Genomic DNA, 107,925 nt, shown 5'->3' with positions numbered 1-107,925 from the left:
CACTGAAAGACTGAAGCGACTGGGCTTGTATACCCTTGAGTTTCGTAGATTGAGAGGGGATCTGATTGAGACGTATAAGATTATGAAAGGATTGGACACTCTGTCAGTAGGAAACATATTTCCACTGATGGGTGACTGTCGAACCAGAGGACACAGCTTAAAAGTACGGGGTAGACCGTTTAGGACAGAGCTCAGGAGAAACTTCTTCACCCAGAGAGTGGTGGCTGTGTGGAATGCTCTGCCCCAGAGGGCAGTGGAGGCCCACTCTCTGGATTCATTTAAGAAGGAGTTGGATAGAGCTCTCAAAGATAGTGGAATCAAGGGTTATGGAGATAAGGCAGGAACAAGATACTGATTAGGAATGATCAGCCATGATTATATTGAATGGCGGTGCAGGCTCGAAGGGCTGAATGGCCTACTCCTGCACCTATTGTCTATTGTCTATTGTCTAAACCTCCAAGCAAAGTCTGTTTTGACTATTTTGGTTTTGATCTCTGCACCCTGTTTTAAATCACTCAAGGATCCAACAAATTTCCGACAACATGATGAACTTGTCCTCCAAACTTCAATGACTGGCGTGTACATTCTCACTTGGCATAATGCATGGACTGAAGGTTTAAGTAACAAAGAGAGTTTGGATAGGTTAGACGTCTTTTCCCTGAAGCTAAGGTGGTAAATAGGTGACCATCTCGAGGTTTGCAATGTCATGAGGACCACAGAGTTTATTTTTTCCACCTACGTGTGGAATTTCAAACCTCGAGAGCATATTTTTAAGTTGAGAGGAGAGAGAATTAAAAGGAACCTGAAGGACAACCTTTTTACACAGAGGGTGGTTCGTATGTGGAATGATCTGCCAGGGGAAGTGTCAGATGCACTATGGTTGCTATATTTTAAAAAGTACATTTGGACAGGTACATGAATAGGAAAAATTTAGAATGTATGTGAAATATTGGTAAATGGGATTAGGTTAGTTTGTGAAAATTGCTCAGCTTGGACGAATTGGATCAACTGAAGGATCTCTTTTCGCGCTGTATGACTCGAAGAATCTACATATTTGCATCTGCAAAGCTTATGTTATTACATTTTCCACAATCAATATCGTTACTCTCAATAAAAATATGCTTACTGAATATCATATCATCGTTGTTGCATGTGTATTTTCTCTCTATTAATATATTATATTATTGCTCTATATCGCATATGTCACTGCATCGTACTCTCTAAAACGTATAAAGATGCACTAGATTTGTTGTCCCTCTCTCAAAATATTCTCACACGTCCATAAATCGATTGTGTTTCACACCATCTCTCGTTTTTAGCGCCATATATTGCATTAACTTGAATAAAACTTTCAGCACAAGTAAACATCATGCTTAAGATTAAGTATAAAATGTACACTTACAAAACGGAAGTTGGAAGCAAATTGCCTGAATGCTCTTAAACTTAGGCTAAGCTCGATCTATTGTTATCTCTTGATATCCAACACATGACAACAAGCATTCAGAAAAGCAAATCATTTCCAAGATTCTATGATGATAGTTGCCTTGTTGTCCTCTGATGATTGGTTGTATCGCAAGTTTGGCAGAAAAGGCGAAGGTTTGTATCATTGGTGCGAAAATGAGCATTAAAAAAATTGGACTTGCTTGCAAATTGTTCTTAATATAGGTAACTGTGTCTTGTGGTCTATGCAAAAAAATGTTTTATCGATATCTGACACGGAATTTAAGAACAAAAGTATCAGGAAGAACCGTCAACAATTCAGTACTGAACTATCAGCTGCACCTGCGAAATTCTCACAGGAGGATACGTTAGTCCCATCACAGCACTGTGACCTTTCTCTCTATTTAGATGATAATCTGCATTTCTATTCCTCTGACAAAAATGGAATACCTAACACATCTGCATCAAACTTCATCTGACTTTCCTTGGCCCATTCACTTAACCTATTTATTTCTGCATTTGTTATTTCTTCGTTGTGAAATACGTTTCTATCTATTTTAATGTCTTTGGCAAATTTGGCTGAAATGCATTGTATTCGCACATCCAGATCACTCATAAACGTTGCAAATAGTTGGGGACAGAGGACAGAATCCTGCGCACTGCAGTCATTACATATTGGCAAGTAGGGAAAGATCCATTCATTCCGACTCTGATTCTAATGTTTAGGTAATACATTGAACCTCATTCAGTGTGAGCTGAACGTATGTATCATTATGAACACTGAATGCAGGGAAACGCTCCCTGTTAGACTTCTGCATGGACCTCTTACAGTGCAAACCTAATTTGACCTTGCCTTTTTTACACCTTCTTTGAAACTGCAGCCTTGTGTCCCTCGGTCCATCTTCTTTATGTCTTTGCATGTTATGATCTACGTGTACTGCATACAAAACAAAAGATTTCACTGCACTTCGGCACAAGTGACAATAATAAATCAAATCAAAAATCCCCTGGGCTTAGTTCAGCGGGAGAGATTCCTGTTGAAGTGATATCCCCGTTATTGGCTGCAGCATTGATTTAAAACTGCCACTCTCTAACATTTGAAACAAAGGCTGAGTGCGCTGGAGAAGCTCAGCATGTCTTTCAGCATTTGTGGGGAGAAAGCGAAGTGAATGCTTCATGTGCAGTTCTCTTTCTTTTGCACATTTTGCCCATTTCTTCTGGTCACTTGACTCGAAACGTTCACCTTATTTGCTTTCCATGGATGCTGCCAGCAATTTCACTTTGTTTTTGCTTCAGATATTCAGCATCCGCAGTTCTTTGTTTTATTTACTGTCGAATATCTCAGTTATAACAAAATTCCGGGTTTTAACTCAGATTCTATCTCTGACCGTTTAAGCATTATTAGTTAACTCTTAACTCATTTGGAGTAAAGTCACTCTTGTGCTTTTAGTCCAACCTTTAACACATGGATATGTTGAGGGCTTTACTTGGAAGGCTGGATCGTGGTGCACTGATACCAATAGTGGGTTTAATTCTCACTCCCGTTGAGGTTACCGTGAAGGACTCTCCTTCTCAAAGTCTTTTTAGAGACGGGATCAACCTTTTTAAAATATTCAGAAGAAACTCTAGATGCAAAAAGTTTCTCATTTTAAAAGTAAATGGAAGGTGTTGCATTCCAGATACAATTTGAATTGGCAGACAATCAGATTAAAAGCAAAACACACTATTTAATTCACTGTAGTTAAAATACAACAAAAGAAGGAAGGAATTGGAGTAACCTAACTCTATTGTTAAAGGTAACAGAATCGTAAATTTATTAAGTATTAATAACTGACTGTTTCAATGTTGTAATCGCCCACAAACCCACCCTTGACAAAAGGCAACATCTCAAAACATAATGTTACACGTGCAAAGCAAGTAGCAGGAAGAGAACATCCAGCTTTTGTCTGGAAACGTGAGAGGGGAGAAATAGGTTGCATTTCTTCAAAACTAAAAACTAAAAATCTGGCTTCTGTGGGAGCTTGACAGGTTGCTTTACTTGTTCCAAGTTTAAAAATGAAGCAAGGCCTCCAAAGCTGCTTAGATAATTGGCTCTGAGTAGACTGCTCGTTATCTTCGCATTAACACTTACTTGCATTAAAAAGAAGCACAGAGTATACCTCTTTAAGCAGCAGTATCCTCACACTCTCTTTTTACCTGAATGACCCTCGAGAGAAACCACCATGTCCTGTGGTTTGATACCACTGTGGTGACTTTGCCTTCGTTCCAAATCTTAGAACTTTTCAACAAAATAAACAAATTTTGCTCAAGTTTCTTGCTCTTCAACGATACATTTCTTCCTTATTTTCTCGTAGCGTTTAATGGCGTGTTAATGTTTACATCACTCTTCATTTCAATGTGCTACTTGGTAAAACACATAAGGGCAGGATTCATGCAATTAATAGTCTGGCTGTGGGTCGTGTTGCTGAACAGAGAAACCATGAGTTAAAGTCAATAATTCTTTGAAATTTGCGTCATTGGTAGACAGGGTCGTTTGGGACGCATTTAGCACACTTGCATTCATTGTTCAATCTTTTGAGTACAGTCATTGGGAGGCCTTGTTGAGATTCTTCAGGACGCTAGAGGCGCCTCCTATGAAGAACTGTGTACAATTATGCTACAAGCCGAGTATAATTGAATTGGAGAGGGTTCAGAAGAGATTTACCAGACTTTTGCTGGTGATGGAGAGCTTCAGGTATAAAGATAGGCCCGACAAGGTGGGGCATAGGAGGTTGAAGCGTGGCCTTATCGCAGTTTATAAAATCATGAGTGGCATAGATATAGTGAATAGCAAGGGTCTTTTCCCCGAGGGTGAGCGAATTCAGAACTATGGGGTATTTTTATTGGGATGAGAAGAGAAAGATTTAAAAAGGACATAACGGACCATCTTTTTACACAGGAAGTGGTTCGTGTGTCGAAACAAATCTCAGAGGATGTGATAGATGCATGTATAGTTGCATTACTAAAAAGACAATTGGATACGTAGATGAACACAAACGGTTTGGCGGGGCATGGGCCAAATGCATATAAGATGGAAATATTTGGTGTGGGAACCAGTTATCATAGACGATTTCAAATGAAGTTACTTTTCCAAAGTGTACGATTCTAGCTTCTCTGACTATATGACTCCTGCTGGATGTAAGTTTACAGCTGAGATGGAGGTTTCGCTTTCAGACGTTTCGTCGCCATACCAGGTAACATTATCAGTGAACCTCTGGTGAAGCACTGGTGTTATTTCTAATTATGAGCTGAGGTTTCCTTGGATTGGTGATGTAATTTCGTGTGTTGATATTCGTTTCCGTGTTGGTAATGTAATTTCCTGTTCATTTTCTCAGAAGGTAGCAGATGGGATTCAACTTGATGTGTTATTTTATAGAGTTCTGGCATGTTATGGCATGAGGTAAACCCACTCTGCTACTTAAAGCAGCAATGCAGAAAGGTTTTACCTTGGCCTGCAATCTGTTAAAATTCTAGAGGCAAAGAACCATCCCGGGGTCGCTATTTAAAGAAAAAAACCCAAAGAATATTAAAACCAACAACTATTTACGACTCCTTCCTCTTAAACCTATCTTTTAGCTCCCAGTCTACAATACTAGAGCGACCACAAAAATAAAATCTCGATTAAGATTTACAAAATAAAAATCGCGTTTCAAAACCAGTTTGCTTTGTCGACTCTCCTTTGCAGATTTTCCTCTGTAGATTCTCCCCAGGTCGGGTTCGATTTTCTGATGTGCAAACTCCTTCTGCAGACAGGTATCTTTCAGAGGACTCTTGAGCCAGCGGTGTCCATGGCAGTTTTCCTCTAGCTGTTCAAAACGTCCGGTTTTCTACCCCAAAACATCAGATCGTTTCATTGGTTTGAATATTATCAAGATACTAAATTCGAATTTGATTGGATTTGGTTATGAGGCATAATGTCAACCGATTAGAATTTTATTTTGTTTATTTTGTTTCATGACAACGCTAACCATTTTGACCAAGTTACATTATTACATTGTTACATTGCATTGTACGATGTCATTGCTAGCTTTCTAACTCTCTTAAACGTACAGTAGCATTACACCTTCATGACATGCTTTTGGGTGTCAGAAAGTTGTTTATCCTTACTGTGTGAAGACTGTGTTTATTGATACTACTGCGAATATATGTTTTTCACTCTGATCCCAGAGGAAACCATGCCCCATTCAACCTCTTTTTGTCTCTCAGCCTACACCCCATTTCTCAGTCTATTCTCCTAAGGCACCAAAAGCAGAGTTGCCGGTGCATTGAGGATACAAGAAGTGAGGTAGGTAAAGTCAGGCATTTCTCAGACTAGAGACGAGTTGGAAGCAGTGTTCCCCATGTATTTGTGTTATTATGTCTGCTTTTTTCTGACTGATATAAATGATTTGGATTTGGGCATTGAAGGCAGAACTTTTAAATTTGCACTGCTGATAATAAACTTACGAAAGTAGTGAATTGTAAGAATGTCTGTGAATAACATCAGAGAGACAATGTAAAAAATTACCAATAGGCAGACACCTGGGAAAATAATTTAAGTGCAAATAAACTTAAGGCATTGCTTTTTGCAGGAGAAGTACAAGTCTTCTCAGTGGTAAGACTTTGAGAAGAACTCAAGAACAGAGGAACCTCCGGGTTCACGTACATAATTCGCTGAAGGTGGCCAGGCAAGTGAAAACAGTTGACAAGAATTTTACAGGATGCTTGAATTCCTAAAATTAAAAGAAAAATCATACAGTATAAAAGCAAGTAAGTGATGCTAGACATCGACAAATCATCGGTGGGACCACATTTGGGGAATCGTTTTCAAGTCTGGGCATGATATTGAAGGAAAGATGTTAAACTCAGAAAAAAACGTGGAAAGGTAAATTGCCAGAATGTCACCAGGAACAAAGCATTGTAGATATAAGGAAAAACTAGCTACATTAGACTTAATCTCCTTGCAGCAGAGAAAATTAAGAGCTGACATTTTGGACTTGTTCAATATGACAAACATCTTTTTTGCAGGGTAATGAATGGTATTTTGTTTGCACGAGTTCATTTAATGAACTACAGGTCATATTGCCAAGATTGTTGGCAAGAGAGCTAGGAGCAAGATAAGGATAAACTTCTTAACTCAGAATTGTTAGGATTTGGAATGCGCTAGACAGTGGTGGAGGTTGCTTCCACAGGAGATTTTAAAAGAGAGCTGGGTATATTTCTGAAAAGGATAAAGTTAGAGGAAAGTGGAATTACGGTTGGAGAATGGAACCAGTTCCTTCAAAAATCTGTACAGACACGATGGGTTAATTGGCCTCCTTCTGTACTGTAAAGGAATATGCGGGAAAGTAAAGTTGAAGATGAAATACGAACAACCAATGGTCTTATTAAATGCTTGGTCAGGCTCGAAGAATCAAGTAAATTACTTTTGTTCTAATGTTCCTATTCTCTGTTTTCTGCATTACCTCTCAACCCAAGTTTTCGCTCATCTTAAGATAATTATCTGAAAAAGTTTTCGAAAAACATGGAAGTGGGCAAAGAATTGGCAAATGGTGTATGATTCTGGAACGTTGCTCATTTTGCAAGGGAGAGCAACTCGTCAAACACCTCATTTGTATTTGTCAGACACGACACGCCCTTGACAGAACCACGTTTACTGTTTAGCATTTTTATCTAAGTGTATTATGATCCTGAATTATGATCGCCATCTGTTTCCAATAGTTGATGTCAAAGAAATAAAAGATAAGCTGTGAAAGTGGCTAAGGATACTTGTGAGGAGAATCACATGCAGCAGAAATGTCTGCAATGTGAGGATATCTCTGAGCAAAATCAGAGAGACTTTGAAAAATTGGCGATATAAACAGATACCTGGGAAGTAAGTTTCAATGCAGAGAAAATTAAGGCAATGCTTTTATGGTAGAAGAAATACAGAGAAGCAATATCGGGACAGTGGTAGAACTTCGAGAGCAATTCAGGAGCAGAGCACTGAATGTGGCCAGGCAAGATGAAACTGTCCATAAATAAAAAAAAATCATAGGTCGTTTGAATTTGTAAACAAAGGCATAAAGTATAATGCAAGTAAGTGGTGCTTCACATCCACAAATCATTGCTGGAAAATTGTTCATTTTGCAAGGGAGAACAAGGCACGAATTGTCTTTTTTTTCAATTCACTCATGGGATGTGGGCGCTCCTAACTTTGTATTGCTGGTCCCAGTTGACGGTGGGAAGGTAGTGTGACCTGCCTTCTTGAATGGTGCAGACAATGTGCTGTATCTACACGCACAATTCCATTAGAGAAGAACTTCCATGATATTGACGCATCGATAGTGAGGAGACAGTGATATATTGCCAGGCTAAAGCATCTCACTTGATTAGCAAAAGAAATGCAATCAGCCACTCACTCTACCATCGACGCTCAGGAACAGTAGTGCGTACTATCTACATGATGCACTGCAGAAATTCGCCAAAGATCCTCAACACTCTCCTCTGGAAGGGCAAAGGCAGCCGATACATTGGAACACCAACACTGCAACTTGCCCTCTGAGCAACTCACCATGCTGACGTGGAGATATATCGTAATTCCTTCAGTGTTGCTGCAACAAAATCCTGGAATACCCTATCCAGGCACACAGCAGGTGGACTGCAGCGGTTCATGAAGGGAACTCACCACCATCATCTCAAGAACAACTAGGAAGTGGGCAATAAATGCTGGGACCTGCCAGCAACGCCACATCCCTGAAGTGAATAAAGCAAAATTAGACTAATGCGAAGGTTAGAAAAGCTATCATAGCGTATTATGATGGGAAATACCAATTTCTATTTGCGAAAACATGGAAGTCAGCCAGCACAGAAGACTAACTGGGATAGATTATCTGAAAAATTAGCTTCATGTTGTAATGAAGTAACGAAGAGCAGAGATGAAAGGACAACAGCCGAAGCCAATAGGGTTCTTAATGTATAGTTGTAGTGTTTTTACCTCAAAAACCCCATGTTCTAAACAGAACGACAATGGAGATTGTAGTGTGTTGTCTTAAACTCTAGCAAAAGAAAATTGGTCAGTGGACAAAAGGCTTTTTGGATTCCACAAAGCGGATTTCATTGTGAACAGATAAACATTGTATTTCCTTTTGCAAAAGTACATATGACAATAAATTCTAAATTGTAATTCAAAATTCTAAAGGAGCAATTGATACATGGTCATCCTGTGCGGGGACCTTAGTGAATCGGTTTTGAAATCATAGAATTTAAATAGAGAACAAGCTGCAGAAATCAGTCAATTAGAGGGACTTGTCAGAACCTGTGCATGAAAGACAGAAAGCTAACAAGTGGCATGCAGCAGGTAATTAAGAAAGCTAATACAACGTTGGCCCGTATATAAAGGGGATTGTTGTATGAGAACAGGGAAGTCTTAGGGTAAATATGTGAGGGACTAATGAGAACATATCTGTCACATTGTGAAAAGATTTCCTGATGGATTTGTAAAAGGACACCAATTTAAGACTGGGTTGAGGAGGAATTTCTTGTCTCAGAATGTTGTGAGTCCTGGAACGCCTTGCCACATAGAGCTTTTGGGGCAGCGACATTGTGTATATTTAAGGCTGATACAGAACGTTTTTTGATTATTTTGAGAACCATGGGTTTTCGAGAAAGGGCAAGAAAGTGGATGTGATCAATGTGGTATTTGTCATGATTTTATTGAATAGTGCAGCAGGCTTGAGGTGCCTCTCCCTACATTTACAGAAAACCTCTGGTTTTCTGACCAGAGAAAACGGTGTGGTAGGTCCTTACAGACATCAGAATTAGTTCCTTTACATTTCTTACTTTCAGTGCCTATTCAGGCATTGGGTTTCCATAGTGTAATTAAAAGGTTACGGATTGAAGAACCTTCAAATTTTCAGAAAGTGCGAGGACTTAGATAGAGCAATAAAATGCGCAAACACATGGAGATGTAAGTTAAAACGAAAGTTGTCATATTGGAAGAAGAAACAGAGGAAAAGATACTCTTGTGGACTACAAATTGAATCCAAGCACAAGAGTAATGGGATCATTGCAAATAGGGGCGCACATTAGAGTCAAAACAGGAATCGTGCCAATCATTTACAAATTCCTGCTTGCTTCTCTCTGTCTGTCTGTATCTCTCTCTCTTTCTGTCTCACACACACACACAGGCACACACGCACATAATCAACAAGCTCACTCTTCTGGGTATTGTCTGAATAATACTCAGACGCAAAACAAAAACTGCCAAATCTCTACTCTACAAAGCGAAAACAATGCTGGAGAGGTAGACTCGAAACGTAAGCTTGCTGTCTGTCCATGGACACTGCTTGTGCGTGGTGAGCATCTGTTAGTGCGTGTGTGTGTGTGTTATTGTGTGCGTTTGCCTTTGAATTGGGTATTTTCCAGACCCCTTTAAAATCAGCCAGACAATGCTGAATAGACATTTGCGTAAGTAAGAATAATAGTTTACCCTCCCTAAATGGCATTCAAGATTCAGATGTGTTTTCACAAGAATTAATGGCGTGTTTTCATTGTAATGAAGATTACAGAGACAGCTTTGGTTTAAATTTATTTAATGACAGTAGTTTCCATGCAGCTTTGTATCCATTTCCAAACGTGTGCAATTTCGTCGTTTGGATGGCTATTCCCCTCGCATGACCACAAATACACCATATATGCTCACAGTTTTACATTCACCTTGCCAGTCCCAAGCAACGAGAGAGGACGTTTTCACATATATTAGGTGCATGAACAGAATTGCGATAAGGTCGTCAAAAATAACAATATTCCTTGCATCTTCTTGAAAAATAACACGATGTTTGGCAAATGTTGGAACAAGAATTATGTCTGGGAGGTTACATTAAGTCTCAAAATAGCACAGAAACCACAAACACCAACTTTTTTTCTGATGTACGCTCACAAAACTGTGCAATGCCGGAAGCACAACAGCATACAATTTTCACTGAACAAATGATGTGATATGACGAGTCGACACAGGATGCCCAGAGACCTACTCGCAGAAAGGCAGCTGCAGTAGTTTTTTTGCTGTAAAAAGAAACCCCAATATCGTGCTTTTTTCAGAGAACCGACCATGATTTGAAGTTTTGCAGGTTTTGAATCAATTAGGCCATGTCACAATAAAAAAATGGATCCTTAGACTGATTTGAAAGATTTATAAAAGCGAATGTCATCCCCAATCACAGAAAGAAAATGGTAGATCTGGTGGCAGAAGGAGAATGAAATAACCAACCTGGAATTAATTAAGTGACAGAGACAAAATTTCAGCATATTATAGAGGAAGGATAATAAAATAGGAAGACAGAAAGAGTAAAGTTTGATTTGTATAGTTGATGAGAAAAGATTGCTTTGTTGTAGTTGTGTCGGAAGGGGTGCAGAGGAGATTGGCCAAGGTGTTTCCTGGGGTGGAGAATTTCAGCGATGAATAGAGGCTGGATAAGTTCAGTTTATTTTCTTCATAGCAGAAAAGGTTAGTTGGATAAGATTATGTAGGACAGGAACAGTGTGGATAAAATAACTTTTCTTCCCTTGGTTGAATAGTCAATAATTGTGGGGGGAGGGGAGTGTGGTGGGAGCGGGAGGTTATGTTTTTAAAATGAAGTGAAGAAGCTTCAAAAGAGATTTGAAGAATACTTTCCTCCTGCAAGTGTTGGAATCTGGATTGCACTATCTGGAAGTGCAGAAAGAGCAGGAAACCTGAAAGTGTTGGGAAAGTACGAAGATGAGCACTTGAATTGTCATAACACATAAAAGTTTGAGCTGAGTGCAGGAAAGTTGGATTAGTGTAAATAAGTCGGTGAAGGATTAATGAGTTGAATGACCTCTTCTGTTGTCTATGACTCTGAATTTTAAAAAGCAGCAGACAGATTGGTAATGACTATTTTTGGAACTCAGGGAAAGGAATGAAAATAATGCAAAAACAGGTAAGCACTTACCTGTATTTGCAGGTAAGTGCTTACCTCTGACATCTATAGGCTGAAAATTGAGTTTTTAATGGAGAAGGTGCCAACAGTTTCGGAAGATCTGGATGGACTGGGGAAATGTGAAGAGAAACAAGCCTTTTGTGAGTTAATGATGGAAAAACTGAATTTTTGGCAGAAGACGCAGAAGAAAAGGGCATCTGCAATACAAACAAAAAGTAAGTGTGGTACTGTTAGTGGGTATGCACGCAAGAAGATCTTTAGTATGTTCAACAGGTGGAATGGCCTAACTTTGCTCCTTCATGTTTTAGGTTTGTTGAATGTCAATGGAAGACGGTTAGATAATTTCTTGTTCGATCGTTTCATTGCCAAGCACTTGTGCAGTGCAAAATGTTACCAACCACCAGACTGCACAAGCTGTCTTCATTGTTCTACATTTGCATACTTCGGATTCAGAAGAGTAGCGAACTGTGCGGGACAATATGCAATCAACAGCTAATATTCGTACGAATGATGGAAGGAAGGTCATCATTGGAGCGGCTATGGATGTTTGGATTTGTTACTGGGGCCTTCTGGAGGAAGCCGATTGGGCTCATAAATTTATAGAGATTCTATGGTACAGTGCCCTGGTCTGTTCCTGACTATCGACATCTCCACTGAGGGGAGAGGCCTCTCTAAAACTGTTTGATCCTTGCCCCTCAGAAATTCAATAAGTTATCATCACAGCCTTCACTTCTTTAACGAAAGCACCCACAGACTATTGAGTCTCTTTTCAAAGGTGAATCTCTCCAGCACAGGCAACATGTGGATTAATTTCTTTTGCACTCCGTCTCTAGTTTAATCACAGGAGGAATTGGTTACCTTGGTTAGCTAGTTTGAAATGCACAGTGCTGCCAACAGTCAGGACCCATGTCCTGCAGCAGCTGAGGTTACCAACGAAAGACTCTCCTTCTCAACTTCTCCCATTGCCTAAGGCGTAATGACCCTCAGATTAAACCACCACCAGTCATTTCTCTATTTCTCACTCTCCCTGTCTTTCTCTCTCTCTCTTTCTCTCTGTCTGTCTCATGAAAAGGCAGCTATATAATCTGCTAAGACTTTATCTTTTCATCAGTCTACTCATATGTATTTTGGGAGAGTGTTTTGGAAATAAAGATCATACCTACTTCAGTTTTAAGGTAGTTATGAATAAGAACAATTCAGGACTTTGTGGAAAAGTAACAAATTGGGAGAGGGCAGATTATGTCAGTATTAGACAGCAGTTGGTGAGTGTTAATTTGGAGCAATGTGACTAGATAAGTTCGGATAAAGCACGTGGGAATTGTTTAAAGATCTATTGATGAGAGTTCAGGGCAGCCATGTTCCATTAAGGAGGAAGGACAAATATGGCAAGGTAAGGGTCTCTTGCATAATCAGCGAAGCTATGAATTCAGTCAAAAGCTTTAGGAAGCTGCAGTTGGACAAGACACGTGTGGAATATAAGGACAGCAGCAAAGAATCAAGCAAGGAATTAGTGAGAGCAACAAAGGACTATGAAGTGACTTTGCTGGCAGGAGTAAAGAGAAGCCTAACACATTCTATACAGACATTAAAAATAAGAGGATAACGAGGGAGAAGGTACCCAAGGATAAAGGGTGGAATTTTGGAGGCAGAGAATGTTTTCGACATCCTAAGTGAATAGCTTTCCTCAGTCCTCACCCAGGAGAAGGAAATTGAGGATAGTGAGATTTGTGTGGAGCATGCTAATATGCTACCGTATATTGAAGTCAAGAAAGAAACGGTATTGTGTCTCTTGAGGTGGATAAGGTGGATAAATCATCGGGACACACTGGTATCTACTCCCGGTTATTCAGACACCCAAACAAGGAGATTTGTTCAGGCCGTGACGAAGATCTATGTATCCTCATTATCCAGTAGAGGACAGGTGAGCAGCTAATTCAGGTCCTCTGTTCAAAAAAGGAGATAGGGATAATCCAGGAAAATATAGACCAGTGAATCTCCCATCAGTGGTTCAGAGACGTTCGGAGAGAATTCTTAGGGATAAAATTTACATTCATTTGAAAAAGCATGACCAAATTAAGTATGTCACTATGGCTTTGTGCAGGCAACGTAATGTCCTACTAACTTGATTGAGTTAAAAATCACACAACACCAGGTTTTAGTCCAACAGGTTTATTTAGAGGCACTAGATTTCGAAGCGCTGCTTCTTCATCATGTGGTTATAAAGCTGGATTATAAGACACAGAATTTATAGCAAATGATTACAGTGTCATGCAGCATGTAATGTCTTGTAAATTCCACTTCAGAAATGGAACCAGTCTGACTCAAAATTGGGATGCAGACAGAATTTAACCTCACATATTTATTGCATTGTCTGAGCTGAGATGGCACCCTTCCTTACAGCATCTTAAGCTATCTTGAGAATGTGACTTAAAAGAAGTTCTGAGATTTACATATTAAAGAACCGAAACGACCAATCCCACTCTAAAAGATGAAATACTTCATCTAAATTTGTTCAATAGAGCAATTCAACTGCACGACACGGTAATTTTTTGCGACAAATTCTGTGTCTTTTGATCCTGCTTCACAATCGCCTGGTAAACAAGCAGGACCTCAAAACCTAGTGCCTCCAAAAAAACCGGTTGGGTTATAATCTGGTGTTGTATAATTTTTAATTTTGTTCACCCCTATTGAACACTGGCTCCTCCAAATTATAATTGAATCTTTCAAGGAGGTGATGAAAGTGAGCGATGAGGATAGCGCAGTAAATGCTGTTTACATGTATACTAGTAAGGTTTTCAACAAGGTCTCTCATTTCAGACACGCCCAAACGAATAAGATGCATGGGACCCATCGTGACTTGGCCACGTGGCTTCATAATTAGATTGCCCATAGAAGACAGAGGTTAGTAGTGCAAGGGTCTATTCAGGCTGGAGGTCCGTGAGTCATAGTGTTGTACAGGTATCAGTACTGAGACCTCTCCTGGCTATATATAACTTAGATGGAAACATCAATAGGTGGGTCAGTAAGTTTTAAGACGATACATAAATCATGGTTCCCTTTATTGGTTGGGGCATTGAGTACGAGAGTCGGGATGTCATTTCATAGTTTTACAAGGCTTTGGTCAGGTCACGCCATGTTCTGTTCACTATATTACAGGAAGAATGTGGAGGTTTTAGAGACCGTGCAGGAAACTTTATCAGGATTCTGTCTGGATTGATGGATATGAACTAAGGAGAGACTAGGAAAAGTCGGATTGCTTTCCTGGGAGTAGCGGACGCTGAGGGGAGACTTGATTATTATCTATATATGTTGGAGATGCATAGATAGAGTTGTCCATCAGAACTCTTTTTTTCGCCCAGAGTTAAAGTACCTGAAATTAGGGGGATGCATTTTAGGGGTGGGGGGAAATTTCAAAGGACAGGTGGAGGAAAGCTTTTTCACAAAGAGTGGCAGGAGTGTGGAACACCGTGGAGGCAGATAGGATAAATGGCATTTAAAGCAATTTTAGATAGGATCATGAATATGCAATGAATGGAGGGAAATTGACCAAGGGAAGGCAGAAGAAATTTGTTTAATTGGGCGTTATGTTCGAAATAACATCATGGGCGGTGAGCAGAACTGCACACACTACTCCAACAGTGACCAAAATAGTGCTATGCACAGCTACCATCATAATTCAACGTGCACTTGTAATCAGTGCCTTGATTGAGAAAGATAAATGTCCGAAATGCCTTCTGAACCACGTTTCTAACTTGTATGATATCTTTCAAGTGTCCGTAGGCTTGTACACCAAGGTCTGCCCGATCCTGTCGGCTTCCTGAGCTGACTCCATTCAGTGTGCACTTCCTTACTTTGTTAGTTCTTCCAAAATGTGTCAGCTATCACTATTCTGGTTTAATTTTGTTTATGGCCATCTGCCACGTCACCAATTTGTGTATCATTTGTGACTTTACTGATCAAACCTTCTACATGCATACCGAACAAATGACAAAGAACCGAAACCTAACTCTGCAAAATCATGGACACAAGGCTTCCAGTAATGGAGTACCATTCACCTATTGCCCTCGGATTCCTGACACTCAGTTAATTTTGGATATATGTCCGGCATCCGTTGGACTCTTTACTTATTAACCAGTAATGATTTGAATCTGATATGATTTGTCTTTGGAGTTGAGAATTTTTGGAAAAATGTAGGATTTTATAATTTTGTAGCCAGAGGACAGAAGGAAAGAATTGGGTTAAAGTCCCACTGCGAAAGACAGGGTTTGGAAATTTTGATTTAGAATAATAGAGAGTCACTGTGGAAGAGTGGTTGTTAGTGCTGCCTCACAGGGCTGGTTATCCTGGTTTGATTCCAGACCTGGGTGACTACCAGTGTGGAGTTTTCATGTTCTCGCATGTCTGTGTGCGGTTTCTCCCCTGTTCAAAGAGTTTGTGGGAGGTTTTGTGTGATGGCCATGGTAAATTGCAGTGACATATCAAGGGATGTGTTTGTTAGCCATGGTAAAACTCACTTGAGGGAGGATGGGGTGGTTGGAATGGTCTTATGGTGGTCAATGCAGAATGGATGGGCTGAATTGCTTCTTTCTGGACTTCAGGGATTCTATGAATCTAGATGTCAATGAATGTGTGAACGCTGGATGTCACAACTGTGACTGAAGGCAGGGTGGCCTTTTGTTGCTACTTAGTCATTCACAGGATGTGGGCTTCACTGTCAAATTCAAACATTTATTGACAAACATTTAATTTTCGTTGTTAATTTCCTCAGACATCGGTTAAGAGTCAACCATATCGTTGTGGATCTGGAGTCACAATTAGGACAAACAAGGTAAGCACGGAAACTAGGGAATTATTCCCCAATCAAGAATGGTTGGGATTTAAAAAATATGATTTTAAAATTCCACCATTTGTCATACTGGGATTTGAAATCAGACCTCTGGATTAATCACAGGGTGTCTGGACTAATCTTCTCTTGATTATGCAATAATACAATCATTGCCTCCTCTAAAACTCTCGATCCAAAAATACATTTACACATACTCAGGGATAATTAGCAAATTATGGACTTTTATTTTGTGTCTTTAAGAAATAAGGTAAATAGCTTTATTTATTGACAAACATTTAATTTTCGTTGTTAATTTCCTCAGACATCGGTTAAGAGTCAACCATATCGTTGTGGATCTGGAGTCACAATTAGGACAAACAAGGTAAGCACGGAAACTAGGGAATTATTCCCCAATCAAGAATGGTTGGGATTTAAAAAAAAAATGATTTTAAAATTCCACCATTTGTCATACTGGGATTTGAAATCAGACCTCTGGATTATTCACAGGCCTGTCTGGACTAATCTCTTGATTATGCAATGATACAATCATTGCCTCCTCTAAAACTCTCGATCCAAAAATACATTTAAACATACTCAGGGATAATTAGCAAATTATGGACTTTTATTTTGTGTCTAAGAAATAAGGTAAATAGCTTTTTATTCCTTAATTAGGACTTGGATGCGTAGATGTGTGTATTTAACTAGTATTGGGTCAATAATCGCAGGATGATTTCCTTAATGCCTTAAACGCTTGTTCACTTGGCATGATTGCAATGTTTTCTGACTGCTGTCAACTGCATAATATGCTAAATGACCAGAAGGGCAATTGCTCTGTCTATGAGCCACGAGACAGGAATGACGAATCTTGGTCCTGTATGATCTCAGAACATGCTTGTGCCAGGATGACACGATTCCTCAGTGGTGAGCACTGTTGCCTCACAGCACCAGAGACTCGGGTTAAATTCCCAGCTCAGGTGACCGTCTGTGCGGAGTTGCACATTCTCCTCTTATTTTCGTGAGTTTTCTATGGGTGCTGCAGTTTCCTCCCGAAATCCAAAGATGTACAGGTTAATGACCGTGTTAAAATTACCCATATCATTAGGTGTGCCATTTACGGATAAATGTAGGAGAGTGGGCCTGGGTGGGTTACTCTTCGGCGGTCAGTGTAGACTTGCAGGGCCGAATAGCCTGTTTCCACACTGTAGAGAATTTAACCTGTATTATCTTTGGACAAGACATGAAACTGGCTTGAAAGATTACAACTTTATATGATATGTTTTTACAACGTGGTCTCTTGTTTAATAATAAAAATTGAATCATAACGTCTCTAAATTTTGAAAAAGGCTGTTTGGCCATTGAGGTAAAAACAATGACTGCAGATGCTGGAAACTGGATTCTGGATTAGTGGTGCTGGAAGAGCACAGCAGTTCAGGCAGCATCCGAGTCTGCATCAAACCTCCAGTGAGCATCCCACGGAAATTCAGCGTATCCCTATGATCCTGCACGAACCATGACCAATCACTAAACCTGTGCAACTTTAAATATGGGGGAAATCAGAAGCCCCCAAATGAACCATACGGAGGCAGGAAAAATGTGCAAACTCCACAAAGACAGTCATGCAAACGCTGGGAGCGAATGCAGCTGTTTGGTATTGTGAGGCAGTAGTGTTAATCAGTGAGCCACAACGCTTCAGATTCTGCTTCAACAACAAAACTGATATTCATTGCAAAATAATGTAAGATAAAATAGAGTCATACCATTTATCTACTAACAATGCAAACTGAAAGATTACAAACGGCAGTCAAAGTAGAAACCCATATTGGCTTTGGAAGTGGGCAATAACAATTTCGAACATAGGTACTTGAGGAAGGTTTCTGATAGGTTACTCAGGTTGTTAAAAGCACCACTTTGGATTCAATGTATTAACGATTAGGACAAAAGAACTGAAAGTACATGCAAAGTTTGCAGATGGCACAAAGATACGTGAAGTGATCAGTGGCGTTGAAGAGGTGGGGCGGCTGCAAAGCGACTTGGACAGATTAGGACACTGGGCATAAAAAGTAGCAGATGGCTTCTACTGTAGGAAAGTGTGAGACCATACACTTCAGAAGGAGTAATAAAGGCAAAGGCTATTTTCTAAATGGGAAAGGGCTTCGGAAATATAATGTATAATGGGACTTGTGAGTCCTAATTCATGATTCCATTAATACTAACAAGCAGGTCCAGTTGGCAGTTAGGATTCATTTCAAGACGGCCAAGATATAACACCAGAGATATAATGTTTTGGCTGCATACGAATCCCGTCAGACTGCTTTTGAAATATATGATCAGTTTTGGGCCTTGTATTTAAGGGAAGATATGTTGAGTTTGAAGGGATAGTTGGAGGTTTCAAAGAACGATTCTGGGGATGAAGAGCTTATCATATCAGGAGACACTGAGAACTCTGGATCAGTAGAAGAGACAGGTTAGAAATGTGAGGGGGGATCTCATTGTAACTTGCAGAATACTGAGATACCTGGATACAGTGAGACTGGGGAAGATGTTTGCAACAATAGGAGAGACGAGGATCCGAGGGCGCAGCATTAGGATAAAGAGACGACGATTTAGAACTAACATGAAGAGGAAGTTCTTCAGCCAGAGGGTAGTGAATCTTTGGAATTTATTGTCACAGAAGTCTGTCGTGGGTAGGACATTGTGTATATTCAAGGCAAAGATATATCAGTTCGTGATCAGGAAGGCGATCAAAGGTCAAGGGGAGAAAGCAGGAAAATGATCGGCTATGATCAAGTGGTCGAGCAGACAGGATGGGCGCAATAGCCTAATTCTGCACCAATATCTTACAGTTTTATGAATATCCTAGTTAATTAGACAAACACAGGAATTATACGAGCTGCGACCATGATGATTGAATGACCAAAAAGCTCTTTGGTAGTTTGGAGAATCAGAAGTGACAGCTTTATATTGATAGTGTGATGCTTTGAATCTTTGGACCTTAGAGATCAACATCACAGAAAGGAGGCGTTTCGACACTTCAACTCTGCCCCAGTCAAAAGAACCAAGCTGACATCATTTTCTGTTGCTTTGTCCAAAGCTTTGTAGCTCTATGTTAGGAACAAATTGAGTTTCTTTCCTCGGTCTGTCGTCAGACATCTGCAGGTCTTCATCAAAGAAGAAGATGGGTTCATTCCCTGGAACCTCGCCCTCTCTCACTGCCCGCCTCTCAACGGTAAAATTTCATATTTTTAAGTCTTGGATCAATGCTGCGTCAGCCATCCGTCGAAAACGTCTCAGCCAGTGACAATTGGAAATCATTCTTGATATCAGGGTATCCATTTTTCCCTCTCCTACCATCATCAGAGGATTGTTCAGCACTCTTTCGAAGATCAAAATGTTTCTTATTTTCCCCCAAAACACACTGGCACCAGATAGATTGCTGATGTTGAAGGAGGCACCATGACTTCTGTCACTCTTGTGATATCCCCCATTATGCTTTATGTGCTCGACATTTGGAATGTCAATTACTGCAGGACTAGCAGTTCAATGAAGTCTAACGCTGTACAGTAAAAAGAAGAATAATTAAGTTTTTTTAAAGGAATTTCCCAACAATATTAATTTTAGAAAGCTCCTTTGTCAAGTAAAAGCAAATACACACAGCATTTGCATCGCACCCAGTTCTTTCTCGTATATAATACTAAACTCTACTTTTTGTAAAGCATACAAACATGACTTCTTTAATACACAGACCAGTGCCAGTGTAATCGACACCTCGGTGTTTTTATCGACACTTGAGACTTCAGATTTCAAACTAGAAGCTGCGACAGTGTCTTCCTGAAGCTTTCAGGTACGTCAACCTCACCACTCTTACTTTTAATAACCGTGGTTTTGCTTTTCCATCTGACTGAAAAACAATACTTCATCTTCGTCAGTCCCAGAGAGTCAAAGGTGACTTCATTTCTTTCTACGAGTGCTTGGTTCTATTGCATCCATCGAAGAAGCTCACTCACTCTGACCTTATGTTTTTTGGCGAACTCCTTAGTACTTCTATCTTGATTGAACACTTTCACAGGACTGAAAATGAAAACGATTAGAATTTCAATATTCGAACTAAAGATTTATTTGAATTAACCAAGGATCCCTCAGTAAACTGAAAACCAATCCATTTTCAGACCTCTCCAGCAAAACTTTGGGTCCTGTGCTGGGTCATAAACAATCTTAAGTTAGCATCAGGGCATTATTTTATCGGAACCCATTCACTCTCGAGGCAGGCTTCAAAATACTTTTCAAAAGAAACCACCATGCTTACAGAAACACATACTTGTTAATCATTTACCTCAGACACATAGAGAAGTCCAGTAGTTACTAACTCAAACCCTGAAATCCACGATGCAGTAACTACCATGAAAGAATATGCACAGCAAGCTTTTTTTATTATCTGGCACATGCGGGACCTGGTATGCTGTAATTCAGCAAAAATTCCGTTTGATCAAATATACCAGTTGATCCAGATGTCAATATAATCATTTATAAAATACACACTAGTAATAGGAATGTAATGCGTGGAGCATAAATCATCGCTGCTTAAACTTTATTTATAGCATAAATCACTTTAATAATAACGCAACTTTGCCTTTGGAAGAAGCTATTGCGCAGAGACTTCTCACTTACACCCGACGGGTACAACATGATTAAACAGTAAATTCAAGAGTTTTGAGATATATAATTTTTGCCAGTCTATCTAGAGTACCTGTTCACGAGATGCCATTTTAAACAAAACTTGCTTAACAAATTAACCCACAGTTAAAGTCAGATTAGGACAAATTAATTTTGGAATTGTTTATTCATACATATGGATATGAGAGAGAAATACTTCTCTTGTGAGAAACCAGGAGACGTTGGTGAGTTGATTGTAATGCACCTTTATGAGTGGAGGTACACAGTAAATAAATAAAATGTGTTGTGCTAACTTTTGATAAATCAACTTGAGCCCAATTTGTGTAACTCTGTGACAATCTGAGTTTGTATATTAGATACTAGCCAAAGAAGTTAATGGGTTTACTGGCATGGTGCAAAAGAAGACTTCAGTTTAGGACAGGAAATGGAGATGTTGCATTTCACAGAAAAAGTGCAGATCATTTTTTTTAAAAAATCAACAAAACATGAAGTGTTCAAAGAAAGTAAATGGCGAAAAAGCATCGGATTTCATTAGCAGCAGTGTCTATAGCAGAAGGCGCTCACAGAAAACAATTGTGAAAGCAATTCTGATAATTATTCACGCGCAATAAGCTATTGTGAGGCCTGGAAAAATTGTGAAAACTCAATTGAATAGTGAGTTCAAAAATAGTATTTGGACAAAAAAAACAACAAAAAATTACTTTAAATATAAATTTAAAAACCAGGAGCAGGAGTAGGCCGTCTGGCCTTTCAAACATCCTCCACTGTTCAATTAGATCATGGATAATCTGTTCGTGTACTCAGATCCACTTATTCCTGTTCTCACCGTCCACCTTAATTCCCTTACTGTTCAAAAAAAGCTATCTTAGCTTTTAAAACGTTTACTGAAGTAGTATCAACTACTTCACCGAGTAAGGAATGCCATAGGTTTGCAATCCTCTGGGTTAAGAAGTTCCTCCTCCATTCAGTCCAAAATCTGCTCACGCTTATCTCAAGGCCTTGCCCTCTCTTCCTAGTTTCACCTGCCAGTAGAAGCATCCTCTGTACTTCTAGTTTAATTATAATTGTATTGTGTTTCATAATTGTATGTGTTTCAAACGATCCCTCGACATTATTCTGACTTCCAATGAATATAATTGCAGTCTGCTCTGTCTCTCCTCATAAACCAACTCGTCCACTCTGGAATCAACAAAGTGAACCTCCTCTGCACCCGTTCCAGTGCCAGTATATTGTTTCTCAAGTAAGAAGATCAAACTGCACACAGTACTCCAGGTGTGGCCTCGCCATCACCCAGTTCAGCTGCAACGTAACCTCCCTGCATTTAAACTAAATCTCTTTAGCAGTGAAGGACATTCTTCCATTTATCTTCCTAATTACTTGTTGTACCTGCAGGCTAACCTTCTGCGATTCATGCACAAGGACACCCAGGTCCCTCTGCAAAGCAGCATGCTGCATCTTTTTACCATTATAGTTATAATCATAGTTACTGTTGCTCCTACCAAAATGGATGACTTGATATTTGTTAACATTGTATTTCTCTGCCAGACCTTTGCCCTCATTTTCACAGTCCTCTGCACACTTTCCTCTGCCACTCATTTTAGTGTCTTCTGTAAACTGTGTCACACTACACATGGTCCCCAACTCCAAATCAGCTATATAAATTACGAAAAATTGCAGTCCCAACACTGATCGCTGAGTCACACCGTTAGTCACTGATTGCCAGCCAGAATACCATTAATTTATCCCCAAGCTTTGCATCTTTCTAGTCAACTAATTCTCTATCCATGCTAATACTTTAATAGTAACACCTTCCATTCTTATCTAATGCAGCAGCCTCTTTTGTGGGATCTTGTCGAAAGTCTTTTGGAAATATTGATACACCACATCCACTGGGGCCTCCGTGTCTACCTTGCTCGTAATATCTGCATAGAATTCCAAAAAAAGTAAAACATGACCTGCCTTTCATGAACACATGCTGTGTCTGCTCAAGGGGACAATTTCTAAGGAGATGCCTTACTACTTCTTCCTTGATAATAGACTTTAGCATCTTCCCCACGACAGAAGTTAAGATAATTGGTCTATAACTCCCCAACTTGTGTTGATTTCACTTTTAAACAGTGGTGTCACATTTGTTGTTTTCCAATCTGCTCTGACTGCGCCAGCGTCCAACAAGTTTTGAAAAATTGCCACCAATGTACTTGTTATTTCTCCCGCCATCACGCAGAAAAATGGGCAAAAAATAGGGAGATTGCAGCTAGTTGCGTGGCATTTTCACATAATTTTCACAGGAATTATAGCACCACCTTTCCGTGTTAGTTTGTGATCGTGTTCCATTGTGCTATTTCACACGCTGGGTGTTTGACATTTCCTTTTCATATCATTTCAAGATTGGCGAAAATCATTTGCTGTGATGACAGTTCATTTCTGTGGTGAAACATGGAGGAGTGGGCAATATAGGAGAAACAAGACGTCTGGGAAATAATTTCTCCAAGAGACAGACCAAAGATGATGAGAATGCAGCTTTTGGGGAAAATCCTTCTTCTCTCTCTGTATTTGGAGAGTAAGTATTTTCTGTCTGCAGTAAGGTCAAAAGAAATATTTTTGGTTAATGTTACTAGTCTTGTAAATGGACAAGCATTCTCCAGTTGTTGAAGGATTCTGGAATTGAACGCTAAAGGTAAAGTCACCATTACCGACTGCTCATTAATTAAACAGACGTGACTGCTGTTAAAATACCCGAGTTTACCATGCCTCAGGCAAATTGTGAGTTTAGGAAAGAGAGTCCTTCGTGGTAATTTCAGCTAGAACAGGAGTTGAACGCTTGCTGCTCGCGTCAGGTACGATGGTTAAGTGTTTTCCAATGCTGCCTTTCAGGTCCAAGGTTGCGGGTTGAACCCCAGCTGCGGATGAAGGATTGCGTGGGTTTTGCACCTTCTCTCACTGACGTCAAGCGCTTCTGCTGAGTGCTCTTGTTTCCTCCTGCAGTCTATATATGTGTAAGTTTGGTGGATGATAAATTCCCCTGTAGTGTCCAGCATTGTGGCAGGTTAGGTGGATTGCATTGTTTGGTTTGGATGGGGTGCCCATCTGAGGATTGGTTAAGACTTAATAGGCAAAAAGGCCTCTTTCTGCACTTTCAAGATTCTACAATTCATGACATTGCAAGCCAATCTTTTAGGCCAATGAGCAAACTGACCGCATTGGATGGTTTGCACTTAAGAATTAACGAATGCATTTCTGTTTTCTTCTTCTATGGACTCTGACTAGCCAGCTCAGAGCCAGTCCCTGGGGTGAATAGATTATCCAAAGGAAGCTATTCTAAGGCAGCCTGTTAAGGTAGAAACAGATAGCGTCCACTCAGTCTGACATATAACTTCAGCTGGAGGTTATCCAAATCGCTTACTACATTTAACTTCAGGCTAGTGTGGCAGTCAAAAACTTCTGTGCTAGATTAGTGTGAACGATGAAACTGGACACCCAGATACATTCATTCTTAACTCATCGATAGCACAGATAAAGGTACTTCGATTCACCATGTCTGTGGTAGTGAAAACCAAACAGCTAACTATTCAAACCTATTTCCCCATAGCCTTGGCAATGCAAGTGCGCATCTAAACACCTCAGCAATAGAATGAGGGTTTCTGCCTCTACCACCCTGACAAGCAGTGAGTTCCTGATTCCGTTCATTCTCTGGGTGAAAAACCTTTCCTTTACATTCCCTGAAAACGTCTGCTCCTTTCCTGAAATCCATGCCACCGAATATTGATCCATCCATCAAGGGGGAAGGTCTTTTCTTAAATCTATCTATCCCGTTAATGTCCTGACAAATTTTATACATTTCAACCAGTTCTCTCACAATCTCCACTACTCTATTTGTATAAATGGTTTGGATATGGACATCAGAAGTATGGTTTGTGCGTTTCCAGTTAACGGCGAATTTGATAGTGTAGTGATAAGCGAAGATGTTTATTTCACAGCACAATGTGACCTTGACCAGTTCCGCCAGTGGGATGAGGAATATCTCGTGGCGGTTAATTTGGATGAATGTGAGGTGTTGCATTTTGATAAGGCATTCCAGGGAACGACCTATGGTCAATGTTAGGACCGTGGAGAGTGCTGCTGAAAAAGATGATATTCGGGTTATTCGGGAAGCACAAGGGGTTATGAGAGAAGTTACAAGGAGCTAGTCACACCTCAAGCACCAGAAAAAGGCAGATGGGTTACAGTCAGGGGCCGGAAAGGGATCCCCTGTGGACTATTCCTTCAATAACAATATATCATTTTGTCCACTATTGCGGGAATGGGGCGGGGGTTGGGTACCGAGGTAAGCCACGAGGTACAAGTTTCTGGCACAGAGTCTGTCCCAGTTGCTTAGAAGGGAAGGAGGAGAAGAGCAGAACATTAGTCATTGGGGACTCCATACTTACGGGGACAGATCGGAGGTTCTGTGGGAACGAGACATTCACAGATACATAGAGTCTTAGCGATGTACAGCACAGAAACAGACCCTTCAGTCTTGTCCATGCCGACCAGATATCTCAATCCAATCTCGTCCCACCTGCCAGCTCCCGGCCCATATCCCTCCGATCCCTTCCTCTTCATATACCCAGTGGAGATGCATTTTAAATGTTGCAATTGTACTAGCCTTCACCACTTCCTCTGGCAGCGCATTCCATGCATGTAAGATGCTCTGTGTAAAAAAGTTGCCCCTTAGTTCTCTTTTCTATCTTTTTCCTCTCGCCCTAAACATATGCCCTCTAGTTTTGAACTCCCGCATTCAACTAAAATACTTTGTGTATTTATCCCATCCATGCCCCTCATGATTTTCTAAACCTCTTTGTTGTCACCCCTCTGCCTCCGACGCTCCAGGGAAAACTGCACCAGCCTATTCAACCTCTCCTAAAGATCAAATCCTCCAACCCTGGCAACGTTCTTGTAAAACTTTTCTGAAACCTTTCAAATTTTGCAACATCTTTCTGATAGGAAGACTACCAGAATTTTACACAATATTCCAACTGCGGCATATCTAATGTCCTGTACAGACGCAACATGACCTCACAACTCTTGTTCTCAATACTCTGACCAATAAAGGAAAGCACAACAAATGCCTTCTTCACTAACCTATCTACATCCGATTCCACTTTCAAGGAGCTATGATACTGCACTCCAAGGTCTCTTTGTTCAGCAACCCTCCCTAGAACATTACCATGAAGCGTATAAGTCTTCCTAAGTTTTGCTTTCCCAAAATGCAACACGTCTCATTTATCTAAATTAATCTACATCTACCATTTCTCAGTCCATTGGCTCATCTGACCAAGATTCCGTTGTAATCCGAGGTAACATTTTTCGCTGAACACTACACCTTCAATTTTGATGTCATCTGCAAACTGACTAACTACAGCTCTTATGCTCACATCCAGTTCATTCATGTAAGTGATGAAAAGTAGTGTATCCAGTACCGATACTTGTGGCACCCCACTGGTCACAGGCGTCTAGTCTGAAAAACAACTCTCCACTACCATCCTCTGTCCTCTACCTTTGAGCCAGTTCTGTGTCCAAATGGCTCATTCTCCCTGCATTCCATGAGATTTAACCTTGCTAACCAGTGTCCCACTGGGAACCTCGTCGAACGCCTTAGTGAAGTCCATAAAGATCACGTCTACCGATCTACCTTCATCAATCTTCTTTGTTACTTCGACACAAAAGTATATCAATTTTGTGAGCCATGATTTCCCACGCAGAAGGCCATGTTTACAATTACTAATCAGTCTTTGCTTTCCAAATATATGTATATCCTGTCCATCATGATTTCCTCCAACAACTTGCCCACCTTCGACGTCAGGCTCACTGGTCTTTAGTCCCCGGCTTGTCCTTATCACCTTTCGTAAACAGTGGCACCACGTTACTCAACCTCCAGTTTTCCAGCACGTCATCTATGACTATCGATGATATATTATCTCAGAAAGAGAGCCAACAATCACTTCACTAGCTTCCCACAGATATCTAAGTTATATCTGATCCGTCCCTGGGGATTTATTCGCTTTTATGCGTTTCAAGACATACATCACTTCTCCCTCTGAAATATGGATTTTTTTTCAAGCTGTCACCATGTGCTTCCTTGCATTCTATATCTTCCATGTCCTTTTCGACATTAAATACTGATGCGAAATACTCGCTTAGTATCTCCCCCAGCTCCTGCGACTACACACAAATGCCGTTGCCTTGCTGATCTTTGTGGGGCCCTTGTTACCCTTTTGTTCTTAATGTAGTTGTAAAAAACCTTTGGATTCTCCCTATCACGATTTGCCAAAGCTATCTCATGTCCCTTTTTTGCCCCCCGATTTCTCTTTCATGTATTCTCCCACTGCCTGTATTCTCGTCGAAGGATTCATTCGATCTATCCTGTCTATGCCTGCGATATGCTTCCTTCTTTTCCGTAACCCTCAATTTCTTTTGTCATTCAGCATTCCCCATACCTCGCAGCCTTTCCTTTCACTCTGACAGGAATATGTTGTACCTGGACTCTCGTTATCTAATTTCTGAAGGTTTCCCATTTCCAGCCGTCCCTTCACCAGTGAATATCTGCCTCAAATAGCTTTTGAAAGTTCTTGTCAAAATGGACCTTTCTCGAACTTTGAACTTCAACTTTTAGATTTTGTCTATCTTGTTCCATCGCTATTTTAAATCTAATAGAATTATGGTTGCTGGCCCCAAAGTGCTCCCCGACTAACACCTCAGTCACCAGCCCTGCCTTATTTCCCAAGAGTAGGTCAAACCGAATCAGAAAAGTTACTACTGCACACTTCACAACTTCCTCTCCATCTAATCCTTAACACTATGGTAGTCCCATTCGATGTTTGGAAAGTTAAAATCCCTGACCATAACCACCTCATTATTCTACAGATAACTGAGCTCTCCTTACAAATTTGTTTCTCAATTTCCCTCTGACTCTTAAGGAGTCTACAATACAATTCCAGCTGATCACCCTTTTCTTATTTATCATTTCCACTCAAATAAATTTCCTGGATGTATTCGGGGAATATCTAACCCCAGCACAGCTATAATGCTTTCCCTTATCAAAGGCGCCACTCCCCTCCTCGCTTGCCTCCCTTTCTGCCTATCCTGTAGCATTTGTATCCTGGAATATTAAGCGGCCAGTTTTGTCCTTCCCTGAACCATGTATCTGTAATTGCTAGTCCCGGGTTTCTAACCATACCATAAGTTCATCTGTCTTCTCTGTTAGGCCTCTTGCATTGTAATAAATGCAGTTTAATTGATCAGTCCTACTTTATTCTCTGCTTTCTCCCTGCCTGCCCTGAATGTTTGACTCGCTTCTTTTCTCGACTGTAACAATTTCAGATTGATCTCTTTCCTCACTATCTCCCTGATTCCCACCCCCCACTGTAGTAGTTTAAATCCTCCCAAGCAGCTGTAGTAAATCTCCCTGCAGGTATATTAGTCCCCTATCAATTTCGGTGCAATCCGTCCTTCTTGTGCAGGTCAATTCGAACCTAAAACTGCTTCCAATGATCCAGCCCCCTACCAATTCTCATGCAACACGTCCTTCTTGTACAGGTCACTTCGAACCGAAAAGAGCTTCCAATGATCCAAAAATGTGAAGTACTCATGGTTGGTGCGTTGCCTCCCACGTGCCAGGGTTCGTGATGCCTTGTATCATGGTTTAAGGATCCTTTAGGGGGAGGGGGAGCAGATCCAAGACATGCTCCACGTAGGCACTAACGACATAGTTAGGAAACGAATTGGTGATGTAAAGCTGAAATTCGGGAACGTATGATGGAAGCTCAGTGCTGAGACAAGCCGAGTTGTTGTCTCTGGTTTGATGGCCGTGCCACGTGCTAGCGAGGCAAAGCATAAGAAGAGAGAAGAGTTGAACACGTCGCCACACGAATGGTGCAATTGGGAGGGTTTCTGATACCTGGATAACTTGGTGTCATTCTGGGGTAGGTGCGACCTCTACAAACAGGATGGTCTACACCTGAAACAGAGGGGCACCAATAATCTGTGGGCAAAATTGCCGAATGCTCTTCGGGAGGTATTAAATTCATTCAGCAGGCGGATTGGGGCCTAACTGGCAGTTTCATTGTTCAACAGGGTGCGAGTAGTGAGGTCAGAAATAAGGTTTCATGGTCGCAAAAGTTCAGTGGCAAACAGGAAGCTGTTTTGAAGTGTGTCTACTCCAAAACCAGGAGCATCCGGAATAACTGTAGATGAACATGCAGCATGGGTTGGTACCTGGGCCTTCAATGTTGTGGCTATTTCAGAGACTTGGATAGAGCAGGGAAGGGAATGGTTGTTGCAGGTTCTGGGATTTAGATGCTTCAATAAGAACAGAGCAAAGGTGTGGCATTTATAGTCAAGGACTGTTTGACAATGGCAGAAAGGATGTTTGAGGACTCGTCTACTCAGGTAGTATGGGCTGAGGTTACAAACGGGAAAGGAGAGGCCACCCTGTTTGGAATTTTCTGTAGTCTTCCAAATAGTACCAGAAATGTAGAGGAAACGATATCAAAGATTGTTCTGCATATGAGCGAGAGTAACAGGGTAGTTGTTATGGGGTCTTTACTTTCCAAATCTTGCGTGGAAATACGATAGTTCGAATAATTTAGATGAGTTAGTTTTTGTCTAAGGTGTGCAAGACATATTCCTGATATATTATGTAGACAGCCCAAGAAGGGGCCAGGCTACATCGGATTTGGTATTCGGTAATGAAACTGGCCAGTTGTTGGATTTGAATGTAAGTAAACACTTTGGTGATAATGACTACAATTCAGATATGTTTACTTTTGCGATGGAAAGGGATAGGCATATACCGCCGTGGAAGAGTTATAGCTGGGGAAAGGCAATTGTGATGCGAGTAGACAAGATTTAGGATGCCTTGGATGAGGAACGAAAGTGCAGGGAATGGACCCAATTGATCTGTGGAGTTTATTTAAGGACTAGGTGCAGTATTTCCTTGATAGGTATGTTGCTGTCAGGCAGGGAGGAAGTGGTCAAGCGAGTAGTTTATTAAATAAGTTAAGTCTCTTATCAAGAGAAAGAAGAATGCTCATGTTAGGATGAGACGTGAAGGCTCAGTTAAGTGTTTGAGAGTTGGAAGATTGCCAGGAAACACCTAAACAGAGAGCCAAGAAGAGCCAAGAGGGGACATGAGAAGTCATTGGCAGACAGGGTCAGGGAAAACCTTAAAGATTTCTCTCGGAATATCAGGAATAAAAGAATGCCAAGAGTAAGATTAGGGCCAAGCAAGGATAGTAATGGGATGTTGTGCGTGGAGTCTGAGGAGAGAGGAGAAGCGCTAAATGAATTTTTGTCAGTATTCACACTGGAAAAAGACAATCTGTCGAGGAAAATACTGAGATACAATTACTGTACTCGACGAGATTGTGCCTCACTTGGAGGAGTTGTTAGCAATTATGGAAAGTCTGAAAATAGATAGGTTCCCTGGGCCGATGAGACTCATCCGAGGATTCTCTAGGAAGCCACAGAAGCCAGGGAAGTTTATGTCATTATCTCCAGGAATAGCAGTAAAAGAGTCGAGGAGAGCAAATGTTGCCCTCTTGCTCAAGAAGGGGAGTAGAGACAACCCTGGTAATTATAGTTCAGTGAGCCTTAGGTTGGTTATGGGTAAAGTGTTGTAAAGGAATGTAAAAGATATGATTTATAACCATCCAGAAAGAAATAAGTTGATTAGGGACAGTCAACACGATTTTGTGAAGGGTAAGTCGTGCCTCACAAATTTTATTGAGTTCTTTGAGATTGTGAACAATCAGGTGGATGCCACTAAAACGGTTAATGTGTATATGGATATCAGTAAGACGTTTGATAAGGTTCCCCACTGTCGGCTATCTCACTGATGCAGAGGCATGGGTTTGAGAGTGATTTTGTGGCTTGGAATTGGCTGCTGAAAGAAGACAGAGGGTGGTGGTTGATGGGAAACGTTCATCCCGGAGTTCAGTTACTCCTGGTGTACCGCAAGGATCTGTTTCAAGGCCATTGCCGCCTGTCATTTTTATAAATTACATGGATGAGGGCATAGAAGAATGGGTTAGTAACTTTTCGGATGACACAAAGGTCGGTGGAGTTGTGGATACCGCTGAAAGATGATTCACGATAGGAGTGAGAGAGGCAGGGTAGTTGTCATGGGGTCTTCAACTTTCCAAATATTGACTGGGAACACTATAGTACAAGTACTATACATGGGTCAGTTTTTGTCCAGTGTGTGCAGGAGGGCTTCCTGACATAGTATGTGGACAGGCAAACAAGGGGTGAAGCCACATTAGATTTGGTACTGGTAATGAACCTGGCCAGGCGTTAGACTTGGAAGTAGGTGAGTACTTTAGTGATAGCGATCACAATTCTGTTATGCTTACTTTATTGATAGAAACGGATAGGTGTATACCACTGGGCAAGAGTTACAGCTGGGGGAAAGGCAATTACGATGCGATTAGGAAAGATTTATGAAGCATAGGATTGGGAAGGAAACTGCAGGGGATGGACACATAAGAAATGTGGAGCTTATTCAAGGAAAAGCTCCTGAGTGTCCTAGATAAGTATGTACCTGTCAGGCAGGGAGGAAGCTGTAGAGCGTGGGACCGTGGTTTATGAAGGAAGTGGAATCTCTGGTCAAGAGGAAGAAGAAGACTTCTGTTAGGAAGAGATGTGAAGGCTCAGTTAGGGCGCTTGAAGATTACAAGGTAGCCAGGAAAGACCGAAAGGGAGAGCTCAGAAGAGCCAGGAGGAGACATGAGAAGTTGTTGGTGGATAGGATCAGGGTAAACTCAAAGGCTTTCTGTAGGTATTTAAGGAATAAAAGAATGACGAGAGTAAGATTAGGTCCAATCAAGGATAGTAAGGGAAGTTGTGTGTGGAGTCAGAGGACATAGGGGAAGCACTATGAATATTTTTCGACAGTATTCACTCTAGCAAATGGCAATGTTGTCGAGGAGAATACAGAGATACAGGCTACTAGACTAGGTGGGATTGAGGTTCACAAGGAAGATGTATTAGTCATCTGGCAGACTGTGAAAATAGCTAAGTCCCTTGGGCCAGATGGGATTTATCCTAGGATCTTCTGGGAAGCCAGGGAGGAGATTGCCGACTTTGATCTTTAAATCGTCATTGTCTACAGGAATAGTGTCAGAAGACTGGAGGATAGCAAATGTGGTTTCCCTGTTCAAGAAGGGGAGTAGAGACAACCCTAGTAATTGTAGACCAGTGAGCCTTACTTCAGTTGTTGGTAAAGTGTTGGAAAAGGTTATAAGAGATAGGATTTATAATCATCTAGAAAAGAATAATTTGATTAGGGATAGTCAGCACGGTTTTGTGAAGGGTAGGTCGTGCCTCACAGACCTTATTGATTTCTTTGAGAAGGTGACCAAACAGACAGGTGCGAGTTAACCGGTTGATGTGGTGTATATGGATTTTAGCAAGGCGTTCGACAAGGTTCGACAGTAGGCGATTTTACAAAATGCGGAGGAATGGGATTGTGGTTGATATAGCAGTTTGGATCAGTAATTGGCTTGCTGAAAGATGACAAAGGGTGGTGGTTGATGGGAAATGTTCATCCTGGAGTCGAGTTACTAGTGCTGTACCGCATGGGTCGGTGTTGGGTCCATTGTTGTTCGTCATTTTTATAAACGAACTGGATGAGGGCGTAGAAGGGTGGGTTAGTAAATTTGCGGACAACACTAAGGTCGGTAGAGTTGTGGATAGTGTCGAAGGATGTTGTAGGTTACAGAGAGACATAGGTAAGCTGAAGAGCTGGGCTAAGAGGTGGCAAATGGAGTTTGATGTGGTCTAGTGTGAGATGATTTACTTTATCAGAGTAACCGGAATGCAAAGGGCTGTGCTAATGGTAAGATTATTGGTAGTGTAGATGAGCAGCGAGATCTCGGTGTCCAGGTACACAGATCCTTGAAAGTTGCCACCCAGGTTGACAGGGTTGTTAAGAAGGCACACAGTGTTTTAACTTTTATTAATAGAGGGATCGAGTTCCGGAACCATGAGGTTATGCTACAGCTGTACAAAGCTCTGGTGTGGCCGCACTTGCAGTATTGTGTACAGTTCTGGTCACCATATTGTAAGAAAGATGTGGAAGCTTTTGAAAGGTTGCAGAGGAGATTTACTCAGATGTTGCCTGGTATGGAGGGGAGGTCTTGCGAGGAACGTCTGAGGGACTTGAGGAAGAGAAGAAGGTTGAGAGGTAACTTAATAGAGACATATAAGATATTCAGAAGGTTGGATAGGGTGGACAGGGAGAGCCTTTTACCAAGTATGGTGACGACGAGCACGAGGGGGCATAGCTTTAAATTGAGGGTTGATAGATATAAGACAGACGTCAGAGGTAGTTTCTTTACTCACAGAGTAGTAAGGGTATGGAATGATTTGCCTGCAACGGTAGTAGATTCGCCAACTTTAAGTGCATTTAAGTCGTCATTGGATAGACATATGGACGTACATGGAATAGTGTAGGTTAGATGGACTTATGATTGTTATGACTGGCCGGCTCAACATCGAGTGCCGAAGGGCCTGTACTGCGCTGTAATGTTCTATGTTGCAGGTTGCAGGGGGACATAGATAAGCTGCAGAGCTGGACTGAGAGGTAGCAAAGGAGATTAATGTGGAAGAGTGTGTGATGATTCACTTTGGAAGGATCAACAGAATAAAGAACACAGAGCAAATATTAAGAGACTTGGTAGAGTGGATGAGTAGAGAGATCTCGGTGTTCATGTGTATAGATCACTGAAAGTTGCCACTCAGGTTGATAAGTTTGTTTAGAAGGCATACGGTGTGTGAGCCTTTATTGGTAGAAGGACTGTGTTTCGCGCCACGAGTTGATGCTGCAACTGTATAAAATTCTGGTGTGGCCACATTTGGTTTATTGCGTACAGTTCTGATCATCACGTTCTGATCATCAAGGAAGTGAAAGCTTTGTGAAAGGTTCAGAGGACATTTACGAGGGTGTTGCCTGGTACTGAGGGATTGTCTTATGAGGAAAGGCTGAGTGACTTGAGATTGTTTTCGTTAGAGGTAAAAACGTTTGAGAGGGGGCTTAATTGAGCACACATAAGATAATCAGAGGATTGTATGGAGTAAACAGTGAGAGCCTTTGTCCTCGGATGGTGACGGCAAGAATGAGGTCATTTAGCTAAGGTCATTTATCCTGGATTGAAGAGTCCAAGACTAGATGTCAATGGTTTAAGGATAGGGGGCTGATTGAGAAAGCATCTGGGTTCGGGGGTGAGGGGTATAGGAGTAATATTGTCATGCTGATGTTCGTGCATGTATGAAATTCTCGAGCCCAAGGACATATCCTGTTAAATCCTCTCTGCATCCCGTCCAGTTATGTCTCATCTCTCCTATGATGTGGCTTGCAAATCGGCACACAATACTCTCGCCTGCAGCCAAACCAAGCAAGAACTTTGGGCATTAACATTTTTGAAGAAGATTACTCCTGTCAAAGCTCTTTTAATTCAGCATAATTATTCTAACCAATAAGAGATTTCCTTGTTCTTATTTTGTCTCTTTTAACATCCAATTACAAATTAGACAGTCTGCTCGTTTTCAGAACTATGTGAAAACAAGTTTGGATTATGTAATTTTCCTTTCTTAATAAATACAGCGCAAAAAACAAAAATCCACAGAGTTGCCTGAACCAGGCTTCTGTGATTATCGATTGGTGGGTGCCAATAGAAGTGTATTTCCCTTATTTGTGCAATAAATTAAAAAAAAAAGAATTGTAGACGCTGGAAATCTAAAACGAAAAGCAGAGTTTGCTGGATAAACTCAGCATATCTGGCAAACGTCTGTGGAGAGAAAGCCAAATTAAAGCTTGCAGTGCAGTCACTCTTCTTCTTTATCTCGCTGTTGGGTTCCAATCTACCTGCAAACAACCTTCAATGATAATAAGAGCATAATAAGACACAACAAGTAAGGATCCGATTGTGCATAATGGAATGGTTAACAGAATGAGCCGACTATTACTCTTCCCTTTCCCCACAGTCTTATGAACATCATTCGTTGTAATATTTATGACATTCTCTTTTGGAACGTTGTCGCTGTATGAATTTCTCTAATACTCTGGTACTGATATTAAATTATCGCAACAGTGACAGAGCACTGTCTATAGAGACAACATGGTGCACTCAGAAACATTGGAAATCCTCGTCTGCACAAATGCACTGTTTCAAAGTGTCACAGGACTCGAAACCGTTACTCTGTGCTTGTCCATCTCTACAAATGCTGGGGTTCCCCATGCTTTCTGTTTTTTTCTTTCCAATGCCCTCATCCTGTCCTTTAAACTAAAAACTGAATTCAATGTCGGGGGATTTAAGCTCACTATGTGATGGTTAAGAGGTAGCCTCAAATTATTCCAAAGCCGAGTCTATGCTGCTACTTAGTGATTAGCAGAAGAATTCACCACATCATCCTCACTTCCAACCAAACCTCATCCAGCAGTGCAATTCCCCAGATGTGACCGCATTACCTTACCTGGGCTCCTTGACCCGAGCTAAAATAGATCCACCATACATGCTTCGAAACCTACCACCAGGCTTCCGCAGACAATGTGCTGCAGCTTACCCTGGATTTATGTATGCATTCAAATATCTATCCAGCCAGTCACTGCAATCAATCCTTGCACCTCGACAGTCATACACTCACTGGCTTATACTCATTTACTCAAGCACTCCCTGACATGTTGACTTATTCACTAGCAGTCACTCATTGACACTCACTGGCAAATTATTCACTCACTCAAACACTCACTCACATGCTCATTTGCACTCACTCAACCACGCCCCACTCATTCACCCTCTCACCCATCCTTTCACTCACTCACTCGCTGACACATTCACTCACTCACACTAGCTCACTCATTTATTAACTCATAACATGTGCTCACTCACTGCTGGGGTTAACTCACTCATACTCTCCCTTACGCACTGGCATTTATTCATTCTCCGACCCTTTCACCTCACTAACTCAGTCATAGGACATAAAACATAGAAGGTGACAGTTCTGAGGAAGTGCTACTCGACTGAAATTCTAGGTTTGATTTCATCCCACAGACGTTGCTACGATTTTTCTTTATGTTAAAGAACAGGATAGCAACAGAAGACCTTCAGCTCAATATGTTGTGCCTAACATGACGCAAAATTAAACAAATCTTCTGCCTGCCCTTGGTACATACCCCTCCATTCCTTGCATATTCATGCACTTATCAACAGTCCCTTAAACGTGCCTATCATATCTGCCTCCATCACCACTCCTGACAGAGTGTTCCACTCTCCTACGAATCTCTGTATTAAAAAAAAATGCCCCTCACATCTCCCCGATCACCCTCAGTGCACGCCCCTTATTATTAGGCATTTCAACTCTGGGAACTAAATTCTGATTGCCAACTCTATCTATGCCTCTCATAATTTTATAGACTTCTCTCTAGTCTCCCTTCAGCGTCCACTGGTCCCGGCAAAATAACCCAATCTTTCCAGCCTCTCGTTATCACTCATACCGTCTAATCCATGCAGCTTGCCCAAAGCTCCCATATCCTTCCTGCAAACTGGTGATAATATTTGAATGCAGTACTCTAAGTAAGGCCTAGCTAAAGTCTTATAAAGCTGCTGCATGACACCCTGTCTATTGCACTCAAATTCCCAAACAATAAAGTCAAGCAGGCCATGTGTCTTTTTTTTATCACCCTATCTCCTCTTTGTCCACTTTCAGGAAGTATGGACTAAAATCCCAAGATCACTCTGTACATCAATGCTGTTTAGCGACCTGCAATTAACTGTAGTGTTGTCTGCAATCTTACCATCCACGTTAATTTTCAACCACGTGCATTTTCAACCAAGTCGTTTTCATATATATATATATATATAGCACAAACAGCAGCGAACCAAGCACATATCCGTGTGGAATACCGCTAGTCACGGACCTCCAGCTTTGAAAAACACCCTTCCAGTATTACTGCCTCCCGTCTATGCCAAGCCAATTCTGAATCAACGTGGTCAATATACGGTGGATCCCATGAACTTTAATCTTCTGGGTGTACCATGAGGAACTTGGTTGAATGCCTTAATAATATCTATTTAGACAATATTCACTGCTATGCCATTAATTAAATTCTTTGTCACCCCGCGAAAAATCCAACCAAGTCAGTATGACATGACCTGCTCCATACATGGACAAGATTAGCGTGGTGCTGGAAAAGCAGGAAGGGCTGATGATGGACTCCTGCCCAAAACGTCGATTTTCCTGCTCCTCAGATGCTGCCTGACCTGCTATACTGACTCTGATCTCCAGCATCTGCAGTCCTCACTTTCGCCTGTTCCATAAACAGGAATGCTAACTGTTTATAATTGGATCATATGTTCCAATGTACGTAAGACATATCTCTAAGAATTCTCCCGCTCATAGCTTCCCAAACATTGATTTGAAATTCAATGATTTGCAGTCTGTGGGGTTATTCTTATTTCTCTTCTTGAACAGGGAACAACATTAACGACTTGGCAGTCCTCTGGGATCTCTCCAGAGGCTACCGAGGATGCAAAGATCTTGATCAAGGACCCAGAAATCTCCTCCCTTGCCTCTGCCAACAGCCTGGGGAAGACACCATTGTTCCCTGAGAACTTATCCAACTTAAAGCTCTTCAAGAAACCCAATTCACGTCTTTATTATTCTAAAAATGCCCTAGAATATTAATATGCTCGACACTATTCTCACTACCCTCTATATCTTTCTCTTGGGTGAAAAGTGACGTAACGTACGGGCTGACTTTTGACGTTGCCTACATCCTCTGCTTCCAAGCACAAGTTCTCTACTTTAGCCTTGAGGGATCCCACCTTCTCCCTTGTTATCCCCTTGTTTTTAATGTACACTTCAGGATTCGCTTTAACCTGACTTGTCAAGGTCATTTCTTGGCGTCCTATTGCTCTCCGAATTCCCTGTTGAATTTGTCTCGTAATTTCTTTATACCCTGTTCAATTCTGGCTTCTTACATAGGTTTCTCTTTGTTTCACCTTTTGACTAAATTCACAGCCCTCCTTGTCATCCAAGCGTCCATTACTTTTCCATCCTTGTCTTTCCTGAATTCCGATCAGCAGGTCTGAAAAAAAAAATCCCATTTGTTAAACGTGGAGTTCCAATAATCGCTCTTCCAGATTAGCACTCCCGAGCTCCTGCCTGAAGCTGGCTTAATTTGCCCATTTCCCCCATTTAGTACCTTCCTACAATGTGGTGATTTATCGTAATTCATAGCTATCTTAAAAATTAAGGAGTCATGATCACTGTTCCTGAACTATTCTCCTACTGAAATGTCCAGTCTCTTAGCCAATAGAAGGATCATTATGGCCCCTCCCCCAGTTGTAATATCCACATACTGTTTCCAGAAACCCTCTTGGATGCACTTAAGAAATTCTGCCCTGTTCATGCCTCTTGCTTGAAGGGAGTCGCAGTGAATATTGGGGAAGTTAAAGTCACCCACTCTGACAACTTTGTTGTATTGCATCTTTCTAAAATCTGTGACATACTTATTCTCTACAATCTTGGTGGCTGTTTTCGGACCCACAGTAAAGTCCTATCAGAGAGATAGCATCCATCTTGTTTTTAAGGTCTACCCATCCTGTGTCAGTGGATAACCCTTCTCGTATGTCCTCTCTGAGTGCAGATTTAGCATTCTCGTAATTAGTCACGTAACAATTGCATTGGGACTCACTCACTTATTCAATCACCCATGCATTTACTTGTACACCGTGATGCTCACACATTTCCATCTATTCATTCACTTTCTGTTCCCACTCAGTTAAAGCACATACTAACTTATCCCTGTTCCTCACTTACTAATTCATCACTCGAACTCACTCACTCTTCTCGTTCACTCACTTCAATATTTGCTGGAATTAAATTACTCACTTGCTAACGAAGTTACTCACTTCCTAATTCATCACTCGAACTCACTCACTCTTCTCGTTCACTCATTTCAATATTTGCTGGAATTAAATTACTCACTTGCTAACGAATTCACTCCTACACAGACACTCAAACAACCACTCACTCTACTCACTAACTCACTCACAAACTCACTCAATCACTCATCACCACTCACTCACTTGCATTCCTTATTGCTCACTCACTCACAATAACTCACTCATTCACTCGCAGACTGGTACTCACTCACTTATATTCACTCCATGGCTCTTATTCACTCACTAGCACAGTCGCTCACTTACTCAGTAGCACTTACTCCATTCATCCCTCACCCAGTAGTACTCAGTCCCCCACTCACACACTCTCCCACTCACTCAGTTACCCACTCACTAACTTACTCATTCAATTTCACTCATTCATTCCATCTCTCATTCATTCAGTTGCATTCAGGCACTGGCCATCACTCAATCATTCACTCATCCCTGACACTCACTCACTCACTCACTCAACCATTCACTTCCTTTACTTGCACAATTGTACTTTCCCTCACTTACTGACACTTACTATCTCCGCGGCGGTAACTGGGCGGAAGTGAAGTCGGAGCGCAAAGCCGGTCGGGAAGGTAAATGATTGTTATTTGAGTGGAGAAGGAACCCGAGACACTACATGTGTAGTGTCTCCCACCCTCCCTCCTCCTCTAACATAAAAAAAGGTAAGCTACATAGTGTTCTTGTTTTGGAGACTAAGTGTAGAGTTATGGCAGCGCAGGCAGTGGAATGTTCCTCGTTCAGGATGTTTGAGGTAGGGGTGACCACCGATGCTCCTGCTGACTTCATCTGCAGGAAGTGCAGTCAGCTCCAGCTCCTCACAGACCGCGTTAGGGAACAGGAGCTGGAGTTGGATGAACTGAGAATTATTCGAGAGGCCGAGAGGGTGATAGGTAGAAGCTACAGGGACATAGTTACGCCAGAGAACAGAGGTAGATGGGTAACAGTTAGAGGTGGGAAGGGGAGGAAGCAGGCAGTGCAGGGATCCCCTGTGGTCGTTCCCCTCAACAATACGTATACCGCTTTGGATACTGTTGGGGGGGACGGCCTAGCAGGGGTAAGCTGCAGTGACCGGGTCTCTGGCACGAGGTCCAGCTCTGAGTCTCAGAAGGGAAAGGAGGAGAGGAGGAGTGCGCTAGTTATAGGAGACTCTATAGTTAGAGGGACAGACAGGTGGTCCTGTGGACACGGGCGAGACTCTCGTTTGGTTTGTTGCCTCCCGGGTGCCAGGGTCCGATTCGTCTCGGACCATATCTTCAGAATCCTTAAGGGGGAGGGTGTGCAGCCAGAAGTCGTGGTGCACATTTGGGCGAGACTCTCGTTTGGTTTGTTGCCTCCCGGGTGCCAGGGTCCGAGACTTCTCGGGCCATATCAGAATCCTTAAGGGGGAGGGTGTGCAGCCAGAAGTCGTGGTGCACATTGGCACGAACGACAAAGGTAGGAAGAGGGGTGGGGAGGACATTAGGAGCTCAGGGAGTGAGGCTGGAAGCTAAAAGCTAGGACGGACAGAGTCGTCATCTCTGGGTTGCTGCCGGTGCCACATGGCAGTGAGGCAAGGAACAGGGAGGGAGTGCAGTTGAACACGTGGCTGCAAGGATGGTGTAGGAGGGAGGGCTTCAGGTATTTGGACAATTGGACTGCATTCTGGGGAAGGTGGGACCTGTACAAGCAGGACAGGTTGCACCTGAACCAGAAGGGCACCAATATCCTGGGAGGTAGGTTTGCTAGCACTCTTCGTGGGGTTTAAACTAATTTGGCAGGGGGATGGGATCCGGACTTGTAGTCCAGAAGTAGGTTAGCTGTTTTTCAGGATGTCCAAGAATATAGGGAGGCTGTGAAGAAGGTAGCACTGACAGGGAATACTTGCAGACACAGAGATGGGTTCAAGTGCATATACTTCAACGCAAGGAGTATCAGAAATAAGATGGGTGAACTTAAGGCGTGGATTATGCATGTATCATGTTAAGTATTACTGCTTAATTGTCAATGTTTTATCTCAGTTAGTGAATGATAGAAAACTGATAGAACATGCTTTATATTACATGTTTAATTACTGATGATGTGTCAATCATAGCACAAGAGACACCTTGTTGAATCTCCTCTTCAGTGCTATCACACCCCTCCTATAATGTGGATTCCGGAACTGCACATTGTGGCCTAACTAATGTTTTATGCAGTTCTCGAATCACCTACGTGATTTAATGCGTCAATAGTAAAGGTCTGATTCCGATACTGATTCCCAGTAAATTGACCACTCTTGGACATTCTACATGGGCTGTCTCTCCCGAGGGACACAAGTGGGAATGACAGGATACGAGTTCAGTCTTGCTGTAGAAGCAGCCATCTGATTGCAATAGAGTACATTGTATGGCAGAATAATGTAGTTGTTTTCCACCATCTAATTTGTAGGGTTCTTAACATTGAGGCAATGGGGATCCGACACATTTGTATCTACGGTGTGGCCGCATGACGGAGTAAAATCCACTTTCTTTCACAGACCAGCGAACTTCAACTCTGAGAGCTACGGGAAAATGGATCAAACTGGACATGGCAAAGAATTCGGCCGCTTATATATTCACCCAGGAAGACACCACCGACCAGGCAGCAATTGATTATATCAGAAAGGAATGGCAAGACCGAAGCGATTTTCTCGAAGTATGAGAACGTGCAAACAGAAGCTTGGGGCAAAATTGCATTATGCCAGCAGGATTGCGCAGGGAGCATTTGATGGCTATTAACGCTTACACTCAAGAATCCAGTTTATATGAGGAATTTAATGCAGCCACCAGAAAGTATGGAGCAAGCGACACCATCTATCAAACGAACTTCCATTTCAAAAGTTTCCATTATCTCTTCTCTGTAGCACTAGCTAAGTTTCAGCAAAAACAGCACATCACCTTCAGGGGAGTTCGGATCCTATTCAACGCCACAAAGGGAGAGGACGTCCGCCTGGGCCAGTTTTCTTCAACCTCGTTAATGCGTTCAATAGCCATTAGCTTCATGAACAGTAGGTCGGATGCCAACACGCTATTCGAAATAAGGACCAAACTAGGAGTGCTCATCTGGGAATTTTCGGATATGGAACATGAAGAAGAAGTCGTCATTCCACCCACCGAGGTCTTTGAAGTTGAAAACATGCCGGAGTGGGAAAAGCAAGGCAGTAAGAAGTGGATCAAGATTATACTTGCTTCGAGGGGAAGCAAGGGTATCAGGATGACAGTTGACACGCAACTGCTCCAAACGCAACTGCTCCAAACTTGGTCAGCTCTTACGAGGCAGAAAACCTTCCTGGCTCAGCAATAAGAGGCTGATAGCTAACTGTTTATAAATGTTTGATAATAGATAGTGCATGGCGCATATGGATGGTATATATTTCAACTTTTAAAGTACATTATTGGTTAACAATTCTCGCAATCATTAGTGCATGGCATGTAACTGATAAAAGTGCATCATTTTTTATATTGCATGCTTGATTATCAATGCTTAATCATAGTGCATATTATATGACTGATATAACATGCTCCATGTTTCATATAAGATATTTGAGTAACAATGCGTGATGATAGAAAGTGCTCGTTATTGAACTGATAGTGCATTCTTCGTGCTTTACATTATATTATTGATTATCGATGTTTGATAAATGTGCCGGTCATGTAATTGATGATACATGCTTGAGTTTTTTTTATATGCTTGATAATCAATGTTCGCTAATCGATAGTGTATGATATATAACTAAGAATGCGTGCTTTATGTTTTCTATAAAATACTTTATTATCAATGGCTGATAATAGATTGTGCATAATAGATAAATGGTAGTGTCTTCTTCATGTTTTATATTACATGCTTAATTATCAATGCTCATTAATGGATATGCCTGGTAAATAACCAAAAGAACATGATTTATGTTTTATGCAACATACTTGACAACAGACAGAGCATGGTATTTAAATTGTCATGCTTGATTATCAATGTTTGATAACAGATAATGCTTGGCATAGACCTATAAGTGCGCAATTTCAACTTTGCATTATATGCTTGATAATGAATACTCGCTAATCCACATAACGTGGCATACAACTGATAGAGCACCATTCATATTCTGCATAACATAATTGATTATCAGTGCTTGATAATCGTGCATGATATACAACTGGCCTTGCATGCATCATTTTTTATATAGTGTACTTGATTACCAATGCTTGCTCATAAAATGTGCATGGTTATATATGCTACTGCATACGTTATGCTTTATCCTTTATGCCTGGTTATCAATTCTGGCTAATTGGTAGTATGTGGTACATAATTAACAGAAAATGGTACATGTGTTATATAGCATACTTGATTATCGATGCTTGATAACTGTGGGTGACACGGTGGCACAGTGGTTAGCTGTCTCACAGCGCCAGAGACCCAGGTTCAATTCCCGCCTCAGGCAACTGTCTGTGTGGAGTTTGCACATTCTCCCTGTGTCACCGTGGGTTTGTTCCGGATTCCTGCCAAAGTGCAAAAATGTGCATGTTAGGTGAATTGGCCATGCTAAATTGCCCTATAGTGTCAGGTGAAAGGGTAAATGTAGGGAAATGGGTCTGGGTGGATTGCTCTTCTGAGGGCCGATGTCGACTTGTTGGGTCGAAGGGCCTGTTTCCACACTGTTAGCAATATAATCTAATCTAGATACAGCATGGTATATAATTAAAGGTGCATTATTCGTGTTTGATAATAGTGCATGAAAAATAACTGGTACTACACGACTCATGTTTTATATGACATAACTTGATTATCAATGCTTGATCATGGATAGTATGTAGTATAGACGTGATGGTGCATTCTTCATGTTTTATGTTAAGTGCTTGATTAGAAGTTCTTGATAATAGACAGTACATGGTACAAAAATAATAGTGCACTCCTCATTTTGAAAATTACTGCGATTTATCGCAATGACCAGTTTTAAAGAAATTTGCTTATGCAAGCCTTCTGTTCCCAGAATACTGAACACCCAGCAATCATGATTCAGCACATTGCTGCTGGCAGCTGGCTAATTGATATTAGTTGAAGAACGCTGGAAAACAATCACCCACACACTTGTCCCAAGCAGTCAATCTGTTCTGAATAAATATCAATGTACTTGGAATTTACTGTTGCATGCCACATGTAAAGGGAGTTCAAATAGTTTGGCAAACAGGCTCTGGCTGACATTAGCCATGGTTGCCATGGATAATAGACATTTTAAAAGAAATGACAGACAGTTAGCTGCCAAGCTTAATTCAACTTTTATACTGGCAAGTTGTCTGTGATTACTCCAGCATTGCACTGAAAAATGAACCAGATAATATTTGTTCAACTGTAATAGGAACAATGCATGTGCTGTCATTTTTGTTTTTTCTTGTGTAGCTCTGTAAGCCCTGATGCACTCAATATTGGAAATTTGATTAAACGTATTTCTTTTCAGCAGCACTCAAATTTTCAAATGTCAAACAACCTACCTTCAAACAATTCTCATTACCAATCAATGTGGCTAAAGAACTCAATCAGAGATCGTCGAGTGTCATGTTGATTCAAGGGTAGGAGAGTGTATCTATTTGGGATACTCTTCAAAGAGCAGTGTGCACTTGTTAGGTTAAAAAGCCTGCAGCCACACTGTCGAGATTCTATTAAAAAAGAACTATTGACATTACGATACGTACATAGGTTTCTGCCTGTGTGGAGTTTGTCCGTTCTCCTCACATCTGCATGGGTTTACATCAGGTTGTTCCGTTTCCGCCCATTGCCCCAAAATGTGCAGACTAGGGGGACTGACCATCTTAAAGTGCCCATAGTATCCAGGGACTTGCTAAGCACGTGGGTTAACCATGCTAACTAGATGATTGGGAATATAGGATGTAATAATGTGTTTGATTAGGAACATTTTCGGAGTGATAGAGCAGATTTGACGGGCTGAATGACCTCTTCCTGCAATGTAGGGATAAGAATCTCTGTAAATTATAACATTGGTAATTGTGACAATGTAGACTTCAGAACTTTAGTAATTACTCCAATGAAAATGTCAACAACAACTGTTTGTGGAATATGTTCTTTCTGGAGATAATGGGACAATGAATTAAAAATATTATCTATCTCTGGGAAGAGAAGGATTTCAACCTGCGTAAGTAAACTACTTGGAAACTGGCCAGAACAATAAAAGATTGCTCTGCAGAAGACTTTAACGAGGTAATCGCAGGAATAGTTGTAGTTCAGAGAAACAGCGAACACTTTCTGTGACAAGAAACAGGAGCGAGGTGGTGAGAAGCTAAATTTCACTTTTGGCAAGAAAGGCAACGACACACTTAGTGGCCTCAGAAGTGTCACAAATAATGTCACACCATGAGTTTAAAAAGAGAAAATGCAAGATGAATTCAACTTCTTCAGCAGCAGAAATTCAAAGAACATTGCTGTAGAAGATCGCACACTGGAGGCACACAGAGGCAAATGCTGCTGACTGGAATCGTGGCTAAATTTCACCATTCATTGTTTAATAGCCAATTTGAATTGTGAGGCTTAATTTGGTTACACAAGAGGAATTGTTTTGGTTGCTTTATGCAATAATGTTTAAATCATTGCTTCAGCATTTTAATATCTGTGGATGTCGTAATAAGTAGTCAACTTAAATGCAGCTTATAGTGATTTACCGACAATAATATGAATGTCATATTTATTCCTAACTGCATCTCAGCCATGTCCTTGCGTTTTAAATGTGATATGCTACTATTTTGTGGATGCATATTCTCGTAAATGTAAGGACCAATGACCATAAGAGCATTGAATTAACAAAAGAAGTTGTCCACTCAGCTGCCACAGACTCCTCCCCTGTTCAGTACGTTCATGGCTGAGCTCATCATTTCAAAATCTATGCCGATGCTGGATAACTTTTCCCCTCCTTGCTTATGGACAATTTAAATACGTCTGATTTGCAAGTACCGGAAGTCAGTGCATCTACTTTCCATTCAGAAAGAATATTCTGAAAACATCCTCTGAGAATGCCAGAGCGCGCAAGAGAGAGAAAGTGGAGAAGGAGTGAGGTTGAGAGAGAGCAAGAGGGAGAGCACGAGAAAGATAAAGTGCGAGAGAGAGAGTGGAGAGAGAGTTACTGAGAGACAAGTGTAGGAGAGAGAGGATGAGAGATAGAGATCAAACAGACAGTCAAAGAGCTGGAGAGCTAGAACAAACTAACGAGAGAGAGACAGCGAGAAACAGAACAAGTGAGGTCAATGCAGGGAGAGAACAAGTGAAATGATAAATGGGCCAGAGTAAGTGAGCAAGAGAGAGGAAGAATGACAAGGCCGAGATAGAGAAATGAAGGGACACAGCGTGAGAGAGAGAGAGAGAGTGTGTGTGAGAGTAAGAAACAGACTGAAACAGAGACCGTGCAAGATGGCAAGAAATGGGGAGAGCAAGAGAAAGAAAGCGCAGTTGAGAGAGAGTTACTGAGAGAGAATGCTGAGATATTGAGAGACACTGAAGAGATTCCAAGAGAGTGCTTGAGAGAGAGAATGAGTAGGAGAGAACTCGAGAGACAGTGAGAGATAGAAAGCATGATTGAGAGGCAGCGCAACAGAGCAAATCTGAATCAGAGTGAGAGAGTAAACGAGAGAGAATGAGTGGGAGTGCATCTGAGAGAATGTGTGTGAAATAACAAATAAATGTTTCGTTGTGAGTGAGCAGGTGAGAGAGCAGGCAATGCAGAGGGAGAGTATGGGAGCAAGCAAGCAGGCAGAGAGCTAGACAGAGTTCGATAGCCAGTGTGAAAGCGTGTGGAGAGGGAACAATAGAGAAAGAGAGAGCATGAAAGTGTGACGGAGTGTGAGGCAGTGAATGAAAGCGAGCAAAGAGGTGAAGCATGAAACAGAGAGAGAGAAAGTGCAAGCACAAGACAGAAAGAGAGCAAGAGAGAGAGGGCATGAGACAGTGAGTGAGTGAACAAGTAAGTAGTGAGGGGAAGAGAGAGGAACTGCATAGAGAGTGAGAGAGAGCAAGCAAGTGGAGAATGAAAGAGAATGAGAGATTGAACATGAGGGAGCAGAACAGAAGAAGACCAAGATGGTAAGAGAAAGCAAGAGTGCAAAAAAAGAGTGAACGAACAATAGAGCAAGCGAGAACGCAAAACAGTGAGACAGAAAGAGAGAGAGAGATACGGTGGCAGTAAGTTATAGGGTGAGTGAATAGAAAAAATGGGAGACAGTGCAGGAGAGTAAGAGAGATAGAATGATTGGGAAAGCGAGAGAAAGCAAATCCAGCCGAGAGAGCAAGTGAAGAGAAGAAAACACGAGAGAGCGAAATAGCAACTGAAAGAGCAAGAGAGAGAGAGAGAGAAAGTGAGAGATAGAAAGATAGAGAGACATAAGAAAAGAGAAAGAGTGAGCAGGTGAGAGAGCCAGAGTGAACGAGGCAAAACATGAAGAGCGACCCGAAAAAGGTTCTGAGGAAGTGTAAATCAACCTGAAACGTTACCTCTGATTTCTCTCCTCCGAGGCTGCCACACCTGCTGACTATTTCAAGAAATTTCTTTTTTGTCTATTAATGAATAGAAACTCAACTGGACTCACTGCATATATACAGTGGCTATAAGAGCACAAGGTGCCATCGGATCCTGGGCTCCCATTGAGAGTATCTGCTTCCCCAATTAGTATTTGAGGTGAATCGAGAGTGTGGTGCTGGAAAAACACAGCGTGTCAGCCAGCATCGAGGAGCAGGAGAATTGACATTTCAAGCCTAAGGTTTCCATCAACAATGAGCCAAGCTGGTTGAAAGATAAATGGGAGGGGGGTGGGGCTGGGGGAAAGGTATTTGAGAATGAGATAGGTGGATAGGAGTGTGGGTGAAGGAGATATTTCGGAGATGTGGGAGGGCAGATAGAGACGTAGAACAGGTCAAGAGGCGGAGCCAACTTGGAAAATTGGATCTAGGGTAAGGTGAGTGGAGAGGAAATGAGAAAAGTAGTGAAATACACAGTGGTCCCATGTGGTTGTAGGGCATTACGGCAGAATGTGAGGCGTTCTTCCTCCAGGCGTCAGGTGGAAAGGGCTTGGCGCTGGAGGAGGCCCAAAACCTGCGTGCCCTTGGTAGAGTGGGAGGAAGAGAAAAAGTGTTAGGGCACAGAGCGTATGCCCCTCTTTAACTCCCCCTCCCACTCCCCCAGGTCCTGGGCCTCCTCCATCACCAAAGTCTTGCCACCCAATACCTGGTGGAAGAACGCCTCATCTTCCACTTTGCGAACTCGGCACTGCCTTCTTTACTTGTCCTACCCGTCCATTTTCCTTCCGAAATATCCACTCCACCTTCCTCTCTGATCTATCACGTTTTTCCGACATCCATCTACAAATCGCATGCTCAACTATATTTCCCCCCCCCCCCCCACAACCCCGCCAGCTCTTTGCACTCTTGGCCCACAAGCCTCATTCCAAATAAAGAGCTTATGCTCAAAATATCGATTCTCCAGCTCCTCGGATGCTGCCTGACCAGCTGTGCTTTCCCAACACCTTCGATCTCCAGCATTAGCAATCTTCACTATCTCCCAGTACTTGAGGCGGCACAATTGTTAAGTAGTATTATTGCTGGACTGTTTATCCAGAAAACTCAATAATGTTCTCGGGGTCTGAGCTCGAATTCCACCATTTCAGGAATTTCAATTTGAATTCAAGGAACTTTAGAATTATGTGTCTAATGCTGATCATGAATTCATTGTTAAGTGAGATAATATCTGCCTCTTTAGGGAAGAAAATCTGCCATCCTTACTGGATCATGCAACTCTGTGACAAGGGTGGCTCAGTAATTATCACTGCAGCCTCTCAGCGTCAGGGATCCAGGTTTGATTCCCGCCTCGGTCCATGTGGAGTTTGCACATTTTCCCTGTGTCTGTGTCGTTTTGCACTGCGTGCTCTGGTTTCTACTCAGCATCCAAAGATGAGCAAATTATGCCGATTGGCTATGTTAAATTGCCGGAGGTACTGGGATGTGCAGACGTGGTAGTTTAGTAATTGGAAATGCAAGATTACAGGGATTAGGTGAGTGCTCTTTGAGGTGTTGGTACAGTGCACATGGGCCGAATTGCCTCCCTCTGAACGATATCACTTCTCGAATTAGCATTAGGCTTGTTGTCAATTGTACATATATAATTACAATGAAATACTTACAAGTCACCACTTGCGATCTCATCTTAGGTACAAGGTATAGTTTCTGCACTGCAAGTTGTTAGAAAAAGAACAAAAATAAGTATATGAAATGTACAACATTATAGATCACATGAGTAAAGTAGAAAATAGAGAAATAGAATGTTCAAACCAATAACATTTCCAATCCAGTCCACACCACAACCTAGTCTCCAGCCAGCTCAGAGACTTGACTCCAGATAGTAAATAAATTCACCTCAAGTCCTGGATTCTTTAACTGTAGACCCACAGCAATGGCCAAAAAATGATTGACTGGCCAATGGCGCCAATAGCCTATGAATGAATTGAAAAAAAAAAATCAACCCAAACTATCGCCCATGGCATTGGTTATTTCAAACTAAGTGTGACATAAAGACCAATTTGAGCTTAGCAGGTGAAGCGTAGATATGATGGAGTGTGAAATTGAAGGAGACCAGGCGTCAAGAAACACATAGAGGATTGCATGGAAACAGACATCACCATGGATGGTGTTTGCAGTGTATATTAATAAGTGGAGGAAGTTTGGTGAGTAAGCTGACAGAACACTTGAAACTGTTTTCATAAGAAATAACAAGTTCGAATGACTTCAACTGACAGCATATTGGCAATCGTGAAAATCGTCACCTGGTGCAATTGGGAGGATGGACAAGGGGGCACAGTACTTGATGAATAATTAAGACTCTATGAAGTCCAGACGGTCAGAGTGAACTGGCTGGGCACTTCACATGTACTTGTTCGCAAAAAGGAAGTGAAAAAGAGGATTAGCAAGGCCTAGAAGATACTTGTCATTACGAGTTAAGACATTATTTACAACAAGAGAGTTTTTTTTCAAAGAAATTAACTGGGCCACAACTGGAGTAGAGTCATAAAATCATGTCACATGGAAACTGCATCTTTGGTCCAATTGTGGAAAAGGAGAGAGCGGTGAGGAGTGGGGAGAGTGGCCTGTTGTTTCTGCCAACATCGCTCAATGCAGGGTCAGAATTGCCGGGGGTTTCCTGGGTCTGAGTCATTGCTTCCTGCAGCAGTATCAAGGTTCTGCTAGGCCGCAATTAGTACAGCTCAACAAGTGAGCCAGCTATTGGTTTGACTACCTGTCTGAAATGGTCTTCCACTGGGGAATGCGTTTGGAAATGTAGGAGGAGTCTTGGAGTCGGAGTTGACCAGGCAGGAGTACGTTTTGGTGGGGCTGTGAGACCGTTGAAGACGCATCCTGTTTGGGCAGTCAGTTTGAATAGAATTGGGGATAAAGATTGAAGGACTTGTCCTTGTGTGTTAGCGAGATGCGGATTGCTAATGATTGTAATGTGGGCTAAGATGGATGTTACAAAAATGGAAACTCTGGAGTTCATTTCTAGAGGAGTGGAACAATAATCAAGGAAGTTACAGTGAACTTGTCAAGGTTTCCCTGGGAGCTCCTGTGTAAAGGTCCAGTCTCTATTTCACACTATGACATGAGGTTCCCATCCACATTTTGCACGGAGAGTTACCATTGTCTGTTCCGATTCTGTGTAACCTAAAGGTTATTCTGCACAGTTCTGGTTTCCAGAGAGCGCAAAGGATAGAAGAGACAACGGAGAACATGCAAAAAATGAAAATTCACGTAGAATATCGCAGCCTCAGAAGTAAAATGGCATTGTGGCTAAATGCTTAGTACTGCTGCTTCACAGCACCAGGGACCCGAGTTTGATTCCAGCCTCGACCGACTGTCTGCGTGGAGTTTGCACATTCGCCCTGTGTCTGCGTGGGTTTTGTCTGGGTGATCCGGTTTCCTTCCACACTCCAAGATGTCCAGGTTAGGTGAATTGGCCATGCTAAGTTGCTCATAATGTTCAGGGATGTGTAGGCAAGTGGCATTAGTCTGGGGTAAAAGCAGAGTAATGTGTTTGGATGGGATAGTCTTCAGAGGGTCGGTGTGGATTTGTTGGGCCGATGGGTCTGTTTCTACATTAATTCTAAATCCATCCATACCAGTCAGATAACTTCAATTCATCTCCACTCTTTTGCTATCAGTTTGCCCATATCCCTCCGAACCCATGCAGATGCCTTTGAATTGTTCTAATTGTACCCGCCTCCATCAGTATGTCTGGCAGATAATTACACGTACCCACTAACCTCTATGTAAAAAGGTTACCCCTCAGGTCGTTTGCAAATGTTTGCTCTCTCAACGTTTACCTTTGCCCTCTACTTTGGACTCACTCACCTGAGGAAAAACACTTTGGCTATGTACGCTATCCATGGCCCACTTAATCTTACCAAAATCTATAAAGTCACCCCTCAGTCTCCTGCACTCCAGGGGAAACTATTCAGCCTCTCCCTCTAATTCGAACCCTCCATACCTGGCAACATTATTGTAAATCATTTGTGTACTATCTCAATGTTAACAATATCTTTCCTGTCAAAGGGCGATCAGTATTGTACACGGTTATTCTAAACGTGATCACATCAATGTCCTGTACAGACACAATGTGACATCCCAAATCCTAGTATTGGGTGCAATTCTCTTCGACTCACTATGTGGAGCATGTGAAACCACTGGATAGGTTGCAGAATATATTCACTACGACATTTCCTGGAATGAAACCTTTCAGCTGTGGACACAGACTGTCTACGCTGCAAAAGCTCTATATAACTGGGGTCGTTTACCTTTGAGCAGGAAGAGCTAGGGAGTTAGGGGCACCAGATTGAGTGTTATAAGCAGCATGTACAGATTAAAAAAGATTCATTTCATTCCACTGAGAGATCAATAATCAGGGGACTTGGATTCAAGGTACATGCAAAGTGGTTAAGGAGACTTCGCAGGTTCTTTTTCCGCCCCGAAGGTGAGAGGTATCCTGAGCGCACTGCTTGAACAGATAATGGTGACGGGAACTATCACAGAATTCATGAAGTATTTTGATGATTAGTTGAAGTGCTATAGCAAAGAAGGCTATAGACCAATTGCTGCAATTGGAATTGTGCAGATCGGCTTGTTGACTGGCATGGAGCAATGGGGCCTAAGCTCCTGTTGTATATTGTAAAACTGAAGAACCTTCTTGATATCTTCTGTGTTTGAAATTCAAGATTATCACTTCAATCATGTGAGGTGGGTGTTATTTTCTAGGCCAGCATTTCTTATCCAGAGTGCAGTTCAGACTTTATCACATTGAACCAAGTTTGGATTCACATGAAGGTCAGACCAAGTCAGGATGACAGCTTTCAATCTGCAAATAGAATAAGAGAGCCATTTGTTTATTTTCCATTGACATGCCAGCAGCGACTTACGATGAGATTTTCACCTACTTGAATTTAAACGTCTACGACCTGCATAAGGAGACTTACACGCCTGTCTGTCGGCCATGAGACTTTACGACGTCATCTTTACTATCACTGAACCAGCACTTTGTCGAATCTTTCCATCCTACAACACGAATTTAGATGCTGCAACCCACATTCTTTAATTGATTGACCGGATTTGGTGTCCAGAATTCGCTGCTCGTTGGATGCTGCCTGAATTGCTGTGCTCTTCCAGCACCACTGGTCCAGAATTCATTGTCCATTGCTAATTACCAAGAAGGCACCTGAGAATCGGCCATTTTGTTGGGGGTCACATGTAGGCCTGACCAGGGAAGGATGGAAGTCCCCTTCCCAAAAGATCACTAAGAATTCTGGCTTTTATTGGTAGAGGAATTGAGTTCCGGAGTCCTGAGGTCATGATGCAGTTGTATAAGACTCTGGTGCGGCCGCATCTGGAATATTGTGTGCAGTTTTGGTCGCCATACTATAGGAAAGATGTGGAGGCACTGGAACGGGTGCAGAGGAGGTTTACCAGGATGTTGCCTGATATGGAAGGAAGATCGTATGAGGAAAGACTGAGACACTTGGGGCTGTTTTCATTAGAGAAAAGAAGGTTTAAGGGTGACTTGATAGAGGTGTACAAGATAATTAGAGGTGGGCTTGGATCGGCGCAACATCGAGGGCCAAAGGGCCTGTACTGCGCTGTATTCTTCTATGTTCTATGTTCTATGTTCTCATCAATGGTCACCACTAGACATTTACGTGCAAGTTTTGATTGAATAAATATTCCTCATCAGTCATGGCGTATTTGAACCCGCATCCACAGTACAGGAGTTGGATCTCTAGATTAATAGCTAAGTGGCAATAACACTTGGCCATATGCTGCTTTTGAAGCATCTGTGGACAGTTCTTGAACCTTGCATCCTCACATTCATAGTGCGGTAATCCGGGGTATTCATTTTAACCAAAAATACAGATCAGAATAGGATTGACATTCTCGTCAATTTGGGGAGCTCGCCGCAAAATTATAGGACAGACCTGAGATTACTCGCAGTTCCACGTGCTGGTGAGTTCAGAATTTGGGCAATGTTGACAGCTGAGGCGGAGCTGGAGATAAGGTGGTGAGTAAAATGGGGTTTTGGTGTTTTTGAAATTTCGATGAGGATTTAGCCAAATCGACACGATCTGCAATTCAAAAGGGCAGGTCAGAATAAAATGAAAGAAAGCAAGAAAATGAATCTCAAATGACAAAAGTAGTACAGGAAAACCAGAGACACAGATTGAGAGATTGAAAATTAATGACGCTCAAGCAAGCAGTGCAGGAATCTCTCGCAACTGTCTCAAAGATGTTGAATAACTCCATTGTTCACCACGAAAGATATATATACCACTGATGCCCCACTGACAGAAAATAAGTTCCCCTCCTATCTTCTGAATTGGGAGATCCAAGCTACAGTTTCTTACTTGCTGGGGAATCAATTTCACGGAATTAACCCTGTCAACTCCCAATCCGATTGCTTCATGTTTGAAAAGAATCACCTCTAAACTCTCATGGATTCAGACCATTTTTAGCCACCTTTCCTCTTAAGTCAATCTATTCTTCCCAGTGATTAATTCAGTAAATCCTCTCTGAACGGCAGCTGATATAATCTTAGACTTTCTCAAGTGAGTGATCAAAGCTGTGCACAATAATTTATGAATCCCATGGAAATGAGAAAGCATTTAAGACACAGTGAGAAAGAGGAGGAATGGGGAAAACAGCATAACGGGAAGAAGCTGAAGAGAGTGGAGGAAATTAAAATATACCAGGTAAAGAAATGATGGAGAAAACTAAAATGGGGAATGAGAAAATGTTTGGATGAGAGACAGGAGGAGAGAGAAGACTATACCAACCGAGAGAGAAAGAGAGAGAGAAAAATACAGGCAAGGTTTTTCAGGAAGGAAATAAGTGTGTGACCTCTGCAAAGGAAGTGCAAGATAAAGAGAGAAGGCGACAGAGAGTTGAGCAATGAGAAGTAATCAAATTGTCCTTAACTTGAATTAAACTAAAGTGAACGTCTGATGCAGTGTTCCAGTATGTTTCATTTTGAAGAGTGAATACGATACCGTGCACGTTTTGGCTTCCACTGCAGATCAAATTTTGAAAGGTGAGTCGATTGGGCCTAACAAAATTGAGGATCATGGACATGTGTGCTTGAGAGGGGTCTGATTCAGAACAGGGTGTTAAAACGTGAACTAACCCAAAATTCCGTGCCAATTAAAATGCTGTGGATATTTTTGACACTTCGACAATAATGGATCATGAAAAACATTATTTCACATATTTTCTCCATTTCAGAAAAAAAGAAGCAGAACTCTTTACAGAGTTTCAGGTTGAGTATACACATCCTGTGAACGTCTTTTTTTAACGCAATAGGCGAAGAACCACCTTCTTTCTGTTATTCTGAGCTTCACACATTGACCACATTCAGCACCAGTTAACAACAAAGCTTGCACTGGTGTAATCCTTATCTGGCAAAGCACGCAGGAGAAATGATTGTTCAAACGATAGGCTATTTTAAACTGGACACCAGGATCTTGACAGGAACAGAGGGGAAGTTTTTTTTAAAGAAACTGATTTCAACACACAGTTAAAAAAAAAGTGATTCTGATTATTCAACTCAACCTGATGATACTGGGCAAAGACTGTCGAAAGATTGTCACTAAGACCTTTTCAGTCGACTGATTTCTTATTTTCAGATCTGAACCACAGCTCTATTGCTGTTAAAAATAGCAGATGTTTCTTAAAAGCAAGAAACAGTTTGCATTTGCATAGATAACGTGCAACCTAAAGTTCTCCAAATGGTTTTCAGGCAAATCATTCTTTTGAAATAAATCCTTTCTTTATCGTTTTTGACTGTTGACAATCAATCCATGCACAGTACACCATAGCCTTATTCGGTGACATTGCCCGAAAGATGGTGCCACCAACACAACAAGTGAAAGCTGCTCTTATTTTCTGCTGCCCTTCAGGAAGTGCAGCTTCAATGTAATGACAAATGGTTGCACCAGATGACGGGGAGTGGTTAAGACTTGTATGATAATCGCCATATAGTGTGCATCACTATGACCTTGAGGAGGCGATGTTGAGAGGGGAAATGGAGTGTTAAGTGGCTCTGATGTTTCATCTCTGAAGCTCAGCCAACTCAAGTTGATGGCCTCGTGCTATTAAATCTACATCTATACATCGAGACGGCGACCTGGGCTTAAATTTCAAGTTGATGTTTGAATTAAATTGTTTCTATTAGAAAAAAGAGAAAGTCTGGAATTTAGAATCTGATGTCACAACCGTCAAATTAAAACAAAAACTTTTAATGTTCATTAATACCTTTTAATGAAAGAAACTGCCGTCCTTACATGGTCTGGCGTATATAAGCCACGCGACTCACTGCAACGTGGTTCACTCCTCCATTTTCTTACAATTTCCTCAGTCTTCTTAATTTTTAAAACTGGCATATCGCCTCAAATCTATCTTACATGATAAATACAGGGTACATTAATATCTGAGCTGCTTTTCCTAATGTCCAACGTTTAACATTTTCTGAGGCTTGAAACATGTCCAAACATGAAAATATGGAATTAATGAAAGCAATTTGTACCTGGATATAAAATTTTAGTAAAACTTGCCGACAGGGAAACAATCGACAGAAAATAGAGTGAGAACCCTCAAAGTGAATAGCGACCATTCCTTCAGCAATTGGCTTTTTATGATCCATTTTCTTCTTTGAGAATATTTGTTACTGGCTAGGCTAGCATTTATTGCAGAGAGACAGACTGTCAATATACAAATGATGTGGTAATTAAAACACTGCAGATAGGAGCTGCACACACAGCGCTCACAAGATGGGGGAGACAACGAGCACAGAGTATGATTCATCAACGGGAACTGCTGCATAATAAAGTAAATACATGTTTACCAGGAAATTGGGTCATTTCGCGTGTCACTGGCTGGACCACCATTAATTGTTCATACCCAAATGCCCCTTGACAGATTACAGGTGAGTTGTCTCAGATGACACGTAGATTTGTGGAGTAGCAGAAAGCATAAGGTACTTTCAAAGAATACAGTAGGATATAGATAGACTGGAGAGTTGGGCGGAAAAGTGGCAGATGGATTTCAGTCCAAACAAATGTGAGGTGATGCATTTATGCAAGACCATTTCTAGAGCGAATTATACAATGAATGGAAGAGCCTTGGGAAAAGTTGATGGGCAGAGAGAGCTGGGAGTGTAGGTCCATTGTTCCCTGAAGGTTGCTACACAGGTGGATTGAATTGTCAAAAAGCATATAGTATGCTTGCCTTCATTGGACAGGATATTGAATAAAAGAGCTGGCAAGTCATGTTCAAATTGTATAACACGTGGTTCATCCACATTTAGAATACTGCGTACAGTTCTGGTCGCCACATTACCAATAGGATGTGGACGCTTTGGAGAGAGTGCAAAGAAAGTTTACGAGGATATTGTCTGGTATGGAAAGTGTTAGCTATGACGAGAGGCTGAGTAGGTTAGGGTTGTTTTCATTATGAAAAAGGAGATTGAGGGGAATCCTGATTGAGGTTTACAAAATCACAAAGGGTACAGATAGGGTGGATAGATACACGCTTTTCCCCAGGGTTAAGTATTCAATAACGAGAGGTCACGCTTTCAAGGTGAGAGGTGGAAAGTTTAAGGGGGATACACACGGCAATTACTTCATACAGATGGTAGTGGAATGTGTTGCCAGCAGAGGTGTAGAAGCCGGCACGGTAGATTCATTTAAGATGCTTCTGGACAGTTGCATGAGTAGGTGGGGAGCAGAGAGATACAGATGCTTAGGAATTGGGCGACAGATTTAGACAGTAGGTTTGGATCGTCACAGGCTTGGAGCGCTGAATGGCTTGTTCCTGGGTTGTATATTTTCTTTGTTATTTGTTCTTTGTCTTCCAGACCCATTGCAGTTCATGTGCTCTGCGTCAGTACATTGAGTATTGTCTCACATTAAACTACGCTCTGCTTTGATGTTTTATTTTTAATTCCCACAGAGTTAATATCTTCACACGAGCGTACATTTGGCTTACTCTAACCATACAAAGAAATCTGTCCATTGTATCCAATTGCAGCAACAATGGTTCCTTCTTAATACATATTTTCCCACATGGTTTCGTATGGTCAGCAACATTGGATCTATTGCATTCAATGTTTCAGTCGAAGGCAATCAAATATCCTTGTCAGAAACAAAGATAGAAACTGTTGAATAAGATCAGCAGGTCTGGCAGCATTTGTGAGGAGAAGTCAATGATAACCTTCCTCTTCCTCAGAAAATCTTTGTGACTTTTCGCTTTGAAGGTTCTCACTCTTTTCTGTCGATTGTTTCTCTGCCAGCAAGTTTTGCTGAAATTCTATCGCCAGATACAATCATGTTTTGTTAATTCTGTATTTTCATATTTCTCATTATATATTCAGCAGCCTATGTTATATTGCCAATATCTTCCTATTCGCATATCTGCAGAAACTGTTACAATTTCTAAAATGTTTATATGTTCCTGTATTGGAAACCAAAACGAAGACAAAGGAACTTGGATTTCTGAAACAAACAAAAACACAGAATGCTGAGAAACTCAGCAGGTTTGTCAGCATCTGTGGAGAGAGAAAATTTGTTAACGTTTCCACTGCATTGATTCGTGACGTGTGATTAGGTCCTGAAGAAGGATCATTGAACTCCAAACATTAACTTCGTTTCTCTCTCCATGGATCCCGCAAGGCCAGCTATGTTTCTCCAGAAATTTCTGCTTTTGATTGTTTCTAATTAATAGCAATGTCTGCTTCTGTTACTTACAGATCTCCAGCAAGTTCTGTTTATCTCTATACATTGTAATCAGTTGTCCCCCTGCTTTCCTTTTCTGAACACTGAAATGCTCTAGTTTCTGATGATCATTCACTTATCAGCACAACGTAATAAGTCACTTGGTTATATCTCATGATGTAAGCCAATTCTCCTGAAATTTCATTTGATGACCTGCAGTTTCTGTATGAGCTCTAACCTCGGGGAACAGTTTGATGACAACGACAATAAATGTAATTGTGGATTATCATTTCCTTTTCCAAAATTGTGTTCTATTCCAATTTATGACGCATTTCTCCATGCACTCCCATCGGCCACCCATCATTTCTCACACCTTTGTTTCATACTACAGAAGCTATGAGACAAAACAGAATTCCAGGATTTCAAATTTGGCAGAAAATGAAGACAATTTGCATGTAAGATTTACAGCAGTTCCTTAGTGATGCTGTGCATGACGATGGATTTTTATTTTTGTATTTCCATCGTTAAAACTGTCCAATTCTTTATCTGCATGAAAAAGTCTTTTAATGTGCAAATGTGTTCTTTAAATAGTCTCTGGTCACAAAATGGTTGAAAATATCTGGCGTAAATATGTAGATGACATGTAAAATGGTTAGCAGCAGCTTTCAGTGCAGATCAAACGATCAAATGGAGTTTCACACAAAATAGTGTCAATGCATTGATCTTGGATAGAATAGGTGACAAATGAATGGTACCTAGGTACAGTAAGTGCTGGAGAAACCCAGCAGGTCTAGCAGCATTTATGGTGTGAGAAAAACAGAGTGAATATCTCGTGTCCAACAGCGATTCTTCTTGGTTTTCACTTCAATATATCTGGCATTTCTGAACAAGAATCTAGCTGAACCAAAATGTAATGTTCTCGATCATGTTCAGTTCTTATTTCAGCTTTCCAGCATTCACAGTATTTTTATTTTGCCTGCAGCAGAGTGGTAAGCATTTCATTGATCAATATAACTGGTAGATATTTCTCTTTGGAGGGGCAAACCTGATGGGCTAAAGGATTGCTTCTTTCCATTATGATTCTATAATAGATCTCCCGTCACACGTGTGCCGACATTTGGATGTACAGCCAAGTTGATGAAAACAAAATAGGAGAGAGCAGATTTGCAAATTCATGGTGGGAAATCAGGCACGTGAGCAGTACTGTGTCTCAGTAGTTAGCACTGCCACCTCATAGTAGCACTCATCCGGATTCATTTGCAAGAGCAGGTGGCTGTCTGTATGGACACTTCACATTCTCGCTCTTCCAACCACAGTCAAAAAATTGCAAGGTAGACGGATTGGCCATGCTAAATTGCCCTTAGTGTCTTCGGATTCGGCAATGCATGGACAAAGTAGTCGAGATTTAGTTTGGATCTCTTTGAAGGTTTGGTGTGGATTCAATGGGCAGGAAAACCTTACGCCGCACTGCATTAATTCTGAATGTTATGTCATTCCACCAGTTTATTCGAGGTCTTGATCAATTTGCATGTTCTTACTCATCTTGGTTTCAGGATCAGTCAGCGCTGTGCTTCTGTGTTGACTCAACTGATAATTTCCACACACGGAGAGACAAGGCAAAGTTTAAAACAGTAGAACCAAAACCTTAAAAGAATCCAACTGTTCGAAGAGCTCACGGCAAGGGACGTCACTTCTGGAGAAATGCAACTGTTGGTTTACATAGTGCTGTTCCTTTCTCATTTTAAAAGTAAGTGTTTTCACTGTGTCAGAACAAAACTCATTGAAGTGAGTTTCCAAAAGTCATTCATTTGGTGATGATATTTTAAGCAAAGCACTCATGTTTTTTGTGATTTGTGTATTGTGTAAAGTTTGGAATAGAGGAGCTCATTCAGTTTCCAGCAATTATTGCCCGAGGAGTGTATGAAATCATTATGTGCATTGCTCATAAGATATCGGAAAATAATTAAGCCAATCCACCATTCAAGTATGCTCCACCAAGGCTAATATGATTCTGATGAAGAGTTTATGACGGAGACGTCCATTCTCCTGCTCAAGGATGCTGGTTGACCTGCTGTATTTTTCCAGCACCACACTTTTCGATTTTGATCTCCAGCAGCTTCAGTCCTCACTTTCTCCTAATATGTTTCTCAACCCCATTCTGTTGCCGTCACCCATAACCCTTGATCCCGTCACTAATCAAAAACCTATCTTTCCCTGTCATAAATACGTTCAAAATAGATAACCAGGAGGCTAGAATAACACAGCAGTCCAGGCAGCATCAGAAGGTGGAGAAGTCGACGTTTCATGTATAACTCATCACACTTAAACACGTTGAAAACATTGGCCTCCACAGTCTTCTGTAGCAATGAGTTCAATAGATTCGTTACTGTGTGCCTGAAGAATCTCTAGGAAGGACTTCTAGGAAGGGTAAGTACAACAGTTTATATTTGCGTGGTTGCGTTACCCGAGACACTACTCGGGTAATGTCTCCCACCCAACATCCTCCTCTATCCTAAAAGGTAAGTTGTGGGAGCCAGATTGACAAGGTAAGGTAACTAGTTTCTTTCCTAATCCTTTTTTTTTAGTAGTCACTTCGGGAGTTAGAATAGTGGGAATGGAGTTTACGGCAGTGGAATATTCCTCCTCCATTATGTGGGAAGTAAGGGTCACCACTAGTGTCCCTCCTGACTACATCTGTGGGAAGTGCACCCAACACTAGCTCCTCGAAAACCGCGTTATGGAACTGGAGCTGGAGTTGGATGAACTTCGGATCATTCGGAAGGTAGAGGGGGTTATTGACAGGACTTACAGAGAGGTAGTCACTCCCCAAATAAAAGAAAAAGACAGATGGGTGACATTTAGGGGACATTTAGGGAACTGGCAGGCAGTGCAGGGATCTCCTGTGGCCATTCCCCTCAACAATAAGTATACCGTTTTGGATACTGTTGGGGAATGACTTACTAGGGGAAAGCAGTGGGGCACCTACTGCTCAGAAGTGAAGGGGGAAGAGGAGCAGAGAAGTGGTCATTGGGGACTCGATAGTTAGCGGGACAGATAGGAGGTTCTGTGGGGACGAGACAGACTCACAGTTGGTGTGTTGCCTCCTGGGTGCCAGGGTCCGTGATGTCTCTGATCGTGTTTTTGGGATCCTTCGGGTGGAGGGAGAGCAGCCCCAAGTCGTGGTCCACATTGGCACCAACGACATAGGTCGGAAGAGAGATGGGGACTTGAGGCAGAAATTCAGGGAGTGAATTACTTTAGTGATGGAAAGGGATAGGTGTACTCCACCGAGCAAGAATTAGAACTGGGGGAAGGGAAATTACGATGCAATTAGGAAAGATTTAGGAAGCGTAGAATGGGGAAGGAAACTGCAGGGGATGAGCACATTAAAAATGTGGAGCTTATTCAAGGAAAAGCTCCTGTGTGTCCTAGAGAAGTATGTACCTGTCAGGCAGGGAGGAAGATATGGAACGCGTGAGCCCTGGTTTACTGAGGAAATGGAATCCCTGGACAAGAAGAAGAAGAAGGCTTATGTTAGGACAAAATGTGAAAACTCAGTTAGGGCGTTTGAGGGTTACAAGGAAGTCAGGAAAGACCTAAAAAGAGAACTCATGGAGCTTATTCAAGGAAAAGCTCCTGTGTGTCCTAGAGAAGTATGTACCTGTCAGGCAGGGAGGAAGATATGGAACGCGTGAGCCCTGGTTTACTGAGGAAATGGAATCCCTGTACAAGAAGAAGAAGAAGGCTTATGTTAGGACAAAATGTGAAAACTCAGTTAGGGCGTTTGAGGGTTACAAGGAAGTCAGGAAAGACCTAAAAAGAGAGCTCAGAAGAGCCAGGAGGAGACATGAGTAGTTGTTGGCGGATAGGATCAGGGTTAACCCTAAGGCTTTCCATAGGTATGTCAAGAATAAAAGAATGACGAAAGTTACATTAGGTCCAACCAAGGATAACACTGGGAAGTTGTATGTGGAATCAGAGGAGATGGGGAAGCACTAAATAAATATTTTTCGATAGTGTTCAATATAGAAAATGAAAATGTTGGCGAGGAGGATACAGAGATACTTGCACCTTGACTAGAAGAGATTGAGGTTCACAAGGAAGAGGTATTAGAAATACTGCAGAGTGTGAAAATAGACAAGTCCCCAGGGCCGGATGAGATCTATTATAGGAACCTCTAGGAAGCAAGGGAAGAGACTGCCGAGCCTTTGGCATTGATCTTCAAATCATCATTGTCTACAGGAATAGTGCCTGAGGGCTGGAGGATAGCAAATGTGGTGCTCTTGTTCAAAAAGGTAGTAGAGACAACCCTGGTAATTACAGACCAGTGAGTCTCACTTCAGTTGTCGGTAATGTGTTGGAAAAGGTTATAAGAGATAGGATTTATAACCATCTCGAAAAGAATAATCGGATCAGGGACAGTCAGCACGGTTTTGTGAAGGGTAGGTCATGCCTAACGAAAGTTATTGAGTTTTTTGACAAAGTGACCAAACAGGTAGTAATGTGTTGGAAAAGGTTATAAGAGATAGGATTTATAACCATCTCGAAAAGAATAATCGGATCAGGGACAGTCAGCACGGTTTTGTGAAGGGTCGGTCATGCCTAACGAAAGTTATTGAGTTTTTGACAAAGTGACCAAACGGGTAGATGAGAGTAAACAGGTTGATGTGGTGTATATGGATTCCAGCAAGGCGTTCGTTAAGTTTCCCCACAGTAGGCTATTATACAAAATGTGGAGGAATGGGATTGTGGGGGACATAGCAATTTGGATCAGTAATTTGCTTGCTGAAAGAAAACAGAGTGTTGTAGTTGATGGAACATGTTCATCTTGGTGTCCGGTTACTAGCGACGTACCACAAGGGTCAGTGTTGGGTCAACTGCTGTTTGTCATTTTTTTAAATGACCTGGATGAGGGCTTAGAAGGGTGGGTTAGTAAATTTGCGAACGACACTAAGGTCGGTGGAGTTGTGGATAGTGATGAAGGAGATAGTAGGTTGCAGAGAGATTTAGATAGGATGCAGAGCTGGGCTGAGAGGTGGCAAATGGAGTTTAATGTGGACAAGTGTGAGGTGATGCACTATGGATGGAGTAATCGGAATGCAAAGTACTGGGCTAACGGTAAGATTCTTGGGAGTGCAGATGAGCAGAGAGATCTCGGTGTCCATGTACACAGATCCTTGAAAGTTGCCACCCAGATTGACAGGGTTCTTAAGAAGGCTTACAATGTTTTGGCCTTTATTAATAGAGGGATTGAGTTCCGGAACCAGGAGGTTATGCTGCAGCTGCACAAAGGTCTGGTACGCCCACACTTGAAGTATTGTGTAAAGTTCCGCATTATCAGAAGAATGTTGAAGCTTTGGAGAGGGTGCAGAGGGGATTTACTAGGATGTTGCCTGGTATGGAAGGAATGTCCTACGAGGAAAGGCTGAGGGCCTTGAGGTTGTTCTCGTTAGAAAGAAGAAGGTTGAGAGATGACTTAAAAGAGACATACACGATAATCAGAGAGTTAGATAGGGTGGTCAGGGAGAGCCTTTTTCCAAGTATGGGGACGGCAAGCACGAGGGGACACAACTTTAAAGTGAGGGGAGGTAGGTATAAGTCAGATGTCAGAGGTAGTTTCATTACTCAGAGAGTAGTAAGGGTATGGAATGCTTTGCCTGCAACGGTAGTAGATGCGCCAAGTTTAAGTTCATTTAAGTCGTCGTTGGACAGGCATATGGACGTACATGGAATAATGTAGGTGGGATTGACTTCAGATTAGTATGACAGGGCGGCGTAAGAAAGAGGCTATTTAAATTCTCAAAACATATGCTGTAGAGCATGAAGCTAAGCCATTCAGTCATTCATTGATTCTATTTCAAAACAATTCATCCGAACAAAGTTTACTTTCTCATGGGGTGAGAGTCATAGAATAGAGTCATACATTAACACGACATGGAAATCTGCCTTTCGGTCCAAATTGGTCCATGCTGAGTATGTGTCCAGTCAGCAAGTTCCAATTGTCCACATTTAATCCACATTCTTCTAAACCATACCGATTCATGTACCTATCCAATTATTTTTTGAAATTTGGTGTTGTACTTGCGTCGAGGGTGTGAGGCTGGAAATGCACGGCACGTTAGCCAGAATCTGAGGAGCAGGAGAATCGACCTTTCCAGCATAAGCCTTCATCAGGGCTTTTGCCCGAAACGTCGATGCTCCTAACCTTCGGGTGCTGCCTCATCTGCTGTGCTTTTCCAGCACTACAATCTCGACTCTGAGCTTGGGCATCTGCGGCCCTCAATTTCTTCTGGCGTTGTACTTGCCTCAACCACATTCTCTGGTAACTCCTTCCATATAGGCATCACACTCTAAGAGAAGACGTTGCCCCTCAGTTGTTGTTAAACATTTCTCTTCTCATCTTAAACTAATGACGTCTAGTCGTTCAATCCGTCACCACTGAAAAAAAGGTTATATGCATACATCATATCTATGCCCCTTCTGATTTCATACACTCCAAGAAGATCACTCCTCATTCTCCTACTTTGCAATGAACAAAGTTTTATCCTATTCAACGTCTCCATATAACTTAGGCCTACGCGTTTTGTGGTCAACATGTAATCGTGTAGAGTATAATTGTACAGTTGTGGTTGGGAAATTGAGTATAATGTTGGAAAAGGTGAAGATGGAAATTTTAACAGGAAGATGAACAATGGAACATGTTCTCTCAAAGACTAGAGACTCTGAACTGCAGAGGGATCCATGCATCCTGTTTCACAAGCACAAAATGTTAGTATGCAGGTAAGTCAAACAATTGAAAAAACTAATCGAATGTTATGGTATTGCTATGGAATTTTAATACATAAGTAGGGAAACTAGACTTAAGTTACAAACATCAGGTGTCTGACTTCATCTGGAAAATTGGTTTTGCTATGATGGGAGGATATAACTATGTTGGGAGAATTACATAGAAAATAGATGTTACAGCACAGTACTGCCCCTTCAGCCCCTGATGTTGCGTCGACCTGTAAAATTAATCTGATGCCCATCTAACCTACAGTGTTCCATTATTTTTAATATGTCTGTCCCACACACATTTAATGTCGGCGATTCTACTATTGCAGTCAGGCTATTCCACGCCTCTAATACTCTCTGACTAAAGAAACTACCGCTGATAACTGTCCTAAATCTATCATGCATCAATTTAAAGCTATATGCCCTCTTGTTAGCCTTCACCATCCGAGGGAAAAGGCTCTCACTGTCCACCATATCTAACCCTCTGATCATCTTCAAAGTCTCGATTAAGTCATGTCTCAATCTTCTTCTGTCCAATGAAAATAGCCGCAATTCCCTCGTCTTGTCCTTCTACGACCTTCCTTTCAAACCAGACAACGACGTAGTAATCTTCTCTGAACCCTTTCCAAAGCTTCCCCATCTTTCCTATAATGTGGTGGCCAGAACTGCACACAATACTCCTGGTGCGGCCTTCCCAGTGTGTTGTATAGCTGAATCATGACCTCGTGGCTCCGAAGCTCAATCCCTCATCAGTAAACGCGAACATACCATATGACTTCTTCACAACCCTATGAACCTGGGTGGCAACTTTCAGGGATTTATGCACCTGGGCATCGACATCTCTCTGTTCATCTACAATGCCAAGAATTTTACCATTATCCCAGTACTCTGCATTCCTGTTACTTCTTCCAAAGTGAACTATCTCACACTTTTCTGCATATAATTCCATTTGCCACTTCTCAGTCCAGCTCTGCATCTTATCTATGTTCCTTTGTCAATCTGCAACATGCTTCGTCACCAATCAAAACTCTGCTTACCTTAGTGTCATCCGCAAATTTACTAACCCATCCTTCTATGCCCACCTCCAGATCATTTATAAAAATGACAAACAGCAGTGTCCCCAAAATAGATCCTTGCGGCACACCACTGGTAACTGAGCTCCAGGATGAACATTTCCCATCAACCACCACCCAGTGTCTTCTTTCAGCTAGCCACTTTCTGAGCCAAACCAATAAATCTCCTTCAATCCCGAATTTCTCTGTTTTGTACAATAGCCAACTGTGTGGAAACTTATCAAATGCCTTAATGAAATCCATACACACCACATCAACCGCTTTACCTTTATCCACCTGTTTTGTCACCTTTTCGAAGAACTAAATAAGTTTAGTGAGGCACGACCTACTCTTCACAAAACCGTGTTTCCTTTCCCTAATCAAATTATTCCTTTTCATATCATTACAAATCCTATCTCTTCTAATCTTTTTCAACATCTTACCCACAGCAGAAGTAAGGCTCACTAGCCCAAAATTACCAGGGAAAGCTTTCCTAATTCTTGGGAACATTTTCCAGACCAATGCCTGTTAGAGGCAGCTTGTCTGATGAGAAATAAACTTGGCTTGTATCTCCTGATTTTTTTTTAATCATATCAAAAAGGTTAAGAAGGATATTTCCAATTGGGCACGAGCAACAGTGTCATTTTCTTTTGTGTGTTAAACTAACAACACCATGTCCAATTAAGAAGATGCTCACTTTAACAGAAAGGAGAACTACTCTTATCTAGTATAATCTTTGCATATCATTTTCACATCGTTGGGAAAAAACGCAGCTTTAGAATATTTTCATGGCAGAATTAAATTATAGAGACATAGAGGTAGGCAACACAAAACAAACCCTTTTGGCCACATCCCTCTAAATCTCTCTTATGCATTTACCTGTCTAAATGTCTGTTAGATATCGTAAAGATACCCGCCTCTACCACTTTCTTTGACAGTTCATTGCACATACACGCAATTCTCTGTATGAAAAGCTTTCCCCTTTACACCATTTAAAATCTTGCCCCTCTCTCCTTAAACCTATGCCCTCTCGCTTTGGACTCCCCTACGCTGGGGAAAAGATCTTGTCTAAAAACTTCATCTGTTCCCATTATGATTTCATAAAGATTGGCATAGTGCAATTTTGTGAAAAGTTATGGCGATACATAAATTAATCAAAACATTTCACTGGCTTCCCAGTTCGAAACATTCTAGCTGTTGATCCTGTTGACAATGTCGTCCAACTGAACATGGCCCACGACTCTGCGGCTTATATATTCACACAAAACCCTGAAGCAGATCAAGCAGCGTCTGACTACATCAGACAGGAATGGGCTCACAGAACAGACCTCCTCGAAATTTGGGATCAGGCAGATATGCGCGTGGAGCAGCACTCTAAAGTTCCACTCGGACTGCGAAAGGAACACATCATGGCAATTTACGCTTATACCCAAGAGTCAGCATTGTACAAGGAGTTTAATGCAGCAACCAGGCAGTATGGCACAAATGATACCATCTATCAGCAGAAGTTCCATTTCAAATGTTTCCATTACCTCCTGTCCGTCGCATTGGACAAGTTAAAGAGGAAGCCACACAAAACATTCCGAGGTGTTCACATAGAGCTGGAAGCATCGAAGGGGGATTCCATCCGGCTGGGGCAATTCACCTCCACGTCTTTGGATCGGTCAGTCGCAATGGGATTCATGGCCAGGGACTCACACAGAAACACGTTGCTTGAGATAGACACCAAGCTGGGTGTTCCAATCAGTCGATTTGCAGTGACTCGCTCTGAATATGAAGTCCTCATCCCGCCCTTTGAGGTGTTTGAAGTCATAGATGAGCTCAATCTTGGAGTGAACGAGGAAAATAGCTGGGTCATAATCCAACTGATAGCGAAAGGGTGCCAGGGAATCCGAGTATCAGTGGACACCTCAAATAGCTCTTTCAGAGTGAAAAGGGCCAAGGAAGGAATCTCTGAACATTGCGCTTCATTAGACACTGACAATTTTTGCACTGCAAACAAGAAAGACATCGAGTCCTGCAGTGTAACGAACATCTCATAACATAGGACAGACAATGAATAACACTTAGGCTTTCCTAATGTGTGTTTGAGAATTGAATATATCTTCGTGTCAATTGATAGGGCAGTCATGCCATTTTATTGTAGAGCAGGCATAGTGTTATACAGCTTGGAAACGGACACTTCAGTCCAACTCGATGTCCAGGTTTTCTAAGCTGAAACAAAAACAAATATTTGGAAAAGCTGAGCAACTCTGGCAGCATCTGTGGAAAGAAATTAATGTTAATGTTTTGATCCAGGGAACCTGTCTGGAAACAGATTATAGCGAGGAAAGAATGGATTTTATGCAGAAGATAAGGTGTGGAATGGGAAAAGGAGGAAATGATAGTTGTAGATAGAGCCCGAAGAGAGAGAGAAGAACATTTGAACAGACAAAGGAGTGGATAATGATGCAGCTAATGCAATGAATAGCTATTAATGAGGATTCTTAGTGGCTAACAGTCTCAATTGTCTGAGCTTGACCCATATCACTCTAAACACTTCTGATTCTTATACCTAACCAAATGTCTTGTAAATGCTGTAATTGTATCCGTCTATAACACTTCTGGCAAAAAGAAACAGCACTGCAGATGCTGGAGATCTGAAACAAAGAGAAACAGAAATTACTTTGAAGTACTGAGTATCCTCAACTTCTGATGATTTCTATTCACCCAACTAACACCCATGATCAAACCCCAGGGAAACTGATCTTAGAGTTTCTGCATTGCAATCTGAGTTTCCAGTTGTATTATCAGTGATTAAAAGGCGTTTGGAAATGGAGGAAGATTAAACCTTAATGATATGAAATAACTACCATCGATGATGTGTGGAGGTTCAAATAAAAAGAAGGGAAAGCGAGCAGAAACACAGAAAGCAAAATGGTGTTACATTTGAAAGTGGTCTGGGCAATTCACTGGGAAAAAGGATGATTCCAAAGTCGTGAGACCTCCATTCTACATCAGCAGGTCATGAATCTCAGCATTCAGAGTCTTCGCTGGCCTGTTTTGATTCAGGTTCTGCATTTCACAACTCCAACGTGAAGAAATCATATGCTGCCGTGAACGTGTGTTATTTCAGGGAAAATTGGAACGTATTGCTTTTTCAAGCTGACCTTCTCTGCTGTCAGAAATGCATTTAAGTAGTTACATCAAAACACTGTCTGAACCCAATCGTTTTCTAATATCAGGAAAGTATCGTGCTAATTGAAACATGTATACATTGTTAAAATCTGCAGTGTTTCTGGGGCTTGCATCCTGGAATAAGAGGTTAAAGCAATGCAGATTCACCAAAACTGAAGACTGAATTATGAAAAACTACAACACAAGACTGCCTGACTTATATTGGTTGCGAATTAAGGATGCAGTGCAGGTGCTGAAAGGAGACAGATACAATTTTCTTTTTTTAAAAAAAGAGCGGTTGTTGACAGGATAAAACTCGAAGAGGCAGCTGGACCGCAGAAGAGAATGGCCATGACAGTGAACTCTGATATAGCTACCAGATATAGTCAGTCATAGTGTGTCAGAGGGGAGTCAGAGAGGGACTAAGCACAGCCAAACCGTGACTGAGGTCAGTCAGAACGGGAATGGTCAATGCAGCGTACAGCCAATATTACAGACTAGTAAATAAGCTTAAAAATGAGGCCATGAAAAATACATTTGGTGTAATTTGACTTTCATTTGTGTAAAATCTTTCCCACAAAACTTCGTCTCTGCATAGTCAATGACCACATTGCTTTTTGGCATCCACATCCAATTTTTTACCGGTTCTGGTTCATGTTGAAGTACAGTTTGTTAGAATCAGATGCTTGACTGTTCTTCTCAGAAATCTACTTCTCTCTCATGACCCCAACGTTTTCGTTCAGTTTGACTAACTTATCTACATTGACTATGCAAGGATGAAGTTTTATGGGAAACATTTTACACATATGAAAGTCAAATTACACCAAATGTATTTTTCATGGCCTCATTTTTAAGCTTATTTACTAGTCTGTAATATTGGCTGTACGCTGCATTGAAATTTCTGCAAGATTAGCCTAACCCTAACGGGGATTTGAAACAAGAAGCTATTTAAAATTACATGTTATTGATACCATGTATATATGTATCAGTCAAAATCACAGTTCGAGTTGATGTACCAAGGGACAATAGGTGGCGTTAACTGTAGCATTAGAGCTAAAATTGCCCTGGGACAAGATCACGAACACCAACAAATTCAAAGCTGAAAGACAATAAACAATGAGGATCAGGATCAAAAGCTTTCTTCATGATCCTGAATAAAGTATAAACTTACAGTTATTTAAAGTCTCATTCACAACAGCAATTTGTTTGTGTTCAGGGACGTCTTCTTATGAATGAACAATTAATCACATTAAAACTGCATACGGCATAGTTAATAGAAAATTTAAAACAAAACAATGAATATTGTAAATAGAAAGAGAGAGAGAAAATTCATCTCCTCTCAGATTGTCTCCTCTAATGTTAAAGTTATGTATTATTTCAGGCTTGAAATTGATTAACGACATCAGTTTGAGCAGACACCTCAGTCAACATTGCCTCAATTTTGCATAATTTTCCTTGAGGGCAGACATTATTATAGAGTCAGAAATGATGCCTGATATCTGTGGGAATTATTAGTTGGTATTGTACAATACAATAACAATGTATCTGATGTATCATGAGAGTTATATGAACTATGGAGTGTTGATAAGTTAAGGATATTCTGTTTTTGTATCATGTAATTGTTAAATTATTTTCTTTTTTCACTTTTTGTTGTTTACCTATTATTTGATATTATAGTTAGACTAAGATAAGCTAAAGGACAAAAATTGGAGCTGATCTCAGATCCATGTTATGCTCCTCTTACTCAATGTGGGAGCTCAGGGACACGACTGATGTTCCTGATTCCTTCACGTGCAGCAAGTGTATCCAACTGTAGCTCTTGTTAGACTTCATGATGGCTATGGACTAACTTTGGATATTCCACAATGCCGAGGAGTTCGTGGTTAGCACATTTAGCGAACTGGACACACTGCAGATTAGGATTGCTGAGAGAGAAAGGGAATGGGTGACCAAAAGGTAAAGAAAGAGCAAGAAAGCAGTGCAGATGTCCACTGTGATCATCCCCCGCCAAAACAGGAACACCGATTTGGATACTGTTGGGGAGGTAGCTCACCAGGTGAAGGCAGCAGTATCTTGGTTCATGGCACCGTGGCTGAATCTGCAATGCAGAAGGGAGGGAAGAAAAGTAGAATGGCTGCAGTCATTGGGGTTCTAATTGTAAGTGCAGTAAATAGGCGGCCCTGTGGTAGAGAACAACCCTTATGAATGGTATGGTTTTTCCCACGTACACGGGTCAGGGTTGTCTAAGATTGGCAGCAGAACATTCTGAAGTTGGGGGCGAACAGCCAGCTGTAGTGGTGCAAATAGGCACCAATTATACAGTTTAAAAACTGAGTATGTTCCGATAAGCAGAATTTAGGGAGTTAGGAGCCATGATAAAAAGTAGGATCTAAGAGGTAGTAATTTCAGGATTGCTACCACTGCCTAGTCAGATTAGGAATTAAAGAATAGGCAGGATGAATGCGTGGGAGGATTGCTACCTAGTCAGATTAGGAATTAAAGAATAGGCAGGATGAATGCGTGGCTTGAGAGATGGTGCAGGAGGGATGGGTTCAGACTTTTGGGATATTGGGAACGGTCCTGGCGGAGGTAGGACCAATATAAATTGGATGGTCTGCACCTAGGTGCGGATTGGAACCAATGGCTGAGGGGGTGTTTTTGCTAACGCTATTATAAACGGTTTAATCTAATGTGGCAAGGGTTAGGGAACCAAATGAGGAGGTTAGTAGACAGTAAGAAGGCAATAAGTCAAGCGTGTAAGGAACTCGGCAATGAAGTCAGCGTAACTAAGGTAAAGAGTAGGCAGGGAGCAGATGATAAAAGCAAAGGGACAGGTGGTCTGAGGTGTATTTGTTTTTTATGTGAGAAGTGTCGTTGGTAAGGCAGATGAACCTATGGCTTAGATTAGTACCTGGGATGGAAATGTGTTGCTGGAGAAGCGCAGCAGGTCAGGCAGCATCTAGGGAACAAGAGAATCGACGTTTCGGGCAATAGCCCTTCTGAAGAAGGGCTAATGCCCGAAACGTCGATTCTCCTGTTCCCTAGATGCTGCCTACCTGCTGCGCTTCTCCAGCAACACATTTCCATCTCTGATCTCCAGCATCTGCAGACCTCATTTTCTCTTCAAAGATTAGTACCTGGGAGTATGATGTTATTGCTAATACTAGGATTTGGTTGAGAGAAGGGCGTGATCATCAACTAAAAATCTCAGGATATAGAGGTTTCAAGCGGGATGAGAGGGAGATAAAAGTGGTGGAGGAGTTGCATTACTGGTCGGAGAGGATATCACAGCTGAGCTGAAGCAGGACAGTATGGAGGACTCGAGCAGTGAGGCAATATGGGCAGATCTCAGAAATAGAAACGTGCTGTAACAATATTGCAGCGATGCTACAATACTCCCAATACTGAACGTGTGATAGAGGTACACGTATGTAAACCGATTATGGAAAGATGTAAGAGCAGCAGTGTGGTGGTAATAGAAGATTTTAATAACCCCAACGTTGACTCAGATTCATTTCGTGTTACAGGTCTCGATGGAGCAGAATTTGTAAGGAGCCTGCAGGAGGGTTTCATAAAGCAGTATGTAAATAGTCTTTCTCAGGACGAGGCCACACTCGACCTGGTGTAGGGGAAAGAGCCCGTCCACGCCATTGAAGTTTCAGTAGTGGATTACTTTGGGAATAGTGATCACCATTACATAAGTTTTAGAATACTCGTGGACAAACACGAGAGTAGTCCTGAAAGAAGAGTGATAAATTGGGGAAGGTCAACTGTCGCAAAATTCAGCAGGAGCTGGGAAATGTGCATTGAGAATAGCTGTTTGAAGGTAAATTCACAGTTGATATGTGGGAGGCTTTTAAAGTGAAATTGATTTGTGTGCAGGACAGATATGTCCCTCTGAAAATGAGGGATAGAAATGGCAAGATTCGGGAATCAGAGATGACAGGTGAAATTGTGAGACTAGCTGAGAGGGAAAAGGAAACACGCATAAGGTCTAGGCGATTGAGATGAGATGAAGCTTTGGAAGAATATCAGGAAAGGAGGACTAATTTGAAACGATAAATTATGATATATAAAAGGGGTCATGAATTACCTTCAGCAAAGAGGGTTAAGGAAAATCCCAATCCCTCTATTTGTACACAAATGGAAAGAGGGTGACATAAAAAAGCATTTGCCAACTCAAGGACAAAGGAGGAAATTTATGCTTCGACTCAGAGAAAATGGGTGAGATTCTTAATGAGTACATTGCGGTGTTATTCACCGAGGAGAGGGAAATGGCAGATGCTAAAGTTAGGGCTAAACGTTTGATGACTCTTACTCAAGTCTTCATAAGGTGGCAGTAAGTGTTATGTATTCTAAAAGACATCATGGCGGACATGTCCCTAGGTCCGGGTGGGATCTACCCCAGTTTACTGAGGGAAGCAATGGAGAAAATATCTGTGACAATGACAGATATCTTTGCACCCTTGAGCACGGGTGAGGTCCCAGAGGACTGGAGAGTCACTAATCTTGCTTCTTTGTTTAAGAAGGGTAACAGGAATAATGCAGGTAATTATATGCTGGAGAATCTGACGTCAGTGGTAGGAAAGGTGCTGGAGGAGACACTGAGTGATAGGATTTATTATGGAAGAAAACGGGGTGATCAGTGATAGACAACATGGTTTTGAGCAAGGAACATCATGTCTTACCAACTTATTAGAATTCTATTCGGAAGTGACAAAGTTGATTGATGAAGGAAGGGCAGTAGATGTCATATACATGAATCTTAGTAAGATGTTTGATAATGCTCCCTGTGGTTGGCCGATGGAGAAAGTGAATTCGCATGGGGTCCAGGGTTTACGAGCTAGATGGATAGAGAACTGGCTGGGCAGCGGGAGACAGAGAGTTGTAGCGGAAGGGAGTTCCTTAAAATGGAGAACTGTGACCTTAAAATGGAATGATGTTCCACTAGGATCCATGCTGGGACCACTGCTGTTAGTGATACACATAATGATCTGGATGAAGGTAAAGGTGGTCTGCTGAATAAGGTTGCAGATGCCACTAACATCGGTGGAGTAGCAGACAGTGAAGGGGACTGTCAGAGAATGCAGCAGAATATAAATAGATTGGAGAGTTGGACAGAGAAATGGTAGATGGAGTTCAATCAGGGCAAATGTGAAGTGATGCATTTTGGAAGATGCAATTCATCAGTGAATGCTACGGTAATTGGAAAAGCCCTGGGAAATGGAAAATCTGTGTGTTCAGGTCCATTGTACTCTGACGGTCGCAACGCAGATTGATGGAGCAGTCAATAAGGCATATGGGACGCTTTCCTCCATCGTACGGGGTATTGAGTGCAAGCATTGGCAGGCCATGTTACAGTTGGTTCAACCACATTTGTGATACTGCGTACAGTTCTAGTCGCCACATTAACAAAGGGATGTGGATGCTCTGGAGTGAGTGCAGAGGAGGTTCACTAGGATGTTGCCTGGTATAGAGGATATGGAGAGAGGCTGAGTTGATTTGAAGCATTTTAATGAAATAGACTGTAATTAAGGGGGACCAGTCCGAGGTTTACAAAATTATGAGAGGTATAAACAGGGTGGATAGCAAGAAGTGTTTTCTCTTCAGAGTGGGTATTCAATTAGGAGGGGTCACAAGTTTAATGTGAGAGAGGAAAAGTTTAAGATATACATGGAAATTTCTTTACGCAGAGGGTGCTGGTGCCTAGTGTTACCAGTGTAGGTGGTAAAGGCGGGCACGATAGTCTCATTTAAAGTGTATTTAGACAGATATATGAATGGGCAAGGAGCAGAGGGATGCAGTTCCTTAGAAAATTGGTGACAGGTTTAGTTAAAAGATTTGGATTGGTGCAGGCTTGGAGGGCTGAAAGGCCTGATTCTGTGCTGGAATTTTCTTTGTTCTCTTCTCTTCATCGAGTTTGACACTGGCTGCTAATTTCACACTTCTGAACAGAATCGTCAGATTTACTGCAGATTTTTCAACTGAGGGTCAACCTCAACAACTGCACTATCAAACTGCTTCAGTTCTTGCAGCCACAATCAAAATGAAGTTGTAGCGAAATTTATCCTGACACATGGAAGTGAAAATTCCAAAAGCAAAGACATAATTTAAAGAAAATTGTGACGGCAGCAGATTTATTTTCGAAATCATGCACCATAAAGTCGTTCATGACCAAATGTCGGTAAAAACTGCAGATGCTGGAAACCAGATTCTGGATTAGTGGTGCTGGAAGAGCACAGCAGTTCAGGCAGCATCCAAGGAGCAGCTAAATCGACGTTTTGGACAAAAGCCCTTCATCAGGAATAAAGGCAGAGCGCCTGAACCGTGGAGATTTAAGCTAGAGGAGGGTGGGGGTGGAGAGAAAGTAGCATAGAGTACAATAGGTGAGTGGGGGAGGGGATGAAAGTGATAGGTCAGGGAGGAGAGGGTGGAGTGGACAGGTGGAAAAGGAGATAGGCAGGTAGGACAAGTCTGGACAAGTCATGGGGACGGTGCTGAGCTGGAAGTTTGGAGGTAGGGTGAGGTGTGGAAGGGGAAATGAGGAAACTGTTAAAGTCCACATTGATGCCTTGGGGTTGAAGTGTTCCGAGGCGGAAGATGAGGTGTTCTTCCTCCAGGCGTCTGGTGGTGAGGGAGCGGTGGTGGAGGAGGCCCAGCACCTCCATATCCTCGGTAGAGTGGGAGGGGGAGTTGAAATGTTGGGCCACGGGGCGGTTTGGTTGATTGGTGCGGGTGTCTCGGAGATGTTCCCTAAAGCGCTCTGCTAGGAGACGCCCAGTCTCCCCAATGTAGAGGAGACCGCATCGGGAGCAACGGATATAATAAATGATATTACTGGATGTGCAGGAAAAACTTTGATGGATGTGGAAGGCTCCTTTAGGGCCTTGGATAGAGGTGAGGGAGGAGGTGTGCGCGCAAGCTTTACAGTTCCTGCGGTGGCAGGGGAAGGTGCCAGGATGGGAGAGTGGGTTGTAGGGGGGCGTGGACCTGACCACGTAGTCACGGAGGGAACGGTCTTTGCGGAAGGTGGAAAGGGGTGGGGAGGGGAATACATCCCTGGTGGTGGGGTCTTTTTGGAGGTGGTGGAAATGTCGGAGGATGATTTGGTGTATGCGAAGGTTGGTAGGGTGGAAGGTGAGCACCAGGGGCGTTCTGTCCTTGTTACGGTTGGAGGGGTGGGGTCTGAGGGCGGAGATGCGGGATGTGGACGAGATGCGTTGGAGGGCATCTTTAACCACGTGGGAAGGGAAATTGCGGTCTCTAAAGAAGGAGGCCATCTGATGTGTTCTGTGGTAGAACTGGTCCTCCTGGGAGCAGATACGGCAGAGTCGGAAGAATTGGGAATATGGAATGGCATTTTTGTAAGAGGTAGGGTGGGAAGAAGCGTAATCCAGGTAGCTGTGGGAATCGGTGTGTTTGTAAAAAATGTCAGTGTCAAGTCGGTCGTCCTTAATGGAGATGGAGAGGTCTAGGAAGGGGAGGGAGGTGGCAGAGATGGTCGAGGTTAATTTAAGGTCAGGGTGGAATGTGTTGGTAAGTTGATGAATTGCTCAACCTCCTCGCGGGAACACGAGTCGCCAATGCAGACATCAATGTAGCGGAGGAAGAGGTGGGGAGTGGTGCCGGTGTAATCAACTGTTCTACGAAGCCAACAAAGATACAGGCATATCTGGGGCCCATACGTGTGCCCATGGCTACCCCTTTTATCCTAATCCCATGAGTCAGGTCCTGCTCCCAAACGCAGCCTCTGATTCAAATCTGGAGTGTGGTATAGGAGCCTCTCGGTATCGGAGGGAGGTGAGGCTTGAGCCTGAAACAGGTGTATGAATTCGGGAAGGCAAAGATGATGTTCTTAGTTGACTCCACATAAAGCGAAGACGAAGTTCATCGAGGAATTTTCACCACCAACTCAAAAAAAAGATGCTTCGAGTTTTGGGAATAAGCATATTCTACTGGAAGTTTGTTCCAAGTGTCAGCACCATAGCGACATCGCTAACAGACATTCTAAAGAAGAACACAACATTTAGATGGAGTGAACAATGCCAGGAGGCACCTGAGAATTTAAAAGCAATACTAACCACTACACCAGTTTTAGCTGTACCAAAACTGTTCGAAACACTTCAAAGTTTCAATATATGCTAGTGATATCGAAGTTAGAGATGTACTGCTACAGAAAGATGATGATTGAATTGAATGGTCAATGGACTACTTTTGAAAGGAACTCAAAACCCATAATTGAGTTTTGGTACTGATCATTGTTTATGTGCCAAACAATGTGTTGAGATGATTGTATACACGGAGTCAAATCCTCTTACATTCTTGGAAAAATTTAAAGACAAAAATATGAGACAGTTTCAGTGGAATCTTGTATTACAGATTTTAAGGTATAAATGTTACATGTTTCACGTTGAAAAAATGTGATAGCAGATGCATTATCACGGATTTAAAGGAAAGTGTATGGATAAGTGTAATAATGCAGCTTCTTTAACAAGGTTATTTTATTCTTGTTTTGTTTCCGGAGAGATCATAAAAGACACAGACGCCAAAAGGACTGGGTTTGAAAGCTTTTCGGGCAATGTTAATTATAGCTGACGTATACTGCCTCAGGCAAAAGGATTTTACGTCTTAGAAAACATGTACAATGAAAGAGGTATGGCCAGTCCTCCCAGGTGAGCTTCACTTAGGTATGATTTGGTTTTGACTGTCCAGTTATTCCCTGACGTCAATCATACAGTTTTGACGCTGCTGGACACAAAGAAGCAGATCCATGCTGGTACTCTTTCTGACATCTCTTTTTGCAGCAGAGAGCGGCGGGAGCTGGGCGGAAGTGAAGTCGGAGCGCAGAGCCGGTTGGGAAGGTGAGTGATTGTTATTTGAGTGGGTGTAATAGGTTGGGGACCAGCATTCTGGCAGGCAGGTTAGCTACTGCAACACAGCTGCGTTTAAACTAAATATCGGGGTGGGGGAGGGGGGGAAAGGGGGGGGGAGGGGACAAACTGGATGTTTAAGAAGGAAATTGAAGGGAAAATTAGAACAAGGGAAGTCAAGAAAGACAACGGTAACAATGAAGCAGAACATTCAAAAAATGGATCATGCCGTACGGTTGAGTGAAATAGGGGTTGATAGGAAAGGTGAGGGCAGTAACAAATTAAAAATACTATATATGAATGCACGAAGTATTAGAAATAAGATGGATGAGCTTGAGGCTCTTGTGGAAATTGGCAGCTATGATATTGTCGGGATAATTGAGACGTGGCTTCAAGTGGACAGGGCCTGGGAAATGAATATTCAATGCTATACGTGCTATCGTAAGGACAGACTGACGGGCAGATGGGGTGGGGTGGCCCTTTTGTTAAGGGATGATATTCGGTCACTTGCGCGGGTGACCTGGAATCAGGGGATGTAGAGTCAGTATGGATAGAGCTGAGAAATTCTAAGGGGAGAAAGACCCTCCTGGGAGTTATCTACAGGCCCCCAAACAAAGTATGGATGTAGTGTGTAACTTGAATAAGGAACTGAAATTGGCCTGTGGCAAAGATGTTACTACAGTTGTTATGGGGAATTTCAAGATGCAGGTAGACTGGGAGAATCAGGATGGTATTGGAGCTCAACAAAGAGTCTTTGTGGAGTGCCTCCGAGATGAATTCTTAGAACAGCTGGTGCTGGAGCGTACAAGGGAGAAACCAATTCTGGATCTGGTATTGTGCAACGAACCAGAATTGATCAGGGACCTCGAAGTGAAGGAGCCATTAGGAGGTAGTGACCATAATACAATAAGCTTCAATCTGCAATTTGAAAGGGAGAGGGTGCAATCGGTAGTGACAATATTTCAGTCAAATAAAGGGAACTATGGATCTATGAGGGAGGAGCTGGACAAAGTTCAAGTTTATGATCTCTCCGGAAACAAAACAAGAATAACATAACCTTGTTGGCAGGAATGACAGTGGAGGAACAATGGCAGATATCTCTGGGTATAATGCAGGAGATGCAGGATCAGTTCATTCCAAAAAGTAAGAAAGATCCTATGAGGAGGCAGGGGTGGCCATGGCTGACGAGGGATGTGAAGAAACATATAAAGTCAAAAGAGAAAAAATATAACATAGTAAAGATGAGTGGGAAAACGGAGGACTGAGAAGCTTTTAAAGAACAACAGAGGATTACTAAGTAGGAAATACACAGAGAAAAAAATGTGGTATGAGGGTAAACTGGCCAAAAATATCAAGGAAGATAGTAAAAGCTATTTTAGGTATGTGAAAGGGAAAAAAATGGTTAAGACTAAAATTGAGCCCTTGAAGACAGAAACAGGGGAATATATTACGGGGAACAAAGAAATGACAGAAAAGTTGAATTGGTACTTCAGATCTGTGTTCACTGGGGAAGACACAAGCAATCTCCCAGAGGTTAACAGTGGCTGAAGGATCGGAACTGAAGCGAATTTATATTTGCCAGGCATTGGTGTTGGAGAGACTGTTAGGTCTGAAGGTTGATAAGTCCTCGGTGCCTGATGGTCTACATCCCAGTGTACTGAAGAAGCTGGCTCTAGAAATCGTGGATGCATTGATGATTATTTTCCAGAGTTCGATAGATCCAGGATCAGTTCCTGCGGATTGGAGGGTGGCTAATGTTGTACCACTTTTTAAGAAAGGAACGAGAGAGAAAGCAGGAAATTATAGACCCGTTAGTGTTACCTCAGTGGTGGGAAAGATGCTGGAGTCAATTATAAAGGATGGAATTACGACACATCTGGATAGCAGTAACAGGATAGGTCTGAGTCAGCATGGATTTATGAAGGGGAAATCATTCTTGACTAATCTTCTGGAAATGTTTGAGGATGTAACTCTGAAGATGGATAAGGGAGATCCAGTGGATGTCGTATACCAGGACTTTCAGAAAGCCTTTGATAAAGTCCTAAATAGGAGGTTAGTGAGCAAAATTAGGGTGCATGGTATTGGGGGCAAAGTACTGACTTGGATTGAAAATTTGTTGCCTGACAGGAAGCAAAGAGTAGTGATAAACGGTTCCCTTTCGGAATGGCAGGTGGTGACAAGTGGGGTACCGCAGGGATCAGTACTGGGCCTGCAGCTTTTTACAATAAATATTAATGATATAGAATATGGTATTAATAATAACATTAGCAAATTTGCTGATGATACAAAGCTGGGTGGCAGGGTGAAATGTGAGGAGGATGTTAGGAGATTACAGGGTGACCTGGACATGTTAGGTGAGTGGATAAATGCATGGCTGATGCAGTTTAATGTGGATAATTGTATGGTTAACCACTTTGGTGGCAAGAACAGGAAGGCAGATTACTACCTAAATTGAGTCAAGTTAGGTAAAGGGGCAGTACAAAGAGATCTCGGTGTTCTTGTACATCAGTCAATGAAGGCGAATATGCAGGTACAGCAGGTAGTGAAGAAAGCTAATAGCATGCTGGCCTTCATAATAAGAGGGATTGAGTATAGAAGCAAAGAGGCTCTTCTGCAGCTGTACAGGGCCCTGGTGAGACCGTGCCTGGAATATTGTGTGCAATTCTGGTCTCCAAATGTGAGGACAGACAGTCTGGCTATTGTTGGAGTGCAGCGGAGGTTCACGAGGTCAATTCGAGGTCAAGATGGTGGAACTATCTTATGGTGAAAGATTGGAGCGACTGGGCTTGTATACCCTTGAGTTTAGAAGACTGAGAGGGGATCTGATTGAGACGTGTAAGATTATTAAAGGATTGGACACTCTGGAAGCAAGAAACATGTTTCCGCTGATGGGTGAGTCCCGAACCAGAGGACACAGCTTAAATATAAGGGGTAGGCCATTTAGGACAGAGATGAGGAGAAACGTCTTCATCCAGAGAGTGGTGGGTGTGTGAAATGCTCTGCCCCAGAAGGCAGTGGAGGCCCAGTCTCTGGATTCGTTTAAGAAAGAGTTGGATAGAGCTCTCAAGGATGGTGGAATCAAAGGTTATGGAGATAAGGCAGGAACAGGATACTGATTGAGGTTGATCAGCCATGATCATAATGAATGGTGGTGCAGACTCGAAGGGCAGAATGGCCTACTCCTGCATCTATAGTCTATTGTCTGTTGTAAGAGCGTGTTTTCCATTTTATCTTTTGTGTCAAGGAGTGCATTTAGGGGTTGTTGCAAGTATTTGTAACAGCATCATTAATGTTGAATAATGTTGGGTTTTTGGAAAAGTTAAGTGATTCTCTATTCTATTCTCGTTTGTTTGTGTTTCATTCAGTAATCTTGCTAATAAATTATGTTTCGCTAAAACTAACTGGGTTGGCCAGCTGCATAACTCCTGGAAAATCCGTTTTACATTGCTTAAAATGACTCGCAAAGTTACGGTCTGGGCCATTTACTTCAAATGTTTTGAGGGGTTTGTCCTGGTCCATAACATAAGATTGGACAGATTCCAATGACATTTATGTGTGCAGAAATTAACCTGGGAAGTATAATTAGATTAATGATCAATGTATTTAATCGTAATAGGATTAAGAATTAACAACAAAAGCCAGCTTTGCGTTATTCATATTCCTTTTCTTCAGGGGACGATGTTGTGCAGTTGAAGGCATGTATTGTACCTGTAAGAGAGCCACTACCATTGAAAACAGAAACGCATGGAGTGCTGGCATCTTGCTCTCCAAATAAAATTAGGAAGCAGTCTCCACCAAAGTTACCTTTTCATATGAAGCATATTCATAGCAAAAAGAAACACAGGGAGATCCTCAGCCGGAAGTGGGTAGACAGAAGAAAATATCCGCTCTGTAGTTTTGAAATTAAGTTGATGACATTTTAATAAGTGTCTTAATGGAACAGAATATTGAAATATTGCCATGGAGATAGATGCAGACGGTAAGCACTTAAGAGAAAGGGGGTGCTGTGAGTTGTGAATACTTGTTGTTTCGTGTTCACTTTGAGAGTTAAATTTAAATTGAGCTTTTTTCGTTTAAATAAAGGGATTTGTGTGTTCTCTGTCAGACATATTTTAACACATTACGTGGCAAGACTACTTTTTCTGGATGTTCAGTTTAAAGTAACAGTGGGTTTCACCTACATGTCAGAACACTATAAACATAAGAAAAAATGCATAACTTGTCGAGAGTTTATATTGACTTCCAAAACAAAATTTCTCATGTCACATTGGGGACTCTTGTTAATTTTGTCTCTGTTATGACATACAGAGCCTTAGACAGCACCTCGTCTGGTTTGTACCAAGGCATAAACAGTGACTGCTCTAAAGTGGAAAAATGGAAGCGTAATATTCGAACCAGGTTTGCTATCGAATTAAATATACATATCAAGAGATTGCTTCCAAGATAGGGAGACAGGGAAGCCATTCAGCCTATAGAGACAAACAGTTGCTTTTATCTCACATCCCAAATATATTTGTTTTGCAGAAATATATCTTTATTAGCTTTCAAACTAGCAACTGATGCGACATCCACTACCATTTGAGGAAGATAGCTTGTAATCTCCAGCACCATTTGAGTGCAGAAGTGCTTCCCAATATCTCTCCTGAATAGACTGGCACGAATTCTCAGGCTATATCTCCCTTAATTGTAGAATAGCCAAACAGTGGACATAGTTTATCTTTATGCACCCTATCATTTTTCCTGTAAATATCTTGGAGGTATTATACTGACGAATCTATCCAACAATCATTCACAGAAACACTACATTGCTGAAAGAGGCTATGTGGCCAATCAAGTCAGCACAAACCCTTGGCAGAGCCTTCTGATCGGAACCATCCCCTCTAATCTGTTCCCAGGAACCCACACTCATCTTGGACCATCCACCTACCTGCACATTGCTGCGCACTGATTTAACATGACATTACCTGCGCATCTTTGGAGTGTTGGAGGAAACAGACAAAACCTGATGAAACCCACGCAGACATGGGGAGAAAGTGTGTACTTCACACAGACAGTCCCCTGAGGCTGCAATCGAACGCAAATCCCTTGCATTCTGAGGCAGCAGGACTAACCACTGAGCTACCATGCTTTTTGCACTCACTCTAGTTCTCTACTGACTTATTTTGTGCCACTTGCATCAGTATCCCAGTCCCCATGCAATCGCTTATTTCCACCCCGATGATTCTGTAGATTCCGATCTAAGATCATTTCCTTGTGATCATACTTATTCCAACTCATACTGAAACTAACTGACCACTTCCTGAAATCCGTCCCAAGATCAGTTCTGAGGAAACATCATGGGACCCGAAACGTTAACTCGAATTTCTCTTCATTGTCATGCTGAGATTTTCCATCAATTTCTGGTTTTCTTTCTGATTTACAGCATTTGCACTCTTTCAGATTTACCATTTCATCCCTGCCTGTCTTTTGGGAAAGACGCACACACCAGATGATTTTGATCAGTCTGCAGTCGTCCAGTTACTGACGACCAAAGGAAAAGGCACTGACATCCACTTGATCATGATCAACTCCAACTTATAAAACATACATTCGCTGTTTGTGTCCTGAGTGCAATTTGCATCCAGCGATACCGACATTCAACGTAGAAATAAATATTTTATCTGATTTATTGCATGCCAACATATACATGCTGCCCTGCGTGCATTGAAAATTGTTGTAGCTTGTTTGATTTGATGTATGTATTGTCACGTGTACCAAACATGGGGCTATCTATTTCTATATACAAAAACAAATGTAATTCTTAAGAAGGTACTCATTTTTTGTGCTCTTACTTTGAATGACGACAATGGTTCAAGAAACTGACTCACCACCACCTTCTCAACACCAGAGTAAGACTCGCGTCCCATGAAGCCAGAAGGAAAAAAATTGAAATGATAAATATTATCTGAAAAGCTAGTCTTGTCTTGGGCAATCATTTTCCCGCACTGAATCAATAAACAGGCTCCACAGCCGAATACACATCTTGCTGATGTGCATGATCTCACAGAAGAGAAACACAAACAGTGCGTTCGCCCCTTGAGCTTGTTGTGCCATTCAATAAGAACATCATCTTTTGTTTGCATTTTGAATTGCAAATTCCTATCGACTCCAAATAACCCACGATTCCCTGGTTGAACAAAAAACTTTCAACATTGTTCTGGAAAATGTCTAAGGATTCTGCTTCCACCACCTTCTGAGGAAGTGAAAACCAAATGGATATTACCCTCAGAGAGAGACCGAAAAGAAAGCACTAATCTCTATCTCAAAGAGGGAGATCCAATATTTTAAAAAAGGACAAACAGGCATTCGGAAGCACGTAGCCACACAACGTGTGGGATACATTTGATTTGCTCATCCCAAAGTGTAGGTTTAAATCAGAAATACAAAATTTTATGAAACAAGGGCATGCAGAGATATATGCCGGAGGCAATTAGATAGACTTAATTCACAGATCAGCCATGATGTCACTGAACGGTTGAACAGGCTCGCGGCCTGAATAACCTCTTGTTGGGGGTTCCTATGCTTGCTGTTATGCAATATTTAACAGTGCGTTCTACTGCAACCATTAGACAAATGAATATACTAATCAAAGAAAATGAAGGTTTGTGGAGGCTGAAGATATGAAACAAACGGAAACACAAATAGCTGGAGAAACTCGGTAGGTCTGACCATATCTGTGAGGAAATGGAGAAACACAATTAAAGTTTCTATTCCAGTGATCTTTCTTCAAAGCATACCTGGCACACCAAAGAGTGTGAGCATTGGGTAGAAGATATAACTTCCCTGTAAAATTATCAACTGCATAATTCTTTAGAAGAATGATCACGTTATCCCTCGTTGTGTCTATTCAATGTGAGTGGATTGGAAATGCACAAGGGCTTCTCTTTTGTAGCTCAGTGGACGAGGAACGGGAATCGAGTTTGCATTATTTAGTCCTTAATTACTCAATTAACAAGTAGTGCTATTCAGGCAAAACCCCGGTGGAAACATTGCCTATGTCACCATTGCATACAAAATTCAGCACACGGAACAGAGTAAAAGGGCGAGAGAATGAAGGTTCAAAGGAGACAGGGTGAGTGCAAGTGCGAAAAGTGAGTGAGAGAGAGAGAGAGAGAGAGAGAGAGAGGAGGTGGGGGGGGGGGGGGGGTGGACATCATAGAAACAAAATCGGTAAACTGCTAGCAATAACGCTGTCAACTCACACCAGGACCACAAGCCAAAATCGCAAATGATTGCAACTGAAAAATCACTGAGCACACTCATCTTTAAAAATCACACAACACCAGGTTATAGTCCAACAGGTTTAATTGAAAGCACACCGGCTTCTAATAAAACCTGTTGGACTATAACCTGGTGTTGTGCGATTTTTAACTTTGTACAACCCAGTCAACACCGGCATCTCCAAATCACACTCATCTTGTCACTCCTCATTCAGAGACGTCACTGATCTCACTCTTATTGCCATTTTCCATCCACATACATCCCTGATATCACTCTTACTGTTATCCATCATTGGGAAAAACAATGAACTCACTCCTTTTGTCATTCTCCTTTGTGACACATCGCTGACCTCCATCATATGGTCACTGTTCATTCAGATACCGCACTGACCTTATACTCATTGTCACTGTCCTCCCAAATACATCACTGAACATGAGGGTAAAATCCATCAGGAAACGATGACTTCTCCGCGTTCAATTATGACAATATATTTACAATTTAAAGCAAAATATTAATGAGGGGAGCGAGAAGTACATAATGAACATGCATAATAAGGTACTCAATTCAGCGAAGAATATGGCAGAGACATGAAGTGAAACAAAAATCCTTCTTGATTTTTAGCCCACATGGATTAAAAGTTGGCTGGGGATAGGCAACAGAGCGTTGATATACATGGGGATTTCTCAGACTGGAGACGAGTTAAAAGCGGTGTTCCCCAGTAATCCGTGTTGTGACATTTTAATCTGATTTTGGTAAATTATTTGGAAATGAGTATTGAGGGTAAAATCTCGAAATTTGCATATAACACTAAGCTGGGGAAAATGGTAATTTGTGAGGATGATGCTGATCGACTTCAGAGGGACACTAACAATTTAGTCAAATGGGCAAAAACTTAACACTTGAATTTCAGTGCAGAGAAATGGGAGGAATTATACTTAGAAAAAGTAACTCGAAGAGACAATGCAGATTGAATGGCAAAAAGTTGAGGAGCAGAGTGAAATTCGCCTCACATATATGATTCTGCGACACTGACCAAGCTCGGTCAATTTCACAAAGGGAAAAAAAAATATTAAAATTGCTTCTACGTTCGCTGAATTTATAAATAAAGGCATAGCGATTAAAAAGCAAGGAAGTGATGCTACACTTCGACAAATAATTGGCCACACCACGTTTAGAGTGTTGTGTTCAGTTCTGGGAGGCTTATTTAAGGACGCACGTTAAAGCACTGAAGATAATTCAAATGAAATCCAATAGATTTAAGTCAGGAATGAGAGATTTCAGATACGTGGAGTGATTACTGAGATTGGACGTATTCTCCTTGGAGCAGAGAAGGTTACGAAGAGACCTTCCTGAGTTGTTCAAAATTACGAGCAATTTTGACAAAGTAAAGAAGTATAATCTGTTTCCAACAGTTGGCATGTTAGTTAGTAGGGAACACAATTTCAAGAATGTCAGCAAGAGAGCTGGTGTTGAGATGAGAAGAATCTTCTTCACTCAGAGAGTTGTTAGGATTTGGAATGTACAGCCTTCCAAACCAAGATTCACCTCCTTCTGGAAGGGCAGGAACTCCAAGTACATGGGAACGTGTCGCTTTCATGTTCCCAGGTCAACCGCTCACCAACCTGACTTGGAAATATATCATTGTTCCTTCAGTGTCGCTTGATCAAACTCCTGCAATTCCCTCCCTAAGAACAATGGGAGTCCACCTACATTACATGGACTGCAGTGGAATAAGAATCAGCTCACCACCAACTTTATGGGGGGGACTACTGACGGGAAATAATTATTGACCCATGATTAATTGATTAAGAGTTATTACTTATTCCATGAATGAAAACAAAAGCCAGGCTGATGAGTGGCTTGCAGGGGAAATTTGATGATGTTTGAATGTATTTGCTATCTTTGTCCCTTGAGCTGGTGGAAATTTGGAAGGTTCTGTCGAAGGGAGTTTGACTGTTTCGCACTTCTCTACCATCTTGTAAATCGGGAGTGAATTGTTTTGCTAGCAGGGATCAGTCAATAGCAATCAGGAATGTTTCACCACATCTGGCTGCAGCTTGATGCGAAACCAAGTTTGATTGAAATGATTTCACTTCCACGCTGACAAGCGCGCGTACACACACTCACACAACGTGATACACTTATCTTTCCCAATGTAGGGTGCAAAGATTGCCCTATGTTGGGTATATCATGTGCTATCGCCATGTCTGAAGTGTCTCTGTTACGAAGCTGACGGCCAGCAGAAACCGTGACAAAGTCCTTCAGGACCTTTAAAGCATTGTTCATTACCTTGCACTGCAAAACCTATTGACCTTCCTCGAAAGTGCTCAACGAGAATCTGACAAAGTCTGTCCTATTGTCCACTGAAATGACTTTACACTAAATTCTATTATTGTCTTTGCCATTAACTGAATGATTCCTTGCACTGGAGTTATGTCCTTCTCGAAGCAGATCTATCATACCTTGTTAGTGTTAACCAACCTTTGCTAGTGACTATTTTTCTTCTGCCTCCAGTGTAAATGAACAAAGTTTCTAGGAATGACTGCCTGTAGGAATCTGACACTCTTACTGACTGTACTCCTTGGTAAAAAATTATAATTACCCTGTAGATTCTGAGATGACTTCCTCACGGGTTGATTGTGCTCACTTGATGCTCCTTCTTTTTAAAATAAATTGTAAAAGCAAGGAGGTGATGCTACACTTTCAAAAACGATTGCTCAGATCACATGCGGAGTATTTTTTGCAATTATGTTTATCTTATTTAAGGTAGAATGTTAATCCTGGAGAGAGTTCTAAGGAAATTTACCAGAAAAATGCCAGGGATGAGGGATTTTAGACATAAGGAAATATGAGGTAAATTGGGCTTATTATCCTTGGAGCAGAGAGGTTTAAAAGATAATCTTACTGAGGCATTCAAAATTGCGAGTAATTTTGAATGGATAAAGAAGAATATTCTGGTTCCACTAGCTGGTAGAGGGATCACAACTTCAAGACTGTCAGAAAGAAAGCTGAGAGTGAGATGAAGAGCCACTTCTTTAATCAGTAAGTTAATTGAATTTGGAAAGTGCTATCTGAGAGACTGGTGGAGGCGGAATCTGTTCGAAGTTTCGCAAGAGAGCTGGATATATATTAGACAGCACTGAAGTTTGAGATAGGATCCGAGAGTCGGACTCGTTGGGGAGCTGTTTTGTTAGCGATTGCGGACATAATGGGTGGAATGGCCTCTTTCTGTGCTGTAACATGGCCTTATGCAGCAACAATAAAATTCCCCAGTTTAGTAGAGCATTGGGTTCTCACAGTGCCTTGGAAAAACAACCAAACTAACCAAAGACCACTTCCACTCTACTTCCCGCCCTTTCTGTCGGGCAGAAGATACAAAGGGGTGTAACACATACCAACAGATACAGGAGTATCTTCTCCCAAACTATGGATGGGCATTTGAATTGTCTTTTCATATTTTCGAGTTTACTTCTCTCTCCAACGTGTGTGTAGCTGCAACACTATATTCTGCATTTTGCTTTATTGCTCGAATGTATTTATGTATGGTATTATTTGCCTGAATAGATCACAGAACAATATGTTTACCACTAACACTTAACCATTATCTCTGTATAACATTTGTACAAGTTCATACTTCTGTTAAATTTTTTTGCGGTGATGATAAGAATTTTACTTGAGAAAGAATGAATTCAACTTATTGGGCATGTCAGTCTGCAATGTCAACTGATTCCTGGGAACATTTTTCAAGCAAGGAACTCATCCATAGCTACGTGAGAATGCAAAGCAAGAGGCAATGCTAGAGATTTATTAGCATATGAATGATTCCATCCATCTGCTGTAGCTCATGTTTTGCCTTTTCGATGAGATTTTTGTTCACACCAATACTAAACTATTGGTGGTTATTATAAAGAGGATTCCCAAAGACAAGAACATATTTATGTCAATGCTTCAATATATCCTCCTGGAGCAATTTCTGTTTCCATAAATCAAGTTTCATTCGCTATATGCTGTGCATCTGCATCTATACTATTTAACCCTGCTCTCATCCCTTCCTTGCCAATTGGAAGGGAACCATTCATTTGGTCACAGCCAACAATTAAACCATGCTTTATATCTTATTCCTCTTCCCAACTCCGCTCATTTGCCCTCACTATTTTGTGGCCAATTAGACAACTCAGACTCTTGCTTTACAAGTTGAAATGCAACCCCACGATACTATTTCATGAGTCAGGGCTCCAGTGAAGCATACCTCTTCTGAAAACATTTCTCTCTTGCCAAAAGTAATATCTAAAAAAAAAATGCAGTTTGTGGAGTTCCTCGATATAAAGCGTCATTACTGTGTTAATACCATGTCTCATCGTTGTACAATGAATTCATCATATTTGAGTTTCGTGATGATAAAATCCGATGAATTTCGTGATGACCGATTAAAAGCTTATGATATATACTTGGGAATATAAAGGTTGGCAGCTTTAGTCAGAATTTTGATAAACATAAATTTATTGTTAACTAAGAGGTGGAACAATATTTTAGTGACAAAACAAGGCATCAGTAGAAACAAATGAAATCCCGAGATGATCACCTCGGCAATATTTATTGGCAATGCCATCGCAATTTTCAACACAGTTCAGTGCACCTCATAAGTTGGTCAAGGGCAAATCCGGAATTCATGGCCTGAAAACACTACAACTCAGTCAGCTGCACTCTCAGGTCTATAGGTTATTGATTTACTACATAACTTAAGTGACCAAAGCTTGAAAAGAGTTCTTGATTTTCTGTCTGAACTTGGACTGAGTCGCTGCAATAATAAATCTGTTTGTGCAACAATTTAAATGCTGCAACATGGAACCAAAATCTTGAAATATCACTTCAGACTGGTTGCAATCTCTTCCTCCAATGGTATAACGAAAGAAATTTATGACAAACATCAGCCAGTGAAGTATAGAAACTTCATCCAGAGGGTGGTGGGCCTGTGGAATTCATCACCACAGAGTGCAGTGGAGGTCGGGACGCTAAATATCTTCAAGGCAGAGATTGATAAATTCTTGATGTCACAAGGAATTAAGGGCTACGTGGAGAATGCGGGTAAGTGGAGTTGAAATGCCCATCATCCATGATTGAATGGCGGAGTGGACTCGATGGGCCGAATGGCCTTACTTCAACTCCTATATCTTATGGTCTTAAAACTACCAGATATGGCGAAAAGTAAAATGACAGACTTCCTCCTGCTCTCCATCTCTGGATCGCTCTGCTTCTCTCCATTGCTGCGGGTTTTCAGTTCCCTACATATTCGGTTGGATGTTAAAATTTGTCTTACAGTCGAAGCGTTGATCAGCAAAATTAGAGAGAATGGCAGCAGTGGGATTAAAGCCTGACGAAAGCTATTATAACCCACTCATCCAGGATCAGTATAAAAGTTCGGTTTTACGTTGCAAAACCATGGTATATTTTCAATTATCATCCGACGTTCGTAAGTAAAGTAGGTGGGAACGTTTTTCAAGCAAAGCAGAATGCAGGCTGTTGAAAGCACGAAAACTGCTATTTTCACTGTGCAAAATCGTGCTCTCAGTTTATGGCAACAAACAGCTACAAATCGGTCAAAAGAGAATGCGATTGTGAACCAGACAGTGCTGTCTATAGCTGCAATAACACATGGCATAATGAACACTACACACTGGAGTGATGTTCAGGAAGAACGGTGGGGATTGATAATAATAAACAACCATTCTTAATATTACCTTCAGAATTATGACGAGAAGATCTACCATTGTCATAGCCAGCAGGTAAAGCGTCGTGCACTTTGAAATACCACAATGTCCACAAGAGATAATTATAATTTCCAGCAAATTAACTGCGTGAAAAAGAAAGCAGAAGACGCTGAAATTTACTGAAAAACATGCTGTGCACCTGATGGAATCAGGGTAGCGGAGTGGAGCACCGATATGAGAAGCTGGAGGCAATTAGAGGGTTTATGTCCAGTAGAATTTGAAAATTCTAACATTGCATTTAAAATAAATTCAGGCTTACCAGGTTTTTAGTGGAGAGTATGCATGATTGTTCCCTGGACCGGTACCTGACTGAGATTGGGAAATGTATAGGCTCATTGTTTAGTCACGCATTGGATTTTCCAATGAAAAGATTTAACCTTGATCAATTGTTTCAATGTCTTGAGCAGTTGCAGATGGAGTTTATTTTGAATAAATGTGAGATGTTGCATTTTGGTCAAGCAAACAGGGACGTGAATTATGCAATTAAAGGTAGGGCCTTCAGTAGTGTGGAGAGACAGAAAACCTAGCGTTGGAAGTTCATAATTCTGTGTCTCATTCAGATAAGATGGTGAAGTGGACCCTTAGTACACTTCCCTTCATTGCACAGATCTTTGAGTAGAGGACTTGAGACCACATGTTGTGTTTCCCCAGAGTGTTGGTGAGACTCTTCTGTCCAGCCATGTCTAATATTGCTCGCCATGCTGCAAAAAGTATATTATTTGGCAAGAGAGGGTTCAGAAAACGTTTAACAAGATGCTGCCAGGAATAGTGGCTCTGATTTATGAGAAAATGCTGGACAGACTGGGACTTGTCACACTGGAACATAGAAGCTCACGGGATGGCATTGCCTGATTTTAGAAATTCATGAGGGCAGCAAATATGATGAACTGCCGATGCCGTTTCCATATCAACTGTGTTTCACATATGCTGCGTTTTATATCCGCACAAAACACACGCACATAATCCTTGAACATTCTACAAGAAGAAAATTCCTTCCATTTACAGTCAACCCTCCGTGTAAACGTCATAATTTTCATATAGAGACATAGAGATGTACAACACGGAAACAGAGCCTTCAGTCCAACTCGTCCGTACCAATCACACATCCCAGATTAAACTAGTCCAATTTGCTAGCACTTGGACCATATCCCTCCAAACACCTCTGCTTATAGAACGCATCTAGATGTCTTTCAGGTGTTGTCACTGTAGGTGTGTCAATTCAAATAACACTACCCTGTGCATGAAGATATCCCCGTTTGGTCTCTTTTAATTCTTTCTCCTCTCACCTTGAAACTGTGCCTTCTGATTCTGACGCTCCCCACACCCAACCACCACCACCCCTGCCACGTCAGAGAAAATTAATTGTTCTTTGGGGTGAGGCCACATCTAGAGTGTTGTGAATAGTTTTGGTTAAATTATTTGAAAAATGATTCACTTCATTGGGTGCAGTTCAGGCAAGGACCAAGAAAACTGTGCTTGAAGTGGGGGAATTGACTTATGGACAGAGTTGGGAAATGCCTCACCTCAGTTTAGAAGAATGGGAAGTGACCTTGTTGAAGCACAAAGGATTCTTACGGGGATTGACATTAAATGTTGAGAAGAATGTTTCTGTCAGAATAAAGCCATAGGAGAATGTGGGGACTGCAGGTGCTGGACGTCAGAGTCGAAATGTGTGGTGTTTGAAAAGTACAGCTGCTTAGGCAGCATCCAAGGAGCAGGAGAAGCGACTTTTTTAGCATGTGCTTTTCACCCACTTTTGGTGGGAGGATTCGAAGGAGAAATTGTTGAGTCAGTTCAGCCAATCGAATGTATGTGTCACTAGAAGGGTTCTGGTTGGGTCGTCTGGAGAGGAAGAAATGAAGGGCATAGAGGCCTTTGTCTTGGTCGATGGGTGTGTACGAGGCAGGATGCCCATGGAGAAGATGATGTGGGGAAACGGAAGTCACGGAGGAGGTGGAGGTTTCCAGCAGTATCCTGAATGTATGTGGGGATATACTGGACAAAGGCGGACAGGGTGGTGTCAAGGTATGCAGATATAAGTTCAGCAGAGCAGGAGCAGGCTGACAAGATGGGTTGACCAGGGCAGTCAGGGATGTGACTATATTTAGGAAGTAAAACCGGGCAGTGTGGATTCACGCGAGATGAGTTTTGAATCTGTCGGTGGGAGATCCCCTGAAGTGTTGATGTTGTGGATAGTCTGGGAGATGTTGGTTTGGTGATGGAGGTGAAGTGTGGTCGAGGGGGCAGAAGGAGAAGACGTCTGCGTTCGCGCCTGGTTTTAGTAATGTAGGGCCTGGGGCGTCAAACTACCACTGTGCCCCCAGCCTTTTCCGCTGAGTTGATGGTGACGTTACAGTTGGAGTGGAGGGAACGGAGGGCTGCACATTGTGAGTGTGAGAGGTTGGAGTGGGTGAGAGGGATGGAGAGGTTGAGGTGGTCTATGTCACAGTGGAGTTTGGAGATGAAGTGTTTGGGTGTGGGTAACAAACCAGCATGGATAGGGTGTATTGGAGGCAACTTCGAGGGATCCATGTACATAGACACCAACTTCCCGTTGTACCTCCATACTGCCAAGAATCCTGTCTTTCACCCTGCATTCAGCATTCAAATTCGACCTTCCAAAATGAATCACTTCACATTTATGCAGGTTGAACTCCATCTGCCACTTCTTAACCTATTTCTGCATTCTTTAAGTGTTTTGTTGCAGTCTGCAACAGTCCTCAGCAATATCTATAGTACCACGGACCTTTGTGTCATCCCAAACTTACGAAGCAACCCTTCCACTTCTTCATTCAAGTCATTAATAAAAAGTTACAGAGAGCAGAGGTACAGGAATAGATTCCCATGGTACACCACAGGTCAGCATCCAATTCCACTCACTGTCGTCTTTCGGCCAGCCAATGTCTTATGGAAAATCGAAGCTCCGAAGTTTCAATTTTTCATCCAACAACAGGTTGTCAGTCTCTGCAAAGAGCGTTGACTAAGAATAGAAAATATCGATCATGATATTGTTCTGTTAATGGAGCAGTTCTGAAGAAGAGTAAGGGTTATTTATTGAACAGCTTCGTTCTTCTCATTTGTTGCCACATCCGTGGAGTTTCTCCAGCATTTTTTGTACCTGTTTCGGGTCCACAACGTCTGCAGTATGTTTTTTTTTAAATCTTTTTCTAACCCTTTTTGGATCAATACATTTTTAAAAACATTGGATTACAGGGAAGTGTCCTAGATCTTCGTGGAAAGAATCAGGAAACTGAATGTGCAAACTCTGCACAAAGGGTGATCTCACAGTTTTTGCTGAATCAGAAAGAAGTGGTTCAGCAGTTTGTTGGAAGTGTGGGTTTTTATTTAATGTACAATCTCAGAGTGATCAGCACAGGTGTTCTGCGTAAAGATTTCTTTCTAGGAAATTCTTTTTAAATGCGGACACATTTATAAAAAAAGATGATTTTTAACGCTTGAGCGCTAATTGATAGCTGAAATAATTTTACGACAGCTTTGAAATCTTAGCATTCCTGTGACTCGTCGAACACAGCTTTGGGACGATGGTGATCTCAGATGGTTGACCGAGGCTAATGTGGTGATCTCAAATTTGGCAATCATTATGAAGTTATGATTAGATTTTTTTCTTGCTTCAAAGGCTCATTGCCTGCCACTGGGGGTTTTGATCGTACTTTCGAAATATCACACAGTTACGATTGTTAAATGTGTCTTGTTGCATATAGAACTGAATCTTTCACGATATCAATAATTTCAAATTGAGCAGAAAATTCACAGCCACAATTGCAAGTTCCCCTTTTGAAGATATAAACAAGGGTGCTCCAATGATGAAGCAACTAAAGATATTTGCCTGGAAGCTTTTATCCTGAATGCGTTCAGGAGGTGCTAGGATTCTTACCATTTATGTAGAACAAGAGAGGATGCATTCCTTTGGATTTGATTTCTGCATCAAGTGAACCTGCTCGCATTCGTTTTCATTGAACTCAGATTTATTGTTGCCTGTCATGTTCTACTTGATTCTAATACTATTTACTCTCAGCTTATCGATTTTACTTCGCACACTTCTCCCAGGATTTCACTGTAGCTGTAATAACATCAGAAAATCAGTGAAAATGGTTTATTGTCATTGACAACTTCTTTCCGTTTGAGTACAGTTTGGCTGAAGCTCTGAAGAAGGAGGTAGATGGAGTTTAATTGCAATAAATGGGAGGTTTTGCATTTTAATAAGGCAAATCAGAGTAAAGTGCTGGGGAATCTTGCCAATCAAAGAGCTTGGGATACAGGTTCACAGTTCCTTGAAGCTAGAGACACGGGTAGACAGGTTAGTGAAGAAGGCATTTGCTAGACTTGTCCGATTTTGACAGGGCACTTCCTCAATGAACTTGTTGATAAGGCACGATCTCCCCCGCACAAAACCATGTTGCCTATCATTGATAAGCCCGTTCTTTTCTAAATATAAGTAGATCCTATCTCTCAGTACCTTCTCTAGCAACGTTCCCACCATTGACCTCAGGCTCACTGGTCTGTAGTTACCCGGAATATCCTTGCTACCTTTCTTGTACATGGGGATTTCTCCCGCATCTCACTTTAAGGACACGTGTGATGTGTCTGTGGATAGACTGCTCCCTTGTGTGATCTTGCTGTGCCATGGAGGCTGCTGCTTATTAATGTTTCTCGCCTCTGGTCAACTGTTCTACGGTGATATCTCTGCATTTTGATGTTGTTGTGATGTTCAGCAATTCATTAGTCATGCAATAATTAAACTGATCCAGTTTCACAGGATAAAGTAGGAGATTGTGAAGGCAGACAGCGGGGGGATTTTGCTGTGCTTTTGGCGCCACTGTTGTATTTTATTTCAAATTTATTTTTTAAATTTCTCAGTCTGCTCCCCCACCAAACCTGCCCGGAGGAGGAGATCGGATCTTGGAGCTGAATCTCGGGCCTGTGCAGAGACAGAGAGAATTAAATAATTTCTCCCATGAGGAATCGTCAGAGAAGAACTGGAACCAGACAGAGAGAGAGAGAGAGGTAGCGGGAGAGAGAGACAGAGAGATAGATAGAGATAAAGAAAGATAGAGAAAATGATCAGAAAATGTCTAGTTTCCTCGTCGTTCATTTACACACGCACACAAACACGCACACAATCATAAGCACACACACATGCATGCACACGCACAAACCTGCAGGTACAAACCCTAAGCAGGCCAGACACAGACTCTCAACACAAATTCCCACTAATGTTCTCCAGAAACTTAACACAAGATGTTTGCACAAAGTAGCACACGTTATTGTACAAATTCTTACAACATTTTTTGCCCAAATGTACACAGATTTATTCCACTGTTTAACACCAGATGGTTGCACACGCGAATGAAACTGCAATGAGCCCATGAGGTCTGCGAATTTGCTGAGTTCGAGTTTTATCAGAACGAGAAAACATTTTCTTCTCGTTTTTTCTTTGCCCTGTTTTTCGTCACGTTGTGAACCCGGGCGTGAAATATTCATTGTGCAAAGACTCCCACTAAGCGCATTTGGAAACCTTGATGCAACTTGTGACAGAGTTTACTTAAATCGTAAAATACAAGTTAGAAATGCAAGGAGTTACAGTAAGGAGGGAAGCTGCAACCCCTACAGTAGCCGTAAGATGGAGCTGGAGGATGGAGATCAATGAGAGGCTGACGGCCTCCAGGCTGAGCCACAGGTGCCCTCTGCTGCTCAAATAAAACCTGCAATTTGCATCGCTGCAACAACTGAATCCTCTTCCCATCACACTTCAAGGCACCGTATTCCAGTACACAATTACTCAATGCATCACAAAGACGTTTTGTTCTCCAGCGGTGCCTTTTCCTCTTTTGCAGGATTTCTTAAATTTGAGCCTGTTCTTCTCAGTGCAAGTGGAGGCAAATTCCCATTCCATGATATCACGACCTATCATCTGTCTCAATGTCACTTTCTTCTGTTCCTTTCGTAATCTGTGATGATACTAATGATCCCACGTTCCGTTCCATCCCTTCCCAGCTTTCACCTGTTTATAAAGCAGAACCCCTCCAACTCTGTCTTAAAAAGTCACAAATCTGTGTTTTTTTTTGACTTTGCAGAAACAGATTGTAACAGACTCATGAACTTAGGGAGGAAAATAGTTATTCACAGCTCTGTCTTCCATGTGTTCCCCTTAAATCGACACAGAAACCAGGAGCTCTTGAACCTCACAGAAGATGAGAAACACCTTCCTTTTACAAACTGCATTCAGTTCGAAGGTCGTTATTTCTTGTTATTCCAGGACTCTGAAACCAGAGTCAGGTCAGGTGTGTGTGTGTGTGTGTGTGTGTGTGTGTGTGTGTGTGTGTGTGTGTGTGTAAGACCTGGTCCAGTGACATTAACACATGATTGCTGGCAATGGATCTGACTCCATCTCCATTAAGTGTCACCTCACCGGTATTCTGAAAGGAACTCTGATCGTATAGTTGTTTGTATTTTGTTGAATGCTGAACACATGTATACGTGCGCACGCACACACACACATATGCATACACACACGTACACACGTGAATCCCCTGATGTTTCTACTTCACAAAAATAAAGTCAAAGATGCAGAGGTGCACACCAGAAAAAAAAACGCAATTTCTCAATAGTACCATTTATTTCATGACAGTTAATAAGTTGCACTCAGGACGATTGAACCCTGTCGGATGTTCACAAAGTACAAGCACACTGTAATAAACACTTCTGCTCCAAGTTGTGATACGGGCTCTACAGATCTACATGAAGAGACATTTCCAGAATTAACCCCCTCAATATTTCTACACAAGTTGTATCCATTTCAGCACTACAGGGCATTGCACTCACGGCGGTAAGTCACTGTCAGAAAGTCCGTGAACAACACATAGCAGTATATTATCATCTAAGAGGAGGAGCAAAAGTTCACAAAAAAAAGAACATTTCAACAAACGAGTGAGCGCCTGAAGTGATCATGTAACACCGTCAGAGAAGGTTTTAAAAATTAAAGATCTGAAATGTTTACATTGATTTGCAAAGCAGCCAAGATGTAGCAAGGATCATGCAGTACAATTTACAGCATTCATCCATACCAACTATCCTTCCTGTATTAATAATATGTCCCGTAATTGTGCAAGTAATCCTTCCTTTGGTGGCAATAAAACCCTAGAGCCACTGATTGATACCTTGTTGAGACTTTATTGGTGATATTAAATTTGCTTCATTGGTCAACATCACGTTGTCCAAATTTATCTTTTTTTAAGAATATTAACTTGACATTATTTCCATTTCATTTAATCCATACTTGGTACTCAGCCTTGGTAGCACAAATCCAATCAATGTTGAAAGAAAAATAACTCATTAAAGCGATACTGTGGCTATATCAACTCAAGCATCACGGACTGAACGATTATACCAATCGATGCCCCCAGGTCCTTCTATGAATGAGACCCTTTAATTTTTATATTGTCATTTTGGATGGATTCTCACAGGGCCATCTTCATGTTCACTGATGTCAATCTGCCAGAGGAAACTGTGAATAATTCGAGGCAGTTAATTCACAGAATCACTGAAATCGTACTTTTTAATCGTACATTATCATCTTAATATTGAAAAAACAATACAAAATAATGAAAACAGTCTTCAACATGCCCCAATGGTAAACTGAGAGGGAAATATAAGTAACAGTGAAGATGAAAACATAACTTGATTGAAAGCAAAGAGAAAGTTAGCATTTTGTGTATTTGTATTCTGTACGCATTTGCTTCATTACAAAAGTACTTCATAAATAAAAATATTTTCATGTTCATACTTAATCAAGAAATAATTTCAGTTCTGTACAGTGGCATATAAAAAAGCAGAGAAACATGGGAGTGTGATTCAACTCAACAAAACAATCCAAAGCCATTTCTGACTAGTACGAAATGTGATTTGCATGTGCATATTTATTTTCAATGTTAATTGTATTTTGCAATTAGTTGTACGTTAAAATATTCCCGACTATTCAATGTTCTTGCAGTGTAGTTGACTGAACCAATCTTAAGGAGACAGATCGACAGAGTGTAAGAACAGGGGGAGCAGGTTGTGAAGAATGTGAAAGACTGCTTTCTGTACAATTGTTACACCAGAGCTGGATGATGTACAGGCAGAGCTGGAGACGGAAATGAAGGATCTCAACAGAGTACTACATGTGTGATTTGTTGGTGATAGAACGTTGTATTGGATGATGGCTGGCTTGCATCACTTCAGGCATAGGATTGTAAAAATGTTCAAGGACATCGGATTACACAGAACATAGAACATCACAGCGCAGTACAGGCCCTTCGGCCCTCGATGTTGCGCCGACCTGTCATACCAATCTGAAGCCCATCCCACCTACACTATTCCATGTACGTCCATATGCCTGTACAATGACGACTTAAATGCACTTAAAGTTGGCGCATCTAATACCATTGCAGGCAAAGCATTCCATACCCTTACTATTCTCTGAGTAAAAGAAACTACCTCTGACATCTGTCCTATATCTATCACCCCTCAATTTTAAGCTATGCCCCCTCGTGCTCGCCATCGCCATTCTTGGAAAAAGGCTCTCCCAGTCCAACCTATCTAACCCTCTGGTTATCTTATATGTCTCTATTAAGTCACCTCTCAACCTTCTTCTCTTTAACGAAAATAACCTCAAGTCCCTCAGCCTTTCCTCGTAATACCTTCCCTCCACACCAGGCAATATCCTAGTAAATCTCCTCTGCACCATTTCCAAAGCTTCCACATCCTTCTTATAATCCCGTGACCAGAACTGTACACAATACTCCAAGTGCGGCCGCACTAGGGTTTTGTACAGGTGTAGCATAACCTCAGGGTTCCGGAACTCGATCCCTTTATTAATAAAAGCTAAAAAAAACTGTATGCCTTCTTAACAGCCCTGTCAACCTGGGTGGCAAATTTTAAGGATCTGTGTACCAGACACCGAGATCTCTCTGCTCATCTACACTACCAAGAATCTTACCATTAGCCCAGTACTTTGCATTCCGGTTACTCCGACCAAAGTGAATCACCTCACACTTGTCCTCATTAAACTCCTTTTGCCACCTCTAAACCCAGCTCTGCATTTTATCTATGACTGAAAGAAAGTATTGCAGAGGCAGGGGAAGTTGTTATTACAAATGAACTTAAAATTATTTGCAATCCACTCACTCCTGAAGAATTTCTAACTTTTATCTCTTCTTATCCATTTATAAATAACAAAATTATATAGACCTCGTCTGAAAAGGTGAAAATCACACTTGCGCTAGAATGAACATTTCCAACGTTGACCATCCTGACCTATATGAAGTGTACTCAATTTTCTTCCCGCAAACTAATGTTTTCAGATAGTGGAGAGGTGTTGATTCCTCAAATACATGAGCCTTGTCAGGATCAGTGCCTGACTGAGAGTGGGGAGAGTGCAGGCTCATACTCGAGTCATGATTTGAATTTTCCGAGATACAGAACCTCTTAATCAGTGTGATCCTGATGGAATTTGTTCACATTTATACTGAAGTTCTTCACGGACTCCTCAGGGAATTAAGCTTTCTCCCCTTGATCAGAAACTGAAAAACACTTATCCTAGCATTAGCTCCCAGTCATGCGTCACACTTCTCTATATTTCTTACACTACTCGGAATCAGATGCTTTCTCTGAATGGAGTGTTTCTGCCGTTCTTTCTAAGTAAGAGGTCTGTTTTATTTTGTCAATCATGTGTCTCCATTCATTACCTGTGTGAATGATTGTATGAGCTCACGAAATTGGAAGGAGGAGTAGGAGGTCCAGCCATTTGACCCTAAGTTATGTCCATGGCGGGTCGAACTATTCCACAATCTGTTCTAGCCCTGATCGTCTTTCACTCAGTTAGAAAGCAGAATCAATCTAACTGTACCTCTAAAAGACTGAATTCCTCTCCTTTTAGTGTCTTTCCAGCAAGAGAGTATAATAGACTAATTAACTCTGTGAAGAAAATTAGCATTCTCAACTCTGTCTTGCATGAACTGACCCTAAGAGCTAGCTCTTGAGAATCCAACAAGTTGAAAATATCCTTCCACTTACAAACGACCATCAGTGTAAATGTCATCGTTTCCATAACTTGTCCCATGACTCAGAAGGCAGACGAGAACCTCACCAGTCTTCAGATATGAGCTGTGATTGCAGAGTTGTCTGCTGTACCCACAATTGCATTCCTTTGTCTGTCTCGTTCAAAGTAAGTCATATTCAAAGGAGAACTAAGTTGTGTTGGATCTCAGCGAAGTAAATGCTTCCACGTAGTTCCAGATCTCACAGCAGTATGACAGTTATGCACGCAAAATTTCAAGTTCTAACACTGGAAGGCCACAATGGTGACAGAGGCGAGCTGAAATATGCTGCTATTCTAACATTGAAAAGAAAAATACTTTGGGAGAAAAAAGACCAATCCCGTATTTACATATGCACAGAAATCAAAAGTTTCTGCTGAGGATCACCTTTCCTATCTCAGATAAAATCTTATGTATCATGGAAAATACTGGCAATGAGAAAGGGGACATTTCATGGTCAGACTGAATGTTACTGTGAGCTCTGAATGCATCATCCTGATCCTGTGCGTTTAAGTTCAACTTTTAAACAATACTGTTGAAGATAAAACACTCATAATGCTAAATCAATGTTCTAAATGGTAAGTACCCTGCTCGAAATCATGAAGTAAGCAATGTGATTCTATGTTTTAGTTTGACAGTAGCTCCTTTTTGGTAGTACGATCACTTCATCAAGAGTTGCGTTTTAGACGCAATGCATATTTTGAAATAATCATCACCCATTCACATAATATTGTCCTCTGATATCTTCCACATGTAGCTTTCAACATTTGCATCACTCCCACAACATATTGTTATAGACGACCCTGCTCCACATTGTTTATGCTGATAAAAGAACTTCAGATGCTGGAAATCTGACATTGTCACAGAAAATCCTGGAGACTCTTAGCCGGTTTGCTGGCATGTGTGGACAAAGAGAAAAATAAACTAAAACTGTTTGGAAATTAATCACTCGAGTTTAGAAGAGTACACATCCTCTGTCCGATCTTTCTGTACCCTCCAATACGCTCGATAAACAACTCAAATTTGGCTAATCGCTCCGTATAGCTCATGCACCCTGATGCAGGCAACATTCTGGTAAACCTCTCTTGCATTCTAAACAATGCCTCTTGTGGTGACCAGAAAAACACACAATACGACAAATGTGATTTAATTAAAGTTCTAAAAGGCTGCAACATGATTTGCCAACTCCTGTATTCAATACTGTGATGGATCACATCTCGCACGGCATGTACATTCTTCATTACTCTATCTCCCTGCGTTGCTACTTTCAGGAGCAACTCCTGAAAATATTGACTTTGCAAACAAAAAGGAAATTGCACTCGAGAAGTTCTTAGAAAGTACATAGAAAATGCGCGGTTCGTTGTTTGTGGAGCAAGGATAAGGACTTTCCAAATCTGACGAAAAGGAAACTTGCATGACTTCGACGTGACAGAGATGTACCTGCATATGGTCTGCCTATTGACCTTCAAATAGTCAGGTCATCAATGCAGTTCATCTCTGTGAACCTTGAGACCCGTCTGCATAGCATTAATACAAATGCAACATGAGTGCTCTATTCACCAAATGCTTCCGTGAGAAAGGCATCTCTAGACTAATTTTCACCGATGAGAATTTTGATGTAATTTGAAAGTGATGTTCTGTGACATGCCACATGCCCAATATAAAGTTACTGAAGCGACTGGAATCATGGATAGCCCTAAATAAACTGAATATTGCATTCCTGGAAAAACCTACGTTTTCTCATTTCGATCTGTGACTTTGGTTTAAAATAGATAAGGAAGAATCTGATTGCTTCACAAATTTAAACTGAGTGCAATAGTTCGTGGTGCATTAAACTTCCAAACAGTGATTTGAATGTAGTTCCAAAACTACTTTGTTTGAGTGCAGATTGACCGTTGTCCCGAGCAGTTGCAGACAGTGATGAAATTAGCTGAATTTTAATGTGTTGCATTTTCGGAAGGTGAATAAGCTCAGGGGTGTGGGGAATGTGGCTGATCAAAGAGAGGGTAGAGTGCAGATTCATTGTTCCTTGCAGGTGGAGTCACAGGTAGACAGCCAGTCAAGAAGCCGTTCGGAAAACGTGTGTTAACTGCTACTCTATGATGTATAGGCGTTGGAGTTCAAGTTGTGTTGGTGCAGGAGATTGAGTAAGTCCCTCTTGGAATGTTGCATTCAATTCTGTTCTTCATATCAATAGAAGAGCTTCAGAAGCGATTTACAGGAATATTGCCAGGTTGGAAAGTTTGAGTTGGAAGGAGAAGGCTGAGTTTGCTGGGGGGATAGATTAGATTAGATTACTTACAGTGTGGAAACAGGCCCTTCGGTCCAACAAGTCCACACCGACCCGCCGAAGCGCAACCCACCCATACCCCTACATTGACCCCTTTAACCTAACACTATGGACAATTTAGCATGGCCAATTCACCTGACCCGCACATCTTTGGACTGTGGGAGGAAACCGGAGCACCCGGAGGAAACCCACGCAGACACGGGGAGAATGTGCAAACTCCACACAGTCAGTCGCCTGAGTCGGGAATTGAACCCGGGTCTCTGGCGCTGTGAGGCAGCAGTGCTAACTACTGTGCCACCGTGCCGCCCATAAATGCCTATGTGGCCGAGAGCATTGGAGGTTAACGTTAATAAAATCACGAGGAGCATTGATATGGCTGTCTTCCAAAATATTTTTCCCAGAGTAGTGGAGTCCAAAACTGCAGGGCATAGCTTTCAGGTGAGAAGGAAAGGATATAAAAGGGACCGAAGGGGAAAGGTTTTCATTTAGCGGGTGGTGCGTCTAAGGAAAGAGTTGCCAGACCACGTGAGAGAGGCTGGTGCAATTACAACATTTCAAAGACATCTGGATGTGCATGTGAAAATAGAGGGTTGAGAGAGATGTCGACCAAATGCTAGTGTATGAAATTATATGAATTTAAGTTGACTGATCGACATGGACGGGCTGGGCTGAAGCATCTGTTTCTGTGCTGTGCAACCCCGTGACTCTATGACACTACGACTTCTGTTTTGAAAACGACATTACTTAAATTACTGAAGGACGAAGCTAATGCAGTTACTGAGATAGACTTCTCCGTGATCATGGGGCAGAAGAAGCCTCAGCATTTTCAACAGTTTGCAGAGTTAGTACTTGTTGGAAAGAGTGGATCATGTCACTGTTACTTGTGAAGCACACACGCTCGGTGCAGCTTTAAGATTTCTCTCCTGGCCTTGTGTCTTTTCATTGCCCATTTTCAAACATTATTTGCTGATATCCCGTGCATGGAAATGAAGTGACAGGGCTGTCGGCTTGTATACGCAAAGGAAAGCCATGACTGTACATTAAAGAATCCATCATTTATTTTATACCCCATCAGAAAAATGCACAAATAAAAAGAAACTTGCAGTCGAATAGAATAAATAGGTTGAGTAAAGTGAACGCTAGTTTTTAATTCAGAAATTTTAATTAATTCCGGTGAGGAAATAAACATTATTGCAAGAACAAGTCGATGCATAGTCACAATAATGCAAAAACACTGCAGAAAACCTTTCACAGCAGTGAAACTTACTTTGCACAAATCTACAGGAATAGATGATTCCAGTAGTCTTCCTCTGAATGACGACATTAACTGATGTCCATTTCAATCCTGCATTACAGGAAAGGCAGTAAATCATTGCTAGAAAATATTTGAACTGTATGCAATGATTAAATATCGTCTGAAGAGTGGGAATAAAATTGCGGAGACAAAGCAACTCATTTGATACAAAAATGACAGCCTAATATAAGGTCTCTGCACTTTCAATCAGCACGTAACTTCATCGAGCACACTGTAACATTTACAAGTCTTCCATTGTTATTCTCACTTAATAGCAGACCAACAACAGCAAGGATCATATAATATACCTTTGGAAATTGTCCACTTGAAAAGCCATTTCTAAGTCAATAAGTGTCGCTTTGTGCTGCCATTAATCCACTCGTACTTTAGTCTGCGTTGATTGAAATACCAGGACCATTCATTTAAACCTAGCAGGTGAGCTAACTCATGTCAACGTCATGCTTTTCAAACAAAACAAAAGTAAACAGACTATGACACTCCGTTAGATTCCATTTCTTTGACGTGGCACATTGCCACTGATACAAAATTGCACAAATCTGGCAAAATAATTTAAAAAATTAAAATGTCATAACAACATAATTGCACTGTCCAGTATTACAGACGTTAATATATTCCTGATTGACTCTACTATGTATGCATTGATATTCGATATTGGAATAAATCGACCACAAATAACTCTAGGAAACAGAAACGTGTGTAAACCCAGTTAATTAATCCAAGAACATTTTAAAACCGCGACCGAAAACTGCAATACTGAAGCTGTTTATAATGTTTGGACCGGAGTTTGTACCCTGAAGAGCATTGTCAATGTGGTGCTCGGCTTTACGTCTTTAATGTCCCAAAAATCACTGGTTTCTGGGGCAACTCCAGCGGATCGAAAAACAGCAAATGTGACACCACTGTTTGTTAAAAAAGGAGGGAGTCAAAAGATGGTGAATTACAGTATGGATCGCTTAACTTTTCTCGTTGGGACAATGCTTGAAGCTATTATCAAGGAAGGAATTGGGAAGGCATCTAGATAGAAAATATCCATTTGTCCAGACGCTGCATGGGCTTACAAAGGAGAGGTCATGCTTCAGCAATCTTCCTGTACTTCTCTGCAGACGTAACAAGTATGGTGTACAATGGGGTCACAGTAGATGTGGTGTGACTAAATTTCCATAAGGCATTCGCTAAGATGCATACAAAAGGCTGCTGCATACGATAAAGATACATGTGTTTTGCAAATGTACGAGCAATAGTAGAGGATTAGCTAAGTAATAGGAAACAAAGAGTGGGGATAAATGAGTGTTATTCCCGTTGGCAAACTCTTACTAGTGGTGTGACTCAGGGGTCAGTGTTGGGAGAGACATTATTCACAATTCACATAGATTATTTGGAACTGAGTATAACATATCACTGTTGGCGATATCGTTAAGATGAGTGGTTGAACAAAGTGTGCAGAGGACTGTGAAATTTTGTAATCCTTTTGATTTCAGTTCTGTGGCGATCAAATCCCAGAGAACCTGACTGGTATCTTGGTGAGACTTATTTGTGATATTGAACTTCCAACATGGATCAACATTATGTTCTCCAAACTTAATTTGAGAAAAAAGTAAAGAGAATATGAATTTGACATAATTTCCGTTTCATTTAATCACTACTTGGCTCTCAACCACAACAGCATATCTCTGATCAACGTTCAAAGAAAACAAAACACGTTGAAGCTGTAATTTAACTGCAAAGATAGTGCTCAATCAAACATTACGGACCCAACGATACAACACATCGATATTCTCAGATCCTTCTATGAATGAGAACATTTCAATTTTATATTATGATTTTGTATGGACTGTCCTTGGGCCACTTTCGTTTTGTCTGCAGTAAATCGGTGACAGGAAACTGCGAATAATCGTTTCCATTAATAAAGCCAGTTAATTCACAAAACCATCGAATTTGTTACAATGAGAATTGGGACATTCGGCCCATCGTGATTTCATTTATTATTATCGTATTAATGACAATACCATTACAATATTCAACATGCCATAATGTGAGTGAAATAAAAGTAATAGTGCCATCGAAAATATAACTTCATTCAAAGGAAGGGAATGTTTGTGTTTTCAATATTTCTATTCTGTATTTATTTTCAGTATTCCAAAGACATGCTTTATGCATAGGAAAATCTTTAATTACATGCATAATCACAGAAACAGTACAGTTATTTACAGTATAATTTGAAGAAGTGAACCAACATTCAAATTTGACACAACCCAACAAAACAAACCAAATGTATTTCTGAGTTGTAGAAGATAATATTTGCACATATATAAATATATTTATATTCTGTGTTGACTGCATTTTGTAATTAAGTGTGCAATGCAATATTTCTGATTGATCAATACCTTTGGAATAGCATGCATTTTCATCTTGTAATGTTTGCCAAAATTGATAGGAATTATGGCAACTTCTTTAATTTAAATTCTTAAGAAATGCGTTTAACATTTATCTAAACGCAGACATGGATTAAAGAGGATGTGTTTTTAATTGATTCCCAACGATTTTCCAAACAAATGACAGAAGGGCGGACTCCTATCTAATCAGGGCAATGTCGGGCAGCGTTGATTCACTAGTCGCTAAAATCATGTTTCCTCATAGAGTGTATCCATCTGAATAATCATGAGGAACGAAAGAACTGACAGACTGACTGTGTATCAGAATGGGGGGATTTGGTTGCAGTAAATGTGAAGGAATGCTGTCTGTTCAATTGTTAGAATGGAGATGGTTGATGCATAGGCAGAGCTGGCGATGGCAAGGAATGATTTCACAGTGTGCTGGATGTGTGATTTTTTGTTTGTATTGGATGATGGCTTCGAGGATAACTTCTGTATCGGCGCTGCCTCGTACTCCCACGAGGAGGTTGAACAGTTCATCCACTTTACCAACACCTTCCACCCCGACCTCAAATTCACCTGGACCGTCTCAGATTCCTCCCTCTACTTCCTAGACCTTTCCATTTCTATCTCGGGCGATGGAATCAACACGGAGATTTATTATAAACCGACCGACTCCCACAGCTACCTAAACTACACCTCCTCCCACCCTGACCCTGTAAAAACGCCATCCCATATTCCCAATTCCTGCGTCTCCGCCGCATCTGCTCCCAGGAGGACCAGTTCCAATACCGTACAACCCA

The 107,925-nt window shown here is 41.5% G+C and overlaps 2 protein-coding genes and 1 long non-coding RNA gene across 9 annotated transcripts; 2 read left to right on the top strand and 1 right to left on the bottom strand.

The window, feature by feature from the left end:
- Positions 1-16,172: 16,172 nt before the first annotated feature.
- LOC122544132 (NAD(P)(+)--arginine ADP-ribosyltransferase 2-like) lies at positions 16,173-43,312 on the top strand. The gene is made up of 4 exons (XM_043683172.1): positions 16,173-16,227; positions 19,967-20,065; positions 23,283-23,455; positions 41,386-43,312. Exon 4 carries the CDS (start codon positions 41,586-41,588, stop codon positions 42,189-42,191), a length of 606 nt encoding a protein of 201 aa, XP_043539107.1. The 5' UTR covers positions 16,173-16,227; positions 19,967-20,065; positions 23,283-23,455; positions 41,386-41,585; the 3' UTR covers positions 42,192-43,312.
- Positions 43,313-43,348: 36 nt separating this feature from the next.
- Positions 43,349-49,438, bottom strand: LOC122544069. The gene is made up of 3 exons (XR_006310257.1): positions 49,287-49,438; positions 49,055-49,102; positions 43,349-43,381 (listed from the first exon to the last, which is right to left on the bottom strand). It is a non-coding gene; the product is annotated as an uncharacterized LOC122544069 (long non-coding RNA).
- Positions 49,439-54,323: 4,885 nt separating this feature from the next.
- On the top strand, positions 54,324-83,994 carry LOC122544068 (ecto-ADP-ribosyltransferase 5-like). 7 transcript variants are annotated; one of them, XM_043683071.1, is made up of 6 exons: positions 54,324-54,492; positions 59,722-59,915; positions 64,849-64,948; positions 77,955-78,011; positions 82,329-82,418; positions 83,460-83,994. In XM_043683071.1, exons 3-6 carry the CDS (start codon positions 64,860-64,862, stop codon positions 83,542-83,544), a joined length of 321 nt encoding a protein of 106 aa, XP_043539006.1. In that variant the 5' UTR covers positions 54,324-54,492; positions 59,722-59,915; positions 64,849-64,859; the 3' UTR covers positions 83,545-83,994. The 7 variants fall into 7 exon arrangements, 2 of the variants coding, with proteins under 2 accessions (XP_043539006.1, XP_043539005.1); XR_006310255.1 differs by lacking the exon at positions 64,849-64,948 and adding an exon at positions 77,675-77,803 and having other exon boundaries at positions 82,329-83,994; XR_006310254.1 differs by lacking the exon at positions 64,849-64,948 and adding an exon at positions 77,675-77,837 and having other exon boundaries at positions 82,329-83,994.
- The last annotated feature ends 23,931 nt before the right edge of the window (positions 83,995-107,925 follow it).

The sequence above is a fragment of the Chiloscyllium plagiosum genome, chromosome 46 (genome assembly GCF_004010195.1).
Source record: "Chiloscyllium plagiosum isolate BGI_BamShark_2017 chromosome 46, ASM401019v2, whole genome shotgun sequence".
Taxonomy (NCBI): Eukaryota; Metazoa; Chordata; class Chondrichthyes; order Orectolobiformes; family Hemiscylliidae; genus Chiloscyllium; species Chiloscyllium plagiosum.
Note: the sequence above shows the minus strand (reverse complement) of the source record. Positions and strands in the feature narration are given on the sequence as shown.

Excerpts from the sequence above, each read along its gene's own strand:
- LOC122544068 (XM_043683070.1), top strand. The coding sequence starts at position 59,870 with ATGCAACTGTTGGTTTACATAGTGCTGTTCCTTTCTCATTTTAAAA. Across the intron at positions 59,916-67,173 it reads GTTCCTTTCTCATTTTAAAA|TTCGAAACATTCTAGCTGTT; the intron begins GTAAGTGTTTTC and ends CTGGCTTCCCAG.
- LOC122544132 (XM_043683172.1), top strand. The coding sequence starts at position 41,586 with ATGCCAGCAGGATTGCGCAGGGAGCATTTGATGGCTATTAACGCTTAC.